Source organism: Aegilops tauschii, chromosome 1, assembly GCF_002575655.3.
Source record: "Aegilops tauschii subsp. strangulata cultivar AL8/78 chromosome 1, Aet v6.0, whole genome shotgun sequence".
Lineage (NCBI taxonomy): Eukaryota > Viridiplantae > Streptophyta > Magnoliopsida > Poales > Poaceae > Aegilops > Aegilops tauschii.
Genome location: NC_053035.3, coordinates 30,182,771 through 30,326,949, shown reverse-complemented (window position 1 = coordinate 30,326,949; position 144,179 = coordinate 30,182,771). Strand labels below are relative to the sequence as shown.

General features: G+C 47.4%; 1 protein-coding gene across 1 annotated transcript; it reads left to right on the top strand.

Annotated features, from left to right (window-relative positions):
• Window positions 1–61,720: 61,720 nt before the first annotated feature.
• On the top strand, window positions 61,721–65,108 carry LOC109731936 (uncharacterized). Its single transcript, XM_020291112.4, has 5 exons — window positions 61,721–61,958; window positions 62,058–62,181; window positions 62,644–62,722; window positions 64,274–64,338; window positions 64,800–65,108. The coding sequence occupies exons 1-5, from the start codon at window positions 61,748–61,750 to the stop codon at window positions 64,876–64,878; spliced, it is 558 nt and encodes a 185-aa protein (XP_020146701.2). The 5' UTR covers window positions 61,721–61,747; the 3' UTR covers window positions 64,879–65,108.
• The last annotated feature ends 79,071 nt before the right edge of the window (window positions 65,109–144,179 follow it).

The window sequence follows — 144,179 nt, the reverse complement described above, 5'->3', positions numbered from 1 at the left end:
TATCTTTGGTACTGTAGATATAAGTAATTTCTTTCTAAACTTGGTCAAAGTTTCAAAAGTTTGACTTTAAAAAAAATGTTGAAACTACATTATCGAACGGAGGGAGTAGCTCTTTCTCTCTCTCTCTGCTATCTCTCACGGGCCTCCCCTCTCACTCGAACTCTCTATACCGACGGATTATACGCTCACTGTGTCAGCGTATAGCTTCGTATATTGTTTAGTTGACCGGTCAACCAGTCCACATGCTGCCTTGTCAGCTCGTGTTCTGTATCTTCGTGTGCTGGCCCATGTGGCAGTGGGTGAAAATAAGTAAACTAGAGGCCCATCTGACACGCGGTGAAGTAAACGAAGTTGAAACCACTCGGGGTAGCACCCCGCACACTAGTAAATTGAGGGCGCATTGAGGACACACTTCTTCTGTGTGAAGGACGCACTCGCGCACAATTCACCACTGTGCGGCGGCATGCACAGAAGGACGCACTCGCGCACACCCAGCACACAACACACACCAGCACACGTGTACACCGGCGTCGCCGCCGGTTGAGGTGGACGGCGAGGCAGCCAAAAAGCGGAGGCGGCTCGAGCCAAAACCGCATCCGGCGAGCCTGGACTTCATCAGCAGCCTCCCTGACGACATGCTGCTCGTCATCATCGGCCTCCTCCCCACCAAATCTGCCGTGCGGACCACCCTCCTCTCCCGGCGGTGGCGCCCCCTCTGGCGCCACATCCCCCTCAACCTCATCATCGACAGCTGCCTCTGCGACGGGGATTGCAAACGCATGGCCACAGTCTCCAAGATCGTTTCATCGCACCCTGGGCCAGCCAGACGCCTTGACATCCCCATGTTCAATACCAATTGCAAGGTCCAACCCAAGTTAGACGAGTGGTTCTTATCCCCTGCCCTAGATCAGCTCGAGGAGCTCAGCTTTGAAGCTGGACGATGTCGCTCTCTGCCGCCGTCCACGCTCCGCCTCGCGCCAACGCTGTGCCGCGCCAGCTTCAGTTCCTGCTATCTTCCCCCGATTAATGCCGTGCCTGCCCTTCTTCTCCCTCAACTCAAGCAGCTCGACCTCTTCGACATTGTCATCTCGAAGAAGGCTATGGAGCACCTGCTTCGCAGCTGTACTGCGCTCGAGTACCTTCATCTTGAGAAGATCCACGGGTTCATTAGCCTCCACATTGCCTCGACGAATCTCTGACGGATTTATGTGTCTTGCTGGCCCCGCAACAAGACATCAATTGGGAAGAGATCACTCCAGCTTTTCCACATTATGGTCATTGAGAATGCGCCTTTCCTTGAGAGATTGCTTGTATCGGATCTAGAAGGTCCAACAAAAATCAGGGTCATTGACGCGCCGAAATTGACAGCGTTGGTGCACTCGTCTGCCAAATTCTCCGAACTCGTTACTGGATCTGTAATCGTTCAGGTACAACACTCATCTTCTTCTCCGTCTTCTTGAAATTCACATTTTTAAATTTCTTCTTGATGTATTTACGACCATCTTCCAGAAAATGATTCCCACAAGCTTGATCCAGTCTATGCGCACAGTGAAGATCTTGGCAATAAAATATATCGGCTCCAATCTAGATCAAGTTGTTGGATTCCTTACACGATTTCCGTGCATGGAGAAGCTACTCATCGAGGGGAAACTTATTTCCTATTAGTAAACGGTAATCACAATGTAGCTCAATTTTTTCATAATTTTCCAAAATTACGATGACAAGTGTAGTGTTCAAAACTGCATCTACGCACTGCACCGAAAGAAATATTTTTAGTATTTTTTCTCACGTGATCACCTGCATTGTTTTCTTGTTGTACTACTATAGTAGCCTAGGCTAGTCATAGTGGAAAGTAACTTAGACTACTCCAGTAACTCTATGGTTACCCTAAGAGCAAGTACTACCTCCGTCCTGGTTTACTCTTCCTATTTTGTAGTATCAAAATTTGACCATAGATTTAACTGACAAAATGTTAATGCATGTCACTAAGAAATATATCGTTGGATTCGTATTTGAACATAATTTCAAATGGTGTAATTTTTAGTGACATGCATTGGCATTTTCTTATATAAATCTATGGTCAAAATATTATACTAAATAAGAGGTAGTTCAAAAGTGGGCTATAACGGCCCTCCACTATGTAGGCCAAAACACGTGCCAAATTCACTTGTGATGCATTTGGCATCGATGACCCTCCATTGCTCACCTGGTGCCTCAATCTGGATCACCTACTTTGCTCCGGTGCCAAATTAACTCACGCAATGAAAAACACTTGCGTGGGAGAGAGAGAGGGAGGACTGAGGCAATAAAAAAACACTTGTTTGGGAGAGTGAGAGGCTGGTGTAGTTGGTTTGATTGATTTGTTTATACATGTGGGTCTGTGTGCACAGCGGTGCCAACTCTCTCACATTGCGAGAGCGGTGCCAAAATCTTTTGATTTGACATCGATGCGTATTATGTGGCATACTTTTGCGAAATATGGCATCGGCCACGTAGTGGAAGGCAACAAATGCCCAAGCTCTTCACGTACTCCTAGGTAAATGAGAGGAAAGAGAAAGACAGAGAGAGAGAGTGAAAAAATATCACTATCCAGCAACCCTATCGTATGAGCGAATGATATTGGTACCTCTTGATGACACGACAATCTTATACAGCGAGCTGCTCTAATATGTTCTCTTCTTTTGCAGATAAAAAATGACCCGAAAGTGAAAAATGTGCTGCACTATGACAATCTCATCGAATGCCTTGATCTCCATCTTACAGAAATTGATTTGCTCGACTACCGGGGCAGCACATCAGAGATTAAATTGGCCAGGTTCTTTGTTCTGGAGGCAAGTGTGCTCAAGGTAATGAGGTTTGACGTTCTCTGGCGCAACAACGAATGGCGTGCTGATCACCGCAAGCATCTAAGCCTAAATGACAAAGTCTCTGCAGAAGCAGAATTTGTTTTTGAAACATCAAGTGGCCAGAGACTCGAAAACTTATTTGCCCATTAGTGACTTGTCAGGGCGGTGGATTTTAGTTTGTACGATAATGCTGCATCCACCTAAAGTAACGAAAGTTCTTACGTAAACTTCCTAGTAATTCCCTCTTCGTAGGTGCAGCATTACTCCTAACATTTGTAATATCAGTTTGAAACTTGTAATATTGCCGTGTCCTATTCCCGCGTTTTCAAAATCCTGTGAATCAAACAGGTCCTGAGTTGGTGATGATGTTGTGCCTTCCATCTTTCACTAATAGCCGTCGGATCTAGATCTAACGCATACAAACCAAACTTCTCTAGTTTTGCAAAAAGAAGCCCGCACTTGTTCCCTATTTACAAACAACTCCTTGTCTCTCACAATCAGCCTTATCTCCTCCCCACCACATCTAGAAGGCCATGGAAAAATCTGGCGCGATGGCCGCTGCCGGCGCCGTCCACCCACCAATCTTGGTGTTCCGTGCAATGCATGGGAAATTATGTCGAACACGGGTAGTTGTAAGCAGGCTAGGTCTACAGCCATGATGATAGTGACTGCAGACGGTGAGGCTGACTATGGTATGCCGAACATGGCACCTATACTCAGGTGTCATCTCCGGCGTAGGGTCTTGTCACTTCACTGTGAGGAGCAGCACGTAATAATTTGACCAACGGGTAGGACAGTGCTACTACATTGGTAGTACTACTACTAGTACTAGCACCACCGTCTGGATTTAGTAGTACTACCACGTCCATCTAGATTTAGTATTTGACTAGCAATATCTAGTAATGCATGTCACAAAAAATGTACTACTCCCTCTATAAATAAATACATGGTGTATTCTTTTATTCCTATCGGCGAGATAACTTAATGTCATTTTTGCTACTTAATAGGACTACATGCAATGAACTAACCACCGCATGTGATGTTTGGTAGTCTCAAGTCATTGAAAGCATGCACGACCCACATCTCTCATTGGTTGATATGTCACGAAATAAGAAATGAGGAGGGAGTTAATGTACCGTGCCTAAGTGTTTTGGGATTATTTGGTTTTCGTAAGGTGACTTACACAACATTTTTGGTTACATGCATTAACATTTTATTAGTTAAATCAAAGGTCAAAACTTGGCGCAAAATGCAAAGGGGACCAATAAACCAGTAAACATCAAAGTTCTCTCATTTGGCCCCAACTAGAGGTCCGGTGAGATGACTATACTGCACAGGCACGGAGGGGGACGCAGCTTCATTGACTTACTGCACCTGCCTTTGGGTGTATGACACCTGGGCCCAACGGGTGGATGGCCAACCTGTCATACAGCCAAAGGCAGGTGCAGTAGAGGGGCGAGGAGTAGATGGCCAAGAAGCACGTGAATTCAATGCAGTCTGCACTTCTCATATAAAGGCTCCCGCCAGTCCAGTCTACGAAATCCTACGCACCTACGCACCCAAGGGCAAGAGTGATCACTCCAATCGCAAGATCAGTTGACTAGAAGCTAGACCCATGGAGGCGATGAGCGCGAGCATCAGCCGGCTGTGCCAGATGGTCGACGACGCCGGCCTGCGGCCCGGCACCGAGGAACGTCTCCAGGTAGTGCTTGAGGCCGCCAGGGCGAGGGGCCGCTTGGACGATAGCTTTGTCTCTTTGTTCGACGAGGTCCTCGCCGGCTTCCTCGACAAGTTCACCATCGTCAAGAAGCTCGCGGACGACCTTGACGTATGCCTCCAGCCCACGCGCCCAGGCTCTGCGATGCCTGCCACCCTCAACGGCCTCTATGGATAACCTCTTCGACGCACTGGTGGCCCTGCGACTGCCCGCCATCGCGCCGGAGAATGTCCACCTCGAGGTCGCGCTCGCCGTGCAGCGCCTGGCGCAGCAAGACACCATCGACATAATCACCCACGTCTACGCGCAAATCGTCCACAAGGACTACTACATGCAAGAGGAGGACGATAGGACGCTGGCCTTCTTGGACCGCAGGGCAACCTTGGACGGCATAGCTTGCCGCCAATGCCGCTGCTCCTCACACGTCGGTTGGTGACCCGGTGCACTAGCGCGTGAGGATGTCATTGATGGATCCGTATGTATCTTTATCTTTCTGTCAAATCCATGTAGTAGTATATGGTACTACTAGTAATTATCTTACCTTTCGCATGAACTTCATAATTTTCGTACGTACTCCATGCATGAACCACGCAAGAACCAAACTTCTCATTACTCTAGGGAAAATCGTTATTTCTATCTATCGGTCGCGCCATGGAGCAGAACCAAATTTTACAAGTTACAATTTCAAAAGGAAAAGCCTGCCGTGTTCATGTCGCACCCCCACACGGTTGGTCCGGCACGCCGCTCAAGGGGGAATGCATGCTGTGTTGCATTTTCACTTCTAAGTGGGACCGCAGTTGAGCAAACCGACTATCGGCAAACCCCCACCCTGCCAACCGCGCGATGGCTGAGAAAACAGGAGGGAGAAGAGATGGTTGCAGCACAGACTCCAAGAAAATTGGTGTCAGATGGGACTCGTGTGGGTGGTGTGTGCCGTACTGCTAGACATGAATGCTAGTTATGGCCCATGCCACCCCACTATATCGAGGTGCTGGTTACGGAGAACAAATTTCCTGGAGTCCGTGCTTAGCCCTCCTCTATCTCTCTTCTTAGCCAGCCAGCAGACGCACAGAGCCCATCGTCTGTTTGCTCATATGCGGTCCCACATGTCAGTGAAAACGCAAGAGGACCCACTGAACCTGCACATCTTTCACCTCGACATGCTGGTAATGAAAAACAAATCCAATAAAGATCTTCGGTGGCCGCTTTTGGAGTTACTCAAGAGTAGTAAGATTCTATTTACAGTTTAACCCAAGATGCACATCACGTGGCTTCAACTACCACTATACTTTCTTGCATGACACGACCTGGATGGTGGATGTCCCACGTGTCGGCAAAAGGAGGAAGAACTCGACCAAATCTTTGGTTGTGCTCTCGGATTAGACTAGTTGTCTAACTTAAAATTTTATTGTGTAGAATTGATGCAAGTTTTGGTATTGGGAAGAAGAGTACAACGATATATTGATAGAGCGCAATTTAGTAGATGTTCTAGCACTTTTAGCTAGCATAGAGGCTAGAGATGAGACTAGTGCACTTGTTGATAGAATAGAGGCTAGACATGTCTACTTCTTTACACTCGAAGAAGAAAGAAGCATGCAAGATCGAGCCTCCGCATATCAACAATGAATGCATCGAGAAGGCACTAATCCAACTTACAGGAGCAGTTATGGAAGTTGGATATCTTCTAAAATGTATTCTTGTGGTTCTTGTTTTCTTTGGTCTTGCTTTTCTAGTCAAAATTTTGGTGATGTATTTCCATGTACCAAAAAATCAATGATGAAATAAAGATATGTGTTTGCAAAGAAAAATGTACGCGGCCGGGATGCGTCCGCGCGTTCGGCGCACGGCCACCGCATCCGAGAAATGGACCGGACACGACCCCATTGCCCTACCCAAACGGACAGAATCCGGGAAAAACGGAGGTCCGTTTGGGGTCGTGCATTGGAGTTGAACTTACAAGTGGGACCGCAGTTGAGGAAACCGACTATCGGCAAACCCCCACCTCGCCCGCCGCGCGATGGCTGAGTTAGAGAAACTACGAGGTTGAAGAGATTGCTGTAGCACGGACTCCAAGAAATATGGTGTCAGATGGAAGTCGTGCTGGTGGCGTGTGTCGTACTCCTGGACGTGAATGCTTGTTCTGGCCCATGCCACCCTACTACTCCTACTACTTATAGTAGTAGTAGTATAGAGGATTCGAGGTGCTGGTTATGTACATCGAACACATTAACATATGGCCCACCTCACACTATGGCCAAATTTCCTGGAGTTTGTGCTAGGTTAAAAAGTGTTCTTTGTGAGGATGGGTGGCTGGTCTCAAGTTTAAAACTTATTGTATTACGTACGTAGACGTAGAGATAGTGCATCATGTGAAGCTAGTACAAATAGTGTACTATTGTTGATTGGCCTCATCCGATAACCTATTGCAATGCACGTACAATTATGTATTCGGAAAATATTTTTTTGCCTCGTCGCAGCACCCACTCAGAGAAGCGACTCGAAAGCCATTCATAAATTTAGTAAGTTTATCACAGGCATATCATTTTATTACATACAACAGGTCATCAACCCACAACGACAACGAGGATACATTATAAATACTAAAGTTTTCATCACACAACAAATAACAAGCAATGAAATGAACTTCAACTCAACCAATCCTCGGCGTTGGAAACGCTTGCTTTGAACCACAAGCGATTCTCTGGGAAGAGCCAGCTACTGTCAATCTCGAGACCAATGCAGGACTGATCATCCAGGATGAAGCAGCCTACTATATCACGACCAAGGTAGGGAACCACCGCAATGTCCGACGTATAGATACAGTTGCTTCTCATAAATGGTAGTAACGTTGTGTCAATAGCAGTTGGATCGCCTTTCACCATCATTGGATAGTTTTGTCCAAGGAAGAGCGATTTTTCTCCAAGACCATCAATACTGTACCAGGGAGAAGGTGTTGGCGCTAGCACACTAGTATCCATCCCGAATACCATGCACCGGGTGTTGGAATAGGTCCGGAGAGTGCGACCATGGGAGACAACACCTGCTCCCTCAGTAGTAACATCAGCACTGGGCTGTATACAGACAAGAAGGGTGATGCATCGGAATTAGTTGTCAGCCGCCAATGAGCATATTGGCCCTGCTTGTCCTCATGCTCGTGATTATCACCATCGTCATCTCCCCCTTGGTTATAAAAATTTCAAGTACAGGTGGTGGAATGTTCACAAGACCTTGGAAACACAAGAAGAAGGTTAATTAGTAGAGAAGGGAAACTTGCTAACTCGCATGTGTGGATGAAACAATTATAATGACGGTGGAAGACAAACGTACCGAAACTACGAGGATCCCATGCAAAAATAGTGCCATGAGTGGTGGCAGCAAACACAAGACCCTCATATTGAATTGCATCACAGTACACATCCGTGTATAGAAACTGATTTTTGAGCAATATCCATCTAGTCGAACCACGAAGGACGGCAACAAGCTTGTCGAAGATAGAAACAACTTGATAGTTCTTGTAATTCCAAGAGCGGTTGGGAACTCGAAAAATTGCTATCTTCCGTAGACGACAGTCACCATGATCGTATTTGAACGTACATAGATCATCTGTGTGCTCAACCTCAGGGCACTCTTAGATTTTTGGAAGTGGAATGCGCTGACGAGTGTACACATTCACAAGTTCGCAGTCGCAATTGTACCCAATATAAACAACCCAATCTCCATTTGCGCCAGCCCAGGCCTTACCCTTAAGCGATGGCATCTTGACATCACACGTATCATTATCAAGCGGCATCAACTTGCACAAGGCGAGGCCTCCGTCATCCGCGCCCATGCGTACAGGCTTATAGCGAAGAATATAAGGGAGATCAAACCGCTCCTGGACCCTTGGGTTCCTTGTAATGATGTTATTAGTTGAGTCGAGGTGATGACATCGCACCGATCAATGAGTTCCCCCACCACGTCATCTTTCAGATCGGGGCAAGAATAACGGGGTCGTTTCCGGCTTGTTCCCTCCATGGAGAAGATGATCGAACAATGGCAGAAGGAAGGGTGAAGGCAAATTGAGGAGGGAGGAAGAGCGTGCGACAGCAGTTCCAAATCGAGAGGGAAAGGCGAAGAGTTGTTGGACGGTTGCCAGTTTGCCACGGTACACGAAGAGGCGCCCCGGCCTACACGTCCTTTCAGAAATTGTACAAAAGGACTCGCCGTCGTCTCACTGACATGTTGGAACGGGACCACATGTCAACGAAACATGGTGTGTAATTTCTCATGCAAAATGCGATCTGGCCGCATTGGCCCGAGGTGCCGCATTAGTTATCGACCTTTATTTTTTTAATGGCGTGCTACTGTTTGCAGAGAAAATATAAACTACTCTACCACTACTCCACCTCTAGTACTAGTAGTATAAAAAAGATATATAGGCTGGAGCTTCAGAGCTTTCTTGCTAAGGGCTGCCCACTTGCTTCTCACACTATCACCCTCTCTCCAGATCTAAAAAAGACGGCCTCTCTCTCTCCCTCCTCATCGGTGGTCACAGATCCGCCGGGGAAAAAAAGGACGTGCAGCGTTGACGCACTTGTCGTCGGCGAGCGAGGTCACGCACTGACGACAAGGCCGTCCTCTCAGACCTAGCGCCCGCGCGGGATGGCCTCGGTCCCCAAGCTCGCTATCGTAGTGCGTGCGGAGGACGACGACCACGAGCGAAGCCACTTCCTGCCGACCCTCAGGTATGCTACCTCTTTTCGAACCATACCCTTGTTCTATTGCCCCATCTGCCTCATCGCTGCATGTGGATCTTTTTCCACTCCACCATCTTCCCAATTTCCTATCCCCTGCTCTGCTGGTCACGCAGACGAAAACCTTAATTTGCACTATTAAATGAAACCCTACTTCATGTAGACTAATCCATGTCTGGGTTGAATAAGGAAAGGAAGGGAGACTGTACTGTCCAAGAGAGTAGGCATCGAACCCGCATCTAGGGGTAGGCCTCTTTTGGTTCATAGGATAAGATTATCATAGGAATAGGAATTTTGTAGGAAATGACATGGCATGTATCTCAAATCCTATGAGTAGGAATAGCAAACGAGATGTCATTTGATAACAACAAAGGAATTTTTCCATTGAGTCTAGGCTCATTTTTATTTTCCTATGAAATGTGGAGGATAGGAACCAATCCTATATAGGAATAGGAATCCATTCCTATGAACCAAAGGCCTCTAAAGGAAAAAATCCTATAAGAATCCTATCCTCTCGAATTCCTATGAAATTCCTTCAAACCAAAGGAGGCCTGAAAAGGGAAAAATCAGTAGCTAAGGAACGAGTCTCGTGTCTATTGGTTGAAGAAGGGTAGAAAGGCATAACAACGCAATAGAGAATGACCAGGTCGATCGGTTTGTTGTCCTCACATAGGAAAAAGGTGGCTAAAGATAACAAAAATGGGACATAATCCACATATGCTGCCTGGATATTTGTTGCTCTGGGCAACCATACCTCCCTCACCACTCTATGTGTCCGTGGAGGTACATCGTACTGGTGCGCCCACTGTCCGAATGGGTCTCACATGCTCTTATTGCCACTTTTTTGTTGTTAGTATAACGCCAGCGGTAAAGTTAACCAATGCTACTGCTAAAGTGATGCCACATTTAACTAATGCCGCACTCAGTCTAATGCCACCGATAAATTTAAGCAATGCCATTTAATGTCTCTGGATTATTTCAGGGTTAGCTGTTGATTGTGGATGTATTAAAGAATTTTCAGCTAAGGCATTCTAATGTTGTTGCACAACCAGTATACCAACGATGAAACTTGTTACTACCTTCAGATTTTTGCACTGTTAATGCTTATTGATTACATACCTTACTTTCATGAGATAAGTCAATTTTTTTGTACAGTGTCACCTAAATGCCAAGGCGCTGATGTCATTTTATTTTGGTTAAACTGCACAAAAAATTATGAAGACAAGAGGAAAGGTCAAGAGTGCGCACCTCCTCCTTTGGCTATTGTATTGATTGGTTCGATCAAGTTTTTATGTTTGATCGATTATCATGATTGGGATAGCAATTTTTCATGTCCACTCGAGTTTGAAATGATATTTACCTTGAAGGTACATGGTTTGCAATTTTTTAATACTGCATTAGTTAATAATGCTAGTTACCTTCAGACTTTTGTATTTGGTTTAATGCTCTTGCACAACTAGTATACCAATGGCGAAACTTGTTACCTTTATATTTTGTATTGTTAATTCTTATAGAAATTTTCCAGTGCTAGAGCTTATGGAAATCTTTTTAGTAAAACCATTGTATTGTACCCTGTAATAAAATAACTACTCTACTGTTGCACTAGCCACTGGATTAGTGTATATTTGTACTATTCGAATGGTGTGGCATTAGCGTATGGACATATATAAAGTGTGGCAAGCTTTCCCAGATATGTGCTCAAGAAAACTACTACCTGTTTTTCTAAATACTGGATGTTTGGGTACTTTAAATTGAACTGCGAAATCGTCTTATATTAAGGAATAGAGGGTGTAGAGTTCACTCAAATTATCCCGGTAAAGCTAGTCACACCTTTGTTAAAATTAATGTTCATTATGTTATCGGAGGAGGTCTGTATGTTTGTCTCTAATGCCTGTTGACTACATACCTGACATCATGATGTAATGTTAAGTCATTTCCTTTTGTACAGTGTCACTGAATTGTCAAGGCGGTGATGGCATTTTATTTTAGTTGAACTACACAAAATATGCTTAAAAGAAGAGGAAAGGTCAGGAATTGATCATTCTTTCAGAAATAACTATATGTGCCTTTCTGACATCAGCCGTGGTTGCCTTATTTATTCCTTCAAACAGGTGGTTAGTGTCGGTGTCAAAACCGGCGGATCTCGGGTAGGGGGTCCCGAACTGTGCGTCTAAGGCGGATGGTAATAGGAGGCGGGGGACACAATGTTTACCCGGGTTCGGGCCCTCTCGATGGAGGTAATACCCTACTTCCAGCTTGATTGATCTTGATGCTATGAGTATTACAAGATTTGATCTACCACGAGATCGTAGAGGCTAAACCCTAGAAGCTAGCCTATGATTATGATTGTTGTTGTCCTACGGACTAAACCCTCCTGTTTATATAGACACCGGAGGGGGCTAGGGTTACACAGAGTCGGTTACAAGGGAGGAGATCTACATATCCGAATTGCCAAGCTTGCCTTCCACGCAAAGGAGAGTCCCACCCGGACACGGGACGAAGTCTTCAATCTTGTATCTTCATAGCCCAACAGTCCGGCCAAACAATATAGTCCGGCTGTCCGAGGACCCCCTAATCCAGGACTCCCTCAGTAGCCCCTGAACCAGGCTTCAATGACGATGAGTCCGGCGCGCAGATTGTCTTCGGCATTGCAAGGCGGGTTCTTCCTCCGAATACTCCATAGAAGATTTTGAACACGAGGATCGTGTCCGGCTCTGCAAAAGAAAATTCCACATACCACCGTAGAGAGTATAATATTTCCACAAATCTAATCTGTTGACAACTTTTCGTAGCGTGACGTCCTGCCGTGGTCCGGTCATTACGAACCGTTTTTCCCAGCCCGCCACTTCACATGTTGCGAGGCGGTTTTATTGGCACGTCTTGTCGAAGCATAGATCGTGTTCCCCTTATCATGGGATTCTCATCAATACGGGTGTGGGTAACCCAATCGTGCCCGCTGGTATGACTCCTCGATTTTAGGAAAGTTCCAGACGGCCGCGCGGAGGACGCTTGATATTCACCCTCTTTATAAAGGGGCCAAGGCCTGTCCCTTTCTTCTCGCGCTCGATCCTTCCCTTCCCCCACCTAGAACTCCAACACCCAAGGCACAGGCTAAGCGCTTCGGACCTTCAATCATGTCTGGATCCAACCTTCAAGGCCGGTGGATGGCCTCCTCTGTCACAGAGGAGGACATCAAGAAGCTAAGAGAAGCCAGGTATCTGACCGCCGAAATCTCGCACAGGCTGCCTGCTCAAGGGCAGGTCATCCCCACTCCCGAACCCAATGAGAGTGTCGTATTTGTTTCCCAGTTCCTCCGAGGGCTCAGTTTTAGTCTTGATCCCTTTGTTAGAGGGCTTATGTTCTACTACGGGCTCGATTTCCATGATCTGGCTCCGGATTCCATCCTTCACATCTCGTCGCTCATCGTCGTGTGTGAAGCCTTCCTCTGCATCACCCCACACTTCGGCTTATGGCTCAAGACCTTCAATGTCGAGCCGAGGATGATCGATGGGCGACAGGCAGAGTGCGGATGTAACACCCCGGATGTAACTTCCCATATTTGTAACTGCAACTCTTGCCATTTTCGGCTATGTGTTATGATATTCCCTTCGTGGTCGGGTTTTGTTTTTTTTGTTTTGCATTTTGTTCATGTCATGCATCTCATATCATGTCATCATGTGCATCTCATTTGCATACGTGTTCGTCTCATGCATCCGAGCATTTTCCCCGTTGTCCGTTTTGCAATCCGACACTCCCACGTGCACCGGCGCACCCCCTGTTGTTTCTTTTCATGAGCGGGTGTTAAACGTTCTCGGAATGGACCGAGGTTTGTCAAGTGGCCTTGGTATACCACCGGTAGACCACCTGCCAAGTTTCGTTCCATTTGGAGGTCGTTTGATGCTCCAACGGGTAACCGGGTAACCGCAAAGGCCTTTTGTGTGTTGCAGCAAAACCCCCCTCCAAACAGTCCAATAACCCCTCTAAGTTCCTTCCATGCTCTCGGTCGTTCGATCACGATCGTGTGGGCGAAAACCGCACACCATTTGGAGTCTCCTAGCTCCCTATGCCTATATAAACACCCTCCCCGTCCAAAATTCCGGGTCCAAACCCTAGCCACTGCTCCCTCCGTGCGCCGGACACGTCCGTCCGGCACCGGACGAAAGCCGCCGCCGCCCGCTGCCAACCAGCGCGTGACACGTGGCAGCCCCGCCGCCCGTACGCCGCCGGCCCGCGAGGCCCGCATCCGGCCCCCGCGGCCCGAGCCCGCCGCCGTCCCCGCGCGCGCCTCCTTCCTCCGCGCCAAGCCCGCCGCCCTCGCCGCCGATCTCCAGCGCCGCCGCCTGCGAGCTTCCCGCCGCCGCGCCGCTCCGCCCGACGTCGCCGACCCCGCCGCCGTCACTTTTTTTTACAATTAGCTCATTTTTAAGAAAAATTAGCAAAGAAAAGATGTGTGATTGTATGGACATAAAAGAAAAAAAATGGTGCTAAAAAACCTTTTAAGAGCACTCTTTTTTGCCTTCCTTTGCAAAGATTGCCACATGACTATTCTCGAAGAAAATTTACATGCAGTTAGAACTTGCTCAAATTTATTCAATTTCACATCTTAAAATGAATTCTCGGACGAACTTAAAACGAATTTGATGATTATCATCACACCACAATCCCAACTTTTTATCACGTCTACAACAAAATACTAAGGCCACCAGGATGATCTCGCGGCGGCGCCCGTCCGCGCCTCCCGCGCCTCCGGTCTCCTCCCTCGCCGCCGTCTCCCTCCGTCGCCGGCACCCGCGCTAGCCCCACCTCGTATTGCGCGCCCGATCCAGATCCAAACCGCACGGTTGACTTTCTTCCCCCCCGAAATTCTCCAAGTCCTGAAATAATTTGCAATATTTGGCTCGGTTCATCGCATCATAACTCTCTGCATACTGCTTCGTTTTTCGTGCATGATATATCAAAATATTCGCCTCGAGATGCTCTTCATTTCGTTCCGTTGTGCCATGCTCATTTGAGTTCATCTTGATACCCAAATCTCTGATGCAAGAGTGCTATGTGATGTTTACTGCTGTTACTTATCAGAACTTGAGGTTTTGTTATTTTTGTTGCACTTGATGTGTGCATCTTATGAGCATGTGCTCTACATGTGTTTTGATCTATTCCATGCCATCTTTACAGAGGTGTATGCCATGTATTTTTGTGATCCATGTTGTGACTAGCACAAGCATGCAAACTAGGCTTCATGATGTTTCTGTTTTCAGGGACTTAGGATTTTGCAGAGTCTGTTACTGCTGTTATTTTGTTGCCATGTATCCTTGTTTCTACAGTGGGATCCATGCTTCTTTTGAGCATGTTCAGTAAGGAGCTTTTGTAGATATAGTTGTGCTCTATCTATCCATGCCCCTGTTTGCAATTATGGAGTATCCTAGCATGTCTTAATCTTGCTCTTCTTTTGCTATAAAATATTTCTGGCAGAATGTCAGCATGATATTCAATTTTGCCAAGGTTGTTGTAGTTGATCCATACATGCTACGAACTTGCTCTTGCCATGGTTAGCTTCATGAACATGCCATCTTGCTGTAGGTATGCTTTGTTTGTCATGCATTGCTTTGTGATGAGTGAATCAAGCTCACCAAGATGCCTTCATAATTCTGTTAATGCGATGCTCTGTTTTCTGCTAAGTCTGAAACCTCTTAACGAAACTTGCTATGTTTACATGGGTGCCACCATATCTTCTGATCCTTTTTGGCTCATGGTCAGTAAGGGACTTTTGTTCTATGCATTTAGTAGATTCATGCCATGCCTTGATTTGCTATGTTAAGTTCCTGTAGCATGTTGGTGGCTTGCTCTGAACATTGCTACCCACAACGGTTTCAGCCATGTCCAGTATCTTTTGCACTTTTGCCATGATTGTTTGAACCTGTTATGTTGTGATCTAGCCGTAGCTCAGTGTTCATATTTTGTCAAGCATCTCCTATAGATTACTGTCATATGCTTTGTTGCTATGTTGGGGTGCTGTAGCATAGTTACTTGTTGCATTCTAAGTGCTATCATGCTGTTAATCGCAGAATCGTGTCATTCTTGTTTTGTTTGCCATTTGCAAACCGTGCATCCGTTTCCGGTGATCTTTATATCGGTTTCGACCAAAATCATCTCTTCTTTCCAATGCAATACTTGGTTTGCCAAGTTACTGCCTTGTTCATCCTTTTTCTTCCGGAGCACGCATACGCATCGCATATCATATCTCGCATATCATTCATGTATTGCATCATGTTGCTTGTGCATTTCCCGTGATTGATTGTGGTTCCATTGCTTGTATTCTTGCTGTGGGTAGAGCCGGGAGACGAGTTCGTGAATGAGGAACCTGTTGAGTACGCTTACGAGGATCAAGCTTTCGACAACTCTGACAACCTTGCAGGCAAGATGACCATACCCTCGAAATCACTTTTATCTTTGCTTTGCTAGTTGTTCGTTCTATTGCTTTGTTGCGCTACCTACCACTTGCTATATCATGCCTCCCATATTGCCATGTCAAGCCTCTAACCATCCTTTCCTAGCAAACCGTTGTTTGGCTAAGTTACCGCTTTTGCTCAGCCCTTCTTATAGCGTTGCTAGTTGCAGGTGAAGTTGAAGTTGGTTCCATGTTGGAACATGGATATTTTGGAATATCACCATATCTCTTATTTAATTAATGCATCTATATATTTGGTAAAGGGTGGAAGGCTCGGCCTTATGCCTGGTGTTTTGTTCCACTCTTGCCGCCCTAGTTTCCGTCATACCGGTATTATGTTCCTTGAGTTTGCGTTCCTTACGCGGTTGGGTGATTTATGGGACCCCCTTGACATTTCGTCTTGAATAAAACTCCTCCAGCAAGGCCCAACCTTGGTTTTACCATTTGCCACCTAAGCCTTTTTCCCTTGGGTTTTCGCGAGCCCGAGGGTCATCTTTATTTAAACCCCCGGACTAGTGCTCCTTCGAGTGCTGGCCCAAACCGAGCGATGTCCGGCGCCCCCTGGGCAACCAGGGTCTATGACAACCCAACGTCTGGCTCATCCGGTGTGCCCTAAGAAAGAGATATGTGCAGCTCCTATCGGGATTTGTCGGCACATTCGGGCGGCTTTGCTGGTCTTGTTTTACCATTGTCGAAATGTCTTGTAAACCGGGATTCCGAGACTGATCAGGTCTTCCTGGGAGAAGGTTTATCCTTCGTTGACCATGAGAGCTTATAATGGGCTAAGTTGGGACACCCCTACAGGGTATTATCTTTCGAAAGCCGTGCCCGCAGTTATGAGGCAGATGGGAATTTGTTAATGTCCGGTTGTAGAGAACTTGACACTTGACTTAATTAAAACACATCAACCGTGTGTGTAGCCGTGATGGTCTCTTTTCGGCGGAGTCCGGGAAGTGAACACGGTTTGAGTTATGCATGAACGTAAGTAGTTTCAGGATCACTTCTTGATCATTTCTAGCTTCGCGACCGTTCCATTGCTCCTCTTCTCGCTCTTACTTGCGTATGTTAGCCACCATATTTGCTTAGTGCTTGCTGCAGCTCCACCTCATTACCCCATCCTTCCTATAAGCTTAAATAGTCTTGATCTCGCGGGTGTGAGATTGCTGAGTCCTCGTGACTCACATATTCTACCAAAACAGTTGCAGGTGCCGACGATGCCAGTGCAGATGACGCAACCGAGCTCAAGTGGGAGTTCGACGAGGAACGTGGTTGTTACTATGTTTCTTTTCTTGATGATCAGTAGTGGAGCCCAGTTGGGACGATCGGGGATCTAGCATTTGGGGTTATCTTATTTTCATTTGGTTCTAACCGTAGTCGGTCTATGTGTGGATTTTGGATGATGTATGAATTTATTATTGTATTGTGTGAAGTGGCGATTATAAGCCAACTCTCGTTATCCCATTCTTGTTCATTACATGGGATTGTGTGAAGATAACCCTTCTTGCGACAATACCACAATGCGGTTATGCCTCTAAGTCGTGCCTCGACACGTGGGAGATATAGCCGCATCGTGGGCGTCACAGCGGAGGTGCCATAATAAGCAAAGGCGCCAATGTTCCACGGCCAAAGGGTTTCTTCCCGGAGATGTCCAACTTATGGCAGCGGGAGTAGTTTTACATCACGGCTCCCCGAAGTACTAAGTGGGCAGCTGCCCCCGCCTTCCGTTCGGGCCCCCCCGCCACAACTGGCGTCGTGGGTCAACAAGGGGCTGGACTGGGGGCCGGTTAATGACGTGCCGACACTGCAGAGTCGCATCCGAGATCTTCTCGAGAGAGAGATGTCAGCCTTGTCTAGGTAATGCAAGTCATGCTAGTTCGTCGGGTCCTGCCATGCCAACGTCGACCTCTCCGTATGTGGGAGTTCAACCCGGAAGGACCGCGAACTATTCAGTAACTCTTCGGCGTGACGCTCGAAGGGATGTATGGATTGTTCTTCGGACCACGAATAAAGTGTCCGGACACCACCGAGGATGCGGGTCTAAACTGCAATCGTCCAGATACCCAGGTAAGTAATTCTACGGCCGAACACGCTATCTTTTTATTTATCACAACATCATTCTGAAAAGTCGCTCTTTGACCAGGACTGGATAAAAAAGGCGAAGATGATCAAGTGTTCGGCCCCCCTTCCCGAAGGCTCACTGGATCCTGTACTAGCCAGGATGCTTGAGTATGCACCTTATCTGGTGCCATCAGAGGAAGATAAAGTGAGGAATAAAGAAGCCGAAAGCGGGCCTCACGCATTACTCATCCGGACCGGGGGAATTAGTGTCTCCGCGAAGGAGGATAACCGGGGAGAAGAATCTGAAATTCCCTCTCCCCAAGGACGGAAGAGGACCGCCTCTGAAAATTTGGAAACGAAGGTTTCCAAACAAGGGAAGAAACCTTCGCCAGGGGGTCTTGCCCCGGAGGGCATCCTTACCGCACAGTGCCCGCAAGGGGATCAGCCCTCTACCGAGCTGTAGGTCAACAAGAGTACTTTTTGGTAAATATATCCTGCTTCATCTCTGAGGACAATAACTGAGACGTATGTCTTGCAGTTCGGATCGCAGCCCTTCTCGACAGAGTTCGTCTTCGGGGGATCTTCTTCCGGAGATGATGGAGAGCGAAACGCCTCCCCCTGCCTCCCTGCCTCATGAGGTGGACGACCCTGAGGTGTCGTCACGGAGGATTTCTCCTGATCCACCAAGACCAGAAGGTGACCCTTCGGCCACCCGAAGTCCGGAGTATTCGGCTGTAGGGTAATGCAGTAGAAAAAAAAATTTCCGACCTACGCACCAGCCCAGGACCACTATGGAGACTGCATACAAGGTTTGATCTTTTTCGTTACCGACTCGTAGCACAGCGGGAAGTAGAGTCGATGACGATCGGCGGTGCAGATCCCCGCAGCTAGGATTTACAACCTCCCAACCGCGAGGATGTATACCCTCATCTGCTCCTCAGACAGCCCTCCGGGAGGCGGTCGAACAGCCCCCCGGACGGTGTCGCGGACAGCCCTTCGGGAGGACCTTCGAAACTCGAACGGTCACTCGGACAGCCCTTCGGGAGGACCTTCGGAACTCGGACGGTCACACGGACAGCCCTTCGGGAGGCACTCACGAACTAAGACCGAAACTACGATCTCTCTACAGAGTTGCACACATACGGTGTCATCTATCCGGCAGGGCTTCGCCGTCCAGAACTAGTTCCCACCGGAACCCAGACAGCCTTTCGGCTCTACGAAACTATTTCGCTGGGAGCGAGAGAGAAGCCAGATCATGCATGGCACTTGTATGTGAGAAGGGATGAGTGTGGAGGGCTGCCCCTCCACCTCTATTTATAGGAAATCCCAAGGGGTAGAGTAGTTTAACACAAAAACCCAAAATGCACATGAATGAAGTCCTTCCTCAAGGGCATAAGAGTGAAACCAAGGAACAAGAGGGGCTCCAAGGTGGAGCCCCAAGTGTGGCCGGCCACACCCCTTGGGGGCCCCCATGAGGGCCTCCCAATCCATCCATGTCATCCCTAGATCTTTTGAGTAAAGCCCCAAAAGGTGGCTTTCCATAAAATATCCCAAAAAGCACTTTCACTATTCATGACGACATTTTTCAGCGTCCGTTCGAACTGAAAATATTTGTGTGGGCTTAGAACATTTCCAGTACCCACCAAAATTATTTTCAACGCGTTCCGAAACAATTCCGGTTTAGTGATTTTCATCTGCGAAAAGCATCTGAAGTGGTTCCGGCAGCTCCGGAGCATATCCGGTTATTATCCCCGAAAATTCCAGAATGATTCTGGCACCCTTCAGGAATTATCAGGCATGTGCCGAAACCAATTTGACTTTATGGTATCCCCTGAAACAACTTTTCAGTTTCATCGAAACTCATCCGATGACTTCTTTCTGCGGTACCTTTTCCGCTGTCCGAAACTTTTTCGGTGTCCGGAACTTTTTCGGTGATTTTCTCTCAGACTCCTTGTCTAGTATTCAGCAGATAGATAACCCTTAAGCGTGTGACCCTATAGGTTCGGTGAAGTATAGACATGACTGGAACCCTTTCCGATTAATGATCAACATCGGAGCCGTGGACACCCATATTGACCCCTATACCCACACGAATAAATATTCGAGTGAACCTCCAGTTGCCGTGTGCTATTCCTGTTGCTTCGTGATATGTTATAAATACCCGAGGTGAGACATGTCGGCATTACCGTGGATCAACAACTTGTCCACTATGCTAGTTACCTCGTTACCTGTATTGTTCTCTTTTCTCGTTATCGTGTTCCGGCATCCCCGTGATCAAATCACAAAGTGTCTGGCCAGACGATGATGGATACCGTAACACCGAGAGGGCCCAGAGATATCTCTCCATCATCAGAGGAGAAAATACCAATCTTGAGCTATCAAGTTACTTGACACACTTTTCCATGAATCAGTAAGCCGCCGTAATAGCCACCCATTTACGGATGACGTTTAACAAACCCCAAAGTTCATGAAGCAAGCATGAAGAAACTCGATACTCTCATGGTCTAAGGAATCATGCAAACGTTAACCATCTCTGTGTTATGTACCATTAACTTGTGATGAATGAATCTCATAGCATAACATCAATCCGGGTCGATTCAACACAAATGTTCTCTTAACATTTTGCCGTCAAAGTTGCTGGCATAGACATGCCCATGATCAGGAAAACAGAACCATCATGCAACACTTGAGCTAGTCTTAGCAGCCAGACTAGGAATACTTCTTACCGTTTATTGTTCCACACATGCATATGAGTCATCCTCCGAGCCTCGTGGATATTGCAGACTCGAGAATCATTGCAGTTATAGCATGCACTACAAAAAAAATACACTTCCGTGATGATACGTGTTTGTCATAGTAGGTCGCGTTTTCTGTCATGCATGTACATCCATGACAAATTTATGACAGAATCAAGATAGTCATACCTGTGCTGTCGTAGAAGTGTTCCATGACATTGCCAAAATTATCATCACGGAAGTGTCCACTTCCATGACGATAAATCGGGGGTCACAGAAGTGCTTTCGTCAAGGGTGACCGACACGTGGCATCCACCGTAACGGAACGCCGTTAAGCTATCGGGTCGGGTTTTGGATCCGATAACCCGTTAACAGCCCCGACCAATGGGGATTTTCCACGTGTAAAATCATCATTGGCTGGAGGAAACACGTGTCGGCTCACTGTTGGGACAGATGTCATCCGCTCATTGGACGAAAGGCGCCTATGATACGGCGACACGTGGCACGGCCCAATAGAGGCCGATTCCTGTGAAAAGGCCGGCCCGTTTGACTTGGTCAAAAGGTGGCGGGCCGGCCCACGGAAAGCCTGTTAACGGCCTGTTCGCATTTAGCCCATTTACAGCCCGCTAACCCAGGGCCCATTACGCCCTATCCGAATTAGGCCCAGTAGCGTCATCTGGGCTGTCCAATATGATTCAGCCCGTTTTAACTTCCGACCCATGTGTGGCCCATGACTTCTTTCGGCCCATATGAGGACCTTTGTAACTCTTGGCCCATTAACGGCCCGTGGTGAAACTGGCCCGTAATGAACAGTGTATCACTTTATACCCATTAACGGCCTGTTATTCCATTGGGCCGTTTCCAGCCCAAGTTATCTTTCGGCCTTCTCAGGGCCCATTGATTCTTGGGCTCATTTGCAGCATTCGGTTACATACGGCCCGTTACTCTCATTTTCTGCTTGTGGGCCAAATTCAGTCCGTCGTTACAGTCGGCCCATTTGTGGACCGTTAATACATTGGGCCGTTTTGATGTCAAAAAACCCATTGGGATGTTTTCATAGAGTTATCAAATACGGCCTATTAACGGCCCGTTATGGTCCACGAATAGTACGGCCCATGATTGGCGAAATGATGATACGCCCCGTAGAAGGCCCATGGATCCTACGGCCCGTATGAGGCCCATGGATAGTACGGCCCATAGAAGGCCCATGGATCGTACGGCCCGTAGAAGGCCCATGGACCCAATGGCCCGTAGAAGGCCCATGGACCCTAAGGCCCGTATAGAAGGCCGATGGATCCTATGGCCGGACGAAGGCCCATGGATCATACGGCCTGCAGGAGGCCCATGGTTACAACAGTCCGTGTGTTGCCATGATTATTTTGGCCTAATTACCAAAAATAGGCTATAGTGGCCACTAGAAAAAAATAGAAAAAGAACTGCAGTGACTACAAGCAAACAACGAAACAAGACAATAAGGAAATAAATAAGCAAGCAATTAACGCTATCCTTTACCGCTATTACACATATTACATCCACTGGGCATCAAAGTTCGCCACCAGTGCAAATATAGGGAACAAAGCAGCACATTACATACACTGGCCGTCAAAATTGGCCACCAGTGCAAATAAACGTGGCAGCAAAACAAGAGCATAATTGAAACACCTTCAGAAGAGCTCAAGAAACGTTATCCTGGGTATCCACCATGCTGGCAATAAGCTTAGCAAGCTGATTAGCTTTGTCATGTTTGGCGCTAAAATCCTCCAACGCTTGCTGTTGCACCAGAAAGTATGCATCTGAATGCTCCAGGGACTTCCGCAGTCCTTCCGCTTCTTGTCGCAGCACAGCTGATCGATGTCTTTCAGCTTTTAGTTGAGACTCAAGAAACCGAACTGATTCAGACAGTGAGTTTGAATAGCTTGTGCAAGCGGTAGTGGCCAGTAACTCGAACACTAAACCAAGACACGACTTTGGGGTTGTCTCGCTGTCTTTAAGATAGTCTTCCTTAGCTGTTTTATCAGTTTTGTTGGAGACCAACAAGGATGTGTCACTATCCTGAACCTTATCTGCATTACTTCCTTTACCATTGATTAATAAGGCACTCTTCCCCAATATTCTGTCAGCATTCTAAAAGAAGAAACAAGCAGACACATAACAAGTTTAGCATGTACTAGTATATGAAACTCATTTCGGTGAACCAGTTCATTAGTAAGGTGGATAGGATTAAACTACCAAGTCTCCTATTGCCAAGTACTAGTACATAATAAAAGCATCAAACAAACATATATCTATGTCCTATGGTCACTGCATTGTCTTGCCAAATCAAAATAGAGACATGGTTCAAATCATATCAGTTCAAGACAAAGCAGCAGTGAAAGAATACAAAGCGTGGGAAACTACACGGCACAACAAGATTTCAGATGGGTACCACGGGTCTACATGTACAACAACACTATTGGCTCTGTTGTGATGCTAGTAATGTGCATGATATGAAAGTCAACTGTATACACAATTGAAATTGAAATCAACAGAGCTATTGAGAAGAGCAAACCTATTAAAGAAACATGCGTGAACATACCTGCTGTGCCATTGGAGTTTCGATTGGATCCTTCAATTTAAAAATAAGTTTGTATGAGTAAATACAGTGATACAAGAGCAAAGCAATCATAGTTAAAAAAGGCGCGCCTAAGCGAGCGCTTAAGCGCGCCTGGGCTCTAGGCGTTGGCAAAATGCATTGCGCATAACTACGCATAATCTGTGCATAACTACGCATAAGCATGCGCTTTGGTCAGTAAATCGCAAGGCGGTGGCAAAACGCACAATTAACGCCTAGCGCATTTTTTGAACTATGATAGCAATGGAATCTTAAATTAGAACAGTTGTTCTTCAGGTTTAGGCACTTGTTCTACATGAACAGAGTACAGTAAGACGCAAGAATATAATACTTAAAAATAGAAAATGAGCTCATAGACCTTACCACATTCTTGGTTCGGGACCAGTACAGAACAAGGCGTTCCCAGTCATCCTCCAGTAAATGTGTCTCAGAAGAACGTAAGGGAATTTGATTAGTTTCTTTGCCGGTGAAGTATGTTTTCTTCAGGTAATTCCGATACTGCCACCAAGCATTCTTGAAGATAGCAGAGGTATTAGCACAGGTTACCTCATCCTGAGTTTCCAAATCAGTCCTTCTCTATAGAGAAAAATGGGAAAATTTGTTGTATTATAACCATCATGGAGGTAGGATGTATGGGACGAAGCAAAGTAATTGCCATGAATAACATTACTTACACATAACTCCTGGACAAACACCTACAACTGGCATTTTCCTTCATCTTCAGTATAATGTTTCCAAGATGGGAAGACATGCACATACGATTTAACAACATCAAATGCGAGAGTTTGGGTTATGTGTGGTAGGGCTGGTTCTTGTGCATGTACAACCGGGGTGCTATCTCCACCAAGAGGTAGCACTGTTTTATTTGAAGACCGTGTTTTTAGTCCGCTAGATACTGGCATCACCCGCTCCAATTCAAATGGCTGATAAACAGGAAACATAGTTGAATGTACAGACATTGTATGAGAGACAGATGCAATAGATAGTTGACATGTATATTGTTTAACTAAAACGGATAGCATGACATAATTTCACATATATGATGTCTATCTAAACTGGATAGCATAACATAACATAATTCAAAGATATGATGAATAACTAAACAGGATCGCATGACATAATTCTCCTACATGTTATCTATGTAATCAGGATCGCATCATTTAATTCACATATGTGATTTATATGCTAAACAGAGGGCATTCGATATGATGTCTGAACTAAGAACATGGTGTTGAATATTGTGTATATGATGTCTAAACTATGCAATGCAAGACACCGTATGCATGATATGAGCAGTATAACCGTGCCAAGTTAGAGCATACACCTCAGTGGGGGAATAGGACTGGTCATCTGTCTCTGAATCCATCTCTGAGGAGCTATTGGAACCCAACAAGAGATCTGCTTCGACAGGTAGCACTGTCTGCTCTGAAGGCCTTGTTTTCACTCCAGATTTTTCCATCTCCCACCCAAATGGCTGATTCACAGGAAGAGTAGTTTAATGTACAAACATTGTCGACAAATGGAAATGTAATGAAGAAAAGGATGGGCAATATATCATTCAAATATATGATGCCTCGTTAAACAGGATGGCATTGCACATTTCACATATATTATGGTTGGCTAAAAGACATGAGACTGCATAATTCCCATATATGATATAGAAACTAAACAGGTGGCATTACAGAACATGTCTAAACTAAGCAGATGACATATATGATGTCAAAAGTAGGCACTGCAAGGCAACATATGCATGATATGACTAACATCATCATGCCAAGGTAGAGCAAACACCTTGGGGGTAAATAGGAGTGGTCAGCGGCGTCTGAATCCGCCTCAGAACAGATATCTTCCTCTGGATTACAATCTGGAGAGGGGTGGGGAGGGTTTGCCATTGAACCCACCATGGAGCGATGTCTGCATGACATTGTATTGCCGCGCAAAACTCTTCTCTTTTTCTCTACATGTTCAGCATGACTGTGTACAATATCTGACATGCATACGAAAAAAATATGGTGAGATTATGTAAGGAGAGCATGTAGAAATTTAGAGTGATGGTAACAACCAGTGGATCGACGTTTTTCCGTTGAACGAAAATAGCCCTAATGGATCGACGTGAATGTATAGTAATAAGTGATGCAACAAGTGTACAACCTCTTTGCCGTAGCCGTGTCGACCTCAGTATCATTGGGTTGGTCGCTGAAGCAGTTGAGGCAGAGGTGGCTGTCGGAGGTGTGGAGGAAGATCTAAGGAATCTATAGACGGCGTCCAGGGCACTGCTCTGTTGTGATGGATCGTTCTGTCATTGGAGCAGCTCCGGTGAGCCTTAAGACGTCAAGGCTGAAGCAGCACAAGACAGAGATCGTCAATCTCAAGTGGGATTCTAATAGCATCTCCAATAGATGATGTAAAATGGATGTAAAATTAACATCACCAAAAACCACCTGACTACAACAGATGAGGTAAAAACTGTTGACTCTGAACTTAACTGTCGAAACGGAAATTTACTGTGGAATCTGAATGCTACTGTCGAAACTGAACGCAATGGTAGCAGAGAGGCACTTGACATGTAGTTTAGGGAGGGCCTGCAGTTCATCTTCAACCTGCACCCCCCCTGAACCGCCAGCCACCACCGGCCGAACCGCCGGCCCCAGCGCCGCCTCGCCTCCCCGAAACAACTCGCCACCGCCGCCCCGGCCAGCCCTCTAGGGCCACCGCCCCCACCCTGAACCCTAACATAGATAGTGGGGTACCTCTCCGGCGAGCCCCCGTCCCCGCTGCGGGTGGTTCTTCCTTAACTCCTGAGTGCCCCCCAACCCCTGAAAATCGACTGACCCAAAAGTCGATTCAGTCGGCTGAAGTGTGGCTTAATCGGAGCAGAGCAGCGGCATGAGCGAGGGGGAGAGCAGCAGCAGCAGCTGGGCGAGCGAGCGATCGAGCGAGAGCCGGAGCAGCAGCAGCAGTGCGAGCGAGCGAGTGAGAGCCGGAGCAGTAGCAGCAGATCCGGCTGGTATGGACGCCACCGCCGAAGGGGCCTCGCATTGGGGGAGAGCCGCCGTGGAGATGTCGCCCGCGGCGCCGGCTTCAAGGTAGCCGCTCCATGGGGGTGCGGGATGGAGCACCGTCGGCGCCGGGAGGCCGAGTTAAGGAGAAGGTGCGATGCGATGAGTGTACAACTTCTTTGGTGGCGCCGAGTAGGCCTCGGCTTCGTCCGAGGAGTCGGTGAGGATGCTGTGGTTCCGGTGGAGCAGGTTAAGGCGGCGCTATGGGGATGGAGCAGCCGCGATAGACGAGGCGTTCGTCGGAGCAGCTCCTTGGAGGTGGAGGACGGGGCGGCTGAACCGGCGGGACAGCGAGATGGACGACGGATCCTCATCCAGGGAGGTGGACGAGGGACGTCGAGCTGTTGCAGTGGACGACGTCGTCGGGGAAGAGGCTCCGGCTGGGCAGCGGTGACGTGGCGGACGGAGGAGGGTGGGGTTTCGCGGCTGGAGCGGAGAGGTTATGGCGGCCTGGGATTTCGAATGGCGAAAAGGGGGCGATGGGAGGGGGTGAAGCATGACTTAGGGACGCGCTTGTCCAAAATGTAGGGTGTGTTACAAAAGTACCCCCCACCGATTTGAACTAGCGGCCCTTTCAGCTCAGGGTTAGAAGGGGGATTTCGCGTGTCGGGATTTGGCAGTTGGAGGGAGTTTTCGCGCGTGTTGTAATTTCGGGATATAACAAGACGCGGGTTGAATTTTAGGGACAAGCCTAACATGTAGTAATATTGTACTCGTACGCACCAAATCAATTCGCACTTCCCTCAACCAAAAAGAAAACGAAAAAAATAAAACTATTCACACCACACAAAGAGAGAGTCTTGCCCCGTTTTACTATACAAATGCTATTCAAAGCTACTCCCTCCTTCCATCTATATAGGGCCTAATGCGTTTTTCAATGCTAACTTTGACCAAATATTAGAGCAATGATATATGACATGCAACTTACACAAAGCACACCGTTAAATTCGTCTGTGAAAGGTTCTTTCAATGATATAATTTTCACATTGTGCATGTCATGTACTATTAATCTTGTCAATAGTCAAAGGTGGTCTTAAAAATCTCATTACGCCCTATATAGATGGAAGGAGGGAGTATGAATCCATGTTATGTACGATTAAATTTTTTCGCTTGCTGTATAATGCATGTAACCTACTCATACCAACATTTTAGTGCATTCCAAATGTCTATACTACCACTGTAATTCGAACTAAATTTGAATTCGTTTCTCTATTCCAATAAGAATCTACAATCATGATTGTTGCCAACTTCAACCGTCATAGTTTCCTTGCTATCTGCCAGATATAAATCGGACGGCCTATAATGCAGGATGGCAGGCACACCATCATCAACAACTCCATTTTTTTATAAGAGTAGAGATAAAATATATTAAATGTAGTATAACATGCTCATAACCACACCATGTGTATCACCGTTATATATATTCACACATGCGTCGGTTTGAAACACTATGATAAATTCTTCAAATATCCGAATTCGCTTTTTATAATGAAGTATATATGATCTCTATTCGTCTTTTACACCCACACAACCCTCTTATCTTTGTAGCTAGCGCTAACTTTCTCTTGTGCCTGCACACGCCCGCATCCCTCTCACCCTCCCTCAGCATTCTCTAGCTCCATCGCGCAAATTCGTCTTTTCACTTTAGGTCGTTCACCCACGGTGTGTGTAGGCCCCCCAGCTCCTTCTTTACGGCACACATCGATCGATATGCCTCTCTAGCCGGGTGTGCCTAGCACAAACACAAGCTTCCCCTCTTCTCTTGTCACCGTCCATGCCTCACTCCCACCACTCTTTTCATCGTTCTCGTACTTGCACACTCCTCCCCCCTCGATATAGTATGCCTCTCGTACCACCTCCTACATGCATCCCTCTCTCTCTCTATCCTTCTCCTCGTGCCTCATTTGCTTCTAACACACACATGCATGTATACCGATCGATCTCCCAACATATACCTAGATCGACTTTAACTACCCCCCATCGATCGACGTACCTCACAAGTTATGTCTCTCCTTTCTCTAACAAAGGGCGATTGATCTTCCTATGTAGTTACGTCTGCTTACCACAGCCACATCGTCCCCCTCATCATTCCTGCATGCCTCCTGACCCGTCTCTCACACACACGTGCACAGACAACAAGCAGCCATCTCCTCTCTTATTGATATTGCGGGCGTGCCCTCCATTTGTCTAGCAAGCCTATCCCACCATTTGTTAGAAGCAGCTCCACTACCACCCCCTCCAACACACTAGCTCTGTCTCTCTCCCAACCTTATTCCTCTCCTGCACAAATGCATGGATGCCGATCGATCTCCCTTAATACATGAGGCAGAGCGATCTCCTTAATACATGAGGTAGGCCTGTCTCCTCCTCCACACAAATACCAGCCATTGTACCTCTATAGTTAATTGGGCCTCCCTCTTCCCCCACCACACACCGATAGTCGAGCCCTGTAGGTAGGTATCCATGCCACAGAGACAAACTGCACGTGTCCCATCTCACGTTCCAGTAGGCCAGCCACTCTATATCTTTGACATGGGCACACACAAATTCGATGGCACTCTTTATCGATCGCGCGCGCACACACACACACATCATCCCTCTCTTCGATTCTATGGACACCTCAAGCCGATGATACCTCCACTCCCTTCTCGTGGATCGCCCCCTCTATATATATATGTTATATCCAGGACTCTATTTCACACACATTGCATATGTTACATTTTTTGATTGACCCCCCCCCAAAAAAAACTCTCAAGAACCCACACACTATATCTCTCTAGGTTTGTATCTCTCTCACACAAGCCCACGTAGGTGGTGTACGTATACAAGAAGAGAATAGGTGCACCGTGCACGTACTCACGCTTCGTGCCCAGCCACACCCGCGCGGGTACATGGTGGAGCTCATTTCTTTACGAAATGGCAGCCCACGTGCTAATTTGAACGCCTGTAGCGGTTGTTTACCTAGGGAGGTCGTGTACCACGCGTGCACGAAACAAAGTTCGACTTGACGCGTTGCCGCGTTATTTTTTTAAATAAAGTTATAGCGCTCAATGGCACGTACACAGAATATAAAACGAATTTTATGGAGAAAAAGGTAGTCCGCTCACTATATACAATGGAGCCTGCCTGCCTGGTTTGTCGCTCTTCAGAGTATCTCACACAAGGTTGCGGTGGCCTCTCTCTCTCTCACCGTTGGTCACTGATCCGGCCGCATCCCGTCCGCCGGGGGAAAGGGAGTGCGGTGGCCTCTCTCTCTCTCTCACCATTGGTCACCGATCCGGCCGCATCCCGTCCGCCGGGGGAAAGGGAGGAAGTGCATCGTTTCTCCGTTTGACGGCGCCGAGGCAGCACGTTCCGATCTGCGGTACACGCCGTTCTCTCTGACCAAGCTCCGGCGCGGCAGGGCCTACGCCACCTGCTCGTAGATTCCGCCCGCCGCCGCTCACCTAGTTACATCCCGACGACCTCCAGGTATCCCCTCCGGCCTTGCTCCACTGCCCGTCTTCCCACGTCACTGCATGTGGATCTTCCATAGTTCTTTGCCCAAAACGTAGCTCGTCCGGCGTACTTTCCATATTGCATTCTTGTCCTCACACCGTTTTAGACAAACACAACCGTGTTGTTATCTTCCCTTAGGACAAGGAATATGCTTCTTTTTTGTCGTCGCATGTGTCATCAACTGTTATTGGCCAGTAATTGTTTCCTTTCTACTCGTTGCTATTGCGACCTTTTGGTGAACTGCATAAATCACGTTTTTTCTTAAGAGTGTTTTGTGCAGTTGTACTAAAATGTCACACGGGCAAGGTCTCTACATTTCAGTGTGACTGCACAAAGGGAGATTGGTTTTGCTCTATCCTCCTCATCCAACTCCGAGCCTAATCTTCTCCAACTAGTTAGTCTTAAGAGAGACTGCAAAGGTGACCGGCTTCTATTTATGTGTTTATTGTTTCATCAGCAGTCCTCTATTATCGTAATAACACTTAATATCTTTGGAACAGGGACGCTCAGCTCTATTTTAGTGGAACTGCACAAAATGATCGGAATGTTGCATGCTCCAGACAGCTACTTTTTTCCCAACATGCCTTATTGATTTAGACAGAGCTGGGGGGACGTTGCTGCCAATGAAAGCATGGATCAATTTTAATTTAACACCTTCTCACAACACTGTCTTCAGTTGTGATGTAATTATTAGCTCTGATCTGCTAATAATTGACATGCATTAGCAAGGAAGTTAGTTTTTTATTGTTTCCGAAAGAGCATTGATGGCAAGACACGCGAAACAAAAGCTGAAAGCTCACACCATTGTACAATTTCATGTCGCTGGAAAATTATTTGTATAGTACGTCAATTATGTAAACAAATGATGGAAGCTCGATAGCATTGCCAGAAGCCTCTTCATCATCCGGGTCCATGTGCCATGCACAAAATTATACTCCTTCGTTCCTAAATATTTGTCTTTTTACAAATTTCAAATGGGCATATTTTAGAGTGTAGATTCACTCATTTTGCTTCGTATGTGTACTCCCTCCATTCATAAATATTCTATTCGTCTTTCTAGAGATTTCAACAAGTGACTACATACGGAGCAAAATGAGTGAATCTACACTCTAAAATATGTCTATATACATCTGTATGTGCCAGTCCAGTTGAAATCTCTAAAAAGACAAATATTTGAGTAGTCACTCGTTGAAATCTCTAGAAAGACAAATACTCCGGAGTATATTTAAGAACCGAGGGGGTAGTGCACAACCGCATGGGAGACTCAGCCCGGTCATTGGGCCGCATTAATAGTGAGTAATGAGCAGTCAAATCATAAGCCCCACCTTTCCCACTGTAAGTTGCTCTGAAGAAGCAACCATCAATACGCTCTTCTTTGAATCCGCTCAGACTACTCCATCCGTAACTGTTTATATAGCGCGCTTCAGAAAAAAGAAAAAAACTGTGGGACCAAGATGACTAGCGATCGGCCTAAAAAATAGCATTGGTAGTTATAGCACGGCGTCTATTACTAGAGGGAATAATGCGTACACACATGCATGCAGTGCTTCCACCCCGGGTACACACATGCATGCACTTACTCCACTCCGTAGTAATATAGTACATGGAGAGAAAATTGTGGACTTGATTGCGGTTACCACGCCCTAATTAATTGAGCATTAAACCAACGCGTCTAAAGTCTCCTTGGTGGTGGAAATGCATTGAGAGAAATGCATCATAATGAAGCGCGCCTTGTAAACTCTGACGGAGGGAGGAGTAGTATGAAGGTGCAAAACCAAGTACGCGTATGGCCAGTCGGTCAACGCACCTCCTCTTGGCATATCACTGACATGTGGGACAGGAGTGTGAGCAAACCGATCTCAATTGACGGCAAAGAGCCAACCCGCCGTTCCTTGAGAGAGACGAGGAGCGAGAACACACAGACGGGCTCGCACGGAGGCCAAGATATATTCGAGCATGGTTGGTTGATCGATATCATTCATTACATGTTGGGCTGCCGTTTTCCGACCTTCTCCGGAATAAACGTGTACTTTATCAGAGATAAAAAAATAAGAGTACAGGCGCTCCACCATGCGGTTCTAGTAGTAGTACTACTCGTACTACTGCGCTTGGCTCTTTGCCTCTTCATGAAGTCGAACAATGATGGTACTCCGCATGTTGGGTACTACAGCATATGCCTCTGACAATCTGACACCGAATGGACTGATGCATGTCCACCGAGGGTAGGTTGCATTAGTCAAAAGGCGTAAGCGAGTTTCACCTTGTCCTGCAAGCTTCTCCTCATTCTGCGAGTTGACAGGACACACCAAAAAGTAGTGCTAGTCCATACTCCCTCCTTTCCGGTTAATATGGCTTAATCTTTTTTGCGGGTAAATGAGAGAGCTTTATTCATATATAAGCATTCTTAGGACGATCAGCCAAGACACTGGTCACTAGGAAGCGAGGTACCCCGCAAAAAAGAAGTAGGAAGCGAGGTGTTTCATCAAGCCAGCTCTCGGCCACATTCAAAGTGCAGCAGGCACGGTTCGCACGAAGATGCGCCGCAAGGTTTGCTGACCTGTTTACATGCTGAATAACAAAAAAGAGGAAATATTACCGAGCGCTACTATTTGTAACAGGATATGATCCAGAATTAAGCGAGAATTGTGGCGAGTGTTCCATGCAATCAACTTCCATTATCACATGCGAGAACCCTCGAAGAGAACCAAATGTGTTGAAGATTGCTTTATCACATTTTAAAATTATAATAAGAGTGCAGACGCTCCTCCATCCGGTTCCTAGTACTAGTATAGTACGTACCTTTATAGACTATCGTAGTAGTACTAGTAAACTTTGCGCTTGGCTGTTCGCCTATTCGGGAAGTCGAACAATAATAGCACTAGTAGTATAGTGTATGCTTCTGGCAATCTGACACCGAATTAACTGTTGCATGTCCACCGCCTGAGCGAGGGAGAGCTTGCATTAGTCAAAAGTTTCTCCTTGTCCTGCGAGCCACCGCGCGCAAGCTTCTCCCGTCCTGCAACCTTCTCCTCGTTCGGCAAGTTGATGGGACACAGCAAAGTAATGCTAGTCCATACTGCCTCCTCTCCGGTTAATATGGCTTAATTTCAAACGAGATAAATACACTGTCTATCACTGTATATTTGTAAAAATACGGTCAGTGGACTTCATAATACGCTCACTGCGCTCAATATATATATTTTCCGGTGTTTATACGGTTACTAGCTCACCCTGACTGAGTATGTGTGTGCATGCACGTGTAGGTTGAGCACTTGAGCGTGACCGTGTGTGTTCCGTCGTGTGCTCGGACATGCATGCATTAGGGCGTCGCACGCGTTTTTGCGTCCATTTGTACGTGTGACTGTTGCATACACGTAGGGGGAGTATGTGTAGGGGCCACTAAGGAGCAGTCAAATCACATAGTAAGTTAGTCGGAAGAAGCAACCATCATTTCACTCTTGAATGACACGTACGCAATATAAAATGGTTGATATGGAGAGAAAAAGAAAACCACTATATATACACTAGCAGGAGCCTAAGCTACAAGCCTGCTTGCTTAGGTTGCTCTCTTCACAAGCATAGAACGACGGGCCTGATCCCGTAGCTGGGGGAAGGGAACAATGTTCTGCGTAGACGCGGTCGACATCGGCGAGGGAGAAAACCCACAGTCGGTGCATCCCAATCGGGGGTCACCGCGGTATGGGCCGATGCCGCGTCCCAACTGCCCTTCTAGCTATAGCCCGACGTCCCAGGTAGTCCATCTTCCTTTTGGAGCCGGCTTGCTCCACTGCCGTAGCTCCATCTCCATGTCGATCTTTCTCTACTTCTACCGACTTGTACTTGTGATGAGTTTATGTCTCATGAACTAGTGCCAGTACTATTATTCTAATCACACTTCTTCAATATCTTTGCCATCAGGGATGCTCAGGTCGATTTTAGTGGAACTGCACAAAAGCATCGTATGATCCGATGGTGCCAGCCGTCTTTCCTTCGACAGGTTCTACCTGGCCAGGAAATTAAATCATGTTTAGGGTTTAGGGTTTAAGTCGTAGTCGCCCCATCAGTAGTTTTTCTTTCGTACACGCTCTCACAACTTTTTTCTTTAGTTGTGAAGTAAATATTGGCTATGATCTGTGAATCATTGAGATGCATCAGCATGCGTTTTTGTTTTCCTTTGTATTTGATGGAATGTTGTAACGGGGCAACCTTGGAATAGGAATGAAAATGGAGTGGGAAGTTTCCTTTTTCCACAGAAAAAATGGAAACGGAGAGAAACCAACGTTTCGTTTCGTTGGATCGCGCCATCGAGCAAAACCAACGTTTAAATCACGTCTGTCGTGTTCGTGTCTCACCCTCCTCCATGGCTCGACCCCACACGGTCGCTCGGCATGCCACTCACCGCAAACCGAGTATATGATAACTTTCCCGCCTGCTTGTCGATGGATCGCGCCATGGAGTACTAGCACTACTGGAAGAGATTGACGAGTTGGGGGAGAACAGCTAGCTGTAGCACGGACTCCCAAGAACTTTTTACATGCATGTTGTAGCCGGCTATTGCGACCTTTGGACGCGGAGCAGCCGCGTGCACACGGAAGCGGCGCGGGCGAAGCTCTCTCGGCCGGCGCGCCGCTTCAATGCCGGTGCCAGTGAGAGGTCGCGTCCGCTCTGGCCTGGCATGAATGTGGCACTGACCGTTTCTGGCGGGAAGCACGCGCGGGTGATGAAGAGGTTTCGGGTTGGTCAGGACCGGCCGTGGCAGCGGTCCGGACGTGCGCAAACAAGAGATGTTGTATGTTAATATTGCTGCGTATATAATTAACAACATAAATAATGTGCCAGTTGGACAAATATGATTTGAGATGGAGATGGAAATGGAATTTTACGTAAACACGGATATGCATGTCTATGTCTATGTGTGTGTGCGCGACGACTCTCGCGACCTGGAAGCGGGGGCGTGTTTTTGATCGAGTTTTCTTTCTTGGTACGTTAGAAAATCAGTTTGTCTAATTCACATCTAGATGTTATTTAAGGATATCACGTCTAAGCTCCCACAAGTATATAATGTAGCAACAAGAAACAAAAAAAACTAGGAAAAAAATAGACCACAAATAGAATGGACATCAACTTACATGTGACATAACTATGTCACATCTAGATGTGTCCTAGACAGACCCTTAAAAAATTGTCCGCCAGTTTTTGTTTCTTTTTTCCGGGAACGCCCGTATTCTATTTAAAACCACTGCTATGGAGAGATTTTTTTTACTCCATTATAGCCTCTTGTTTGATAGAGTTTCTCGCGTCTCGCTCTCTCACCCTCTCCATATATGTTACACGCTGGAGGCTCAGCGTTCATTTGCTAGGGTTTGCTATATTCACAGTCTCTCACCCTCTCTTCGCCAGATCTAAACAAGACTGCATTGGCCTCTTATCTCTCTCTCCCTCCTCATAGCTGGTGAAGGAGGCGTCCGTATCCCGTCGCACTGGAAGGGGAGGAGGTGCAACGTTCACTCTATCGCCTTCGGCGAGGGAGGCAATCCACTGCGGGCTGCGCTGTTCTCTTTCACCCAGCGCCTGTGCGGGAGGGCCACCGACCCCTTCTTCCTTGCCGCCGTACGTAGTGTGTGTAGATCCGGCCTCCTACCGCACGCCTTGCCACATCCTGACGACCCTAAGGTATAAGTTTCTTTGAAACCGTCGTTGCTCCAGCTGCATGTGGATCTTTTTCGATCTGTAGTCGAATCTAGGTCTTGGTTCAAAGAGGAAAGAAGGGTGCGGTGGGCTGGAGCAAGAATCTAGGACGTGGTTCAATGAGGAAAGGAGGGGCGGAAAGTAGTATAGACTGGCTATCCAGCCGCTTTGTAGGTCGAAAAGGGAAAAAGGGGGTAACCCAGTACACACATCTGTAAGGAACCGATCTCTTTGTTGAAAAGGGAAAGAAACTGGGGGGTCGGGTAGTTTGTGCAGGACTAGATTTGCTGCCCTCACATAGGAAGAAGGTTCAAAGAGAACAAATATGGGACCAGTGCATAATATGCTGCTTGGCTACATACTCTACATCACCCATTTATACGTGTGGACGCACATGGTGCTGGCATGTCCCATACAGCTATTTTGCTGTTGTTAATCTAAGAATGCCGCCGGAAAATTGAAGCAATGCCACTGTTAAAAGTAAATTACATTTTTTAACGAATGTTGTTTCAAGAGAATGTCTCTTTTAATATAAATGAATGCAACCGTTTTAGAAAGGCTACTGTCCTACTTGTTTTCCATCCAAGATAAGTTAGATGCTTCTTTCTGTCACCGTTTGTTTCATCCTCCTTTATCGGCAAGTAATTGTTTCCTTTTTTGCCTCTGTTAAAACAGGGCTATCGATTCAACTTGTTGCTATTACGACATTTTGCTTCACTACTCGAAACACTTATGTTTTAAGAGTGTTTTGTGCAGTTCAACTTGAATGTCACACCGGTGACTTTGCTTAATTTTGGTTGAACTACACAAAAGGAGATCGAGATTTGTTTCCAGTCTTCGTGGCGAGTTGTTTCAAATATTGGTCTCAACCACATGATGTGCAGTGTGCTTTGAGATGTTGTGCTACTTGTTTTGATACTGTTTTAAATAAATGTTGAATTGAAGCTATTGTATTGCTGTCTTTTCCCATTAAGTAGTGAACAAAAATGGGACCAACCCAGACATGATGCTTGTTGCTTTGTTACAACAAATTCAGCATCACCCCCTTTATAAGCCAGTAATTGATGCCACTCTCAGAATTAACTACTGAATCTTATTTCAAAACTGCAACACTTGTTAGGGATTGGCGGGATTACCATTTTTGTGGCCGCATGTTTCATCCTCCTTTATTAGCCAGTAATTGATTCCTTTTTTGCCTCTGTTTAAACAGGGATATCTATTCAACTTGTTGCTATTGCGACATTTTGCTTCGCTACACGAAACACTTTGCTTGATTTCAGTGTAACTGCACAAAACGAGATTGGATTTCCAATTCGTGTTGGCAGATTCGTATTTTATCTTGTCCGCCTCATGAAAGGTCAGTACGGGCCTTCATCCACATGATTGTGCAGTGTACTTTCAGATGTTGTGATATTTGTATTGGTACCGTTTTAAATAAATGTTGACTTGAAGCTATTGTATTGCTGTCTTTTCCCATTAAGTAGTGAACAAAAATGGGACCAACCCAGACATGATGCTTGTTGCTTTGTTACAACAAACTCTGCATCACCCCCTTTATAAGTAGATGGAAGCACATACTGTTGTTGCGCCCACTCTCCCCTGGAACTGTTTATGCTTTTCGTTAATCTAATGCCGCTAGTAAAATTAAGCAATGCCACTCTCAGAATTAATTAACTACTGAATCTTAGTTCAAAACTGCAACACTTGTTAGGAATGGTACTATCCTGCTTTGTAGTTCTTTCTACATGTTTAACCAAGGTATTGTTAAGATAATGTCTCTGTTAAAATAAATCAGTTGCATTGTTTTAGGAATGGTACTTTTCTGCTTTGTCTTTCTTTATACATGTTGAAACAAGGCATTGTTAAGATAATGTCTCAGTTAATATGAATGAATCACACTGATGGAGAATTGCTACTCTCTTGCTTTGTTTCCCATTAAGATAAAGTAGATCAATAGATGCTTTTCTTCTGGGAGTACAAGTCATCAAACGTTATTTCTCAGTAATTGTTTCCCTTATACCTATTGTTGCTTATAGGGATATCAAAATTAAAGCTCGGTTTTATTCCGACTTCGATTTTAGTTGAAGTGCACAAAAGGAGCCAATGTGTCCAAGGCAAACTGCTGCATTACTGGGTCCAGTTGGTCGTTCCACTTTGCAGAAAGAAGCAGTCACTGTTTGCGCTACATTACAGAAGGAATGACCGAGAAGCTTTACAGAGTATTATTAGACACCGGTGACATGACTAGTCTGTAGAGACCATTGGCAATTTAACAACATGTGGAGTGCCCTGGGCAAAAAGTGCCCAAACAAGTACAAGAAGCTACGACAGGACTCCACGATCATAGGCATTACATAGTTTGAATGGGAAAAGCTTGTCAGAGTTTAATCATTGATGTTAGCAAGAAGACGTTAGTTTAATATATTGGAATTGGAAAACCTTGTCAAAATTGGCTCATTGATGTTAGCCAGAAGACATGCATTCGATATTTTTGAGTGGGACGCCCTTGCTGTGAGCAGCGTCGAGTGTTTTTTCCTATTCCTGTGTTCAGTTTAGAAGTAAATAGTTACTCTGCTGAGATATTCCTGTGTTAAGAGTTTGTTCTAAATATTGTCTATGTAATGCCAGGCCTTGTGTTTGATTGCAAAGTTGAGCTTGGAATGATGTGGCATGCAGCATCACGACCTGTTCACCGTGCCTCCTGAGAATAATGCTTCGTATTGTTTTGCATGTCGATCTAATGCCAGTGATTTGCTTGTTAAGAAGATCATCCTCTTCTGTTGTTTCCATGCTTAAGAAGTTCATCGTCTGATGTTTCATTCATAGCCTATACGACAAGTCGGGTAGGTTAGACGTGAAACCATATGATCTTCCGACCAACTCATGATATTAGGCCGTGATTGGATCGTCGTTTTCCAACCAAAACCGCTTGTAAAACTGACGCTTGTAAATTAAAGCAGATGGTCTCGGGCGAAGGTGCTTGGTTGGTCGATTTCGACTAGTAAAATATCGGAAGTACTTCACACACGATAAAAACGCTGAACGACACTCGGACGATTGCTAATCCAGCTGTTAGCTGTTGTTTCAGCCTTGCCCATGGATGGCATGATACGCACATCGTGCATGTATCGTCTGGTAATGTCGTCCATATAGCAGTGCTCGTAAAATATACACCGATCTCTCAAATTACACGCGTAACCCGCCGGTTTTACTTACAGACCTCGGGCCCTCGGTTTCATTACGCCCGTATTTTACGCGTTATTTCCGATGACGAGTAAATTACACTTGTATGTTAATACAGGTTTGAAATAAACCAGAGCTCCCAAGTGAGGCCTTACCGTTTCATGCCTTCTCAGTTTCTCGAAGGTGCTCATAGGTGTCCGATGATCCTGGCTTCCTGAATGAGTAGCGGGCGCTGTATCAGACCATCCGTAGGGCCCGCGAGGCCCTCTCCGTTGTCCTTCGAGTTGTTGCGCTCGCCGTGGCACCGAGCATTGTTAACATCGTCAACGAACATGAGGATTCAGGAGATGACTTTATTTTGACTGGATGACACTAGGGACCCACTAGGGCCATAGCCGTACGTAAGCAAGTGCCTCCTTATTATGTACAACTATATTTTTTTTGCTTTCTCCTGGTTTCCTAACATCACGGTCCCACACCATTGTCAACCTATGTAGTCAATATAAACGAGAGAATTGCACAAGGTGCGGCCGACAGCTGGGACCAAGCAGCTCGAGCAGTATTTGTGCTTTTGAGGCGTGAGCACTGCAGAGTTTTTCTTGGCGATGATTTCGTTATTGTTCAGAGGAGAGCAGGGTATTAGCTGGGCGGGCTGTGGCCCGTCTAGCCCAGGCCAGATATCCAGCCCAGATACTAATTGTTTCAAGATGAAAATGGCTAGCCCAGCTATACGTCTTTTTGAGGAATACCCAGGCAAGGTCAACTTGTTATTCTCCGCCCCGCTGGGCTGCAAATCTTTCCTAGGAGGGATGCATTAGGCTTAACAGGAAAATGGGCTTTAAAAATAATAAATGGGATGTAATTATAAAAACTGGGCAGTAACTATAAAAAAATGCACCACACGAAATTAGTTTATAAAATATTATTTATGGATTTTGAAAATCTTAAATTTTCATTGTTGCGCGCGCAATGTTTCGTTGGATTTTTACGTAATACAAATTTATATTTAATCTGACTAGAAATTTTGGGATAAAAATATTTCGGATCCCATCAAAATGTGGGAATTTTTATTGAATTCTGTCTTCAACGGTTGGTTGGAATTATTAATCGTTGTCCTTGCTAGAAAATGGGCTGTACTTTTAACAAACTGTAAATGGGCTGTTGTAAATTCCATTAGAATTCAAAAATGGGTTGTACATTCTTACAAAACGCAAATGGGCTATAAGTTCTCTGCCACACACTTGTGGGCCTACTAAGTGACGCGTCCCCTAAAAAAATAAGTTGACGCGTATGCAAGGCTTTGTCAACTTATTATAGTCAACACACGGTTCTAGCAGCAGTGGCCGTTGGATGTTTATCAAACGGATGTCGTGCTTCTTCTTCAATCTTGGATATTCTTAGCTTCGGCCGCCCAAAAAATGATTCCTCTCCCTGACATCTGGGGCGCACCGTTTCGGAGGCTGACCTATGGGCCTACTAAGTTGGAGCGTACCAAGGGCTTTGTCAACTTAGTCAATATAAACGATTCTAGCTTCAGTGACCGTACGATGTCCATCCAACGGCTGTAGTGCTTCTTCAACCTCTGGTCTTCTTGGTCTAGCCGCCCAAAGCAGCACCGGTCGTGCCACCTGCTCCTGCCTCCCGTGGCCGGCTATGCTGCCGTGGAGGCCTCACCGCCCCCATACTACTCCCACCACTGGCCAGGCCATCCCTCCACTCACCCACACCCCCTGTTATTCTGCGGCGACGGCAGGCTCACACCGCAGCCGAACCAGTGAACCCTCGTACTCCTCTCCGCGCGGGCTTCCACTGCTGCGTCTTCCCTAGCTCCGCGTCGTCCCCTTCCTAGGCCTCGCCGTCATCCACCGCTCTGGTGCTCTCGGCACGGCATGGTCAACGTGGTCAACGACCGACTTCCATCGGAAGAGTACTGTACGTGGAGAGGCTGACAGCTGGGTCCACGGCGGCCGCAAGGAAGTGCCTCCTTATTACGCGCAAAATAATTATTCCTCCACCTGACAGCGGGACCCACCGGACGGGCCACCTTATTTTGCGAAAACACGTTTCCCCCCTGACTGCGGGGACCCACCAGATGGGCCACCATATTTCGCGAAAAAACGTTCCCCCCGTTGTCAGCTCGGACACACCGGAAGTGCCTCCTTATTACGCACAAAAAAAATGAATACTCCCCTGCTAGCTGGAACCCACCTTGGTGGGAGGCTGACTTGTGGGCCTACTAAGTTGACGAGGACGGAGGGCTTTGTCTACTTAGTCAATATGAACGATTCTAGCTCCAGTGACCGTACGATGTCCATCCAACGGCCGTAGTGCTTCTTCAACCTCTGGTCTTCTTGCTCCAGCCACCCAAAGCAGCGCCGGTCGTGCCGCCTGCTCCTGCCTCCCGTGGCCGTCTGTGCTGCCACGGAGGCCTCACCGCCCCCTACTATTCCCACCGCTGGCCAGGCCCTGCGGCGACGGCAGCCTCACACCGCAGCCGAACGAGTGAACCCTCATACTCCTCTCCGCGTGGGCATCCACTACCGCGTCTTCACCGGCTCCGCGCCGTCCCCTTCCTAGGCCTCGCCGTCGTCCACCGCCCCGGTGCTCTCGGCGCGGCGTGGTCAACGTGGTCAAGGAACGACTTCCATCTGATGTGGACTGTATGTGGAGAGGCTGACAGCTAGGTCCACGATGGCAGCAAGGAAGTGCCTCCTTATTACGCGGAAAATAATGATTCCTCCACCTGACAGCAGGGATCCACCGGACGGGCCACCGTATTTTGTGAAAAAACGTTTCCCCCCTGACTGCTGGGACCCACCAGCTACACCTTCGCATGCAAGGAAGTGCGTCCGGGCAAAAACAACGATTCCCCCCTGACTGCTGGGACCCACCAGCTACATCTTCGCACGCAAGGAAGTGCGTCCGGGCAAAAAAAAAACCCAAAATGATTCGCTCTCCTGACTGCTGGGACCCACCAGCTACATCTTCGCAGGCAAGGAAGTGCCTGACAGTCGGGACCCACCTGGTCGAAGCGTACGTAGCATTTTCATTCTGGTCGCGAACGTGTACATACTTATATACTGGTCGATGTAGAGGCGCGCACGTGTCGTAGTAGAGGCGCGTACGTGTCGTAGTAGAGGCGCGCACGTAGCATGTACACGTACGTACAACGGCCAGGGTGAGAGAAAGAAAATACGGCCACGTACGTACATACCGGTAGGGTCTCGAACGCCTACTCGCGCATACGTACGGCGAGGGCTCGTGTACATGGCTGGGTCGGAACGGAGAAACAACATCGTCGTCGTGTTCATGGGGAGGCAACGGAATGTGTCGTGTTCATGGGGAGGCAACGGAATGCGTCGTGTTCATGGGGAGGGGTGTGGCGTACCGCAAAACGGAGGAAACAGACCTCCTACGGTCGAAACGGGGGTCCTGTTGATCGGGAGGAGTGTGGCGTACCGCAAAACGGAGGAAACGGACCTCCTATGGTCGAAACGGGGGTCCTGTTGATCGGGAGGGGTGTGGCGTACCGCAAAACGGAGTTAACGGACCTCCTATGGCCGAAACGGGGGTCCTGTTGATCGGGAGGGGTGTGGCGTACTGCAAGACGAACGAAACGGACCTCCTATGGTCGAAACGGGGGTCCTGTTGATCGGGAGGGGTGTGGTGTACCGCAAAACGGACGAAACGGACCTCCTACGGTCGAAACAGGGGTCCTGTTCATCGAGAGGGGTGTGGCGTACCGCAAAACGGGACTCCACGGGATACTGTTCATCTCCACCGTCGACATCCACCAGCCTCCACGGGCTACCGTCGACCTCCTCCAGCCTCCACGGGCTCCTGTTCATCCAGCCTCCACCGTGCGCTACTCCACCGGCTACTGTTCAACCACCCCTCCTCGGGCACCCCTCCACCGTCTACTATTCATCCAGCCCTCCACACCACGGGGTCCTGTTCAACCACCCCTCCATGGGCACCCCTCCACCATCTACTGTTCATCCAGCCCTCCACACCACGGGGTCCTGTTCATTCAGAGGCAACGCCACCGCTCACTGTTCATCCAACCACCCCCCCCGCAACGCTCACTGTTCATTCAATCGATCGGCTTCAGTTAGCAGCAGTTGCGAAGGAATCGCTCGATCGGGTTCAGTTAACAGCCATCGATCGATCGCTCGGGTTCAGTAACGCGTAGCCTGCAGTGCAATCGCTCGGGTTCAGTTAGAGCCGAACGCCTCGCACACACGCGCGTACGTGTATGAGAGAAACGCGCATCGCTCGGCCCCCGACCTCCCACCGTAACCGGGAACTCCCTGAAATTTTCCTCGCCCTCGCTTCTACCACGGTTTTTTCCGTCATGGACGACCCAAAGAATGTCATGCAGCTGCGTCTCCGGCCCGCCCAGGACGAAAATCCCATTTTCTGTCATGATTTTTTGTCATAGATGTAGGAGCCCACCACATCTATGATGATACCGGGTTTTGTCACAATTATTGTCATAGAAGTGTCATATGTATGACATAATTTTTTCCGTTCGGCCCAAAATGTCACGGATGTGTCTTTATTTACTAGTGATGGAACATAAACATAATATGAACTCGGAGATAAATAATATCATTTATTATTGCCTCTAGGGCATATCTCCTACAGACTCCCACTTGCAATAGAGTCAATAATCTAGTTAATGCTAATGCACTTTACACCTGTGGCATACTGGTGTAAAAAAAGCTTCGCATGTGGTATAGCCTGATGTCCATCGGATCTGACAACTTCAGCTCCATGTGTATCTCTGCATATCCTCACATTTTCATGCTTTCACAAAATTCATATTTTGCGTGGACTTGGCTTTGTATATATGTGAATCATTGGTCGAAACCTGATTCCTTAGACTGAGTTATGGAGCAACTATCTGCAATAGTGTCCCATTGACCAAAGCCTTCTTGGAACCATACTAAGTTCATGAATGAACTATATGATTCAACATCTTAGTTTGTCGCTTCTAAAGCGGCAACATACTTCGCCTCTGTTATAGAATTCGCCACAGTAACTTGTTTGGAACAATTTCCAACTAACGTGTCACCATATTGTGTATTACACAAAACCCTTAACTTAAATCGAAAATCGCATGGAGAAAAGATGAAGACTCTATCGATGTAACATTTTACAACGAACTCTTCATGATCTCCGCTTGCGAGAAAACATATCATCAGTACTTACTCTAGTACTCAATGACATCTTTCACTGTTGTCCCATGATCAGTACTTTGATCACATTAGTATCCATACTCGCAACACCTTGGGAGTATCGGACGTATCTGGTTGTTTTACATACCATAGAATATATGATTAATCCAAACACAAAAGTGTGTGGAATCTGCATCATGTATTTTGCTCATCAGTGTTTTGGGACACTGAGTCTTGCAAAAAACTCTTCCATGTGACTCCGGCAAGAATCACTCCCTGGCAGTTTTAAATGCTAAAAGGTTTTAGCACCTTGTCAATATGTATTCATTGCTTAGCCCTATTAGGTAACTCTATCTCCATAGATCATTATGCCTAATATTGAGGCTATTTAGCCTAAGCACTTCATCAAAAAACTATTTTCAAATGAAGTCCTAATTCGTGTCAAGAAATTTATTTCCAATTAACAATGCGTCAAGCACACAAGGTTTTTAGAAATATTATTATGCTCCCACTTACTTTCTTGAATTACAAGCATCTTCGTTACCCATTGATGAAGTCAAACCCCTTTGACCATTTCATCAAAGCATGAAGATTCTAACTCCATTTTGCTCTCTTCTGTCCATTGCTGGAACTCTGAAGTTTGCACCCTTACTAGCATCCTTTGGATAGACAAAATGCCTTGGACTGTAACACATGCAAGTCCTTGGTTTTATTTCCATCAGATGGAAATCCTATTGTCATCCATGTTTCATATCTCATGATTGAAATATGTATTAACTGCTAGTTCAACCCAAACCGACTTTAAGCATCGCTACGATGACAACAACCTCATCGTACTCAACTCTTGAACTTGTTATTTCAACAAGTCGAGCTTTATGGATAAAACATTTTTATCCGTATTAGTTTTAAGTTCCATAAATATTCGTTAGACTCTAAGTCTTCCGAAAGGTGTATCAAAGTTTTAATCTTGAATCACTTATATGGAAACTAACTCGGGTTGTATTGGCATTTAGCCAATTCCGGAGTCAGGGCCCATCAACGCTTCCTTGTGTATCGTAGGTATAATGTTGTCTAACAACAATATCTCGTTTGCGCACCTGAGAGGTTTTCACGAGCCTAGCCTACGTGGTTCAGCTACAAGTTCGACCGAAGTTCATACATTTTATTGTAGGGACTTTCGTACCAGTCGCAGTAGGAAACTCTGGAATTACTTCCAAGGTCTCTTTCCTTTGATCTGATGACGAAGATACTGTTTATCTCGTCGAGTTGCACTATTCTCCCACTCACCTTTTTGAAAGAACCATTTTCTTTAAAAGCACACCGTTTCACGGCAAAACTATTTGCCTCGGTATAGTGAGGGAGGAATACCCAACATTTTGGTATAACCTACAAAGTAGCACTTGTCTGATTTGGAATAGGTTTGTAACCTTTTACACAAGCCCCATATTCCAAATGTTAAGAAAAGATATAACATGGTTGGGCGTACCATACCATGGCTTCATTTCAACAGACCCGATGTAGCTCTTTTCAGTGTAAAAGCCGCAGTCTCTAAAGCATCACTTTAAAAAGGATAATGGCAAATTTATTTATGTCATCTTTGACCTTACCATGTCATAAATGGTTAGATTACATCTCCACAGACTTTTCACTTGCAGTGGTGTTCCGGGAGGTACAAGTTATGAAACCCCTTTCACAACTCATCAGACATTCGCTAAACATGTAACTCAAATATTCCTTCGTGCAATCAAATTGCAGAAACATAATTTTCTTGTTACAATAACTTCTACTTCATTTTTGAAAACCTTTCGAATGATTTCAAAAGATCCAGACTTACGTCTCATCAAGCAAATATCCATATATCTACTTGAGTCATTTCTGAAGATATATAAATCCACTACTTGCAACAACATTTATTGAACTACACACATCAAAATGTATGATCACCAATAAGGTTGTTGCTCTTTCCTTATGGCCTATGAACGGTATTTCAGTCACTTCACTTTTCGGAGAAAAGTTGCAAGTGTCAGATGATTCAAAATCAAATGACTTCAAAATCCATCACAATGGAATTTTTCCATGCAGGTTTCTCCAATGTGACCAAATACAGTGCCACACATGTGTGGTATTCTCATAGTCTTGCGACATTTAGCGTCAGTGTTATGGATGTATTATATTACCATCAATATTCATAACATACATCCATCTTGGATGGAAGCATGGCCCTTCATGTTATTCATAATACTTAACAACAAATGTTGTTTTTATGAATAACTCTTTTGCAACAAACATTGTGCAATGGGCTAGAGTGTATGAAACTCTAAAATTAATTATGAAAGTAAACCCAGAGGTATTGTATTATTATCAATATTCATAACATACATCTCATTCATAATGAAAGTATGGCCCTTGTGTTATTCATAACATCGAACATAAAAAGTTCTCTTATGAACAACCTTCTTGCAAGATACCTTATGCAATGGGATAGAGTTTGTAAAACTCTAAATGAATTATGAAATAAATACAGACGGCAATACACCGATGGAAGGTATAGTAACATTTACTATGTTCCCTGTGTATACCTTAACCTCATTTCTGGCTAGCCTTTTAGGCCATAGTTGCTCTTACATTGATTCGTAACAAAATGCAATCGAGTGGGTATCTTTGTGATTAACTCACAATACCCAAGCATTAGTGATTAACATGTTTAACCATAATTCCCAAGAACTATATCTTTGACCAGCCTACTATACATCAAAAACTTGTATGACATTCATACATGAGCTGGATATTCCAGTCATCTTTCTTTCTGCCTTTATACTTCTAACAATTGAACTTTTAGTATTTCTCCTACTCGCAAAAGAAGCACCCAACTTAAGAGTGGCGTTAGCCCCGGACTTCCTAGGCATGTAAGTCATACTAACATCCTTTGACACTTCCTTTCTCTTTAAGTGGTTGTTTTTTCAGCTTTCATTATATGACAGGCGTTCTTCTGGATCCCTCTCTTATCAGTCTAATGCATAGTAAACACTTTACTAATAATTTGCAATCAAACATTTCTGTGGATATTTCATATCTTTCAGCCTTTGTTTGTATCTGAAAATTAATTTCCAGTTCCATGAATATCACATAACTATCCCAAACTTTCGAAGTTCGAGTTTCATGGAAGCAAACATATTTCACTTGACCATAATAGAATTCTAGCTTTTGGATCGAAGGACGAGAGTCACATGATCCATAGCATTAGCGGGAGGATACGGAAAGCAAGCGATAGGACAAAGTCCTTCTCGGCACTTTTGAGGACAATCCTCATATTACGTTACCAATAGTAAAGTTTTGACCAGATATTTAACAGCTATTCAATTTTAATAGGGAAGGTGGAAACGCGAGCCATTATTCTACAACTATTTTGCATATAACACTTAGACAATGTTCATAATTAATTGCACTAAGAATTAAACATGTTATTTCAACAGTGCGCTCCCACTCAGATCAATATCTCTCAAAATTGATTGTGAGTGATACAAGACCCACATTTCAATTGTTCGCCATTGGTGTAACACCACTGATGACGAAAAATCTCAACCGGTATGCCAACTTGCCAATCACATCTCTATGTGACTCTTGTTCTTTCGATGCGTGTGTTCTGAGCTCATGACGGTCATGCCTGAACGTCAGGACAACCAAGTGATCTCGCTGCGAGGTCTCAACTCACCCGCCTCACACTTCTCTAATCGTTCGTACCCGTGTGACACGGCGCACCTCGAAAAGATAGGTGCCGTGACGGTGCTACACTTGGGAGAACACTAACTACTTGGTATTTTTGTGAGAGATCACCCTAATAAAAAGCGACTACCGCGCAATCAAGAAGGGTGCATCATAAGGGATAAACATCTCAGGCAATTCATAATAGCATGATATGGTATAGCCCTTTCTGACGGAGAAGTATTTCATTTCTTCGTCTTCGGCATTCGTGTTGGTGTTCACCTTCGCGAAGATTGCCACCACCTTGTCGATGCACCAGATAATATTGCTATCTCCATAGCGTATAAAATTAATGCATTACTTCAGGTTGACACGCAGGTCATTAAAGTGCAATCATATGGCTCCAGCCATCATGCTGAATCATGACACGCAGGTCATGTTAATCAAATTACATCATATAGTCATCTCATACATAATCGAATTAGTATGAGCACTGCTATACCACATCACATGCACATCCTGCAAAACCAAGTTAGACGCCTCTAATCGGTTTATGCAAAATTTATTTTACGTGGCTTCTAAGGTTTTGACTTAAACCGCAGCGACCAACGTTCATCCTCAAGTATGATAGTTCATGTCGCTAGATTAACTTTGCAGGGTGTATGAAGCACGAGACAATAAAATCTCGAACGCCATACCAAACTTCGTCATACGCATGACCCCCATGCAGATCATATCTGCATTGCCCTGTCGTCTGCGAATTTCATCTTTCTTTTGACTACGGCAGAACCCAAAGAACTGATAGCACTTCCATGATCAATCAGGATCACGGATTGCCAAAACTTTGTCAAATTCCACCATGCTGTCTCGAGATTGAGCAAACGTAAATTCTAGGGAAGCACCAAGAACATCGGGTAACGGATTTCATCTGTCACCCGCATAAATAATTTTCAGCAATAGATCTCATCTAATACCTAATTATATTATGCAATACCCATACATCTCTATGTATTCTAGATCGCAACCTGCATCTACGCATAGCACGACTCATGATGCCACTGTAGGGTAACGCAGTAGAAAACAAAAATTTTACGACCTACGCACCAGCCCGGGACCACTATGGAGACTATATACAAGGTTTGATCTTTTTTGTTACCGACTCGTAGCGCAGCGGGAAGTAGAGTCGATGACGATCGGCGGTGCAGATCCCCACAGCTAGGATTTACAACCTCCCAGCCGCGAGGATGTATACCCTCATCTGCTCCTCAGACAGCCCTCCGGGAGGCGGTCGAACAACCCCCCGACGGTGTCGCGGACAGCCCCTCGGGAGGACCTTCGAAACTCGAATGGTCACTCGGACAGCCCTTCGGGAGGACCTTCAAAACAGGCAGCCCTTCGGGAGGCACTCGGGAGGCACTCACGAACTAAGGCCGAAACTACGATCACACAGGCAGCCCTTCGGGAGGCACTCACGAACTAAGGCCGAAACTACGATCTCTCTACAGAGTTGCACACATACGGTGTCATCTATCCGGCAGGGCTTCGCCGTCCAGAACTAGTTCCCACCGGAACCCAGACAGCCTTTCGGCTCTACGAAACTATTTCGCTGGGAGGGAGAGAGAAGCCAGATCATGCATGGCACTTGTATGTGAGAAGGGATGAGTGTGGAGGGCTGCCCCTCCATCTCTGTTTATAGGAAATCCCAAGGGGTAGGGTAGTTTAACACAAAAACCCAAAATGCACATGAATGAAGTCCTTCCTCAAGGGCATAAGAGTGAAACCAACGAACAAGAGGGGCTCCAAGGTGGAGCCCCAAGTGTGGCCGGCCACACCCCTTGGGGGGCCCCCATGAGGGCCTCCCAATCCATCCATGTCATCCCTAGATCTTTTGAGTAAAGCCCCAAAAGGTGGCTTTCCATAAAATATCCCAAAAAGCACTTTCACTATTCATGACGACATTTTTCAGCGTCCGTTCGAACTGAAAATATTTGTGTGGGCTTAGAACATTTCCAGTACCCACCAAAATTATTTTCAACGCATTCCGAAACAATTCCGGTTTAGTGATTTTCATCTGCGAAAAGCATCTGAAGTGGTTCCGGCAGCTCGGGAGCATATCCGGTTATTATCCCGGAAAATTCCAGAAAGCTTCCAGAATGATTCTGGCACCCTCCAGGAATTATCAGCCATGTGCCGAAACCAATTTGACTTTATGGTATCCCCTGAAACAACTTTTCAGTTTCATCGAAACTCATCCGATGACCTCTTTCCGAGGAACCTTTTCCGCTGTCCGAAACTTTTTCGGTGATTTTCTCTCAGAATCCTTGTCTAGTATTCAGCAGATAGATGACCCTTAAGCGTGTGACCCTATAGGTTCGGTGAAGTATAGATATGACTGGAACCCTTTCCAATCAATGATCAACATCGGAGCCGTGGACACCCATATTGACCCCTATACCCACACGAATAAATATTCGAGTGAACCTCCAGTTGCCGTGTGCTATTCCTGTTGCTTCGGGATATGTTACAAATACCCGAGGTGAGACATGTTGGCATTATCGTGGATCAACAACTTGTCCACTATGCTAGTTACCTCGTTACCGGCATTGTTCTCTTTTCTCGTTATCGTGTTCCGGCATCCCCGTGATCAAATCACAAAGTGTCTGGCCAGACGATGATGGATACCATAACACCGAGAGGGCCCAGAGATATCTCTCCATCGTCCGAGTAGCAAATCCCAATCTTGAGCTATCAAGTTACTTGACACACTTTTCCATGAACCCGTAAGCCGCCGTAATAGCCACCCATTTACGGATGACGTTTAACAAACCCCAAAGTTCATGAAGCAAGCATGAAGAAACTCGATACTCTCATGGTCTAAGGAATCATGCAAACGTTAACCATCTCTGTGTTATGTACCATTAACTTGTGATGAATGAATCTCATAGCATAACATCAATCCGGGTCGATTCAACACAAATGTTCTCTTAACATTTTGCCCTCAAATTTGCTGGTATAGACATGCCCATGATCAGGAAAACAGAACCATCATGCAACACTTGAGCTAGCTTAGAGGCCAGACTAGGAATACTTCTTACCGTTTATTATTCCACACGTGCATATGAGTCTTCCTTCGAGCCTCGTGGATATTGTAGACTCGAGAATCATTGCAGTGATAGCATGGAACATAAACATAATATGAACTCGGAGATAAATAATATCATTTATTATTGCCTCTAGGGCATATCTCCTACAGATCCTAAGAAGAACAACAGAAAGAGTCCGGGACCGTCCGTTGCGCGACCGGACGCACTGATGAGTCTTCTGGAGCAAGCGGCTATCTCAGAGGCGCATCGTACTTTAATGGGTACGGTGGTTGAGAGGATCTCATCCGCCGAAAGTGGGTTGCATGAAGATTTTATGAGCCTGCTAAGAGGCTTTGAGGTACGCAAAGTAATATATATATATATATTGATGGTACCGCACACGCTAGGTGTGCCCTATGCAGACAGTAGCCCCTGAGACTCTGGTTGCTGTCCAAAGGCGGCAAACAGAGGATCATAGTCCCAGGTAATGATCATTCTTCTTTCATGTGCAGGCGGCTGAGGGTCCGGTGGCTGGCCAGACTGGCGAATTTGCCGAACTGAGGCGGCAACTTGATGTGGCAGATGCCGACATCGTGCTTGTAAACAAGTGGCTTGACGAGGCACAGGGTATGTATTTTCCGGTGGTCAACATATATTAAGAGGAGCATGATGCTAGTATCTATAATATGCTGTGACTGCAGATGGAGCCGCTGCCGTGGAGACCCTTCGGGCGGAACTTGCCCGAGCCAAGGGACAAGCCAGGAGAAGTGATGCGGCCGCCCTAAAGGCAGTCGAAGAGTTAAGAGCCGAACAGGCTGCGCATCGCCAGAGCAAAGATAAAATAGCCAAGATGGCTGTTGAGTTGAAGGAGGCCACCGACCGTTATGAGCTTCTTGAAAAGGAAAGCCAAGCGAAAGCGGCGGACCTAAAGAAAGCCATGGTAGCAGCCAAGGAAACCCACTCTAGAATTAGAGCGGCGAAGGAGGAGCTTCGTCAAGCCGGAGATATCACGGCTGGGAAACCCTTTTTGGTGCAGACGAAGTTTCGAGATGCGAAGTATGCCCCTCTGGATCAATTATGGAGTGCTGCAGACGCGTACTTGGACTTGGCAACGAGTGCTGCTGATGCGACGGAGTTTTTCAAAGATCAGAAAGATCACGAAGTGGAAAAGTTGTTCTGGTTGCAGTTCAGTGCTCCAACACGTCCGCTGCTGTTAAATGAGAAAATGGTCGAGTGGGCTGAGCTCCACAGGTTGTCCGGGCTTGCCATGAGGTCTGTCGTGGATCATCTTTGGCCAGAAGGACCAAGGCCGAATAGTTATTTTGGTTTAGTGCAATGATTCCTTGGTGTTGTGCCGCATATCGATGCTGTAAAGAGGTCGGCGTGCATAGAGGGTGCGCGGATGGCTCTTGCCCGTGTTAAGACATACTGGGCAGAGATGGAGGCCACCGCTATTGCAACCCGGGGTCCGGCCGTAGGCCAGGTCTCGCCCGAGCACTATTTTGAAGAAGTCCTAGAAGGTGCTTGTTTAATAGAGGCTCAGTGCTCGAAGAGTACCATGTTTGAGTGACATGTATCCCAATTGTAAAAACAATGCTATTTGGGTTATAAGGGCTATGTTTATACTTTTGCCTGAAAGTATTATGATGCCTCCTGTGCGGCCGTTCATGTATGTATATAACCTGAAAGTTTGCAGTCGTCGGCTTCAGCCCCCACGCATATAATGCGGGGGTGTTCGGACAAACGCGTATTCACACTTGATCAACGTCTTGGTCCGTGAAGGAGGTGATGGCGCGGCGAACAAGGCAATCGGACTATATAGCTTTAACACTTTCACTTAGCCATAGGAGTTTGACGGTGGGGCTACTATATAGCCCCTGGTATTTCCGCGCTCTTCCGAATACGCGGCGCGTACATACATGACCGGGAAACCGGCCCTTCGTTAATGCGGAGGAATCGTGAAGATTCCGCTGAGTCATCGAGTGGTTGACCAGTCTCGCGCTTTATCATGACAGTCAGTTTTCGGCTTTCTCTACTGAGGTGCTCGTCCAGATGAACCAGGGCACAATCGCAGTAGTTCTCCCGGTGCCACCTTAGCCGATAGAGCGGAACGTAAGGTAGCAAAACACGGGATCCGGGCAAACCCAACTATTGACCAAAGACATGATTCGGAGCTGATGCATATAAGGCCAAACTCGCGACGCCGAACACTCCCTAAGGTATTCGGTCTTTACAACACATACTGGGCTGCGTGACGCCCTCGATAATAAGCCCTGAATTTCCAGATACGTGCATTAGTCTGACGTGGCGAAATGCCAATAACGCCAGCATCCCTTTTGGTTATTTTGAGTATCCGGAGGGTGTGAAGCAACAAGAGACAGTGAAAAAGGTTTACACAGGGTCTTAATCTAAAAAGAAACCTTTGAGCGGGCCCCTGCTGCACGTCTGCGCATGTGTCTCCGTTGTGCCGTGTCCTGGAAGGGTGTAGCACGATTATCATCTGTAAAAGAGAAAAACTTAGGTGAAAGTCTTCGTGCGAAAAATTGGTTATTCTTCATAAACCATTAAAATTCAATCTAAATAAGGTCAAGCCGAACTGTAGCCCTTTTTTACATGCGGGAAGCCCCTAGCACCACCTAGGGGGGTATATCCATCGACCCAATCTCAGGTTTATCTGAGCTGTTATAGCTAGTGGTGCGCCAGACTCGTCTAGCCGTGTCCGCGGTCTTGACGACCGATCATTTATTCTGGTTGGAGAGGCCGTTCAGTGTTCGGCTGCTAAAGCCGCCACACCTTCTTCCGCGCGTAAGGAACGCTCTGTGTTTCCACTAACTATGATGATGCCGCGTGGACCGGGCATCTTAAGCTTAAGATAAGCGTAATGCGGTACTGCTTTAAAACGAGCAAAGGCCGTTCTTCCGAGTAGTGCTTGATAGCTGCTTCGGAATGGAGCGATGTCAAAGGTTAACTTTTCACTTCGGAAGTTGTCGGGAGAGCCGAATACAATCTCTAGTACTGGAGAGCCCGTGTAGCGGGCCTCTGGGCCTGGTATTACTCCTTTAAAGGTAGTATTGCTTTGGCTGATTCTCGTCGGGTCTATCGCCATTTTGTGGACTGTGTCCTGATATATCAGATTAAGACTACTGCCGCCGCCCATAAGGACTCGGTTGAGATGGTATCCGTTGATTATTGGGTCTAGTACCAAAGCAGCCGATCCTCCGTGCCGGATACTGGTCGGGTTATCCCTGCGATCAAAAGTGATCGGGCAGGCCGACCAAGGGTTAAACTTGGGGGTGACGAGCTCTACGGCGCATACGTCTCGGAGTGCGTGTTTGCTCCTCCTCTTCGTTACGTGAATCATGTTCACTGTTTTGACCTCTGGTGCGAATATTTTCTGTCCCCTAGTGTTTTGCTGGCGAGGCTCGTCCTCGTCTTCACTTGGTGTCTCCCTCCCCCTGTGTTCGGCGTTTAGCTTACCGCCCTGCTTGAAAACCCAGCATTCTCTGTTGGTGTGATTTGCAGGTTTGTCGGAGGTGCCATGAATCTGCCATAATCTGTCTAGAATCTTGTTTAGGCTGGAAGGTCCATCTCTGCTGCCTTTAAATGGCTTTTTCCGTTGACCTGGTCAAGAGCCCCTGAATCCAGCGTTTACCGCCGTGTTGTCTGGTTTGTCTTCATTGTTTCGACGTGTACTTTTATTGCGTCGTGGTTTTCCATTACCATCCCTGATTTCGGATGTGCCTGGGTCGCTGGTGCCGCTACGGGCCAGCCAACTATCTTCGCCCGCGCAAAAGCGGGTCATAAGGCTTATTAGGGCTGCCATTGTCCTCGGTTTTTCCTGGCCGAGGTGTCTGGCGAGCCATTCGTCCCGGACACTGTGTTTGAAAGCCGCTAAGGCTTCGGCGTCCGGGCAGTCGACAATCTGATTCTTCTTAGTGAGGAATCTGTTCCAAAGCTTTCGGGCTGACTCTCCGGGCTGTTGAATTATATGACTTAAATCGTCTGCGTCCGGAGGTCAGACATAGGTCCCTTGAAAATTAGCCCTAAAAGCATCCTCAAGCTCTTCCCAACTTCCGATTGAGTTTTCAGGGAGGCTCTTCAGCCAATGCCGAGCTGGTCCTTTCAATTTGAGGGGCAAGTATTTGATGGCGTGGAGATCATCTCCACGAGCCATATGGATATGAAGGATAAAGTCCTCGATCCAGACCCCAGGGTCTGTCGTTCCGTCGTACGCCTCTATGTTCACGAGTTTGAATCCCTTTGGAAATTCGTGATCCAGCACCTCATCGGTGAAGCATAGGGGGTGCGCGGCACCCCTGTACTTGGATGTGTCATGACATTCTGACGGTTGTAGTGTTCGGTTTTGATTCTGTGCCGGAGCGCGCTTCCTAGATCCATAGATGGACCTGGTCATACCGACATCGTTAGCCACCCTATCGCGGCCACGGGGTGGTCGATCTGGCTAATCGACCGTTTTATTTTTTGGCTGTATAGGCTCTAAAGCCTCGTCATCGAATTCAGGCAGCAGCTTGCGCTTTGGATAGCTCTTTGTGTGGCGACTGCCACCATACTTTTCTGCAGTGTCGAGCACTTTGTTCCATCTACTGTTGAGTGTATTTTGCATGGCCTTGAGCCTTTGCTTCTGCTTCCTTAGACTCCTCGCAGTGGCAAGAAGCCTTCTATGGAGGTTCTCTTGCTCCAAGTGCCTTTCCGGGATGATGTGTGCATCGTCGTCCGGACTGTTCTCCTCTCCGAAGATAGGTTGATTAGCTTTACCCTCGGCGTCACCGTTGTCGGACAGTGGCTCCGTACTATGTTCACCATCCGCTGGCTCATCCAGATCTGTCGCTGGGTCCATGTGGTCGTCGTTTCCTCTAGAGTCGACCAGGGTATTATTCTTTCTTGCGCTGTTATCGCTGTTTTGGCCGAGACGGGACTTGGAGCGGCGCCTACGTCGTCGCTTTGGTTGCTTCTGTGCATCCTTCCGTTCCTCGTCATTGTTTTCTTTGGGTGTATCTACCATGTATATATCATGTGATGAAGTGGCTGTCCAGCACCCTGTGGGCGGTAGTTACTGTTCCTCTCCTGCATCGTCATCCATACCGTCGATGTCTTCGGAGTCGAAATCGAGCATGTCGTTTAAATCGTCGACAGTGGCTATTAAGTGGGTGGTGGGCGGGGACCGAATTTCTTCGTCGTCCGCCTCCCACTCGCGTCGGGCATAGTTCGGCCGAGCGTCTCCTGACAAGGAGAGAGACTTTAAAGAATCTAGCATGTTGCCCAAGGGTGAGTGCTGGAAAATATCTGCGGAGGTAAACTCCATGATCGGTGCCCAATCCGATTAGCTAGGCACGGACGCAGGCGGTTCGGAGCCCGTGGCCAGGGACGAATCCAAGGATCCGGCAACACAGGTGTCGTAGGAGGTGAAGTCAGTATTCGGCTCTATCGCCGCCGAGTATGCGATCTCCGAGGCGGGGTCCATCCACCTGTCCTCGGATGGCGCAATCTGCTCTGGATTGAGGGCCGGAGTAGCCGCAGGTGTGATCTCCCGAACACCGTCCGACGATAGAGCTAAGTCATGCCCATCGCGACTGTGCGGTGCACTTGACATAGGCTCGAAACTGTCAAAGATCAAGTCTCCGCGGATGTCGGTAGTATAGTTTAAATTTCCAAACCTGACCTGATGGCCAGGGGCGTAGCTCTCGATCTGCTCTAGATGGCCAAGCGAGTTGGCCCGCAGTACGAAGCCGCTGAATACGAAGATTTGTCTGGGAGAAAATCCTCACCCTGGATCGCATCGTTGTCGATGATCGAAGGAGCCATCAAGCCTTATGGTGACGGCACGGTGGAACTCTCAATGAAAGCACCAATGTCGGTGTCAAAACCGGTGGATCTCGGGTAGGGGGTCCCGAACTGTGCGTCTAAGGCGGATGGTAACAGGAGGCGGGGGACACAATGTTTACCCAGGTTCAGGCCCTCTCGATGGAGGTAATACCCTACTTCCTACTTGATTGATCTTGATGATATGAGTATTACAAGAGTTGATCTACCACGAGATCGTAGAAGCTAAACCCTAGAAGCTAGCCTATGATTATGATTGTTGTTGTCCTACGGACTAAACCCTCCGGTTTATATAGACACCGGAGGGGGCTAGGGTTACACAGAGTCGGTTACAAGGGAGGAGATCTACATATCCGAATTGCCAAGCTTGCCTTCCACGCAAAGGAGAGTTCAACCCGGACACGAGACGAAGTCTTCAATCTTGTATCTTCATAGCCCAACAGTCCGGCCAAAGGATATAGTCCGGCTGTGCGAGGACCCCCTAATCCAGGACTCCCTCAGTTAGAAACAGTCTTGCTACCTTTTCCCATTAAGAAATTGGAATGCTTATATTTGTGAGTCTATGCTTCAACTAGTGCCACTTTTATAGTAATCACACTTTCAATATCTATGCAAACAGGGATGCTCGATTTTAGTGGAACTGCACAAAAAGTCCAACTGGTTCAACATTAGGAGCATGTTTTCTTCCAAACCTTTATATCCAATTGGTGGCACTATGAGCTGTTCATTACGAAGGTACATAGTTTGATACTATCTTGCTACTCTTTTTGTACTGTCATTAGATATAATACTAGTGGTTTGCATGTGAATTCATTAGCAGGGTGGGCCTGCATTGGAAGTGCAGGAGAGGATTCAATGATTGGATGCTCAATTTCGGTTGTATCGATTTCACCCCTTCCATCACTGCAAACATGGATATCCTTGGTCTGATGAAGAAATAGGCACTATATTTCTGCTCTGAACTAGCAAATCAATTCAGTATGAAATTTTCCAGGGCACAACATGACTGTATCAAATTGTCCAGTGCAAAACATGACAGATGCTAAGCGGAAGAGACATGTTTAAACCGAAAATACAAGGTGGGGTATATGTTTACTAGCTGCTTGATATTTGTGTAGACAGAGATGTCTGCCCTTTGCTATTTGGCAAACACACAAAGTGACCGCAATTTTGGTTGAACTGCACAAGAGAATAGTATAGTCACTGCATGCAGTGCCATTGGAAAATAGACACAGAAAGATTGGATAGTCACTTCATGGACTGCAGAAAAGTAGTACTGTACTATTTATTGGCCAACACTAGGTGCTTCATTGCTTTGGTGTTATTATACAATGGGCATCATTTTGCCTAAGTTAAAGTTTGTATTCTGAAAATAGTCTCGCCCACTACAAGAAATATGTCAACAAGTGACCTTCTAGAAGTGACCCTGGAAGAATTGGTCATAGATCTATGACCATTTGAGACCAATTGGTCAAAAGCTGTTCGGGGGGCTCCAAACGCTAAACTATATCAACCATTTTTGTTAGAAAGGTCGTAATTTCCTCACACGAAATGGTCACAAAGCAGACAGCACTGATCCGCTGCCTTATTTCTAGCTGGTCATGACCAATATAGATGGTAATAACCTTGTAAGTTGTGGTGGATTGCTATGACTAGGCGCCACCTCATTAGTTTTGCCTATGTGTCATGTCCATGTGTCAATTTTTGCCCTAGGTTGTGAAGCAACCTATATTTCTGTCATTCCCAAAATTCCCAAAAAAATTGGGCATTCTTTACTATCCAAATCATTCCCTCATGACAATATTCAACTCCATTTGCCAGGTAAATCTTCCTCGGCAAATTTCCAAAGTTTTTGTTCAACTCGAACTGTTGTGAAGGAAGTACTAGCTAGGCATATCCTAATGAGCTGAATTTTTGCCACATCTTCTATATTCCCAAATCATAGCTCTCCACAAAATTTGAGCCCCATCTAACAATACATGTGAGTGTGGCTTCAACATTCATATTTCTGTCCAGTGTGGTACGTTGCAAAGCAAGTGACACCTAGGCTCCTCCATCTGAGCTGCAAATTTTCCAAGATAGTGTCCTTAGTAGATGATCATCCTCAGCCAAAACTCATGCCCATTGGCCATGCGCATTTCCCATACCACTAATCAAACACTTGGGTGCTAATTCATGTTTGAGCTCAGTTCAGTCTCCTCGTGAGATTCTTCTATTGCCTTCTTCTTCCTGACACCTATAAGGGGAGTGCCCAACCCACTAGACATGCCTACGCCGCTCGAAACGGGTGGCAACACCACGGTCACGCGGTGACCACGCAGCGGGCATGCGAGTCTACGGAGAGGTGTATAGGTACTTTTGACGACCAACCATTTTGTCAATCGTACATTAAATATGGCCTAATATATTATAAAAATGACCTGGTCCCATTTTGCAACAAATATATGGTAGGTCCTTCACAAAAAAACTCATGTTAGGCACTCGAAAAATGGAAAATTGATTTTTCGTCCAAAGAAAATGAAAACTCCCTTAGGTAACATTGTTTGCCATTCCAATATGCACCCTTGTGCACAATATGAGATCATTTGAAAAAACTATGCCATGAATGTGGCCATTAGATTGATCATTTGACTTGAAAGCCATGAATCTTCACACATGATAGCTCATTTCTGAGAACACTTTTTTAAAAGAATTATCGTATTACAAGTTTATTATTTTTCCTGGTAACTTGGTCACATATAATGACACAATGCGTAGGTTTTCCTATTTTTTTGATTTTTTTTGAATTTTTTATGCCCGTTTCAAAATGCGGTCAAAACGGCGGGAATGACCGTTCCTAGGTAGTGGTTGAATCTTGGAATTTTTTTGTGTTTCTCTGCTTAAATAGATACTTTTGTACCTAGAAATGATTTTTGGAAAAAATAAATAGCAAACTATGAGGCAGCCGCAGTTCAAATTTGACCCGCTTCAAGCTGAAACGGCGGAAATTTGTCTTTTTCACCAGAGGTGGATCAAAACTTTTTACACCCAACCATTTGGTCAATTGTTCATTAAATATGGCCTACTATTTTATGAAAATGATTTGGTCCAATTTTGCAACAATTATTTGGTAGGTTCTTCACAAAAAAACCTCATTTGGGGCACTCGAAAAATGGAAAATGATTTTTTCGTCCAAAGAAAATGAAAACTTCCTTAGGCAACATTCTTTGCCATCCCAAGATGCACCCTTGTGCACAATATGAGATCATTTGAACAAACTATACCATGAATGTGACCATAAGATTGTTCATTTGGCTTGAAAGCCATGCATCTTTACGCATGATAGCTCGTTTCTGAGAACACTTTTTAAAAATAATTACCGTATTACAAGTTTATTTTTTTGGTAAGTTGGTCACATATAATGACACAATGTGAAGGTTTTCCAATTTTTTTGTTTTTTTTTGAATTTTTTATGCCCGTTTCAAAATGCGGTCAAAACGGCGGGAATGACTGTTCCTAGCTAGTGGTTGAATCTTGGAATTTTTTTGTGTTTCTCTGATTAAATAGATACTTATGTACCTAAAAATGATTTTTGAAAAAAATAAAGAGCAAACTATGAGGTAGCTGCAGTTCAAATTTGACCCAGTTCCTATTGAATCGGCAAAAATTTGTCTTTTTCACAAGAGGTGGATTGAAACTTTTGACACCCAACCATTTGGTCAATTCTTCATTAAATATGGCCTAGTATTTTATAAAAATTATTTGGTCCAATTTTGCAACAATTATTTGGTAGGTTCTTCACAAAAAAACCTCATTTGGGGCACTCGAAAAATGGAAAATGATTTTTTCGTCCAAAGAAAATGAAAACTTCCTTAGGCAACATTGTTTGCCATCCCAAGATGCACCCTTGTGCACAATATGAGATCATTTGAACAAACCATGCCATGAATGTGACCATAAGATTGATCATTTGGCTTGAAAGCCATGCATCTTCACGCATGATATCTCGTTTCTCAGAACACTTTTTAAAAATAATTACCGTATTACAAGTGTCTTATTTTTTCTGGTAAGTTGGTCACATATAATGACACAATGCAAAGGTTTTCCAATTTTTTGATTTTTTTTGAATTTTTTATGCCCGTTTCAAAATGCGGTCAAAACGGCGGGAATGACCGTTCCTAGGTAGTGGTTGAATCCTGGAATTTGTTTGTGTTTCTCTGATTAAATAGATACTTATGTACCTAAAATGATTTTTGGAAAAAATAAAGAGCAAACTATGAGGTAGCCGCAGTTCAAATTTGACCCAGTTACTATTGAATCGGCGGAAATTTGTCTTTCTCACGAGAGGTGGATCGAAACTTTTGACACCCAACCATTTGGTCAATTGTGCATTATATAGGGCCTAATATTTTAGAAAAATGATTTGGTCCAATTTTGCAACAAATATATGGTAGATTCTTCACAAAAAAGTCATTTTGGGCACTCGAAATATGAAAAATGGCTCTTTTGTGCAATGAAAGTGAAAACCCCCGAAATCAACATTGTTTGTCATCTCAAGATACACACATGTACAAACTACTGGTTCATTTTAGCAAACTATAAGTGGTTAGTATGTTGAATGTTTACCCTGAATTAGAGGGTGAAAATTATAAGAGAAACAGAAAAAAACAAAACTACCTAATTGGTGGAATCACTTGTGGCTTGGATCGATGACCTGGCAAACATCAGTCCATCCATCCGTCCCATCCCACGGCAGCGACCCCCCCTCTCTCTCACGAACCCCACCCACGGCAGCAAAGCCCTCCTCTCTCTCATGCTAACCCTAGCGCTGCACTCCTCCATTGCCACCGCCACCTTTGGCGCCCGATCCTAGCGACCTCCGGTGGGAATCCTACCGTCCTCCTCTCACCCCCACCGCCCTCGTAAGCGACCCACGCGCCCCTATCCTCCGATTCACGATTCGTCCGCGGCCTCGCGGATCAGATCTGGCTGACTGACCGACCTCGTGATGGGTGTTGCTCTGTAGGTGGCCAGGGTCTCCGCCGTCGGCGTCGGCTTCATCTACGGCTCCGTCAAGCTCAAGCAGGCAACCCAACCGCAGCGGATTCGGACCTCAGCTCCTCCACCGTGATGGCCACGCCGCCAGTGGCCAGAAAGGCGCCACAGAGGCTTGTGGAGCACGGGGCCGTCGCTCGCCGCCCTCACCGCACCTCCATTCCCCTCCACCACCTTCCCTCCCTCCCTCTACACGCCCGTCTATATAAGGTACGCCTCCCTCTCCCCTCACCTCTCTCCCCGCGCTTCCGGAGGTCGGGGTCTAGGGTTTGGTGCGCCGGTGCGCTGATGGATCTGGCGGGGTTGCTGGTGTGCTGCAGGGGGCGGCCGGATGTCGGACGTGCCGGCAAGCCCGCCGGGCGGCGGTGGAAGCGGCGACGGCGGTGACTTCGGCAGCGTCAGGGAGCAGGACAGGTTCCTACCCATCGCCAACATCGGCAGCATCATGAAGAAGGCCATCCTGGCCAACGGCAAGATCGCCAAGGACGCCAAGGAGACCTTGCGGGAGTGCGTCTCGGAGTTCATTGCTTCATCGCCAGCGAGTGAGTGCCTCTGTTGACCGCTGCCGCTCTGATTTGCCTGCATGAATCAAGTGTGGTTTGGTGCTGACCTATCGCCGTTTTGTCTTGTCTGTACTGTAGGGCGAGAGACAAGTGCCAGAGGGAGAAGCGCAAGACCATCAACGTCGACGACCTGCTCTGGGCGATGGCCACGCTCGGCTTTGAGGAGTACATTGAGCCCCTCTATCTGCAGAAGTACAGAGAGGTGCATGCCCATTTAGCCATGTGGGGTTATTTTGTCTGAACTAATTGGGGATTGATTAGTGCTTTGGGAGTTAGGTAGGTCCATGGTAGTTTAATATGTTGCTGCTGTAGCCTGGAAAGCTCTGTTTGGCACTTTGGTTAGTCCTAGTTGGCAAATTTAAACACTCATGTTCAGCTTGGTGACTGATGAGACCCCACACTGGCTGGCACCAATCATCTTATTGTCCTTAGAACAAGTGTTGATTTATCCCTCCAATTACTACTGCCACTGAGATCTTCAATTCTTTTCTGTACTGTTAATTCAGATAACTGAATGATTTGAAGCACTAAGAATTGTCTCCGGAATCAAACTATTAAAATGAAGTCTTTTATTCAACTGGGACATGCATGCGTACATGTGCTTGGAAGATATATTTTGAATGTTCATCTCAGAGCGTGATGGGGCTTTTTCTGTCTTGTGCAGGTTGCTGACTTTGGTCTGGCCAAGATCCAGCACGAAGACGACACAACCATGTGTCTATGCTGGTGATGGGGACTTTCGGGTACGAAGTCGGGTAGATCTGCCGAGTCGAGATGTGACTGATGATAAAAACTCATGCAACAGAGATATCATAACATTTCCATTTTGTTACATGTTTATATTTATTCAAATTCATCTGTTTACATGGCGGAGCGGTCCACAGACGTTTCCTTCATGCAGCAGTTTAAGTTGCTTCCAATTAAATCTGCTGTGAATGTGTTATATATAATTGAATCTGAACAAAATTTATTCCTTCGATCCTATTCATGTTTGCTCGGTGCAGATTAATTGATTGTCTCAATGTTCCCAAAGCTAGCATGTTATCAGGCCAATGTATTAAATTTAAGGGATATGAAATAACCCCCCTCACGGAAATACAATCGTATGCACCTTAGCATGGAAATACATCAAATTTGGATGAAAGGCAACATAAATGGCTTGTTGATCCTATTCAAATTATACCATGAACTTATTCTGCATGTATTCAACTAGATCAAGTACAAGTACATTAGTTCGTCATATCTGCTATTAATACACTGTCCAAGTCATGAATTTCCTGAACTGGTGCCTCTATATATCTAGGTGCTTGTCAATTAGAAAATGTGTTCATCTAGCCTTGTCTCATCATTAAATTTGTGATACATACTTGCTGAACATTTTTCTCCTCCTATGTTATTCAAGGAAATCTATATGATTTCTATTCTTGACATAAAAAGATGAGCTAACCTCTAGGTATGTACAGATGCCACCTACAAGTGAATGCTGAGATACCATGTTTGTACTACGTGCCTACTACTTATGTACTTATGGAGTAGTAAATAACCTGTCATGTAATGTATACTAATTGGTGGATTGTACAGGGCAGCTCCTTGTCATGGGCGGCGCCGTTGTCGGCAGGGCCGTTTCTTCTTCGAATTACCACGCACGCGCGTCTTGTTTGTTGCTAATCAACTAGTGATTTGGGTGATTTTGGGTTGATGTTAGTTTTGCTTCTACAATTTAATGCTGTCAATGCTCTTTCCCGTTTGGTGGATCAACTAATAGGTTACAAATCCAGCAGGCATGAATGCTTAACTTTACAGATTTGTTTGACTGACTTCCTCAAATCTAGCTCGTGTCTATTTGTTGGATGTGGATCAAGTCTCCCTATGTCGATGAGTTCTAGATTCCAGTTCACCATGTTTCGCTTATGAATGAATGCGCTAGAAGTAGAACATAATCTGTTGCATTGGTGGTTACTTTATACATTTTCTGATTGGCCAATCAGCTAGTTAGCTACAGTTTATCTTGATCAGGGAATGTCGATGGTCAAATAATTTACGTCCATTCTCCAGATCTTAACATGTGGTTCTTGGATAGGTCCCTTTTTGAACCCTTTTTTATCTGAATCCCATGAAGAAGTAAATGAGCCTATTTTTTTAACAGGCATGCTGTCTTATTAAATCAGGGGGAAATTATTGCCTGGATAGGTGTTTTCTTTTGTGAAGTTAGTGGATGTCGATCAAGTCCCCCTTTCCGCTATATGAAACGTTTCTCCTATTGTACTTCTTAAAAAGCTTTCCGCTGATGGCAGGAAGAAGAAGGCTGTTCACAAGAAGATGGCAGGAAGAAGCAGGCTGATTCGATTCGATCCTCAAGGTAGCCCTTCCCTTCCCCTTCTCTCTTCGATTCGATCCGATCTATGCACAAAGTTCACTAGTTTGGATGCATCATAGAACTTATGGTGATGTTGTTTAGATTGCAGCAAGCAAAAATACAAGTGTTGAGCTTGTTAAGTGTTTTGTTACGGTGAAATCTGAACCATTTATTGAATACTAGGATGGCCGACTTTCTATGATTATCTCTTGTTGCTATGTTTGTCTTTTCCATATCCAAATCATGTCTATGAATTGGTGTGCTTGAAAACCAAGGAATGCTTCTATTCCTTGTCGGTGTTCTTTTTATTCTGGTATAAGATGAACCAGCTCGTTATTTGTTTGGTGGTTGGTTTGCATACATGTTCTTTTTCTGCAGAAATATGTTGTGGTTCCTTGCAAAGTAAATATGCTGTCAGATTTACTTTTATTTTGTTCCTAATCATTTTGTTCTATAATGTGTAGATGCTGGCCTTTCATGTTTCTTTGCGAGCATCAGGACAAAGAAGTTGGAAGAAGCATAGTTCTAGCTCATTGGAGCTAGTTCTAGGAGTAATGAAGCCCTTTAGACTGATCCTATTTGTATGTGTGTTATATGATGTAGACTGTACACTTGTAGACTCATGTGGTAGACTGTACACTTGTAGGGCTCATGTGATACTCATGTGGTAGACTGTACACTTGTAGAGCTGTTATCCAATTGTAAACTTGATGTTGATCACATTTGTACGTATGCTATATGATGTAGCAGATTGCTTCTTGCTGTTACTTGAAGTATTGTGTCAGTTTTCTGTATTGGTATATTGAAATATGAAGAACATGACCTTGATAGCAGGGTCCCACGAACCAAAACGCCAGATTTGGGACCTATTTACCAGAATTTGACAATTGGGGTGCATAAAAAAAGAAAAACAAAGGCTACAGCCCAAAAATAAAAAGGCTATAATGTTGGGCCTGGCCCATGTAGCTGTCAGGACCCCGATTCCAAGTCACATCGATCTAGCCGGTAACACCTCATATCACTTTGCGGCCTCACGCACGGTATTCCCACGGGTGTAGCCTTACCATGGCCCGGGACCGTTTGCGCCTGTTGGCTCACGTATATGATAGCGTCGCTAGCATCCATATGACAGAGAACCCGGGCCGACATGACTAGTCGTGAACCCAAAGTGGCACTAACTTACGGGGACAGGCATACATGAATCAACATCGAGCATGTCGGTCAGCAGCGTGCGAATCCGGGCTGTAGCACTGGGCTAATAGGAGTCCGGTGAACCGGGCTGTAGCAGGCTAGGCAGGACTCCGGATGTTACCGCGTGACATTTCCCCGAAGGGACAGACACAGGAACGAAGTGAATCACATGCCGGCCAGTCAAGTGTTCCGGAGCAGTAGTGCTGGGCTAGCAGGACTCCGGTGAACCGGGCTGTAGCGGACTACTATGGCTCATGGAAGCACAAGACTACATTTCCCCATAAGAGAGGCTACCAAGGATAAACAACTAGGTTGTCGGATCCCACACATACCAAGCATTTCAATCATGCACACAATATGCTCGGTATGTGTAAATACAACATGGCATCACAACAAAACTCTACGACTCAAAGTATTTATTCATTAGGCTCCGAGGAGCGAGATATTACAAACATGGGTCTCATGACCCAACATTCAAAGCATACAAGTCAAAGCACATGCGGAAGCGTAACATGTCTGAGTACAGACATCTACAAATGAAAAAGGCTGAGAAGCCTGGCTATCTACTAGATCCTGCCGAGGGCACAAGATCGTAGCTGAGGTATCAAGCTAAACGTCGAAGTCCACACGGAACTACTAGCGAGACTGACGTCTCTCTGCAAAACATAAAATAGGCAAATGTGAGTACAAATGTACCCAGCAAGACTTACATCAGAACTAGCTACATATGCATCAGTATCAACAAAGGGGGTGGTGGAGTTTGACTGCAGCAAGCCAGCTTTGACTCAGTGGCTATCCTAAACTATGACTGCAAGTAACTCTTTTGAGGTGGCGCACACGAGTCCACATATTCACCATATCAATATACCACTATGGATCCGGTCCCGTCTCCCTACGAGAAGGCCATCCATAGCACTCACGCTTATCTTGCGAGTTTTAGTGTATCCACTTTCACTTGTCTATGAACTATACAGACAACCCAGAAGTCCTTTACCATGGACGCGGCTATTCGAATAGATCATTTATAACCCTGCAGGGGTGTACTTCTTCACACATGTTTCCACCACTTAGCGTCTGCACACGACATGTGCTCGGCAGACTTCAAGCGAAAGCCGACGTGGGTGTAGACCATGACCTAACTAACCACACAAGTCTCTAGTCCAGGTTTATCGCCTATTCGGGTTCCATCCGCGAGGAGATCTGGCTGGGGTTTCACTCACACCCCCAAGCGATGTGTGCAGGGTTCCCGAGACACCAAACGGGCACCCGGTACACCGTGCCACGTGCCTACCGCATCACAGCCCACCCCGCGGGTCAGCGCTGCGCACGGCCTCCAGCATACTACAAACACCAGAAACTACTTGCAACTCCTGGACAGAGGACAAGGGCGGTTAATAAGTCGAGAGGGGTCATATTCCAGGGCCCAACGTGTGGTAGTAGCTGTTCATGGATCACAAACACAGAAGCCAGTTCCCGAGGACGGTTTCAATGAGAGAACCCACCATGTACTCCTACATGGCCTCTCACCGATACCTTTACCAAATCGTGTTCACACACTTAGCTTTCAACAGTAGGACATGTTCACACACCTCCGATTCATCCCCGATGAATCAGACCTGACACAACTCTAAGCAATAGCAGGCACGACAAACAAGCATGAATGAGTAGGCACATCAGGGCTCAAACAACTCCTACTCATGCTAGTGGGTTTCATCTATTTACTATGGCCATGAAAGGTCATGCAGAGGATAAGGGGTTCAACTACCGTAGCAAGTAATAGATGAATCGTTGTTGTCCTAATGCAGTAAAAGAGAGCACGAGCGAGAGAGTGGGATTGTATCGGAATGAACAAGGGGTTTTTGCTTGCCTGGCACTTCTGAAGATAATAGAATTCTCCATCGGTGTCATCGAATAATCGTCGGAACCATGTTTACTGAGAGGGGACAAACACCGGCAACAGAGAAAGAACACACGATCAATGCAGTGCACAATATGATGCATGATCATGACATGGCAATATGCTTGTGTTTGAGCTAATGCAACTAGAAACCAGATTAAATGAAGTTGGTTTGAACCCAAGGTTCAAATTCAAACTTCATATGTGAATATTCAAATGCCATTTACATAGTTTGTCCAAAACAGTGATGTTAACTTGCTTAAACATGCATGACCATGGCATAAACAGATTCTTCACATTTTTCTGATCATTTTTCATATATAAATTATTTTCATTGGAGTTATAGATTATTTTCTATGATGTTTATAACTTTAAATCATTTTCTGGAATTTCTTGTATAAAAGAATAAATCCAGTAAATGAGTTATTGCGTCAGCCTTGCGTCAGGGTGAAGTCAGCAAGTCAACAGGGCCCGGTCTAGGTCAAACCTGACGTGTGGGGTCCACACGTCAGTGACTAACTAACTAACCTAAGTTAATTAGTGTTAAACTAATACTAACTAAAAGTGTTAGTGGGGGTGTGTGGCCCACGCGTGGTCAAACGGGGTCAAACCCACCGGCGTTTTGCCGCCAGCGAGGCCAGGCGCGGCGGCAAGCTTCGGATTGGTCCTCCGGTGACCAAATCTCCAGCGGAGAAGCGCGACGTGCATCTGGAGAGGCGCCGCATCCGGTGGTGCAATTGGCTGGATGTGGGGAGGCCAGAAACGAACCCGACGAGCAGCTAGGCGGCGGCCGGAGCTACGGTCTTGACACGGGCGGCGCTACGGTGCGCGGGAGGGGCATGTGTTGGTGGCTATGATCTCGTGAGGCCATTATGAGAATGGTGGTGCACTCAGGTGGACGCTCCAGTGGCTATGGCCACGGTGGCAACACGGTGCGGTAGCAGCGAGCTTCGGTCGAGGTGGAAAACACGGCTAGAGGACGAACGCGTCGACGGGGAGAGGGGCGAGGGGCGTAGGTGCTCATAGCGGTTCCGCAGGGTTGGTCAGTGGGCTCGGGGAGGGGCTGGAACAAGCGGGGCGGCGATGGAGATCTCCGGCGTTGGGAGGTTGAAGAAGACGGCATGGAGGCGCTCGGGGGCGTTCGGCATTGCACAGCTCGACAAGGAGGAAGAGGGGTACTAGGCGGAGCTCTTGGGCAGCTCAGGGCATCGCTGGGATGGCGGTGTCTGCGGTGGTGGCGAGCGGCGGCGACGGAGGCATTCGGGCGGGGTGTGGGCAGCGAGGAAGAGACGAGGGGAAAAGTGAACGAGGGGCCAGGGAGGTGCGTGGCAATTCCAGAGACGTCCAGGGCGTCGGGGGTGCACGCAGGCAGGCAGGAGGTGGCTCGGGCGCGTGCCCGCGTTCATCGGCCACGCGCACGTCCTCCTGGCGAGAGGTGGACGATGACTGGTAGCTAGGCTGCGCAGCGCTGGGCCGGCCTGGGGGCTGTGGTAAGTGCCAGGTGGGTTTTTTCTCCGTCTCTGCTGTTTTTCTATTTTGTTCTGTTTTCTATTTTTCTGCTGCTGTTTTGGCTTTAGTAAAAATACTAAAGCATTTTGTAAAATGCTGCAATATTTTGTGGACACTCTATGGATTATTCCAGTGGCCCACATTTAAATTCAGCATTATTTGAGCATTTAAATTATTTATAGTGTTTAAATGCCCAAATTCAAATATGATATGATTTAATTCAAAAATCCAGGAATGACCTTGAAACATGTGCACCATTTTTGTCAGAGGTTTTAACCTTTTCAAAAAATGATGAACATTTTTAAAGGCATTTTGGGTTTATTGAAAAGACTTATGGTTGACCCTATTTGATTTAATTTTTGGTGCTAGGGTTTGTCATCCCCATTTCAACTTTCTGAGTAATTTAAACATGATGAGATGAATGCCTTAATGCAACTAATGACAAGCAAATTCTAGGGCTGTGACAGTAGCTGACCAAAATTAATAGGGAAAAATATATAAAAGGCTGAATTAATGGGCTTGGCCCACGTAGAACGCTGAATTGGACCGGGCTGAATCTTACCAACGACCAATTCAATTGGTCGCAATTTTGCCACGTCAGATTGCCACGTCGGATCAGACGTGGCCTGGGCAGACAGCCAGTGACCAAAACAGAAGGTCATGGGTTCCACGACCTTTTGTTTTGGTCGTAAACGTCTACGACCTTATCCCGAAAGAAGGTCGTGAATTTCAGTTTACGACCGCCAGCTTTTGACCATCTGTTTTTGGTCAAAAAAGGTCGCAAATGAAAAACAATGACCTTTCAGTGACCAATAGTGAGGGTCACAAGTTGACATATTTCTTGTAGTGGCCGTGTGATCGAGAGAAGACCAAATCATATTGCAGTGGATGTTCCTCCATCATGTGTGGTTCATTCTCATGGTTCCAGCTGTTGGCGAAACCACTTACGTTTGCAAGAGGAATTGTAGACTTCACAAACAAATTTGTCTTTCAGTCTGTACTGAATGTTGGCCAAGAGAAGCATCCATGTTAGTAGGAAGAACAGATGTTTTTTCTAGATCTTTGCTTTTGGAGCTACATATTTATATATGATCTGTGAATCATTGAGATGCATTAACATGTTGATCTTATGCATGGGAATCGTACTAGTTGGTTTTGAATTTGGGCTACTAATGTGAACATATTACAATGCCAGGCCTGTGAGTCTCGTGTGAACATTTTGAACGGATCGGCTCTTACTGCTATGCACAACATGATCCTTATTTCTGTGTTCTCAGTGTTTACAAGTTACTAACAGTACCTTATTTCTGTTTGCTCAGTGTTTACAAGTTATTGATCGATCACTAGCTAGCCTACTAATGCGCTCCTGGCAGTTTTAGGTCCGACGCAAGATCCGAAGAGGTAGTTTTTTGAATAAAAATGCCTACCTCTGAAGAAACTGACATGCTGGTCTGAAGAAAATGCCATGCGATTCTGAAGAAACTGCCAGCAAAAACGTTCTCAAATGCCTTATCTCCCAGCGAACGTTCATCAGCTAATGCGATCGTACATGTACACCATCCGACCTACTCGATCCTACACGTACACTATCCGACCTACTCGATCCTACACCGATAAATAGCGGATCACGCACGTACTACATCCTTTCCGGTTTGCAGGGCTCAATTTAAAAAACGACCTATTCGATCCTACACGAATAAATAGCAGATCACGCATGTACTACCTCCTTTCCGGTTTGCAGGGCTTAATTTAAAAATCTAACTAATCAAGGTAGATGATGAGTGGTGGAATCATTTTTAACAAGGAGGGAGTACCTCATCTGGATGGCTCGAGTGCACTCATTTGACCGTCATGCCAGCGTGTGACCCAGCACGGACGGGACGCACCACTGACGGGATGGGATGGCAGAGTCATAATTTTAGTTTTTCTAGTTTTCCACGGCAAGCTGGCACACTAAGCCATGCCTGCTTATGCATTGAATTCCGATGACCGCGATGACCATCGCGTTTCCCGTGACACGCTAGTTCGCCTACCTTCCCCTATAATTACTGTTTCCCGGGCTTCTCCGGTGGCACCATCACCCAACTCGCCCTATCCTCATAAGCCCCCACCGGCCCGACGTCGCTCGCCACTTATCCTCGCTCTCGCCACGTCCGCCATGCCCCCGCCCGTCCGCGATAGGCGACACCGGAGGTGGTCACCGCCGGAACTAGTGTTCGGTTTTTCACCGGAAGGCAGACGGAGGGAGGAGGCATTCTATCGGTCTTTAGATGGCAATGCAGACTATGAGTTGTTGGAGTGCGACCGCCTGGCGGAGGAGCAGCGTCTTGCCGATTTGCGACGCCAGCGGGACATGGAGCAGCAGCGCACCGACGCTCTGAGTCGCGAGCAGAGCGCCTGCAACTGGGCCGACTACGTGGAGGCCGGAGCCCGGCAAATTGCCCTGGATGCTGTCGGGCACGCACGCGTTCGCGACGCCGAATTTTACTACCAGCTCATCAAGTGCGTTTCCCGCTTAGAAGCCGAAGCTTCGGTGGACCACGCCGGCATGGAAAGGGCCAACGCGCGCGAGCAACGCGCCCTATCGCACCTCTAGCAAGTCCGAGGCGAGGTGGAGGACGCCGGTGCCGGCGTTTAGCGTGTACCGCAGATGGCGGTCGGCATCGTCTAGTTAGCTAAGAGTAAGTTAGTACTTGTACGCTACTAGAGTATTAGTGGGAGTAGATAGTTAACTTGGCTATGATGGTTGTCAATGTGGAAGTTCAGTACTCTATATGTGGATCAGTCCTGTTACTTTGCTCTGAATGTTGAACTTTCTGTTTGAATGTATAGAATGCGCTGTTATTTTTTAAATGGGTTGTATTTGTCCTCCACGGGTTTAGAGGCTGACTTGTGGGCCTACCAAGTTGACGCGTACACAATCAGGAGATGATTGTACGTGGACAGGATGATAGCAGGGACCCGCCAAGGTCATGGCAGTACGCAAGCAAGTGCCTCCTTATTTCAAGCCAATAAAAAATGGCTCCTCCTAATGGATTTGTGACATCTGGTTCCCATGCCATTGTCAACGTAGTCAATAAACGAGAGAATTGCACAACGAGCGGCTGACACCAGGGACCCAGCAGCTCGCCCAGTTTTTTTTGTTTTGGGTTAATTTGATAAATGCCACTCCAAATCTGGTGTTTCCGAGAAATGCCACTGCAATTTCCAAACTTTGAAAAATGCCATCTCATGCCATTTCCAGTGGCATTTTTCGAAGTCTGGAGTGGCGTTTTTCAAAGTTTGCAAATTGCAGTGGCGTTTTCCAAAGTTTGCAAACATTGCAGTGGCATTTTTCAAAGTTTGGAAATTGCAGTGGCATTTTTATGAATTGCCATAATTGGAGTGGCATTTATCTAATTTGTTTTTGAGACGAAAGCAGGGTGTCAACTGGGCTGTGCGGGGCACTCTGGCCTGTCTAGACAGCCTTCTCTTTTATGTTTACCACAGAGCAACCCGGTAGTTTTTCTTTCTTTCTGAAAATGGCTAGCCCAGTTTTTTTTTGATTTGCCAAGTAAGTCGCTTTGTCGGGCCTGTTGGGCTGCAAATCTTTCAAGACGAGGAGAGCTTCATTCGGCTAGCCGAGAAAATGGCCTATTAGTAATGAGAAATGGGTTGTACATTTTTAAAACACATCAAACCGGCAATTAGTTTCAAATTTCTGTTTTTCATTTCGAGATTTTAAATTGCATTGATTTTTATGCATGGACAATTTGTTGGATTTTATATTGATATACATTTTTTTAAATCAGCTTGAATGTGACTCGAAATTTCGGGATTAAAAACAGTTCGGACCGCACCGAAATATGCAAAATTTCCTATAATTTTTTAACCGTGGCCACAATATGGGCTGTAATGGTAACAAAAAGAATATGGGCTCCAGAAAAACCTTAAGAATTAGCAAATGGGTTGTAAATTATTAGAAATAATGGGAGATGGGCTGTATGCTGTTTTCCACATATTTGAGGCTTTCCTAAAAAAAGGTTGACGCACAAGCTGTGACTGTTGGATGTCCATCCAACGACGGTCGTGCTTCTTCAATCTCTGCTGTTACTACTCCAGCCGCTCAAACAAGCGCCGGCGGGACTGCCTGCTCCCTCCTCCCCACAGCCGTCTGTGCTGCCGCGCAGGCCTCACCACCCCACCGTACTCCCATCGCTGGCCTAGCCATCCCTCTACTCGCCCACACATGTTGTTATTCTCCGGCGACGGCAGCCGAACTAGTAAACCCTCGTACAGTCGTACTCCCCTCCGCGTGGGAAACAACTGCCGAGTGTTCCCTGGCTCCGTGTCGTTCCCTTCCTAGGCCTCGCCGTCGTCCACCGCCCTGGTGCTCTCAGCGCGGCCTGGTCAACGTGGTCAACGATCGACATGCATCTGAAGTGGACTGTACGTGGAGAGGCTGACAGCTCGGTCCACGGCCGCACGCAAGGAAATGCCTCCTTATTACGCGCAAAATAATGATTCCTCCACCTGACATCTGGGACCCACCGAAAAGGGCCTCTGTATTTCGCGAAAAAACGTTACCGCCGCTGACAGCTCGGACCCACCAGCTATATCTTCGCACGCAAGGAAGTGCCTCCTTATTACGCACAAAAAATGAATACCCCCCTGCTAGCTGGGACCAAGTATAGTGGGAGGCTGACTTGTGGGCCTACTAAGTTAATGGGGACGGAGGGCTTTGTCAACTTGGTCAATATGCATGATTCTAGCTCCAGTGACCGTACGATGTCCATCCAACGGCCGTAGTGCTTCTTCAACCTCTGGTCTTCTAGCTCCAGCCGCCCATACCAGCGCCGGTCGTGCCTTGTGCTCCTGCCTCCCGTGGCCGCCTACGATGCCGCGGAGGCCTCACCACCCCCTACTACTCCCACCGCTGGCTAGGCCATCCCTCTACTCACCCAAACACCCTGTTATTATGCGGCGACGACAGCCTCACACCGCAGCGAACCAATGAACCCTCATACTCCTCTACGCGTGGGCATCCACTGCCTCGTCTTCCCCGGCTCCGCGTCGTCCCCTTCCTAGGCCTCGCCGTCGTCCACCGGGCTGGCGCTCTCGGCGCGGCGTGATCAACGTGGTCAAGGAACGGCTTCCATCGGACGTGGACTGTACGTGGAGAGGCTGACAGCTGGGTCCACGGCCGCAGCAAGGAAGTGCCTCCTTATTACGCGGAAAATGATGATTCCCCCACCTGACAGCAGGGACCCACCGGACGGGCAACCGTATTTCGTGAAAAAAATGTTTTCCCCTGACAGCTGGGACCTACCAGCTACATCTTCGCATGCAAGGAAGTGCGTCCGGGCAAAAAAAATGATTCGCCCCCTGACTGCTGGGACCCACCAGCTACATCTTCGCACGCAAGGAAGTGCCTGACAGTTGGGACCCACCTGGTCGAAGCGTACGTAGCGTTGTCATTCTGGTCGCGAACGTGTACGTACATACTGGTCGATCGGTCTGTCTGCAGGCTGCAACGATGAACTGTGGCCGTGCAAGGAAGGGCACGTGTGGTAGTAGAGGCGCGCACGTGTGGTAGTAGAGGCGCGCACGTGTGGTAGTAGAGGCGCGCACGTAGCATGTACACGTACGTACAGCGGCCATGTTGCAAGAAAGTAAATACGGCCACGTACGTACATACGGGCGGGGTCTCGAACGCCTACTCGCACATACGTACGGCCAGGGCTCGTGTACATGGCTGGGTCCGAACGGAGAAACTGCGTCTTCGTCGTGTTCATGGCGAGGCAACGAAATGCATCGTGTTCATCGGGAGGCAACGGAACGCGTGGGAGCCAACCGGCTTGGACGAAACAACCGATGGAAACGAGGCCTGGCATACCACAGAACGGAGGAAATGACCTTGTGTTTGACCGACCACGTTCGAAACGGGATCCTGTTCATAGGGAGGGGTCTGGCATACTGCAAAACAGAGGAAACGGAACTCCTACGGTCGAAACGGGGGTCCTGTTGATCGGGAGGGGTGTGGCGTACCTCAAAACGGAGGAAACTGACTTGGGTTGGAGCGCTACGGTCGAAACGGGGGTCCTGTTCATCGGGAGAGGTGTGGCATACCGCAAAACGGGACTCCACGAGATACTGTTCATCACCACCGTCGACCCCCTCCAGCCTCCACGGGCTACTGTTCATCCACCGTCGACCTCCTCCAGCCTCCACCTGCGACTGTTCATCCACGGGCTCCTGTTTATCCAGCCTCCACCGCGCGCTACTCCACCGGCTACTGTTCAACCAGCCCTCTCCACGGGCTCCTGTTCAACCACCCCTCCACAGGCTACTGTTCATCCAGCCCTCCACCGTCTACTGTTCATCCAGCCCTCCACGGGGTGGTCCTGTTCATCCAGCCCTCCATGGGGTCCTGTTCATCCAGCCCCAACCGGCTCGATCGATTGGGGTCCTGTTCATCCAGAGGCAACACCACGGGGTCCTGTTCATCCACCCCCACCGGGAACTGTTCATCCAAACCCCCAGCAACGCTCACTGTTCATCCACAGGCAGCATCGATCGGCTTCAGTTAGCAGCAGTACTAAAGGAATCGCTCGGGTTCAGTAACGCGTAGCCTGCAGTGCAGTCGCTCGGGTTCAGTTAGATACCAACACTTCGCTCGGGTTCAGTTAGAGCCCAACACTTCGCACCCACGCGCGTGCGTGTACGAGAGAAACGCGCATCGCTCCACCCTGACCACCCACCATAAACCGGGAACACCCCGATATTTTCCTCGCCCTCGCTTCTACCACGGATTTTTCCGTCATGGACGGCCCAAAGAATGTCATGCAACTGCGTCTCCGGCCCGCCTAGGACGAAAAGCCCATTTTCTGTCATGATTTTTTTTCATAGAAGTAGGAGCTCACCACATCTATGATGATACCGGGTTTTGTCACAATTATCGTCATAGAAGTATCATAAGTATGACAGAAAAAAATTTCGTTCGGCCCAAAATGTCACGGATGTGTCTTTTTTTGTAGTGGAGTGAGAGGATTGCTCTTTACTCGGAGCAAATGTTGTACTTGTGGTGCAGCTCAAAGCACACCTACACATTGTACTTGTGACGCAGCTCAGAGTGCATCCAGACGTTGTACTTTTGGTGCAGCTTAGGGCACACCTTGTTCCTTTCGAGTGAGAGGGTTGCTCTTTACTCGAGCGTGTTTGAAACTTAGGCGAGTACGGGGTCACAACTAAGCCCCCGAGTGAGAGGGTGCTCTTCACTCGGAGAATGTTTTAACTTAGGCGAGTACGGGGTCGCAGCTAAGCCCCCAAGTGCGAGGACTGCCCTTCACTCGGAGAATGTTTGAAACTTAAGTGAGTATGGGGTCGCAGCTAAGCCCCCGACTGAGAGGATTTCTCTTCACTCGGAGTATGTTTGAAACTTAGGCGAGTACGGAGTCGCAGCTAAGCCCCCGAGTGAGAGGGTTGATCTTCACTTGGAGTATGTTTGAAACTTAGGCGAGTACGGGGTCGCAGCTAAGCCCCCGATTGAGAGGGCTGCTCTTCACTCGGAGTATGTTTGAAACTTAGGCGAGTACGGGGTCGCAGCTAAGCCCCCGAGTGAGAGGGTTGATCTTCACTTGGAGTATGTTTGAAACTTAGGCGAGTACGGGGTCGCAGCTAAGCCCCCGAGTGAGAGGGCTGCTCTTCACTTGGAGTATGTTTGAAACTTAGGCGAGTACGGGGTCGCAGCTAAGCCCCCGAGTGAGAGGGTTGCTCTTCACTCGGAGTATGTTTGAAACTTAGGCGAGTACGGGGTCACAGCTAAGCCCCCGAGTGAGAGGGTTTCTCTTCAGTCGGAGTATGTTTGAAACTTAGGCGAGTACGGGGTCGCAGCTAAGCCCCCGAGTGGGAGGGTTGCTCTTCACTCGGTGTGTTTTTTGAAACTTAGGCGAGTACGGGGTCGCAGCTAAGCCACCGAGTGAGAGGGCTGCTCTTTAGTCGGAGTTTGTTTTAACTTAGGCGAACCTGGTTCGCAGCTAAGCCCCCGAGTGAGAGGGCTGCTCTTTACTCAGAGTTTGTTTTAACATGGGCAAATCTGGTTCACAGCTAAGCCCCCAAGTGAGAGGGTTGCTCTTTACTCGGAGTTTGTCTTAACTTAGGCGAATCTGGTTCACAGCTAAGCCTCCGAATGAGATGGTTGCGCTCACTCGAAGAATGTTTTAACTTAGGCGAGTATGGGGTCGCAGCTAAGCCTCCGAGCGAGAGGATTACCCTTCACTCGGAGTGTTTTTAAAAAATAGGCGAGTACGGGGTCGCAGCTAAGCCTCCGAGTGAGAGGGCTGCTCTTCACTCGGAGTATGTTTGAAACTTAGGCGAGTACGGGGTCGCAGCTAAGCCCCCGAGTGAGAGTGTTGTCTTCACTCGGAGTGTTTCTTGAAACTTAGGCGAGTAAGGGGTCGTAGCTAAGCCCTCGAGTGAGAGGGCTGCTCTTCACTCGGAGTTTGTTCTAACTTAGGTGAATCTGGTTCGCAGCTAAGCCTCCGAGCGAGAGGGTTGCTCTTCACTCGGAGAATGTTTTAACTTAGGCGAGTATGGGGTCGCTGCTAAGCCTCCGAGTGAGAGGATTGCCCTTCACTCGGAGTGTTTTTGAAACTTAGGCGAGTGCGGGGTCGCAGCTAAGCCTCCGAGTGAGAGGGCTGCTCTTCACTCGGAGTATGTTTGAAACTTAGGCGAGTACGGGGTCGCAGCTAAGCCCCCGAGTGAGAGGTTTGCTCTTCACTCGGACTGTTTTTTGAAACTGAGGCGAGTATAGGGTCTCAGCTAAGCCCCCGAGTGAGAGGTCTGCTCTTCACTCGGAGTTTGTTTTAACTTAGGCGAATCTGGTTCACAGTTAAGCCCCCGAGTGAGAGGGTTCTCTTTACTCGGAGTTTGTTTTTGAAACTTAGGTGAATCGGATTCGCAGCTAAGCCACACACTGGGGATTTGGACACATAGGTTTATGTGAAAAGAATCATTAAGATACTGCGAAAATCATGTCTTTGATAATCAATCTGAAAGGATTCTTATTACAACTCGATGATCCGAGTGTTTAGGTTTAAAAACGACGGAGCAGATCCGCGTTCCAGGAGCGTGGCTTTTCTTTCCTCTTGGCCACATTGTAGAGGTGATATGCCCCGTTTTGGAGCACCTTCGTGACGATGAAAGGGCCTTCCCAAGCAGGGGCGAGTTTATGAGGTCGTTGCTAATCCACTCGGAGCACAAGGTCTTCTTCTTGAAATGCTCGACCTCTGACGTTTTGGGCGTGGAATCGACAAAGATCTTGCTGATAGATGGTCGACCGGATCAAGGCCATCTCTCTCTCTTCCTCCAGAAGATCAATAGTGTATTGACGTGCTTGCTCTAGTTCGGCTTCTGAGAAGAGTTCTACTCGAGGCGCATTGTGGAGTAAATCACTCGGGAGCACGGCTTCAGCCTCGTACACGATGAAGAAAAGGGTTCGACCAGTCCACCAGTTGGGAGTCCTCCTTAATCCCCACAGAACAGACCGTAACTCAGTCACCCAAGCTCCAGCTGCATGCTTGAGGTCACACATCAATCGAGGTTTCAACCCTTGGAGGATGAGACCATTTGCTCTTTCAGCCTGCCCATTCGACTGTGGGTGCGCAACAGATGCGTAGTCGACCCGAGTGCCTTGGGAAGCACAGTATGCTCTGAACTAATCAGAATCAAAGTTTGAGCCATTGTCCGTAATGATGCTGTGCAGGACTCCGTACCGAAACACCAATTCTTTGATGAAGCTAATGGTTGTGCTTGAGTCTAAATTCTTGATAGGTTTTGCTTCGATCCACTTAGTGAACTTGTCGACTGCCACGAGCAAATGGGTGAATCCACTTCTACCAGTTCACAAGGGCCCAACCATGTCCAGTCCCCACACAGCAAATGTCCAGACGAGTGGGATAGTCTTCAAAGTCGATGCAGGTTAGTGAGACATGTTCGAGTAAAACTGGTAGCCTTCACATTTATCAACGATATCCTTCACCATCTCATTTGCCCGTGGCGAGTAGAATCCTGCTCGGTATTTTTTAGCCGCGATGGTCCGAGAGGACACATGGTGAGCACAGGTTCCCGAGTGAATCTTGTTTAGGATCAGTCGACCTTCTTCCAGAGAGATACACCGCTGAGCCACGCCAGTAACGCTTTCTCTAAAGAGTTGGCCACTTATTACTGTGAAGGCCTTTGATCTGCGAACGATCTGACGAGCCTCATCTTCATCCTCCGGAAGCTCCTGCCTGAGCAGGTATGCAATGTATGGCACTGTCCAGTCGTGGGTAATTACCAAAACTTCCATGATCAGGTCGACCATCGCTGGCACTTCAACTTCAGTAGGATTGGTTGAAATTATTGGTTGCGGCGGCTCCTCTGTAAAGGGATCTTCTTGAACTGACGGGGCATGGAGATGCTCCAAGAACACATTACTGGGAATAGGCTTCTGAGTGGAACATATCTTCGCCAGATCATTAGCTGCTTGATTCTTGAGTCGGGGTATGTGGTGGAGCTCCAACCCTTCAAACTTCTTCTCTAATTTTCTCACTGCATTGCAGTAACTAGTCATTGCAGGGCTCCTGATATCCCACTCCTTCATTACCTGATTGACCACCAAATCCGAGTCGTTGTAAACAATCAGGCGACGGACGCCGAGTGAGATGGCCATACGAAACCCATACAGAAGTGCTTCATAGTCAGCTTCATTGTTTGAGGAGTCGAAGTGAATCTAGAGGACGTAACTGACCTTGTCTCCTCTTGGGGATACCAGGACCACTCCAGCACCAGAACTGTTCAACATCTTGGACCCATCAAAGAACATAGTCCAATGTTCTGATAGAACCTGAGTCGGCTGCTGCTGCTCAATACGCTCGGCCAGGAAATCTGCTATTGCCTGAGATTTGATTGCCTTTTTTGCTTCGAACTTGATATCCAAAGGAAGGAGTTCAATCGCCCACTTAGCCACTCGATCGGTTGCATCTCGATTGTTCAAAATTTCTGATAATGGAGCATCGCTTACGACTGAAACTGAGTGGTCTACGAAGTAATGTGCAACTTTCTTCGTGGTCAGATAAATTCCGTAAACAAGCTTCTGGTAATGCGGATACCTTTGCTTGGACGGAGTCAAGACTTCAGAAATATAATACACTGGGGGTTGAACTTTGTAGGCTTTGCCTTCTTCCTCCAGCTCGACTGTGAGCACTATGCTGACAACCTGTCCAGTGGCTGCGGTATACAACAATAGAGGCTCTTTGCTGACTGGGGCAGCATGCACCGACTGGGTGGAAAGCAGGGCTTTGAGCTCTACAAACGTTGCTTCGGTTTCAGGAGTCCACTCGAACTTATCAGACTTTTTCATCAGTCGGTAAAGAGGCAACGCCTTTTCACCGAGACGGGAAATGAATCAGCTCAATGTAGCCAAACAACCAGTAAGCTTCTGAACATTGTGCACGCGCATAGGGCGTTTCATTCAGAGAATTGCTCCGATCTTTACCGGGTTTGCGTCGATCCCTCGTTCGGAAACAAGAAAACCGAGTAACTTTCCTCCTGGGACTCCGAATGTGCACTTGGATGGGTTAAGCTGGATGTCATATCTTCTTAGGTTGGCGAAGGTTTAAGCGAGGTCAGTTAGCAGGTCGGAAATCTTGCATGACTTGACCACGATATCGTCCATGTATGCTTCCACGTTCCGACTGATTTGAGTGAGCAGGCACTTCTGGATCATGCGCATGAACGTGGCACCAACATTCTTGAGACCAGAAGGCATGGTAACATAACAAAAACACCCGAATGGGGTGATGAAAGCCGTTTTTATTTCATCGGGCCCGTATAGACGGATCTGATGGTACCCGGAATATGCATCCAAAAAGGACAAATGCTCACACCCCGTAGTCGAGTCAACAATCTGATCGATGCGGGGGAGAGGAAAATGATCTTTCGGGCAGGCCCGATTGATATGCTTGAAGTCGATACACATACGAAGGGAATCATCTTTCTTGGGGACCATGACAACGTTTGTGAGCCACTAGAAGTTGTATATTTCGCGGATGAACTCAGCTGACAGGAGCCGAGCCACCTCTTCGCCGATTGCTTTCCTCTTCTCCACGACAGACCGACGGAGATGTTCCTTGACAAGTTCTGCTTTGGTGTGGACACGCAAACGGTTCTCAGCCAGTCCCCTGGGTACACCCGGCATGTCAGATGGTTTCCATGCAAAGATGTCCCAGTTCTCACAGAGGAACTGGATGAGCGCTTCTTCCTATTTGCTATCGAGTGTTGTTGAGACGTGGGTCGGAGCAGCATTGGAGTCCCGCGGGTGAATATGAACCGGCTTTGTCTCACTGGCCGACTGAAACGTGGACTCTGAGGCAGGCTTCTTAGCTCGCAACACATCACTCGGATCTAGATTTTTCTTGTATTCCTCCATCTCTACCGCTGCCATCAGCAATTTTTGAGCATTTCTGAAGGCGTTCCTCAGCTTTCTGCCTATTTCCCGTAATCGTGATCACACCTCTGGGCCCGAGCATCTTCAACTTGAGATACACATAACATGGTCGAGCCATGAAACGGGCATATGCGGGCCTGCCCAGAATAGCATGATAGGCACTGTGGAAATCCACCACCTCAAACGTCAACTTCTCCTTGCGGTAATTCTTGGAATCACCGAAAATCACGTCAAGAGCAATCTGCCCGAGTGACTTTGCCTTCTTTCTGGGGATGACACCGTGGAACTGCATGTTGCTCTCACTGAGTTTGGACATCGGAATGCCCATCCCTTGGAGGGTCTCAGCGTACAAAATGTTCAAACCACTTCCACCATCCATAAGGACCTAAGTCAGTCAGATGCCCCCAACGACTGGGTCGACCACTAGTGCTTGCCGCCCGGGGGTAGCAACGAGCGCTGGGTGATCAGATTGGTCGAATGTAATGGGAGTCTTCGACCACTTCAAGTATGTCGTAGTTGCCGGAGCAACCATGTTCACTTCTCTGTTGATAACCTTCAGTCGACTTTTGCTCTCGACATCAGCAAAAATCACCAAAGTAGCGTTAACATTGGGGTAACCATCGTCTTCTTCTTTCTCCTCATCCTTTTCAGAGTCCTTTTCCGTGGGCTCACCCTCTCGGAAGTGCTGAATCAGGAGTCGACACTATCGAGTGGTATGCTTGGGGAGAATCAAGTTACCTTCTTCATCCTTCTTCGTGTGTATGTGACACGAAAAATCAAGACGTCATTGCTGGACTGATCTTTCACCTTTTTGGGCACCCACGGCCCCTTAGGCTTTCCTTTGAATTTCCCTTGATTCAGAACTGCGGCCTCAGCGGGGCCTGCAACTTTGGCCTTACGTTTTTGCTTCCGACCAGAATTTCCACCTCCGGTGTCCTGGTCGACTGGTTTTCCCTTGCCACTGCGGAGTCAGTCTTCCTCTTCACTGTTTGCATACCAAGTGGCTATTTCCATCATTCGTGCCAGAGACATGTCTCTGGACCGACCGAATTTTAGGTTGAGCTCTCCGTATCGGACACCCTCTTTGAAGGCGCACACTGCCTGGTGCTCTGACACATTTTCTACTGTATGATGAAGGGTAGTCCATCTCTGGATGAAGTCTCTCAAAGTCTCATTCTGCTTCTGAACGCAATGCTGCAATTCAGTTAGCCGGGTAGGTCGCTTGCAAGTGCCCTCAAATGTTTTGATAAACACTCAGGATAACTCTTCCCAACAGAAAATACTTCCAGGGGACAACTGATTCAACCAAGCTCTGACCGAACCGTCAAGCATCAGGGGGAGGTGCTTCATGGCTACATCATCGTTGCCCCCACCAATCTGCACTGCCACTCGGTAATCTTCCAGCCATGTGTCAGGCTTCGACTCACCGGTGAACTTACTCATGCCCGTCACCAATCTGAAGTTGGGAGGGATCTCAGCAGCCCAGATGGCTCTACTAAAACACTCGGGTCCAGAAACAAATGCTCTGCTTCCACTCGGACGGTCTCCGTCTTGTCCTTCTCTGTGTGCTCGGCCCTTGTCAACCAAACCCTCTACGGCGAGGGACCTCGCATCGAACCCAGGCTCTCTTGGGTCGACTGGGCTCTCCGCTCATCAACATATGGTCGCATGTCATCATACCGCCGGGGCGCGTACGATCTGCCCCTCGGCGGGGCGTAGGCACTCGACGGTGGTCATCAAGGGGAAATCGATGATCATACTGCCCGTGGCCTCGACCCAGGTACTGATCCTAGCGGTGACCACTACTGTCACGCCGCGGAGGTGATCTCGGACTATGTGCCGACTGAACTGTGTCTGCAACCACAGATCTGCTATGAATTCTGTTACGCGACTGAGAAATAGCCGAGTTTTGTTCTCCTGCCACCAGGAGCAGCGCTCGGATCTGCAGCAAACCTCTACCAGCTTCTAAACGAAATGGCTGAATTGACTCTGCTATGCATGCTGCCGCAAGATTTTGGACCGGAGTATGATATACCTGAGGTTCAGTCGGAAACAGTTGTCGTGCACGTCGACTAGATTCAGAAATCTGTCGACGAGTGCGTTCGTCGAGCGCCTGCTGGAGATTTTCCAGACGCGTACGCTCAGCCAAGGTGGCCAAGCGCGCAACTTCCAAGGCCCGAGCCTCGGAGGTCTCCCCAATGACGGGGGTCTGGAGCCCCTGGACGTTGCGGCGATGCAGCTCCTCCCTATGCGCCATAGTGAGGGCTTCGGGAATGTACTCGTCGTGATCACGCAACGGGCCATCGCTTCCGCCACCGCCGCCCTGACGGAATCCGGGCAGACTGCGCTGGAAGTTGACCATGGGGATTTCTGCCGCTGGGTCGTTGCTCTCGCACTCGGAAAGTGATTGCGAGTGACCAGCCGGTAGGGCGAACAAACCATATAAGGATTTGCCGGTCTCGATTGCCGCAACTTGAAGGGTGGTCGACTGGCGAGCCACTGCATGCTTCACCCATCGCTGGAGCCGTGAACGACCAGATCGCTTGCGACGGCGAACAGCGGGAAGCGAGGATGCCGCGGGAACCGACCGATACTGGGTCGACGGCTGCCGCAGGAGGACGCCGCAAGCACTCGCATGAAAGTGCGTCATCCCACGGGTGGGGAGAGCCTCGACGTCGAGGGGTCTTCTTGGAGCCAGGCAGAGTCGTCGGCAACGAAGATGAGCGCTCCGAGGCGAACCTCGTGGCCCATGGACAAACCACCGCCGGAAACGATGTTCATGGAGATCGAAAAAACCGCATGGTGGATGCTAACTGTCGTGGGAGTGAGTCTGATAGTAAGAGTAGGGGGTACGTAGGAGGAGGCAAGGCCCTAGCTACGACGAGGTTGTACATGCAAGTTTACGAGTGCAGCCCCTCTCGGAGGAGGTAACAACCCTACGTCTCGGTGCCTCGGAGGCTTGTCGACCGGATTATGCGTGAGAGTTACAGGGGGTGCAACCCCTTGTGCCAGAGGAGGGGGTGGCTTATATAGAGTGCGCCACGTCCCTCCAGCCCTCAGTTACATAGGGTTCAATGAGATTTAAAGCAGAGGCATTACTGGTAACGCCAGTTATTAATGATATTTATGACTACAGAGTGAACGCCTGACTGATGCCATCCTGAGGTGGCCTTAGATCTTCTGAACTCTATGTGGCTCTTCGTACGGTCGAGCGACGCTACTGTGGTCGAGTGGAATTGGGGTAGCCGAGTGGAATATCTGGTCGAGTGGATTACACTTCAAGGTGATTTCAGTCGGTGCCTTCTGTTGGACATTGAATGTCTTTGACTCTGGGGCAGTGTCCTTGGGTAGGGTGTCTAGGTCAGGCCTAAGACCCTACCCTAGGTACATGTTATCGTCACCGCCCTTGCAATGTGTAGGAGTGCTTGGGGTGAGCAGTCAAACTACACTTCGCGCTTAGGATGTAGACCGGCGTGCTCACCTCTCTGGCGAGCCTAGGTAGGACTACGGCGTGTCAATTGCCCGAGGCCAGGCATCACCTAGAAAAGTGTGTGCAGCCGGAGGTAATTGAGCGTATCGGGTAATGGGGTCTGCCCCTGCAGGGATGTTAAACTACTCGAAAAGCCGTTTCCATGGTAACATGACGCATGGATATATGAGAGTATCTCGACCTTATACACCCTGAACCAGATACTTGATGAAATGCATTGCTCAATGGAACGCCCACTAAAACTACAAAAAAAATACACTTCCGTGATGATACGTGTTGGTCACAGTAGGTCACGTTTTCTGTCATGCATGTACATCCTTGACAAATTTATGACAGAATCAAGATAGTCATACATGTGTTGTTGTAGAAGTGGTCCATGACATTACCAAAATTATCATCACGGAAGTGTCCACTTCCATGACGATAAATCGCGCATCACAGAAGTGCTTTCGTCAAGGGTGACCGACACGTGGCATCCATCGTAACGGAACGCCGTTAAGCTATCGGGTCCGGTTTTGGATCCGATAACCCGTTAACAGCCCCGACCAATGGGGATTTTCCACATGTAAAATCATCATTGGCTGGAGGAAACACGTGTCGGCTCACCATTGGGACATATGTCATCCACTCATTGGACCCAAAGCTCCTATGATACATCGACATGTGGCACAACCCAACAGAGGCCCATTCCTGTGAAAAGGCCGGCCCGTTTGACTTGGTCAAAAGGTGGCGGGCCGGCCCACGACAAGCCTGTTAACGGCATGTTCGCATATACCCCATTTACAGCCCGCTAACCCAGGGCCCGTTTACGGCCTATCCGAATTAGGCCCAGTAGCGTCATTTGGGCCGTCCAATATAATTCCAGCCCATTTTAACTTCCGGCCCATGTATGGCCCATGACGTATTTTGTCCCATATGAGTCCCTTTGTAACTCTTGGCCCATTAATGGCCCGTGGTGAAACCGGCCTGTAATGAACAGTGTATCGCTTTATACCCATTAGCGTCCCATTATTCCATTGGGTCGTTTCCAGCCCGTGTTACCTTTCGGCCTTCCGAGGGCCCATTTATTCTTGGGCTCATTTCCAGCATTCGGTTACTTACGGCCCGTTACTGGCCTTTTCTGCTTGTGGGCCAAATTCAGCCCGTGGATACAGTCGGCCCGTTTGTGGCCCGTTAATCTGCTGGGCCATTTTCATAGCATCATCAAATACGGCCTATTAACGGCCCGTTATGGTCAGCCCATAAAACGTACGATTTCGACTCTAGCCCGTTTACGGCCCCTTATACGGCCCGTAGAAGGCCCATGGATCCTACGGGAGGTAGAAAGCCCATTGACCCGACGGCCCATAGAAGACCCGATGGCCCATAGAAGGCCCATGGATCCGACAGCCGATAGAAGGCCCACGGATCCGACAGCCCATAGAAGGCCCACAAATCCGACGGCCACAGAAGGCCATGGATCGTCCGTCCCGTATATGGCCCATGGAACGTACAGCCTGTGGAGGGCCATGGTCACTACAACATTTGGGCGAGTTGGCCCCCGTTTGAACGATATATCATATTCAATAAATTATCCTACTCTATACTATCACCTCTAAAAACATACACTATACAATAAAGAGACTAAGGCATAGAAACGTAGAATAATCCTACACTATACAATAAAGAAATTAGAGCTGATTATACCCACTGGCCATTATGGTTCGGCACCTGTGATAATAAAGCATACACAAACAACAAATTACATACACTGGGCAAATACAGCTCATACATCATGGACGCGCATCAACATAACTTACCATTTGAACTATAATCTCTTCAGAAAATAGGATTAGCCGGATTTAGATAGCACAAATTTCAGTCTGCAAAATCTCCAATTCCTTCGTTGTTACCTAAGTGCCTTGTTTCATTTTTTTGACTCCTGCATCTAATACCTGCATGTCCAGTCTCAACTTGTTGATTGTACGTTCAGAATCATGTACACGTTGTCTTGCCTCCTCTAGTTGTTGCTCGAGAACATCAGCACATTCCAATTCCAATCCATAATCATTCAGTAACGGCCATGCCGAACTGCTCGCAGATCTTTGTGTTGATGTCACTTCATCCTGAAATGTTTGTGTAAGTACACATGACTAGGGCAAAAATATAGTTATAACGGTGAAGCGAGCAAGACAGACTATTTTGTACATGGAAAAACAGGACTAACAATAATGTTACACGTCATGAAGCATAAGCAGGTGATATTTAAAAAATTATAAAAAAGGTAGTCTGTGCAGCCTGCATACAGAAATCTCTCTTAGCTCACCAGAGGAGCATGATGTTGGGGCCCAATCCAAAACACAGACAAGTTACAAATTTAGACAGCACATTGCGTAGAAGCAAGCAAGCAGTTGGCCATTCTGTAGATCAATTAAAGTCTTAGGGAGCATAATGAATAGCAGAGGATTTCATACAAACATACTACAACAAGCAAAACTATGCAATCATTAGCCTAGTATAAACTAGATTGTGAGCCTCATTCAATAATAGTTGGTTAATAGACTTCAAAGCTTCAGGCACACTTCGGCAGAGTAATTAAATGGTAAGGCCTTTAATTATGTCAACTAATAGTTATACAAGTACCCAACATCAGGCATCATTCTTTGGGCTTCTCATTAACTAAGGACAAATAAAACAATTGAAAAGAGCAAATTAACTATGCCTGAAACAAACAAGGAATTGAACTGTTGAGTTGGATACAGTGACTTACCTTAACAGGTTGAAGAGGCTCAGCGCAACTCCTACTTCTCTTGCAAGGCTCCTTCCTAACATCTTGTACTTGGAAATCCTCAATATTATCTTGATTGCACCCCCTCTGCAAGGTGACACAAACTAGTTACTCGTCTCCTTGGAAGATAAATATGCATACTTTCCAGCCTGTGAACACAACAGGATGAGATTATAACAAAACAACACCACATAATGAAACATGCCGCATCTCTTGCACTTGCACACAAGGAAATGAGCATTTACTATGTCTGCACTATGTAAAAACTAGGCATACTTTCAAACTGGGTCTCCAGGTACTCTTGGAGAGCCTACTTTAGTGTACAACCAAACCTTTATGTCACCTATGAGTTATAAAAGGCCCCACTACAGCAGCCCTTAGTGTTTAAATCGTTGACAAGCTCTGTCAGAGTGTTAGGTCAAGAATAGCAAGTAATCAAAGCAAACAATCCTAGTATGGCTGGCTGATGCAAACAAGCAATTGAGCAGATGTGTGAGGAAATCTTACATATCAAGAAAAGAAGCAAAGAAGGAGGCTTAAAGACCATCACTTAACTGCCAGATTTAAGGGGCCTTTAAACATCATGTGCAACGTATCAACTAACATGAACATTGCATATTCCAGATTCTACAATGGAATGCACATGTATTAGGTTATGCCATGTATGATGATGCCTAAATGTACACTATAGCAAGCAGGAGTGATTCATCATTGCACGCACAATTGAATTGCAGGTTAAGTGCCAGTTCTATTCCGCCTTTTCAGGGCTTATTGTCAAAATAAGCCATAAAAGATGTAAAGAAGTCATTTTTGAGTTATGGGCTTGGGCTTAACTAATATCTCTTTGGAGGGGGGTGTTTCGGAACCTCACTAAAAATTGTAGGGAAGGGGAATAGTGAAATGACTCTGTTGTCTACCTATATTACACTCAAAATGCAACTGGTGACGCCCGCGTCACACCTCACCCTCAAGTAAAAACAAACGCGCAAGCGTTCATGCCCTGCCCGCTTGCATCTCCTCTCCCCTTTCCCTCTACCTCGATCCCCTGCCTGCAGCACTAGGGTTCCTCCAGCAAGCCGTCGCCACTGGTCCCATCTGGCCTGGTCCTCGACGATGCTTTGTCTAGCTAGGCTACATGGCCGGCGGGTAGGGGCAAATCTCCCTAGCTGCTCCTCCCTCTGGTGCCGCCCTTCATTCTCATGTTCTCCAGCAGCTGATCCACTTTGGTTCGTCCAACGCACTACTCCGGCAGGCGCTGGACAACTACGGCTGAAGCCACACTGCGGCAGAAGGCACCTTATACCCCTCCCCACCTCCCAGGCCGTCGCCTTGAGGTGCTGTTGAAGGATGAGCTCATCCAACAAGGTGAGGATCTCCTCTGATTTTTTGCCAAATTTTAATTCTGATCCACTATACGATGAATTGCTATGGGCTGCTTCTGCTGCTGCTATATGATGCATTGCTATGAGCTGCTCCTGCTGCTGCTATATGATGAATTGCTATGAGCTGCTGCTACTATATGATGAATTGCTATGAGCTGCTGCTGCTATACGATGAATTGCTATGAGCTGCTGCTACTATATGATGAGTTGCTATAAGCTGCTCTTGCTGTATGATGAATTGCTATGAGCTGCTCCTGCTGCTGCTATATGATGAATTGCTATGAACTGCTGCTGCTGCTATATGATGAATTGCTATGAGCTGCTCCTGCTGCTGCTATATGATGAATTGCTATGAGCTGCTCCTGCTGCTGCTATATGATGAATTGCTATGAGCTGCTGCTGGTATATGATGAATTGCACACTGCTGCTGCTGCTGCTGTATGATGAGTTGCTATGAGCTGCTGCTGCTGCTATATGATGCTTTCAGGTGGTGCTGCTATATGATAATAACCAGCCACTTGGACCATCCAATTTCAATAAATAATTGTTCTTCATTTAAATGTGGGTAATGCGTTTTTCGTTTAAATTAGGCAATGGGATCTCTATGGAAAACATTGACCAAAGTAGATTGTGCCAAGTAGATGGTATCTTTGTATTTGCATTTTGAGCAAATAGTGATGGTCTGTTTTCCTATCATATTAATTACTGCACTGGGCTCAATTTGTGAAGTTTGCAAGTCAAATTAATTTTCAGCTGGGCAGCAAAATGAAAAAATATAATGCAATCTAGACTTTTCACTTATCATACCAAAGATAAGCTGAAAACGCAATGAAAAGAACTGGTTGGCTTATTACATGGAGCTTAAATTCACAGGTGCTTATTTTCTTAGGATAACTCGTAATAACTGTCCCTAAGAAACTTTACCAATAGAACTGACATACAAATAACATGTCACGATGATTGCAATGGAGGAGTGACATACCATAGCACACTGTATAGGCTCACCGCTGGCTCTCCTTTTTTTGCGATGTTCCATGAAATTGCCACATACGTCTTGTACTTTTTCATTGTTTAACCCAATCTGCAAGTTGACATGGCTAATTTCAGACATCCCTACATGATAATACATTGCATATCCCTTGCGCATATTTAAACCACCAATTAATGATTGTGTGCGTAGCATAAACTAGCCATGACTCTGCGTGCTGGACTAGCAGGCACTCTAAGGGAGCCTAATGTAGTGTACTGGAATTCCTACATGCCACCTACGATTTTGTGTAATGTACTGCCTCTGTTCCTAAATATATGTCTATGTAGAGATTCCAGTATGGACCACATACAGATGTATATAGATGCATTTTCGAGTGTAGATTCACTCATTTTGCTCCATATGTAGCCTATAGTGGAATCTCTAGAAAGACTTATATTTAGGAACGGAGGTACGAGGTAGTATCATGTATGACATCTACATATCTAATTTAGTAGCCAGCAGTAGAAATCATTGTCTGCATAAAGGGATTACTGGTCGAAAATCCTAGCAAAGCACGGTGGCAGGCACAGAACAATACAAGAGAGAGAGACACGCTTACAAGATCATATCAATGCATCGGTCCAGGATCTTTGTTGGCCAAACTGTTAGATCTAGAAGAAACATCGTCCTTGTAGTTTTTGCTAGCTGCATAACAGGTAACAGCGACCTGTTAGTATATTTGAAGTACATCGAGCAGGTGGTGCTGGACAGGTTTAAAGGTGACAAGTACCTAGGCCGTGGCGGGTGCTTGGCATATTGCCAGACGGTGGGAATTAGGTTAGAAACGTCAAGGGTGATGAGGCTGCGCTAGCTGTCGGGGTCCGGTAAGGAGATCTAGAACCATCGAGTAGGGTGTTTGTGGAGCGGCTCCGGTAGGGTGGACTATGGTGTGGGCGAAGCGGATCTATGGCCGTGGACGAGGGCGTAGGTGAAGCTGCTCCGGTGGTTGGGTTAAGGATGGTGTCGACGATGCGGATCTGCGGCCGTGGACGGGGCGTCAGAAGCTGCTCCGGTAGGTTGGATCAGGGTGCGAGGAAGCGAATCTGAGGCCGTGGACTTGTGAGTTGGCAAAGCGGCCCCGGTAGGGTTGAAAATGGTATAGGCGAAGCTACTCCAGCGGGGTTGACGATGTTGTCGGCGAAGCGGCTCTGTTAGGGTTGAGGAAGGTGTCGGCGAAGAGGATCAGAGGCCGTCGACGGGGGCATCGGTGGGGCGGCTCCGGGGGGTGGACGAAGCTTCTCCGGTGGGGAGTACGAATGACCCGCTGCAGATGCCCTGCGATTGACGAGAGTACCGGCGAAGCAGATCCGGCACCTTGGACAAGGCCGACACTGAATGGGCTGTGGTACAGTGGTGGATGAGCAGTCTACTTGTTTCTAGGGGAGGTGGGACGGGTAGATGCGGCTGCAGAAGCAGATCCAGCGAGGTGGACGTCGCTGGCAGTGAATGGGCTCTGGTACGCCGGTGGATGAGCAGCCTAGGTTTCGAGAGGGGAGGGGAGAAAGGCCGGTGAAGTACGGATGACGTGATGTGAGATGCTCTGGTGCTGTGGAGTTAGTCGTTTTTGCGGGAGGGGGAGAGGAAATGGGGGTGCCTGTAGTGGGGGGAACCGGAAGTTACCAAAGCAGCCCCGACCTATTATGTAGATGAGGGCAGTATTGTAACTGTTGGTCTCCGTGCACCAAGGACAAAAGGGGAATTTTGCATGCTAAAGACTAAGGTGGCGGAAATTTTAGAAGGAGGCAGGAGATTTTGCCGCCCGCGGGATCGTTCGTATCCAGTTTCAACTATTTTTGGACCGTGCTAGCGGGAAGGTCATGCGAGACTGTGTACACGGGGCACGCGTCAGCAGTTAATAACTGGTGTGTCTACCCCAGAAAAAAGACAATAAGTCGGGATGATGCACCGATAACTTGGACGTTCACACGGGCGCAGCCAATCGTACGGGTGTAGTGGCGCGTTCACAAAAAAAGGATCAAACGCTCAGCCTATGTATTTCTTGTGTAAATAGATAATTTAGTGCAATTGGTTATTTACTTTAAACATAATGCGTTGACATGTTAGTATAGAGGCGCACAAAAAGAAATGGATATTGTAGTCCGCTACTTAAAAGCGTTACCTCATATGATTACATAGCCTCCATTTCATAAATTGCATACCCGTTGAATTCGTATATGAATATTACATATATTACTTCATAATAGAACCTTAAATCATCCAAGACTAATGATTTTGAATGCAAGAGTAACAATGGTGCATGTACATGATAGCTACATTGGTTGTTTGAAGAAACATCACTGTAACTTTGGCATGCACAACTGAAAAGGTTTATTTAAATAGAAAAAATGTGATATGTGAGTGTCCAATCTTTATAGCATTGAATCGATATTGTACCTTTGGCCACGATACGAAGTAGATATTGATTTATGTTCAAGCGATGCATGTCCACGGTCGCTAGATGTCAGGACCGGTTTTTCGGGATATTAATTTTTCCAGAAAATGGCCCTTGTGCTCACCAGCCCCAGGATTACTGTTAGCTGATGAGGCACCAACTTGATACAGAAATTCCAAGCAAAGTACAAAATATGTAGTACAAGACCATTGTGGCCTATGAGTACAACACTTGGTTTCTAGAGGTTGATGGCGGAAGCGGTTTGTGGTTCATCTGCGTCTATGGGACTCCATTTCCCACAGGAACAGCTGACCAGGATAACTCCTATCTTCGCGTGGCTGCTATCATCATTGCGTAGGTTCCGGCGCTGTCATCGCAATGCTTCTCTCCATGCGAGAAATCTGGCCAAGACAATAGCCAGGGACAAGCCAGTGAGTACTTTTGAATGTACTCGCAAACATTATGAACACAGGTATAATATAACAAATGATGATCCTGCTCTGAACTATTCATTGATCACGACGTCCGTCACGAAATAAAATTCCATGATGCACGCAAGCAGGTAGAATATGTATATGCAATACCGGAGTAGAAATAGAATGCACCGATCGAGTGTCTGAAGCGACGCCTCGAAAGGACAATAAGATAAATCATGCCTCAGTCGGGCTTCTGAGCGACACCACATAAAGGGCTTATAAAATAAATAAATAACAAGCATGCCGCAGTCGGGCGTCTGAGCGACACCACCTAAAGGGCTTATAGAATAAATAAATAACAAGCATGCCGCAGTCGGGCGTCTGAGCGACACCACATAAAGGGCTTATAGAATAAATAAATAACAAGCATGCCGCAGTCGGGCGTCTGAGCGACACCACCTAAAGGGCTTATATAAGAATAATCACAGTGAATATCCAGGAGGTAGAACCGTCCCAGGGATACTCAATAATTCAAATAATGTAAATGGTTAGTCCACAATAATAGTAATCATAATCCTCATATGTCTCAGGTCATATTCAATGTTCTGGTTTAGCCGTTTCTCCTCCGAAGACCGTCACTAGACCCATCTCAGACCGTAGTCCTTACCCATGGACATGGCTATCCGAATAGATTTAACCTCTGCAGAGGTTGTACTCTTTACCCACGAGTAACGGATTTATTTAGTCCATCGGGACTAATTCCGCCTACGGTCTTTTAATTGAAAACACACCTGACCCGCACACACCAGCTTAACTTACCGGTGTCTGGAATCACCCACGACACCTGTCAAGCAAAACTCTAAGTGGGGAGGCTACAACCTCGACTTAGCATGGGATCAAATTTATATCGCGCGCTCTAAGGGGTGCCCCCTCTCGGTCCCAACCGGAAACACCCATGCCCCCGGACCAGGTGGCATGCCTACCGGATGCATCCGGTATCTTCCACCATGGCCTCTCTGTACGGTGTGTGCTAGGAAGGGGTTGACAACTTACTGAACCGTACCCTACCTGCGGTAGGGACAAGTGGTAGTACGAAACAAGTATGAGGGTTACTGGAACAAGACTCGATCTACGGCCAACTCAGGAGGTTCAAGTATTCCCTGTATGATTAGCATAACAAATATATTTCAACTAACAGACAGAATCACCGCTCATCATACCTCATCATGCCATACCGGACACACTCGTCTCGACGAGGAACTAGGGACAAGCTCGTGTCTACCCAAGACAGCGACTTTCCCGGCTTCCTTCCGGTATGCATGAAAAGCTCACGAGGATGATTACTATCACCAGCATATCCATTTCTAACAGCAAAGAATCTCATTATGCACTCACGCATATGATCGTATCGTCACATAAAATAACGAATGCTCCATGTCAAGGTGGTGTTGTGACCGTATCAAACAACACACAAAAATATTATGCCAGGGTTCAGAATGCTTGCCTTCAAGAGTATGCAAGTGGGGGGTGCACTTTTTGAAAGTTGCCTTCTTCTTCAAAATCCTATTTTATGAAAATTTAAATTAACACATAGCTTTAAAACAGTACAAAAAGTTGTTTGGAAAATTTTCAAATAAATACTAAAATAAACTAGACAGAATTTGAGAAAGGTAGGAAAAGGAATCAACTCATTTCGAGTTATATTTAAAAAGTTACAGCCAGTCAAAGTTTCAGTCAAATTCTGTTTTTAATAGAAATCAGAAAAAGAAAACGTTTCGGGGCTTACGCTTTCTCCTAGCGAAGGCGTATTCGTCGGAGTACGTCTCCACTTAAACCAGCGTGGGTCGCCTCGGGGTCACTAACAGTGGGTCCAGGGGGCCCACTGGTCAGGTTTGACCAGTCGCTTCTCCCTCCTCTTCTTCTGCTGAGTGGAGGCGGGACTCCGGCGATCGACGCCGGCGATTGGTGGCTCCTCGCGGGCTCCGGAGGGCAGGAATGGATCCGTGGTGCCAGGGCGGTCCTCCCGGTGGTCGAGAGGGCCGTGGGGCTGAAGGGAGTCGGCGGCGGCGAGCTCCGCGGTGGAGGAGGCTTCGGGTGGTTTGGGCTTCTGGGCTGTGGTGGTTTTCGAGCGAGTTTGAGGTGTTGGGTGGCTCCGCAAGATCGAGGGGAAACGGGTGGTGGTGTTGGATGGACGGGGGAGGGTCTGGTTGCGATGAACGGCACCGGGAGGCGGCGGCGGCCGAACTGGCCGGAGTCGAGGAAGACGGCTACCAACCGTCGATTGCTGGCTAAGGGGGTGCTATGGGAGTGGCCTGGGGTCGCCTGAGTGCTCGGAGGAGCTCGGGGGCCTCCTTTTATAGCGCAACGAGGCTGTGGTTCCGCGGTGGTGGATAAGAATGACGGCGAATCGCCGTTCTGTAGTGGCCAAGGCGACGTGGCGGCGACGAGCACTAGCAGACGGGCTTGAGGATAGGCTCGGGCTGTACAAGGGGGCAGCTGGCGCGCTGCTGCAGCTCGGGCGGCGCCGTCCATGGCAGGAGCCCACGGTAGCCGGCCGCTAGCCGCCGTGGCTGACCTGACGGCGGCGCTGTAGGGCGCCAGGGGCGGCTCTGCGGCGAGGGAGGGGCCGGGCGTGCTGGCTGCGAGTGGGGGGAGGCCAGAGGGGGCGCGGGGAGGCGGCCGTGCGACGCGGCGGCTCGGGCGCCTGCACGTGCAAAACGCGCGCTCTGGGCGCGCCCAGAGCACGCACGAGACGTGCTCGACATAATGCCAGGGCAGCCTAGAGTGCTTGAGCGAGGCTGGCAAATGACAGGACTAGGTTAGAGCTAGCAAGGGGGTTAATGGACATGGTGGTTAGGTCAGGGGATCAAGTTCACAATGCAAACTAATAATCATGCCAAATCTGCCCATGCACACCAAGTGTTTGACAAAATGACAAGGGCTTCTAGACAACTCTTGTAGTGGCCAAAATCTCCAGATCAGGGTCTCCCTAGATGTAGGTGATGATGGCAAGATCATTTGGGCAAAACCAGAAACTTGCTAGTGCAAGTTTTGCAAACCTTCAGTTTTGGACAGAAAGAAGAAGGCCTTATTGCATGCACTTAAAACCCTCCAATGGGTCCACTCTCCTGGACTTAAGGGTTTTGCAGGGTGGTCTATAACTAGGAAAAAGCTCATGGTTACTAGAGCAAGATAATCTAGGGTTGCAGTACAAATCACTAAGCTGGGCCAGAATGAAGATGAGGATGATTTTCTCAAATTTTTCAAAGAACACCAATGGGTTTTTGCATAAAGTTGAATTATATGCATCTACTGACATCTCCAAACACTTGGAAGAATTTTTAGAGGAATATTTAAATAGGTTGTAGTACAAAATACCTACTGGACCAGATTTGAAAAGTTGTTGTAGAGCTCAAAATCTCCAATAACCAAAGAATTTTTTTGCATAAAGGTGATGTGGAAACATCACATGACATCCCCAAATTTTGGTGAAAATTTTAAATGCATTTATCAAATGGTTGCAGTGCAAAAGAGGCTCCAAATTTATGAAAAATCATTTTAAAAGAATAAAGCTCAGGAAAACAATTATGCAAATAAATCCATTGATAAAGGATTATTTTATTGAGAGAGTATACAAGTCCAATAACATTTTTGGAAAGTTTCCACTTGAGGTAAAAACTCACAATATTAAAGAGAAGAGGGGTTCTGAAATCAAAGATAAATCCAGAAAACAAAATTTTAATTTCCTGGCAAAATTTTAATTATTAAAACAAGGTCAAAATTTTGGGGTGTTACAACACTACCCCCCTTAAGAAAAATCTCGTCCTCGAGATTTGTTAAAAACTGTTTTGAACAAACATTGCTCTTACCAAAAAAAATCATCCTACTTATGCAATAAAATGTGGCTACAGTGAGAGGGCAATAAGTGGTGTAAAACTACAGTGTGGTATACTGGCGTTGCGTGGAAAAATCCATGGTTGGGGAAAACGAGATATTTCTACGCTGGATACAGTAAATTTAGAATAAAATTCTAAATTACTAAAATACGCTGGTCGTACCCGAGAGCACAGTGCTCTCTCTGGCTGATAGGTGGACCCGGGGCCCATTGTCAGTCTCTTCTTCTACCTCTGGCTCTCTCTTCTTGCTCTCTCCCGCGGGCTTTCCAGCGCTTTCTCCACCGGCGACGTCTAGCGCGTAGGGCATCTAGGCCGTACTGCGGTAGTGCGCGGCGTGCTAGCTGCCGGTGCAGCGTGCACTCACCTCGCGGGCCAGTGCACGGTCGGCACTACTCGCGGATTCGCCTCCGAACACCGGCGATCGAGCGACGAGCGGCGCTGGTGGACCTCGCCCACCGTACACCGATCTCGAGCTATAAAATGACCGCGGTGCTCCTTTCTTCTTCCTCACACCTGGCCTCGCTTCCTCTTCTCCTTCATTCTCCTCCATTTCTGTTTGCAGGAGCTCGAGACGAGGCTCTAATGGTGGAGGTGATGCCGGACTGGTACGTGGTCCTGATGTGTGGAGGTTTGGCGACGTTGCTGGGGTTCTCCGTGCTCCTGTGCGCGATGATCCTTGATGATCATCGTGATGCTGCCGCTCGAGTGTTAGCTCTTCGTGGTGGCGGTGATCACGAGGATTAGGTGCGGCATCGAGTGCTAACTGCTGTCAGTGTGCTGGAGCAACCTGCGCCCGAATGATTACTCACAAATCTCTCTTACCGAGACTGTGGTGTCCTCGGGTGTGATCAGTTAGGTGCAAGATGTGTACGGGGATTTGTAATTAGTGCATGAGGTCGATTGGTTGTGGTTGTGAGTCTGCCGCTGCGTGAATAAAAATCTACGTCGTGAAGAGGCATATGCTGCAGCAACTCAGGGAAAGAAATCTCACTACAAAATTTATCGTGAGTGAAAATTAGTTAAATCAAAATTAACAGCAGTAAAACTGCTCACATAATTGAAACCAAATATTTGATCTGTCGCACAAATTTTGGATACCACGTACAAGTTACAACACATACATAAATACTGGGATAATAAACATAGCGGTGACGTCTACAATAAAAACGGCAAAAGGACAGGGTCCTGAGAAAACGTCTCTGGTACTGGAGCACACTCCTCTTCTATCGGGGGAAGCGGGTTGACTAGCCGGTGAATGCGCCTCTCCTGGTCAGGCCTCAGTGGTCTGCCAATAGCGATCTGAGGATTTAAATCAGCGAGGCTCTGGAGATAACCCATTACCCGCTGAGTGAAATGCTCTTGAGCGATAATATACTGGGCAAGGTTGGCCAGTACTGGATCTCTCTCAATTCGTCCACCGGGAAAAGATGCTACTTCTCCGGGTGCTGCACGACTCGGAAAGTAATAATACCCTCGTTCACTGGCATAGGGTACCGCGAATCGAAGACGAGCGAGCGCTTCGTACGCAGCAGCTTCTATGGCCATATGCGGAGTCGACATGGATTTCCCCACGAAGGAGACTTCCGTTGGGTCTTGGTTTGGGTTTGCGGGAGGGATGTGCACCACTGCCCAATATTTCGAGGTGGATGGGGTGATCATCGATTTGAGCAACTCATACTTGGGTGGATGGATGGCACTCATGGTACTGCAGGTAAAGTCCCACAATAATTTAACAAAACTACCCGGGGTTGCGTCTGGAGTTCTCAGATAAATACTGGGGGTCGGCATGGCAAAGAAATGGCTGTGAGTGTTGCGCACAAGGTGAGGGGCACTTGGCAAGGTCACGAGGTGGCCTTTTATGTAGCATTGGGGCTGGGTTATTTACCGTGGTGAAGGGTAACTAGTTTGTCGGTTCTGTTCTATGGGGTTGTCACAACCGGATTTTGGGATATGAATTCCCAAAAAAGCGGCCTATGTGCTCACCAGCCCCAGGATTTACTGTTAGCTGATGAGGAACCAACTTGATACAAGAATTCCAAGGAAGTACAAAAAAATGTAGTACAAGACCATTGAGGCCTAGGAGTGCAACATTTGGTTTGCTAGTGGTTGATGGCGGAAGCGGTCTGTGGTTCATCTGCGCCTATGGGACTCCATTTCCCACAAGAACAGCTGACCAGGATAACTCCTATCTTCGCGAGGCTGCAAACGTCAACGCGTAGGTTCCGAGGTTGTCACCGCGATGCTTATCTCCAAGCAAGGAATCTGGCCAAGACAATAGCCAGGGACAAGCCAGTGAGTACGTTTGAATGTACTCGCAAACATTAAGAACACGGGTATGATAAAAATCAAACATGCTTCAGATTTACTGGATGATCACACGTCTGTCACGAGATATACGAAAAATCATGACGCACACGTGTGGTTAAAATAATCCAAAGTAAAATACTGGGTGCCAAGCGAGTGTCTGAAGGACTCCTCGAGCGGAAAATGTGGAATAATAATACAGGTGCCAAACGAGTGTCTGAAAGACTCCTCGAGCGGAAAAATGCAGAATAGTAATGCCGCAGTCGGGCGTCTGAACGACACCACAGAGAGGGCTTATAAGAAAATAATCACGGCGAAAATCCAGGAGGTAGGACCATCCCAGGGATACTCAATCCTATACATAAAATAAAAGGTTAGTCCAGAATAATAAAGATCATAATTTATAGGGGCCACAATCATAAATAATATTTAGTACAGTCGCTTCTCCATCCGAAAACCGATAATTTAGTCAAGCCGTATCTCCATCCGAATACCGTTACAGAGTTCTAGATTAATCGTTCTCCATCCGAATACCATTACAGAGATTCAACTCAGACTGTGGTCTTTACTCAAGAACAAGACAATCCAACAGGATGTATCCTCTGCAGAGGGAGTACCATTTTCCACCAGTAACGGGCTTACTTAGTCCTTCGGGACTAATTCCGTCTACGGTCTTTTAATTGAAAACACACCTGACCAGCACACACCAGCTTAACTCACCAGTGTCTGGAATCACCCACGACACCTGCCAAGCAAAACTCTAAGTGGGGAGGCTACAACCTCGACGTAGCATGGGATCACAAAATTTATACCGCGCGCAAACTGGGGAAGCTATCCCCTTCGGCTACAACCAAAACACCCATGCCCCCGGACCGGATGACTGGCTTTAATCCATGGCCATGGGACCCTCATCACGGCCTCTCTGTACGGTGTGTGTTTTGGAAAGGGGTTGACAACCTACTGAACCATACCCTGTCCCCTGTAGGGACAAATGGTGGTACCGACAAAGAAGGAAGCTATTGATCAAGACTCGGTCTACAACCGACTCAGGTGGTCCAAGTATCCACCAACAATATTACCACTAGTGAAATAAATCACCACTCCTCGAGCCTCACCATGCTATGCCGGGCATACTCGTCTCGACGAGGGATTAGGGACAAGCTCGTGTCTACCCAAGACCACGACTTTCCCGGCTTCCTACCGGTGTGCAAGAGAAGCTCACGAGGATGATCCAAATCATTAGTGTATCCATTGCTGGCCACAAACAACTCCAAAGTGTACTCATACACGAGACCATAACGATACATAAACTATCACATACTCCAAGTCAAAAGGTGTTGTGATCGCATCCAAACACCACAACAAAATATTATGCCAGAGTTCAGGAATGCTTGCGTTCAAAACTGTGCAAAGGATGCACTTATTGGAAGCTTTCCTTTTCCTCCAAAAATCCTATTTTGCAAAATACACAAATGCAAATATTTCAAACACAGTACCAAAACCTGTCTCAAATATTTTTGAAATAAATCCTAAAATAAACTAGATGAAATTTGAGAGAGGTAGGAAAAAGAATCAACTCAATTGGACTTTTATTTTAAAAGTTACCGCCAGTCAAAGTTTGGTCAACTCTATTTTTAAAATAAACCAGAAAAAGGAAAACGCTTTGAGGGAAATACGCTTTCGCAGCAGAGAAAACGTATGCGGGGTTTTGCGCCTTCACTTAAACAGAGAGAGGGCGGACGTGCGAGTCGCTGACAGTGGGTCCAGAGGGCCCACTAGTCAGGTTTGACTGGTCTCCCTCTCCCTCCTTCTCCTCCCTTCTGCCCGACGGGAGCGGGGCTCCGGCGATCGCTGTCGACGAACGGCAGAGCCTCACGGGCATCCAGGGGCGGGGATGGAACGGCTAGACCGAGGCGGTCCTCTGGGTGGTTGAAGGGTCGTCGGAGGTGGAAGGAATCGCCGGCGGCGAGCTCCGCGGTGGAGAGGGCTACGGTGGCGAAGTGACTTTGGTGCTCCGGTGGTCTCCGACCGAAGTTGGGTAGTTGGGCAGCTCCGCATGGACTAGACGAAGCTACTGGTGGCGTTGGATTGGCGAAAGGGTGGCTGGTTGCGACGAATTGCGCCGGGGCTTGGCGGGGGCTGAGCTGGCCGGAGTTGGGGAGGACGGTCCTCTCTGGTCAATCTACTGCTAGGGGAGCTCTACGGGGAGGGTCTGATGTCGCCTGGGTGCTCGGAGGGGCTCGGGGTCCCTTTATATAGCGTGGCGAGGCTGGCTCTGTGGCGGCAGAAGATAAGATCGCCGGCGACCACTTTCCTGTAGTTGCAGGGCATCGTGGCGGCGACGAACGCGTTGCGACGAGCGGGAGGATAAGCACGGCATGTGCTCTGAGGCAGCTGGCGTGCGCTGGTGGTTTGGGCGGCGCCGTCCGCGGCGGAATCCGCTACTGACGCCGGCGTGCCGCCAAGGGCGTGGCCAGCGGCGCAGCAGGGCGCCAGAGAGATGGTGGAGCAGGGGGCGGCTAGTGCGTGGTTCAGCGATGCAGAGGGGGCCAGGGTCGGGTCGCGTCGAGTGCGGCAGTGCGGCGTGTCGGCGTAGTGCGCGCGCGTGCAAAACGTGCGCTCTGGGTGCGCCCAGAGCACGCACGGCAGGTGCTCGACGGAATGCCAGTGCGCTCTAGAGAGCTTGGTTGCGGCTGGCAAAGAACAGAACAAGGGTAGGGGTGGCTAGGAGATCAGGGGACATGATTGTTGGGTCATAGGAGCAAGTCCACAGTGCAAACAAGGAACTCATGCCAAAACAGACTGTGCACACCAGGTGTTCGACAGAAAGCCAGATGCACTTAGGCAACTCTTGGAGTGGCCAAAATCTCCAGATCAGTGTCTCTTTAGATGCAGGAGATGGTGGTAAGATTAGTTTGGCAAATACAGAAAGTTGATAGTGCAAGTTTTGCAAAGCTCCAGTTTTGAAAAGGGTTTGGAACATGCACTTCAAAACCTCCAATGAGCCCAATCTCCTGGACTCAAGAGTTTGGTAGGGAGGGATACAAGTAGGCAAAAGCTCAGGGTCACTAGAGCAAGGAAAAATATGGTTGCAGTACAAAACACCAAATTGGGTCAGAATGCAAAAGAGGTTGATCCAGTCAAATTTTTCAAAGAACATCACTGGGTTTTTGCTTGAAGATGAATTGTATACATCCATTGACCTCTCCAAACACTTGGAAGAATTTTTAGAAGAATATTTAAATGGGTTGTAGTGCAAAAGTGCCTACTGGACCAGATTGGAAAAGTTGGTGAAAAGCTCAAAATCTCCAATGGCCAGAAGGTATTTTTGCATAAAAGTGATGTAGAACCATCACATGACATCCCCAAATTTTGGTGGAATTTTTAGAAGCATTTATCCAATGGTTGTAGTGCAAATGGGCTCCAAATGCAAAAGAAATCATTTTATAAGGGCAAAGTTTTGAGAAAATAAATCTTGCAACATTTGAATCCGTTGATACATAATTGTTTTATTATAGAGAGAAATCAAGTCCAACAATACCTTTGAAGGTTTTTCCCCACTAGGGGCATAAATCCAAAAGTCACAAAGGTAAAACTTGACAATTGGGAAAAGTTTTATTTCCTGGCAATATTTTAATAAATAAAAATAAGGCCAAAATTTTGGGTGTCACAGGGGTCGGGGTCAATGCCACAGATACACATATCCCACAAAGTGACGCATTACTGTGGGTGTCGTCGGGGTGGTTTTTGGTAGCTGCGCCTGGAATTTAAAAATGTAACTGTACGCTAACGTACATATGCATGGCTACTATTCCAAAATAGGGGCGCATAAGCAGACAGCATTTAATTATTGTGATACAGGCTCACACAATTACAAGGCATAGAAATACTAAGGCCCGTTACTACTCGAGCGACTTAGTCTACTTCGTTAATATCTAAGCGGGCTTGTCTAGTGGACGTCGAGGCTTCTCCACGGGTTTCACCGTCGGGATTAGCTAGATGAGATTGAGGGGCTGCAGGGTCGGGGTAGCGATGATGACCATCGCGGGGGTTGTTGGCCACAATCCCGTTGGAGCGTGTTCCCAAAAGGCGACGAAGCACTTCTGGGGACACCAACGTATTTTGGTCGATGGATGGGGCAGACCTCAAAGACTCGATCGGGTGTCCGAACAGCATGACTGGGTTGTTGGCGTCGGGCTCCTCTTCTCCTCTCGCCGGGGCTCGGCGAACTAGTTCTCCACGAGCTGTGATCAGATCAAGGGTGATTTGATCGAACAGTTCCTCTAGTGCACTTACATAGCGCACCAGATGTAATAGTGCAGGATCCGTCTCGTGATCTCCGTTTGCAACCTCAGGCGGCCTACCATACCCATCACGACTGGGGTAGTAGCAGAACGAGCGACAGTTAACTCTGGGCGACGAGTGCCGGAGTTGAACTATAGCCTCTCAAGCTGCTAGTTGGATGGCTTGTGGCTCAAAGGAAGTTGTCCTTCCAGTGAACCTGTAGGGGCGTTCTGGTGATAGACCCCTACCATAGATGTGTACAGTGGCCCAGAATTGACGGCTCTCACTGCTCATGGGCCCTTGGTACACAACATATTCTGGGCGCTCTTCTAATGCATAGGCACGGCGGGTGAGGTTTGCGAGCACGGTCACAAAACCTCCAAGGTTGGTGGCTGTGGTCTCATTGTGAACAACGGGTCCAGGCATCGCAGCTTGGTTTGGAAAAGAGGCTGTGCTGTGCTGTGTTGAGGCTAGCGTGCCCTTTTTATAGAAAAAGGAGACGGAGTCTTCCTTCGCACGCTTGCGAATGAGACATGTTAGGTGTCGGTCACTGGCGCGTGATCGACAGGCTAGGCTGATAGGTTGGGCACCGACTGCCAAAAGCGTCGGGGTCACTGTGTGGCTATCTTACGCGAGAAGCTTGGCCGGGGTTAGGTTTAAGGTCTGGTGGGTTGGTTAACCTAGGTTTATTGACCTGGCTATGATAGGATTAGCCAATGGTCAGCCTGGCTCTGATACCAAGTTTGTCAGGACCGATTTTTTGGGATATTATTTTTTCCAGAAAATGGCCCTTGTGCTCACCAGCCCCAGGATTACTGTTAGCTGTTGAGGTACCAACTTGATACAGAAATTCCAAGCAAAGTACAAAATATGTAGTACAAGACCATTGTGGCCTATGAGTACAACACTTGGTTTCTAGAGGTTGATGGCGGAAGTGGTTTGTGGTTCATCTGCGTCTATGGGACTCCATTTCCCACAAGAACAGCTGACCAGGATAACTCCTATCTTCGCGAGGCTGCTATCATCATTGCGTCGGTTCCGGGGCTGTCATCGCAATGCTTCTCTCCATGCGAGAAATCTGGCCAAGACAATAGCCAGGGACAAGCCAGTGAGTACTTTTGAATGTACTCGCAAACATTATGAACACAGGTATAATACAACAAATGATGATCCTGCTCTGAACTATTCATTGATCACGACGTCCGTCACGAAATAAAATTCCATGATGCACGCGAGCAGGTATAATATGTATATGCAATACGGGAGTAGAAATAGAATGCACCGATCGAGTGTCTGAAGCGACGCCTCGAAAGGACAATAAGATAAATCATGCCTCAGTCGGGCGTCTGAGCGACACCACATAAAGGGCTTATAAAATAAATAAATAAATAACAAGCATGCTGCAGTCGGGCGTCTGAGCCACACCACCAAAAGGGCTTATAGAATAAATAAATAACAAGCATGCCGCAGTCGGGCGTCTGAGCGACACCACATAAAGGGCTTATAGAATAAATAAATAACAAGCATGCCGCAGTCGGGCGTCTGAGCGACACCACCTAACGGGCTTATATAAGAATAATCACAGTGAATATCCAGGAGGTAGAACCGTCCCAGGGATACTCAATAATTCAAATAATGTAAATGGTTAGTCCACAATAATAGTAATCATAATCCTCATATGTCTCGGGTCATAATCAATGTTCTGGTTTAGCCGTTTCTCCTCCGAAGACCGTCACTAGACCCATCTCAGACCGTAGTCCTTACCCATGGACATGGCTATCCGAATAGATTTAACCTCTGCAGAGGGTGTACTCTTTACCCACTAGTAACGGATTTATTTAGTCCATCGGGACTAATTCCGCCTACGGTCTTTTAATTGAAAACACACCTGACCCGCACACACCAGCTTAACTTACCGGTGTCTGGAATCACCCACGACACCTATCAAGCAAAACTCTAAGTGGGGAGGCTACAACCTCGACTTAGCATGGGATCAAATTTATATCGCGCGCTCTAAGGGGTGCCCCCCTCTCGGTCCCAACCGGAAACACCCATGCCCCCGGACCAGGTGGCATGCCTACCGGATGCATCCGGTATCTTCCACCATGGCCTCTCTGTACGGTGTGTGCTACGAAGGGGTTGACAACTTACTGAACCGTACCCTACCTGCGGTAGGGACAAGTGGTAGTACGAAACAAGTATGCGGGTTACTGGAACAAGACTCGATCTACGGCCGACTCAGGAGGTTCAAGTATTCCCTGTATGATTAGCATAACAAATATATTTCAACTAACAGACAGAATCACCGCTCATCATACCTCATCATGCCATACCGGACACACTCGTCTCGACGAGGAACTAGGGACAAGCTCGTGTCTACCCAAGACAGCGACTTTCCCGGCTTCCTTCCGGTATGCATGAAAAGCTCACGAGAATGATTACTATCACCAGCATATCCATTTCTAACAGCAAAGAATCTCATTATGCGCTCACGCGTATGATCGTATCGTCACATAAAATAACGAATGCTCCATGTCAAGGTGGTGTTGTGACCGTATCAAACAACACACAAAAATATTATGCCAGGGTTCAGAATGCTTGCCTTCAAGAGTATGCAAGTGGGGGTGCACTTTTTGAAAGTTGCCTTCTTCTTCAAAATCCTATTTTATGAAAATTTAAATTAACACATAGCTTTAAAACAGTACAAAACGTTGTTTGGAAAATTTTCAAATAAATACTAAAATAAACTAGACAGAATTTGAGAAAGGTAGGAAAAGGAATCAACTCATTTGGAGTTATATTTAAAAAGTTACAGCCAGTCAAAGTTTCAGTCAAATTCTGTTTTTAATAGAAATCAGAAAAAGAAAACGTTTCGGGGCTTACGCTTTCTCCTAGCGAAGGCGTATTCGTCGGAGTACGTCTCCACTTAAACCAGCGTGGGTCGCCTCGGGGTCACTGACAGTGGGTCCAGGGAGCCCACTGGTCAGGTTTGACCAGTCGCTTCTCCCTCCTCTTCCTCTGCCCGAGCGGAGGCGGGACTCTAGCGATCGACGCCGGCGATTGGCGGCTCCTCGCGGGCTCCGGAGGGCAGGGATGGATCCGTGGTTCCAGGGCGGTCCTCCCGGTGGTCGAGAGGGCTGTGGGGCTGAAGGGAGTCGCCGGCGGCGAGCTCCGCATCGGAGGAGGCTTCGGGTGGTTTGGGCTTCTGGGCTGTGGTGGTTTTCGAGCGAGTTTGAGGTGTTGGGTGGCTCCGCAAGATCGAGGGGAAACGGGTGGTGGTGTTGGATGGACGGGCGAGGGTCTGGTTGCGACGAACGGCACCGGGAGGCGGCGGCGGCCGAACAGGCGGGAGTCGAGGAAGACGGCTACCAACCGCCGATTGCTGGCTGAGGGGGTGCTATGGGAGTGGCCTGGGGTCGCCTGAGTGCTCGGAGGAGCTCGGGGGCCTCCTTTTATAGCGCAATGAGGCTGGTTCCACGGTGGTGGATAGGAATGACGGCGAATCGCCGTTCTGTAGTGGCCAGGGCGACGTGGCGGCGACGAGCACTAGCAGACGGGCTTGAGGATAGGCTCGGGCTGTACAAGGGGGCAGCTGGCGCGCTGCTCCGGCTCGGGCGGCGCCGTCCATGGCAGGAGCCCACTATAGCCGGCCGCTAGCCGCCGTGGCCGACCTGACGGCGGCCCTGTAGGGCGCCAGGGGCGGCTCTACGGCGAAGGAGGGGGCGGGCATGCTGGCTGCGTGTGGGGGGAGGCCAGAGCGGGCGCGGGGAGGCGGCCATGCGACGCGGCAGCTCGGGCGCCAGCACGTGCAAAACGCGCGCTCTGGGCACGCCCAGAGCACGCACGAGACGTGCTCGACATAATGCCAGGGCAGCCTAGAGTGCTTGAGCGAGGCTGGCAAATAACAGGACTAGGTTAGAGCTAGCAAGGGGGTTAATGGACATGGTGGTTAGGTCAGGGGATCAAGTTCACAATCAATCTGCCCATGCACACCAAGTGTTTGACAAAATGACAAGGGCTTCTAGACAACTCTTGTAGTGGCCAAAATCTCCAGAGCAGGGTCTCCCTAGATGTAGGTGATGATGGCAAGATCATTTGGGCAAAACCAGAAACTTGCTAGTGCAAGTTTTGCAAACCTTCAGTTTTGGACAGAAAGAAGAAGGCCTTATTGCATGCACTTAAAACCCTCCAATGGGTCCACTCTCCTGGACTTAAGGGTTTTGCAGGGTGGTCTATAACTAGGAAAAAGCTCATGGTTACTAGAGCAAGATAATCTAGGGTTGCAGTACAAATCACTAAGCTGGGCCAGAATGAAGATGAGGATGATTTTCTCAAATTTTTCAAAGAACACCAATGGGTTTTTGCATAAAGTTGAATTATATGCATCTACTGACATCTCCAAACACTTGGAAGAATTTTAGAGGAATATTTAAATAGGTTGTAGTGCAAAATACCTACTGGACCAGATTTGAAAAGTTGATGTAGAGCTCAAATTCTCCAATAACCAAAGAATATTTTTGCATAAAGGTGATCTGGAAACATCACATGACATCCCCAAATTTTGGTGAAAAATTTAAATGCATTTATCAAATGGTTGCAGTGCAAAAGAGGCTCCAAATTTATGAAAAATCATTTTAAAAGAATAAAGCTCAGGAAAAACAATTATGCAAATAAATCCACTGGTAAAGGATTGTTTTATTGAGAGAGTATACAAGTCCAATAACATTTTTGGAAAGTTTCCACTTGAGGTAAAAACCCACAATATTAAAGAGAAGAGGGGTTCTGAAATCAAAGATAAATCCAGAAAACAAAATTTTAATTTCCTGGCAAAATTTTAATTATTAAAACAAGGTCAAAATTTTGGGGTGTTACACACCAGATAGTGATACGTGAATGAATTGTGCAATCTCTCTCACACGCATACATATCTCATTTCCCTGTGGGCATCGGAATCACACACGCGCACTTCGTGTATTTCTCTCCCTCCGTCAAGGTTAGAATTTCTCTTTCTACCCCGTCCTACAAGTCTCTCACACAGAAACACACACGCTCTCTCTGTCGCACATGCCCACCCCTTTAATTCCTCCCACCCACAGCCACTACTGTCTCAAAGTATAATAATGTCTCTCACACATATGCCTAAGGTTAACTTGAGTTCCGGAACCATATGAATACATACAATGGGATTCCAACAGAGCTCCTTTTGTTTTGAGATTTTGCTCTCTCTCTCTCACACACACACACACACACAAACACACACACACACACACACACATGCGCGCACGCGCACACACACACATTGTTTCTCGCCTCATTTTGTTGGCACTTGCATGCACACAATTTTTTTATCTTCGTGATGCTTTAAGTATGCCTCACACAAATGCTATCTACCTATCCCTTAGTATAGCTAGATATGTGTCACACAAACTCCTTCTCCCTACTAGCAAGATGCCCATGCGTTGCACCGAACATCAAGATGCATTTGTATGAGTAGTTTATCTTGTGGGAGAAAAGGATGAACGAGGGAATGCCTTATTTGCAAATGCAGAGAGGGGTGTTTGTATCTTTTTGCAAAATTTCCACAGTGTCCTTCCTATCCGTCGGGTATAAATCGGATGGCCTATATTGCAGGATGGTAGGAACACCATCATCACCAACTCTGTTTTTATAAGAGTAGGGATATGTAAGTGTCACTGCCCCCCCCCCCCCGACACACACACCCACACCCACACAACCACACACACACACACTTCCCAACAACGAAGGAGTAGGGTGACACCTCAATCTTGATACTAATCTATCGACTGGCTTCTCTCTCAAACACACACACACGCACACACACTACCCGACACCGAAGGAGTAGGGCGGCACCTCGATCTTGATAGTAATCTATCTACTCCTCTTTCAAACAAACACACACATACACACACACTCGCTAGTTGTGCCTCTGTGCCTACCGCGCACACTCTCGATACGTCTTTCTCTCCCCCCCTCCCCCACCCCAACAATGATAGCAGAAGGGTGACAACTCAATCTGATCGTAATCTGTCAATTGGTTTCTCTCTCGAACATTGTGTCTCGGTGCCTCGCTCAGTAGCCCCCTCGATATGTAGACTTCTCGTGCGCGCACAGCTGTAGTGACGATGACGCTGAACCCAGTGTGCCTCGTTTTTACCGGCCTCATGTGATAGTTTTCACCCTGTTTTCTGTTAATTAACAAGGCAACCTTTTCTTTGTTACTACTAGTGAATCCGAAATCATTCGGGGTAGAGATAAAATATATCACTTCAACCCAATTATCGTAGTAACTATTTTAAAAGAAACTAGCTAGATGCCCGTGCGTTGCACGAAACATCAAGATGCATTTGCATGAGTAGTTTATCTTGTGAGAGAAAAGGATGAACAAGGGAAGGCCGTATTTGCGAACGTGGAGAGGGGTGTGGGTATATTTTTGCAAAATTGCCATAGTTTTCTTCCTATCCGTTAGATATAAATCCGACGGCCTATATTGCAGGATGGCACGCACACCATCATCACCAACTATGTTTTCTACTCCCTCCGTTCCTAAATATTTGCCTTTTTAGAGATTTCAACAAGTGACTACATATGGAGCAAAATGAGTGAATCTACACTCTAAAATATGTCTACATACACATCCGTACGTGGTAGTCCATTTGAAATCTAAAAAAGACAAATATTTAGGAACGGATGGAGTATAAGAGTAGACATGGAGATATATCTCCAGCATGGTCTACAACAAAAATGTGATGGACGGGTTAGCGCCGGATGCTCGCAACGCGATGACATGAGTTCGAATTCTGTCTTTAACTTTAGATTTTTATATTATATATTACTTATTTAATATATACTTCTTTCGCTACTGTACTGACAGTGGCACCCACAGAGTACTTAGAATACAAGATTAATGATGGACTTGTTTCTTTTTAACTTTCTGTACGAAGCTGTAGCCACCCTGCAAGTCACATGTACACTGTACATGCAATTAACTTTTTATAGAGGGACAATCATACACGCAATAAACTCAAATGGATTGGATGTCACTCTATTATTTCGACCATAAGAGCATCTCCAACGGCAGCCGGCAAATTTTCCCCCGCTTCCTTCCGCGGAGGACGACATCAAACGCCAGCGGCATCCATTTTCACAACTCTAACCAACCAGATGAAATTCGTGCAAACACGGACTGATTTCATATAAGCATGAAGGATTTCATATAAAAAAGCCGGATCTTCATATAAACATGATGGATTTCATTACATTTACATGAACTAAGCGGTGCCAATCCAGCTCTCTTGGTATAATTAATACTCCCTCCGCCCGGAAATACTTGTCCTAGTAATGGATGTATCTAGACTTATTTTGTTATAGATACATACAATTTATCCATTCTTAGAACAAAAATTTCCCGGCAGCTGGAGAGGGAGTACATAATCTAAATGGCCGCCTGCGGATCCCTTTGTATTCCTCATGTCCGGTAGACACTTTGCGAGGTCGACGAAGGTCCTCGGAAGAGATGAAGAAGCAAAGAAACCACCTGAATGCGCAGTCGTCGCCTCGGCGGTGGCCTTCATGGGACCCAAGTGGCGGCGGCCTCCCGTGTTCTACTTCTCCTCGATGATGGCGGTGGACATGGAGAAGCTGGCCACCGACTCGTCGCTGTCCACGCACCCGGCTTCTGTCTCTACCTGCATGGCGCTGCCGCAGGCACGCCCACAGACACGGGAGGCGCGGTATGACGCGGCAGCGTCGACGCCCGTACCGGTGTGCTCGCCGCCGTGCCGGCGTAGAGCAACTCGCCACTCGTCATCAAGCTGAACTAGAGCGTGCTATCTCTTGTGCACTTCGTTGGTTTTCCCTTGAAGAGGAAAGGGTGATGCAGCAAAGTAGTGTAAGTATTTCCCTCTGTTTTGAGAACCAAGGTATCAATCCAGTAGGAGGCCACGCATGAGTCCCTCGCACCTACACAAACAAATAAATCCTCGCAACCAACGCAATAAGGGGTTGTCAATCCCTACACGGTCACTTACGAGAGTGAGATCTGATAGATATGATAGGATAATATTTTTGGTATTTTTATGATAAAGATGCAAAGTAAAATAGAAGCAAAATAAAAGGCAACGGAAATAGCTAAGTGTTGGAAGATTAATATGATGGAAAATAGACCCGGGGGCCATAGGTTTCACTAGTGGCTTCTCTCAAGAGCATAAGTATTACGGTGGGTGAACAAATTACTGTTGAGCAATTGACAGAATTGAGCATAGTTATGAGAATATCTAGGTATGATCATGTATATAGGCATCACGTCCGAGACAAGTAGACCGGCTCCTGTCTGCATCTACTACTATTACTCCACACATCGACCGCTATCCAGCATGCATCTAGAGTATTAAGTTCATATGAACAGAGTAACGCTTTAAGCAAGATGACATGATGTAGAGGGATAAATTCATGCAATATGATATAAACCCCATCTTGTTATCCTCGATGGCAACAATACAATACGTGCCTTGCTGCCCCTACTGTCACTGGGAAAGGACACCACAAGATTGAACCCAAAGCTAAGCACTTCTCCCATTGCAAGAAAGATCAATCTAGTAGGCCAAACAAAACTGATAATTCAAAGAGACTTGCGAAGATAACCAATCATACATAAAAGAATTCAGAGAAGATTCAAATATTGTTCATAGATAAACTTGATCATAAACCCACAATTCATCGGTCTCAACAAACACACCGCAAAAGAAGATTCCATCGAATAGATCTCCACGAGAGAGGGGGAGAACATTTTATTGAGATCCAAAAAGAGAGAAGAAGCCATCTAGCTAATAACTATGGACCCAAAGGTCTGAGGTAAACTACTCACACATCATCGGAGAGGCTATGGTGTTGATGTAGAAGCCCTCCGTGATCGATGCCCCCTCCGGCGGAGCTCCGGAACAGGCCCCAAGATGGGATCTCACGGGTACAGAAGGTTGCAGTGGTGGAATTAGGTTTATGGCTCCGTATCTGGTAGTTTGGGGGTACGTAGGTATATATAGGAGGAAGGAGTATGTCGGTGGAGCAACCGGGCGCCCCCTACCTCGTGGCCTCCTGGTTGATGTCTTGACGTAGGGTCCAAGTCCTCTGGATCACGTTCGTTCCGAAAATCACGTTCCCGAAGGTTTCATTCCGTTTGTACTCCGTTTGATATTCTTTTTTTGCGAAACTCTGAAATACGCAAAAAACAGCAATTCTGGGCTGGGCCTCCGGTTAATAGGTTAGTCCCAAAAATAATATAAAAGTGTATAATAAAGCCCAATAATGTCCAAAACAGAATATAATATAGCATGGAACAATCAAAAATTATAGATACGTTGGAGACGTGTCAGAGCGGCGAGTTGCTGAACCACGCGCCTGCTTGGGGCGGCAACTGGCTCCGTCGGGCCAAGCGAGGTTGGTGAAGCACCGAGCGGCCTCGCCTGTATCCGGAGGGCTCGGCGGGCCACCCAGCCGGGTAATATGCCGAAGAACGGCTCCTCGGAAGCCATCGGAAGAGTGGAGAAAATGGTGAAGGAGGAGATGGGGGAGCGGCGGAGGGGTGCGATTCTTGCCCGATGTCTGTCTGGCCTCATGTAAAGAGAGGGCGGACGGTAGGAGCTTGGCCGGCGTCTGGCCTCCTTTAAGCTGAGGGCGGACGGGAGGAGCTCGGCCGGTGTTGCGTTTAATTCTAGCCCGCTCATGAACGGACGTGTGGCCGGAGTAGGTTTCTTGGTTTGCATGCGGGTTTAACGGAGGGGTTTGATGGAGGTGAGGAGGCGTGTTCAGCCGGGCGTGCAGCAGGCGGCGCAGTACTATTCGATTTGACAGCGGGCGGCGCAGTTCCCGATACGGCTTTAATGCAGATGAGCGTGGGAGTAGCGGTTCCCGAAATGTTGAACGGCCAATGCATCCTCCTTCAATTAATGCATGAGGGAAGTAATGGGAGGAGGACCGGGAAAAGAGGCTGCACGATGTGAATGCAATGCAGTTTGCCCTCATATAAAGGTGCCCCTCCATTCCAATGCATATACCACATCGTACGCACCTAAGCATTTGCCTAAGCACCTACACTAATCGCAAAAGAGCTCACTCCAGACCCATGGCGGCGATGCGCGCGAGCGGCCAGCGGCTGTGCCAGATGGTCCACGACGTCGGCCTGCGGCATGGCGCCGAGGATTGTCTCCAGACGGTGTTGGAGACTGGCTGGTGGATGGCCGCCGTCGACGCCAACTACGACTCTCAGTTGGACCAGATGGTCGTTGCCACCACCAACAAGTTCACCGTCCTCAAGAAGCTCGCAGACGACATCGCCGTACTCCCCAGCCCGCGCGCCCGGGCTCCTCATTGCCTGCCACCGTAATCGGCCTCCATGGCCGGAACCTCTTTCAAGCACTGGTGGCCCTGCGACTGCCCGCCGATGCCATGAAGAATGTCACCTGGAGGTCGCGCTAGCCGCGAGGTGCCTCGCCCTGCAAGAATTCGTCGACCTACACATCCACGTGTACGAGCAAATAGTGTACTACAAGGCCAGTGAGGACGTTACGACGTTGGCCTTCCTCAACCGGCTGGAAGCCTTGGATGCCTTTGCTGAGAAGCACCTCGACCTCGCCACAAAAGCCGCCGCTCCTTAGCCGCCGATCGGTGGCCCGGCGCACTAAGTTGAGGAGGAGGAGGTCATACGTTGATGGATGCATCTTTCTTCTTGCCTTCTGTAACCACCACTGCGATCGCATCATCATCGTGGCCTTAATTCTTATTGTGCTGTTGCATTCTCGTTCCAGTCAATACCGACATGTGTGATCCCTTTGCTTAATTATATGCATCACTGTAACTAGTACTCCATCCATCAATTTATAAGTTGTGCTTACCTTTTCCATCAACTTCGTGCAACGCGCGGGCATCTTGCTAGAAACACTAGAACATGTCGGACCGCGTGTGACCAAACCGATGATGCGCCAACCTAGCTACTACGTACCCTACTTATCTGCGGAAATAGCCCCGCCCTAGCGTTTCCAATCGTTATTTCTATCTATCGATCGTGCCAAGGAGCAGAACCAAAATGTTACAATTTATACATGTTTCTCTACTCCTACTCCTATAAAAGACTCAGTTGGTTATGGTGTGGTGGCGTGTCTGCCATCCGTCGTTTCTGACCATTAGATCAGCATCTAATGGTTGTGAGGTAAGTTGTGGCATTTTTGCAACAATAGCCCACTTCTCTGCTCCAATTTGCAGAAAACCCCTTATTATTTTGAAAGCAACCACATCCCTCCCTCACCTCATCAAAACAGCCTGAGAAATATATACTCCTATAAAAGACACAGTTGGTGATGGTGGTGTGTCTGCCATCCGTCGTTTCTGACCATTAGATCAGCATCTAACGGCTGTGAGGTAAGTTGTGGCATTTTTGCAACAATAGCCCACTTCTCTGCTCCAATTTGTAGAAAACCCCTTATTAACTTGAAAGCAACCACATCCCACCCTCACCTCATCAAAACATCCTGAGAAATATATTTTGAGTGAAAAGTATTCCCTCCGTTCCTAAATATTTGTCTTTCTAGATATTTCAATAAGTGACTACATACTGAGCAAAATGAATGAATCTACACTTCAAAATATGTCTATATAATCCATATGTGATAGTCCATTTGAAATCTCTAAAAAGTCAAATATTTAGGAATGGAGGGAGTAATATATTAGGAGTATATCAAAAGAAGAGTGATTTCTTTCAAGTTTGTGAACAAGTACTACTATTCTACTACTTTGGATCCGTCGCAACGCACGGGCACATTACTAGTAAAAGGAAAAGGCCTACCGCGTTCGCGTCGCACCACCCCCCACACGCCCGGGAATCGGGAGTACTCCACGGCCCGTCCGGCACAATACATAGCTTAGGGAAGGCGTGTTGCCTAGCATTTTCACTTTCATGTGGGACTGTCGTTGAGCAAACCGACTATTGGCAAACCGCACCCCGCCCGCCACCGGGTTGGAAAACAGAAACGAGGGGAAGATCTAGCTGTAGCACGGAAGCCAAGGAATTTGGTGTCACATGGGGCTCGTTGATAGAGTAGGAGCATTCCATACTACTCTACTCCTACTAGTACCAAGTTTGTACTATACAACTAGTACTACCACTGTACAACTAGTAGGTACGTGCACGGCACAGCATCGTAGGAACAAAAAACGGGAAGATCTTGTTTTGGGTGATTTATCTTTTTTCTGTCAACGTAGTATGAATAATATGATGTGGGGGGCACCCATGAAGCTTATGTGGCTTGGTTGCATGGCTACAAAAGGTTAGAGAAAAATAAATAGATAATGTGTTTAGAGTGCACTCCACTAAACAGATATACTTTGGATCCATTGCAACGGGCCGACACATCTATATCTATACCCCCTATATAGTGTGCGAATAACTTTGAAAGTTGGTCATTGGATGAAGCCAATCCGACGGTACAAAGATGGCAAATCCGAGCACTACTGGCCATTGGATATCATCTACATTCCACCAGATTCTGCCACATGTAAAATCTAGAAGACTCCATGGTTGAACTTCATTCATCACTAACTTTGCCACAACTAAGCTTAGGCAAAGTGTGTCTGAAACAAAAAATGTGGCTAACAAAATGGCCACCACAAGTGTGGCAAGATTTGGCAAGAAGTTGAGTCTATGACATGTGGACCATGTAGCTAGAAAAGTGTGGCAAGCCACAAGTGTAAAAATGAACCAAACACATGCCTGGTGTGTTTGGTAGGGTGTATGAAGGGTGCATGATCCCAAGAGTTCCCTTATCGACCCATTTTTGGGTGTTTGGTAGAGTGTATGGAGGGTGCATGAGTCCACACTAGATTAGCACAAATACACTAGAAGCATGCATGAAGAGGGGTGTTGAGTTGAGCATGCATGAAGAGGGAACAACTATGCTGAGACGAGAATGCAACCAAACACACTTGTGGCACGCCTAAGCTTAGGCATGGCAACCTTAGGCTGCAAACCAAACCATAACTTTGAAAGTTGGTCGTTGGATGAAGCCAATCCGACGGTACAAAGATGGAAAATCTGAGCACTACTGGTCGTTGGATATCATCTACATTCCACCAGATTATGCCACATGTAGAATCTAGAAGACTCCGTGGTTGAACTTCATTCATGACTAACTTTGCCACAACTAAGCTTAGGCAAATTGTGTCTGCCACAAAAAATGTGGCTAACAAAATTGCCACCACAAGTGTGGCAAGATTTGGCAAGAAGTTGAGTCTATGACATGTGGACCATGTAGCTAGAAAAGTGTGGCAAGCCACAAGTGTAGCAATGAACCAAACACATGCGGGCACGCCTAAGCTTAGGCGTGTCAACCTTAGGCTGCAAACCAAACCATAACTTTGAAAGTTGGTTGTTGGATGAAGCCAATCCGACGGTACAAAGATGGCAAATCCGAGCACTACTGGCCGTTGGATATCATCTACATTCCACCAGATTTTTGCCACATGTAGAATCTAGAAGACTCCACATGAAGAAGCATAATGCACAAACCACCAGAATCCCATGCATGCAAAGCACATGTACCTTACTAGTAGTTGGTAGTAGTAAGAAACAAATTCCGGGTTTGGCACGAGCTCGTACTGTGGGAGCACCACAAGGCCTGCCGCAGGAGTTACATTTCCCTCTTGGGGCCCACGGGACCGAACTTCAGTGGCTTAGTGCCAGCCTATGAGTCAATGACATCCAGACTTTAAATGCGGCTGGCCCACATGTCATTCTCATGGTGGTGGTGTGGTTCGCGACTCACTCGTTCGAGATGAACCGGCCGGTGGTGGCCTGGCCGTGGCGAGGGTGCCACAGCTGGGCGTCGGGGCGTTATGAGGCGTAGATGGCCACACCGGCGGGTACTACCTGTAGTACAGAAGTACTCCATCTGAGGATTGATGACCGAGACGACATGTGTCACAGCAGCTGGATCAAAATTCGATGGTGCGGGACGTGTGGTGTCATGGGTTCGTGCGGCGTCGTGGGAATCACATGTGGCTGTGGTAGAAACTTGATGCTCGCCGCATTTAAGGTGGCCCACATGTCATGCACACAAAGGCATAGGGGCGGTGTGGCCGAGAGGGGTGAGGCGCACGTCGGGGGACGTGGTGCCGTGGGTTGGTGCGGCGTCGTGGGAATCGCGAGTGGCAGTGGATGAAACGTGATGGTCGCCGTAGTTGAACTTCCATGGACAAGCTACCATGTCTACGAACACATGCATTGCATACTGATCACTGGAAGGAGTAGTAGAGAAAGCTAGGCGGATAAATAGTTCCTTATAGTCAAGCGGACCCACGCTACTACTTGTTCGAAAGACATGCACACCACCGAAATAGTCCATCTATATCAATGTACATAGAGAGGGAATATTTTTTTACAAGAGAGGAAATAGTTCATCCATCCATAATGCCCTGCTGCTGGTGCAGCATCTTCTTCTTCTTCTTCTTCTTCTTCTTCTTCTTGTTCTCATTTGCTATGGGAGACGGCTTCGCAACAAGCACTCTGGACCTTGCAGCTATCTCGAAACTCACACGGGCATCGAGGGCAGCATATTTTATCTGCTCGTACGTCAAGGGATAATTCTCCCATCTAGACGACCTTAATGCCAGTGTCTCGTCACCCTTCTAAAGATTTGTTCCTAACACAAAATTTGCTACGTCGAATAGGGATGGTGTCGGTTTATCACAATCTTCTACAGGAATTTTTATTCTGGTTTGTAGGTCAGCAATGCTTTTCAAATCAAGGTTGTACGGCTCCAACTTCTGTTTGTCCCCTGCGATGGCTGCCCCACAGAAGTATATGTCCTCCCGAGACAAGAAATCGTGAAGCTCACCTCGTATGGAGGGCGTGTGTATGATGTGGTACACCAAAACATCATCTTCGAGGCACAACTGAAGGACAGCGGTGCGTTGGATCTTCCAAGTGGCACGCTCCGTGTACTCTGCGCCGAGACCGATGACATTCATCTCCACCTTTTGGAGGGAGTTGGATACATTGTTGATCCACTTCTGAACAACCCTTGGGTGGTCGGTGACTGTGGCAACTATGCTCAACGAGCCTTCGACGAGGACATGTTGGACGCTAAAAACTTGCATCTCGATCTCTTTCGCCATTTGGAACCGCTGGACCGGAGGGCTATGGTTTGGAGAATTAGGATTGGATGGCTAGTCTAACTGAAGAATATGATTATTTATAGGGGCTTCGGAATTAGTCGAGGAGGATGTGAAGAGGTTAAAACAATGTGAATGCAGTGTGGTTTGGATGCAAATGAAGATCAAGGACTAGTGAAAAAGCCGAGGAAAATCGGTTCCCGATGGAGAAGTAAATGGGAGAAGTTATGCGCATGCATGAGGAGAGGTGCGGTGGTTTGACTGCTGCATGCAATTGATTGGATGGGCTCTTTAGTTGCCTTTTCTCTCTCCCACGCGCACAGAGTGGCCCACTTGCATGCTGCGGTTTATTGGCTGGAGTCTGGCTGCAGGTGCTCATGCGTACGCTAATTAATGCTGTGAATGCGGGGCATGGAGGGAAATGGGCACATGCAAAAGGGTATATACGCAGACTAATTAGAGAAATACTAAAAAAAGTTATGCGCAGACAAAAGAGGACCAGAGGGAGTACTACTCATGTTCCTACTACGGTTAAGGAATATGCGGTTATCCTCAAAAAAGAGAAGTCCTTCTTCGCGCTTCCGCATGCACGAGAATTTGGTTCTGCTCGCAATATGGATGATAGCTGGAGGATCAAGTGAACCCAGAGGCATGCTAGCACGGGAGTGTACTCATGTTCCTACTACTCCTACTAGTAGTAGTAGTACAACTATGGTACACATGATGGTCAAAATACTATTATTCATCCGGTCCTCACAGTGAAGTGACAAGACCCTGCGCCCGAGGTGACACCAGTCCAGGCGGCGTGTCCGGGTTACCAAAGTCAGCCTCACCTTGTGCACTGTGCAGTCACTATCACCGCCGCTGTATAGCATGCCTCGCCTCGTCTCCCTCTCCCCTAGCACCACTCCATCTCCATCTCTGTCTCGCCGGAGATCCTGAGGTCACTCTTCATTATCTCACTGTGCCCCCGCATACCCTCGCCTCGCTCGCCTCCCCCAGTACCACTATTCCCTCGCTAGCCGCTCCAGCACCGACAGCCTTCTCCCCCGTAAATCAAGCCCCCCAAAACCCGACCTTCCAAACTCCATCATGGCTGAACGCGAACCGCGCAGGATCCATATGAGCCGCGATTGGAGCAATCTCCCCAGTGACGTCCTCGACCTCTGTTGTTCGCGTATGGATATGTTGAGCGCCCTGCGGCTGGCTGCATGCTCGAGGGGCATGCACAAGGCCATCATCGAAGCGAGGCCAAAGCTTTTCAAGACACCCTGCTTGCTGCTATCTAGTCTTGCGAGATTGTCTCACCATGATACGGAGGCGTACATGATGCCCCTCGACTTCAATCGGATCTCCATTAGCCAAAACTTCTTTGCAGGTATGTAGTGGGTCGCCGTACATCATTTCCCTCGACTTCGATCCGATCACCATCACCCGAAACTTCTTGGCAGATATGTACTGGGTCGGCATGAACTCCCACTGGATGGCTGCCTTCAGAGAAGACGGTAAAAAGTTGGTGCTCGTGAACTTCCAGACCTCCCATGAGATTATCCTTCATCCGTTGGATTATATAGAGTTTTACCATCGCGGTCCTAGTCATCTAGATTACCACGTCAGTTGGATGGAACTTGTTTTGCAGAAGATTGTAATCTGCCAAGTGCCCACACGACATGCGAATTACGCAGACTTCAAGCTAATTGCCTTGTTCGACCGCGGACTCGCCTATCTTTACACCAGTACCTTCTTTAGTTGGAGACAACTCAGCTCGCAGTGGATCATCGTCAAAGATGATTGATGACCCACAAGTATAGGGGATCTATCGTAGTCCTTTCGATAAGTAGGAATGTCGAACCCAAGGAGGAGCAGAAGGAAATGATAAGCGGTTTTCAGCAAGGTATTCCCTGCAAGCACTGAAATAATAGGTAACAGATAGTTTTGTGATAGGATAATTTGTAACGAGCAACAAGTAACAAAAGTAAATAAAGTGCAGCAAGGTGGCCCAATCCTTTTTGTAGCAAAGGACAAGCCTGGACAAACTCTTATATAGAGAAAAGCGCTCCCGGGGACACATGGGAATTGTCGTCAAGCTAGTTTTCATCACGTTCATATGATTCGCGTTCGGTACTTTGATAATTTGATGTGTGGGTGGACCGGTGCTTGGGTGTTGTCCTTACTTGGACAAGCATCCCACTTATGATTAACCTATATTGCAAGCATCCGCAACTACAACAAAAGTATTAAGGTAAACCTAACCATAGGATGAAACATATGGATCCAAATCAGCCCCTTACGAAGCAACGCATAAACTAGGGTTTAAGCTTCTGTCACTCTAGCAACCCATCATCTACATATTACTTCCCAATGCCTTCCTCTGGGCCCAAATAATGGTGAAGTGTCATGTAGTCGACGTTCACATAACACCACTAGAGGATAGACAACATACATCTCATCAAAATATCAAACGAATACCAAATTCACATGACTACTAATAGCAAGACTTCTCCCATGTCATCAGGAACAAATGTAACTACTCACAAAGCATATTCATGTTCATAATCAGAGGGGTATTAATATGCATAAAGGATCTGAACATATAAGCTTCCACCAAATAAACCAACTAGCATTAACTACAAGGAGTAATCAACACTACTAGCAACCTACAGGTACCAATCCCAGACTTGGAGACAAGAATTGGATACAAGAGATGAACTAGGGTTTGAGAGGAGATGGTGCTGGTGAAGATGTTGATGGAGATTGCCCTCTCACGATGAGAGGAGCGTTGGTGATGACGATGGCGATGATTTCCCCCTCCCGGAGGGAAGTGTCCCCGGCAGAACAGCTCTGCCGGAGCCCTAGATTGGTTCCGCCAAGGTTCCGCCTCGTGGCGGCGGAGTCTCGTCCCGAAAGCTTGCTTATGATTTTTCTTTGGATGAAAGAATTCATATAGCAGAAGATGGCCACCGGAGGACGAACAGGGGGCCCACGAGGCAGGGGGCGCGCCCCCCACCCTCGTGGACAGGTGGTGGCCCCCCTGACGTATTTCTTCCACTCGGTATTTTTTATTATTTCCAAAAATAACTTTCGTGGAGTTTTAGGACTTTTGGAGTTGTGCAGAATAGGTCTCTAATGTTTTCTCCTTTTCCAGCCCAAAATTCCAGCTGCCGGCATTCTCCCTCTTTATGCAAACCTTGTAAAATAAGAGAGAATAGGCATAAGTATTGTGACATAATGTGAAATAACAGCCCATAATGCAATAAATATCGATATAAAATCATGATGCAAAATGGACGTATCAACTCCCCCAAGCTTAGACCTCGCTTGTCCTCAAGCGGAAGCCGATAACGATAAATATGTCCACATGTTTAGAGGTAGAGGTGTGGATAAAATAAAATACTGACATGAGGGCATCATGATTATTCTCATAACGGCAACATATATGAATATTTTCATACGATTTCTTATGCTCAAGTAATAATCAATTCACAATCCAAAGTATGAAGCAGAAACTTTATTGAGAACTAACAAACTATAATCTCAGTCACTGAAGCAATTGCAATTTATCATAACATCAGAAAGAGTCTATGTCAGAGATTTCTAGCAAGTCCACATACTCAACTATCATTTAGTCTTTCATAATTGCTAACACTCACGCAATACTTGTGGTTACGGAGTTTTAGTCAGACACAGAGAAAGATAGGGGCTTATGGTTTCGCCTCAGAACCTTTTACCTCAAGGGTAATGTCAACAATAATAGGTCATGCTAACCTACATCCAATTAGGTATATTTATCAGGATCTTTCCAACACCCTGTGCTTGCCAAATGATAAGATATAAAAAGGAAAGGTGAAGATCACCTTGACTCTTGCATAAGGTAGAAGGTAATAATAAAAGAGAGGCCCTTCGCAGAGGGAAGCAGAGGTTGCCATGCGCTTTCAGGGTTGGATGCACGAAATCTTAATGCGAAAGAACGTCACTTTATATTGCCACTTGTGATATGAACCTTTATTATGCAGTCCGTCGCTTTTATTTCTTCCACATCACAAGATCGCATAAAGCTTATTTCCTCCACACCAATCAATCATACATATTTAGAGAGCAATTTTTATTGCTTGCACCGATGACAACTTACTTGAAGGATCTTACTCAATCCATAGGTAGATATGGTGGACTCTCATGGCAAAACTGGTTTAAGGGTTTTTGGAAGCACAAGTAGTATCTCTACTTGGTGCAAAGAATTTGGCTAGCATGACGGGGAAAGGCAAGCTCAACATGTTGGATGATCCATGACAATATACTTTATCTCAGATATAAGAAAACATAACCCATTACGTTGTCTTCCTTGTCCAACATCAACTCTTTAGCATGTCATATTTTAATGAGTGCTCCCAATCATAAAAGATGTCCAAGACAGTGTATTTATATGTGAAACCTCTCTTTCTTTATTACTTCCTATTAATTGCAACGATGACCAAAGCTATGTTTGTCAACTCTCAACAATTTTTAATCATCATACTCTTTCTATGTGAAGTCATTACTCTCCATAAGATCAATATGATCTCTTTATTTCTTTTTATTCTTTTTCTCTTTTCTTTTATTCACTCAAGATCATAGCAAGATAATCAAGCCCTTGACTCAACACTAATCTTTATTATATAGCTCACGGAATCGATTACATAGAGAGATCATAAAGCAAAACTCAAAACTAGATCATACCAAAACTTTATTCTACTAGATCAAGATACTACTAATAGGATCGAACTAAGAAAAAACGGTAAAGAAAAAGATGTGATGGTGATACGATACCGGGGCATCTCTTCCAAGCTTGGCAGTTGCCAAGGGGAGTTCCCATACCCATGTGATTATATCTCCTTTGCTGGTGAAGAGGGTGGAGTTGTTGATGATGCGGGCTTGTCGTCCATCTTCCAAGGCACAGGCTCACCGTCATAGAAGGATGATCGAGTCTCCGGGATCCTCAAATCTGCAGCCAAACTCATCCTTTTGAATCTATATTCATACTCACAGTTTTGGTTCTGCAGGTCATAGATTTAGGCTTTGTTGAGGATATAACCGTTGAAGTCACCCGCCCAGGAGGGGCCGGGTTACCCATGATGGTTGCTACGCGAAGCCCAGTACCAGAGATGAAGACGGCGGGTCAATAACGGGCCCAAGACCCGGAGATGGCTTAAGGCCCCTAGCATTAGCCGCCGTTAGGGTAAAACCTGTAGTGTAAGGCAAGAATAAATAAGAGTCCAAGCCGGACACTGTTATGAGCCGGCCGGGACTCTGAGGGCCGCTGGGCGTCAACCTCTCTATATAAAGGGATGACCCGGCGGCGGTTCAGGACAAGAAAGATCTCGTCGAGAGCCAGGCATAGCAGTTAAGCTCCCTGGTCATCGAAACCCTAATAAATAGCACCTCAACTGGACGTAGGCTTTTACCTTCACCGTAAGGGGCCGAACCAGTATAACCCTCGTGTTCCTTGTCCCGTTTAACCCCTTCAAGCTTCCTAGCTGCGATGGCTTCATGACTAAGTCCTAGCTCGAGGACATCTGCCGTGACAATTCCACGACAGTTGGCGCCCACCGTGGGGCCAGCGCACGGTGGATTTGAGTTCTTGAAGGGAAGCTTCGAAGGGCTCAAGGGATACGCGGTAGGCCGGATGACCAAGAGTCGTCACGGCAAGCTCTACATCGACGATGCAGGCTGGGGCCCCGACTCCGGCTCAATTGAGTACGGGTACCGGGTCCCCTTCGGCGGAATTCATGTCTTCATTGGCAAGATTGGTGAGCCGGGCCCTTTGCCGGATTTCTGCGCTGATCTCATCGAGACGGCTCAGCGTGCACGACCCGCCAGGGCCCTGCCCGCTTTGAAGCATGCTTTTGTGGGATGCATTCATGGAGGACTCTCTGAGGGATCTGGATCTGGTGATGAGACGGCCGCCGGCTCTGACAGCGAGTCGTCCACAGATGAGTCAAACTCGTTGTATCAACTTCAAGATGGCAGGCTCAGGGGTTGTTCCGATGGTGATAGTATTCCGGATCCTTTTGAGCCGTCGAGCCGGGTTGGAATCTTCATGGCCGGTGCACAGCCTGTTCAAAACCCTGCGGCCGGGTCAGGAAACCCGGTGCCCTCGCCGGCTCAGGTGCTGATGGATCTCACAGACAAGATGACGGCCCCGTTGACCGCTATGGTTGACCCGGCGGATCAAGCTCAGCATGACGCGGAGGTGGCACAGTTAAAGTTAGATCTAGTGAAAGCCAAGGAGGATCTGGCGGCGGAAGGGATCAGGTTGGCTGCGGAGAGGGCGGCTCTTGACGCCCAGACTCAGTTGATTCAGGCGCAGTCCTTCTGGCTCACGATGGATCAGAACGCGTCCAATGAGGTCATGAGAAGGAGGCATCAAAAGGCCCAATCTCGACTCCCTCTGGTCTACGATCCTCGAAACCTCTTCAACACGCCAGGTGCAGGGTCTAGTAACCCGCCGGAGGTCATAGTGCCCGGGGCCGGGACACCTATTCAGCCACAAGTGATGGGGCCTCCCCGGGTGAACCCTGCCCCGCCTCAGTATGTGCCAGTACCACTGGGTCATTATGCTAACCCGCTGGAAAACATGATCGCCGCAGCAGCGCGGCTGGCGGCTCTCCCAATTGACGGCGACTCTCCAACGGCTGTTGAAACCCGCCGGGTCAGAGAACTCCTTCAGACAGCGTGGCGCAGCAAGAGGCGTACTCTTACAGCCGGGACAGGATACATTCAACCCCTCGTCCGGGCTGGAGACCGAGTTATAGCAGACACATGGTTTCAGCGACCGGCTCAATTAATGTCCGACGCCATGACTTGCCCCCTAGCCATGGCCCGGCTCATAACGGGGCCTTTCACGCAACAGACCAAGACAGAGCGCGGCAAGAGGCGGAGCAGGTGCCTCAGTTGACGGCTTGCCAGACTCCCCCGGCTTATCCGACGACTTCCGTTGATGTGGGTATCCCTACGAGGACTGGAGGTGTCCCTTGTTTAGTGTCGGCTCTCCGCAATGAGCATCTACCCAAGGATTTCAAAGGGCCTAGGAAGGTGCCTAACTACACAGCTGATTTACAACCCGGAGCCTGGATCGAGAGTTACGAGATGGCCATGGAATTGCTGGAGGTTAGTGAAGCAGCGATGGCCAAGTACTTCACCATGATGTTAGATGGGACTACCCGCACTTGGTTGAAAGGGCTGCCACCGAATTCCATCGGGTCTTGGGCTGAGCTGAAAGCCCGGTTCATCCAAAACTTCAAAGATACCTGTAGGCAGTCTATGTCAATTGTGGATTTGACTAACTGTAAACAGCAGGAGGGTGAGTCTATGACACATTGGGTTCACCGGGTCAAAGAGATAATACATTCATCTGATAAGATGGATGCCGGCTCTGCAGTCTTAGTGTTGGAGCAGAATTGTCGTTTCCTGCCCCTGAAGATGAAACTCGGGCGGCTTAAGCGTGACTGCAATGATATGGGTACGCTGATGGCGGCGCTCGTCAAGTACGCCGACTCTGATAGTACCAAGGACCCCGCTTCAGATGATGAAAGAACAGGGAAGGGAAAGAAGAACGGAAATGGCAAGGGTCCTCGGCATAACCCGGGGAACCGACGTAGATCGTATTCGAATCAGCGTCGTTAAACAACTCTTAAGGTCATTTGGGGGCTTCCTATTCACACATAGGTCGAATTCGAACCAAAGAGAACATAGCTGTCGATACCCACTTGATTGGCAAAGTGCCGAGCTCATTGGGGAGTTTTCTTTGATCATATTTGAATCATAGCTCAACCCCCTTTGGGAACCGACGTAGATCGTATTCGAATCAGCGTCGTTAAACAACTCTTAAGGTCATTTGGGGGCTTCCTGTTCAAACATGGGTCGTATTCGAACCAAAGAGAACATAGCTGTCGGTACCCTCTTGATCGGCATCGCCAAACCCACTGGGGGCTATATGATCGCATTCGAATCTTGGCTTAACCCCTTTGGGACGGGTCTCTGGTCGTATTCGAACCGGAAGCCCCTAAGTTTTGATTTCCTGATTTACAACAAGTTCTTCTGGTTGTATCAACAGTGTACACGGCGGTTCTTATTCCGCCGGCTTAACTTTGATTCATAGTGCTAGTCGCACACGATCAGCATTATCAAGACTGGTAAACCGGAGTTGAGGTACCAACCTTATTATCTGGGTTATATAAACCGGAAGTGTACTTGAAGGCCTGTAAGTATGTTATTACGGTTATATCAAGGACATAATTGAAGACCAGTCTTTGGTGACTTAGATTCATATTCCGGGTTATATGTATGAGACTATGATTCTCAGTGCGGTAAGCCGCCTAGAGACTTGTGACTTGTTTTTCTATGCAGGATGGTTAAAGACAGCTATCTGAGCTTAAGGAAAGTAAATGATCATTTATGACCCGGAGAAATATAAGGAAGCAACTTCAAGGGAGTTAAGCATTCAACACGTGCACGATGGCACGACAAAGTTAAAATGTTGGTCCTACTCTATTACAAGACTCCCCGAGTCCAAAAGGGTGAAGCATTGTTTAACAAGCATAGTTATGGGCCACCTAAAGAGTCAAGATGCTTGCCGGGTCGAAGCTTCCGGCTCATCCCTCTCCACTCCTCCGGCTGATCCCATGACCTGGAAGGTTGACGATTTCCAGTCAATGCCGCTCAAAGCTTCAAAAATAGCCTCCTCGTCAATTAACCCGGCCGGGTCAATTTCGGGGGCAAAGGTGTGCTTACGAGTCGGCGGGACTAAGCTGATGGCTTCATAACGCGGAGTGGGGATCCTCTGATTCTCTGTGTCGTAGCCCGGCTGGTACTTGGTCAAATCGGTGTCATTCCCAATCAGGGTGGCCACCGGGCGCACGATCTTCACACAGGCAGCAAAGTCCTTTTGGTCGAAGGGGGTGTCGTCTTAGTTCAAGCTAGGGTAACCAAGTGCAATGTCAGCCGGGTCTAGTTCTGGAAGGAAGGCCTTGGCCCGGCTCAGAGCAGCTATGGCTCCGGCTCTTGCAGAAGCTCGCCGCAGCTCTTGGAAACGCTGAGGAAGAACGGCAAGCCGGCGAAGCACGTCTGCCAGGTGAGTCGGAACCTCATTGGATAGGGCCACCACGGCCAAGGCGCGCTGTGACCCCGTGTAGAGTTGCTCCACCAGAGTGTACACGGCCTTCAACTTGGTCAGCACATTTTGATTGAGGTTGGCGCTTCTGGGACCTGTTTAACAAGGTACGATAAGCCGCTCGCAATGATGGGAGTTATGAGATATAAAGGCTATAAACTTATCGAGAGCCGGCGGAATGACTTACCGAAGATGGCGGCGACCATCTGTGACACGTGGCGCTTTAAGCCGGAGAGTTCGGCGGTTCTCTCTGTCAGAGCCTTCTCCGCCTGTTCGGCCCGGCTCACCAGAGCGGCCTTCTCTTCGGCCCAAGTCTTCCTTTCAGCTTCAAAGTTCTTCTTCAGTTTCTCTTGAGCAGCAATGCTGGATTCAAATTTGGCGTTGGCCTTCCGGGTCTCAGTTTCCTGCGTCCTCAGGCGGTTCTTCAGATCAGAGATATCAAACTCAAACTTCTTGCAAGCAGCCTGCACAATTTCCGGGTTATAGTATGAACAGTTATTATGCAATTTTAAAGTCCCAAGCACTTTCCAAGCAAAGACACTTGGCACTTGGGGGCTAATGCATGTCGAAAGTCTCTATCTACAAATTACCGGTTCATGAAAGTAAGCCGGAAGTTAAGTCTATAACATATTCTATCATAAGTAGTAGACTTGGGGGCTAGAGTATGGTAAAGAGGACTATGCAGTAAGCAGTAGAGTGGTACCTCAGACTTCTGCTGTATCTCCTTCACCATGTCAATCTCCAAGTTTCGGCTACTGTGCACCTGATTGACATAGCCGAAGATGATCTCTCCAATGCTCAGGTTGGCGTAGTTGGTGATGTCCAGCTTGGCCCGGCGGCGCCCTAGCAACTCTTCCTTCGCAGAGCACTTAGCCCGGGTGATTACCACGTCCGGGTCATCAGCCGGCTGAGCCGGGCTGGAGATGTCCGGGTTGGTGGAAGTCTCCATGGCTGGCTCGTCGGTTGGACTGGTGGCATCAGGAGCAGAGGCAGCTGGCGGTTCTTGAGCTGAAACCTCCGGCTCAGGTAAGACCGGTTCTTCGACCGGCTTATTCTTCTTCGCTCTCTTACTGAGCTTTGCTTGGGCACTGAAAGAACAAAGGGTTAGCACAAAATTACGAGTAAAGATAAGCACGACAAGAGATGATCGTCATTACCCGGGTACGGTCTTGAAAGCCGGCAGGTTCGATTGCATCGAGTCACCAGAGGAAGGTGAAGTTTCCTGATAGTTTGAATCAGAAGAGTTGAGCGGTTGACGTATAACACCCGCCAAGGGATGAAAAGGATATAAGTTGGAGATAACCTCGGTCCGGCGCTTCCTCGACACTTCAGGTAAGCCGGAGGAGAGGTCTACATCTTTGTTGGTCCGGCTGTGTCGCCGGCTCTCATGAATCTGTTGCTTCAAAAGAAATTGAGGATCTTGATAAGCTAAAGGATGTGAAAATCTTACTTTCCGGGTTACTCTTCGGACTTTCAGCCTTGGCAAGGGCTCCGAGTCGGAGGAAAGTGTCATTACCTCTTCAGTCACCGGGTTACTTGCTCCGGTGTCATCCTGTGGATAGTCAAGTTAATAAGGTGGCCAAAGACAGCAGAAAATCGGAAACAAAAATAAGAGCCTACAGATTCAGGGGTTACCTCTGACTCGGAGCTATCGCTTAGCTGAAGCAGCTCTGAGGCAGTAGGCCTACTTCCCTTCTTGCGAGGAGCGGCTCTCCTGGCGGCTTTCTTAGCCTTCCTAGCCTTCTTGGCCGCCTCATGGTCATATTTGACCTTCCAAAACTTGTCATTAGCCTGAAATATGCCACAAAGATTTCTTAAAACTCAGATGGAAATTATTCAAAGGAAAACCAAAGTGTTCAGGTCAGTGGTTTACTGCTGGAGCTGGGTTAGCTTGGCAGAAGGGGGCCAGGCCGGTTCTCCCACAGTCGGCTAAGCTCTCATTCAGGAGAGACTTGGTCATGTCGTCCACAACATCTTCAGGAAGATCATTGGGACTATGCCGCAGAGGGTCATCCTTCTGGCCCGTGTAAGTACACATTAAGTCGGGGCGGTGGCTCAAAGGGATCACCCGCCAGGAGATCCAAACCCGGACCAGATCAATGCCGTTGAGGCCGTTGCCCAGGAGAGCCTTGATCTTGTTGATGGTGGGGATCAGAGGTTGACGCTCCGCCTGAGATAGTTTGTCTGGCAGAGGGTGGTTTGGTTCCAGACGCACGGCACGAAAGCCGGCAGAGGGCTCTCGTCAGCCGGAGAAGTGTCCTGGCAATAAAACTACATCTGGTTCCAGTCCTTTGGATGGCTGGGCGGCTCAGCGTAAGGAAAGAGGCAGTCTCTCCGGCGTTGAATGGAGATTCCACCAAGTTCCAGGCTCGGTCCGTTGGCGCACTCATTCTGGCGGTTCAAATAGAATAGCTCTCTAAAGAGCAGAAGGCTGGGCTCTTCTCCAAGGTAGACTTCGCAGAATACTTGGAAGTTGCATATATTTGACACAGAATTGGGTCCTATGTCTTGTGGCCGCAGATCAAAGAAATTCAGCACATCTCTAAAGAACTTTGAGCTGGGCGGTGCGAAGCCCCGGCTCATGTGATCAGCAAAAATCACTACCTCACCCTCCCTTGGTTGCGGTCTCTCCTCCGATGGGTCAGGGGCATGGTAAGACATGACATCCTTCTTGGGCAGGTGACCCGTCTTCACAAAGTCTGCTAAGGTTTCGTCCGTTACATTGGATCTCAGCCAGTTGCACGTGATGGGTGCCTTGGGAGCCTTGGGAGGCATGGTGAAAGACGGAAGCCTATGATAAAAGGAAATGTCTGGTTCAATTATAAGCCGGAGGAAGTTTATAGTTCAATGTTTAAAGTGGCGGCTTATGAAGGGGCCAAATGACATATGGTTAAGTGTATCGGGTTATCTAAGCCGATGGAGGTATCGAGAGTATCAAATTATCTACAGCTTTATCATAAATGAGCCAAAAAAAATTTACGGCGCGTGGCTTCCTTAAGCCGGAATGTGAGCCGCCATAGCTCAGCAGATGCAATTTTTTGACTAGGTGTGGTGAAAACAAGTTTCACAGATCGCAGTAATTATTTTGGATCAAACGGCTTGGCTAAATGGAAAAAATTCTAGACCTAGAACAGACATAGAAGAAGTCTACGGATTCAGAGTGAGGTCTTCTTTCAAACAAAGGGGATTTACTAGTGTCAAAATAGATGAGCAACAACTACCGCAGGAGTTTTGTGCTTATCTTGGATCGAAACATGACCATAGTGGCAGAACTACAGAGAACTAGCGAAGAACTTGCGAAGGACAGAGAAGAACGACGAAGAACAGTGGAACCCTAATGTGGATCTACGGTGGAGAGGTGCAAGGACTTACAGGTGCGGAGTTACGGTGGAGATTTGTCGCTATTCTCTGGTCACGTCAGGGTGATGCAGCGGCCTGAGTTGGTGAAGATGAAGAAACCCGCGGCGGCGGCGGCGGAGCTCGGGCGGCAGCACAGTGGCGAGAGGAGGAGGAAGACGGAGGCGACGAGTGGCACGAGGCTCATGGGCCGGGCTACTTATAAGGTGAAGCTCATAAGTGGGCGCGAGAAACGAGGAGGTCACGGCGTGATTATCTCGCCCCCGAGGTGCCTCGATTTTCGGGATGGCTATTGAAGATAAGATCCGTTGGAGATGCGACGGAATAAAAACTTAACTTAATGGAAGATGACGTCACGGCAGGTCACCCGGAATCCAGAAGATGACGTCACGACGGGTTATAGCCTTCTCACAATTGTAAGCCGGAGATTTTCTATCGATAGGATTGAAGATTGACAAGAGCCGACTCAAATCAATCTGGGGCCTAATGTTGAGGATATAACCGTTGAAGTCACCTGCCCAGGAGGGGCCGGGTTACCCATGATGGTTACTACGCGAAGCCCAGTACCAGAGATGAAGACGGCGGGTCAATAACGGGCCCAAGACCCGGAGATGGCTTAAGGCCCGTAGCATTAGCCGCCGTTAGGGTAAAACCTGTAGTGTAAGGCAAGAATAAATAAGAGTCCGAGCCGGACACTGTTATGAGCCGGCCGGGACTCTGAGGGCCGCTGGGCGTCAACCTCTCTATATAAAGGGACGACCCGGCGGCGGTTCAGGACAAGAAAGATCTCGTCGAGAGCCAGGCATAGCAGTTAAGCTCCCTGGTCATCGAAACCCTAATAAATAGCACCTCAACTGGACGTAGGCTTTTACCTTCACCGTAAGGGGCCGAACCAGTATAACCCTCGTGTTCCTTGTCCCGTTTAACCCCTTCAAGCTTCCTAGCTGCGATGGCTTCACGACTAAGTCCTAGCTCGAGGACATCTGCCGTGACAATTCGACGACAGGCTTGAAGGTGCTCGATCTTCTCGTGAAGCTTGAAGATGGTCTCCCCAATGTTCTTGGCATCCAGCTTGTGGTTGTTGGTGAACTCCGCGATCATCATGTGGTTGGAGTTGAGTCCACGTTCCACCATCCCCTGGCACTTGAAAACTTGTTGCTCCATGGCTTCGAGCCTCGTCTCCACGCTTCCGGCCCGCTTCGGTCCCTCAACATCGCGGATGTGTGCAGCAACCCATCACGCATCTCAATAGTTTGAGGGTGTCGCAACACCTCCGCGAGGTAAGGGTTGATGACCTTCTCGAATAACTTGTCCTTGGGGGCGTTTGGAGACGTCATGATGATCTAGATCTGTCAGAAAAACAGCTCGAAACGAAAACAGAGGATATTTGCGTGATACAGGAGTCAAAACCTTCAGGAGATTATATAATGAATTTTTACCGACCAAAATACGTATCGTGCAAGAAAACGGAGTCCGGAGAGCACATGAGGTGCCCACGGGGTAGGGGGGCACGCCCAGGGGGGTAGGGCGCACCCTCCACCCTCATGGAGGCCTCGTGTCCTTCCCGGACTGCTTCTTATTTTTCTATTTTTCTAAATATTCCAAAACGGAGAAATATTGACATAAAATCTGTTTTGGAGTCGGTTTACTTACCATACCACATACATATTCCTTTTCGGAGTCTGGAACGTTCCGATAGTGTCCCTTACGTATTCCTCCGGGGTTACGGTTTCAATAACATTGGTTTCAACATTTATGGGATTACCTGAGATATAATGTTTTATTCTTTGACCGTTCACCACCTTCGGATTTGTGCCTTCGAAGTTGTTGATTTTTATGGCACCGGAACGATAGACCTCCTGGATAACGTAAGGACCTTCCCATTTAGAAAGAAGTTTTCCTGCAAAAAATCTTAAACGGGAGTTGTATAGCAATACATAATCACCTATATTAACTCATGCTTTTGTATTCTTTTGTCATGCCATCTTTTAACTTTTTCTTTAAACAACTTGGCATTTTCATAGGCTTGGGTTCTCCATTCATCAAGTGAGCTAATGTCAAATAACCTCTTCTCACCGGCAAGTTTGAAATCATAATTGAGCTCTTTAATAGCCCAATAAGCCATTTTATACGGAGCTAATGTTCTATTTCGAGAGGTAAGTGACATGCTTCTCCATAAACCATTTTATACGGAGACATACCCATAGGATTTTAATATGCAGTTCTATAGGCCCATAATGCATCATCAAGTTTCTTGGACCAATTCTTTCTAGATCTATTAACAGTCTTTTGCAATATTAATTTGAGCTCTCTATTACTCAATTCTACTTGACCACTAGACTGCGAATGATAAGGAGATGCAATTCTATTATTAACATCATACTTAGCAAGCATTTCACGGAAAGCACCATGAATAAAATGTGAACCACCATCAGTCATTAAATATCTAGGGACTCCAAACCTCGGAAAAATAACTTCCTTAAGCATCTTCATAGAGGTGTTATGATCAGCACTACTAGTTGGAATAGCTTCTACCCACTTAGTAACGTAATCAACATGTGACACCCAAGTTTTTATTTGGATTTTTCAAAAGATTTTTATTTAACTTGAGGGGAGTGATTTAAATTTTTCTTCAAGAGAACTCTCCCTCTCATATAATTTTTCCTTATGGCAAAAACTTTATTGGGATTCACCCAAGATCTGCCTTTGGTCTTGGAAGTCCTTGCTTTTCATTTGGACTCAAGACAACATGTTTTTCATTTGGGAAAAATAACTTTTGAAAACCTTTTTGAATTTTTGCACTATGGCTTTTGGAAAGTCCTTTGCCACTTTCAACAATTCCTCCTTGCCATGGCCCTAGTGCAAATGCTCTCTCCTAACCCTTCCCTCACCTTTGGATCATGTTTTACACCACCTCCCCATGTATCTATTTCCATTCAAATTATATTCAAACAAATTTCTGTCCTCTATTCTACCACTTGGAGATTTACAAAGGAACTCCATTTTCTGTTTTGATTTTTGCCACCAAACCAACTCTCCCTCCTAGTCCTTTGAAACCCCAACCTAGAACTATGAAGATCCACTGGTCTTCAGTTCAAAATTTTCAAACTACACTTGCTGCAAGTTTGGACCAGATTTGTCAAATTTGGTGAAATTCATTCAAAACCTTCTCCAAAAATTCCAAGTAAAATCAGGCAGCCCCTGGGTGCTTTGAGTGGTCATCTCACCAAGTTACAGCTCCAGAAAAATTTATCTCATGGCCAAAACCTCCTGTCGAACACCTGCAGTGCATGGTCATTGTCAAGTTCAGAGTTTCAGAGATTCAGTCAAATGGCTGCTGTCGTTTTCTTCAGAAGCGGACGTCGATCTCGCCAGTGCCACCGCGTCGCCTTGCTCCTCGTCCCCGCCCTCTTGTTCCTGCACCGCACGAACGCCTGGCGCCTTGCGGGCGTCGGCGACGAGCAGCAGAAGGTGCGCCGCCCCGTGACCGACGCCGGCGGGAGACACGGCGCCGACGACGCCACCCAGTGCCGCCCAAACCACCGGAGCTCGCCGCGTGGCCTCCCACTCCCCCGAACGCGTTGCCGCTCTCGTCGTGAACCGCAGGGCGCGGAGCGCGCTCTCTGCCGCCGTTGAGCCCGTGCGATCACCTCATCATGGACCGACGCCATTACGCCAAGACCAACCCCGTTTAGCTGTAAAACGAATCCAGTAACCTCCACTGATGCTGCCCGGCCGCTCAAACCACCTGCCAACCCACTGCTCCGCCGTAATCGCTCGCCGGAGATTCTCCGTTCACGGCCACCCCGTCGATCTGCCTATAAATAGAGGCCCCGAGCTTCAACTTGAGCACCCACCAGCCCTGCACTCCCCCTAGAGCACGCCTAGCCACTTGAAGAGCCCCGAGGAGGTCTCCTTCCTCGACTAAGGCCGCCGCGACCCGCCACGGGATCCAGCCCGATTCGCCCCCGTGTGTGCCCCTCCGCCTCCATTCTCTTGCCAGTAGCTTCACCTTGCATCACTCGTTCTGACCCGCGCCTCAATTCGTAGTTTGCAGCCCTCCACCGGAGTTCCCCATCCTCACCCGAGCCGCCGTCCGCCGGAGAAAGTGCCGCCGTCGACGTGGTGCTCCCCGTTGGACGAGTCCACCACCCACCGACGCGGAAGAAGGCGCTGAAGCTCTTGGTACCCTCCGTTTCTCCTAACTCGCCGTGATTCGACGCCGGCGTCCACCGCAGTCTTCGGGCGCCGGCGAGCTTTTCAAAACTGACATGTGGACCCCGCGTGTCAGCCTCTGTTCTTTTATTCGCAAACCGTTTTCTGTTGGCGCCTTCGGGAAAAATGAGTCTTCTCCTTTGCGCTTGCGCATTCCCAGCCGAAGCGTTTCCTGTTTTCTCAGTTAAAACCCTGGAACTTTTCTGTTTCATTACATATAAGTCCCTGGACAGAAACCTTTATAAATTTTTAATAAAAAGGTATTTTTGAGTGATTCTTTTTCTGACAATCTTCAAATTTTGTCTAGTTTTTTATGGGATTTATTTGAAAAATATTTGGAAAAGTCTCTGTGTATGTGTTGGTTTTCACGTTAGTACCCGTTTCGTGATTGCCGTAGGTTCCGGGAGAGGTGAAGGGGCTGCGAACTTTGCCGAGCTAGACTCCGACGTCTCCGAACCAGGCAAGCATGTTTTGAACATTTGATATGACAGATGTTTCTCATGTTCACGTGAAAGTTTTGTGCGTGGCATATGAGTGTCGGTAAATGCCTCGTTGCTTGTAAGGCAACGACCCGGTTGTTCCAGAGTTGCGATGATCTCTGATGAGAGATGGCCTAATCATGTGATGACATGAAGGGCAGCAAGGTGGTACTGTTGTAGCATACCAGTCTTGTGTCATCCGACTTTCTTCGACGCTAACGTGGTTGGAGCTACGTTATCGTTCTTTTCCCGCATGTTCCAGAGTTGCGATGATCTCTGATGAGAGATGGCCTAATCATGTGATGACATGAAGGGCAGCAAGGTGGTACTGTTGTAGCATACCAGCCTTGTGTCATCCGACTCTTCCGACGTTAACATGGTTGGAGCCGTGTTATCGTTCTTTCCCCATTCCGTGCTACCACATGTCTCATTGCCAGGGTGCGCTTTAGTAAGTTGGTAACCTCTTTCCGTGTACACACCAAACAGAGAGGCCGGGATGATGGTACCTTGGCCCAGGATTAAAGCCAGTCATCCGGTCAGGGGGCATGGGTGTTTCCGGTTGGGACCGAGAGGGGGGGCACCCCCTTAGAGCGCGCGTATAAAAATTTGATCCCATGCTACGCGAGGTTGTAGCCTCCCCGTCTCAAGGTTTTTCTTGGACGTTGCCGAGGGTGATCCCTGGCTTCGGATGGTTGAATTGGGTGTGTACTGGTTAGACGTGTTCCTTCCAAAACACCGTAGACGGAACTAGTCCCCGTGACTACTGAAATCCGTTGGCTGTGGTTAAGTACAAACTCTGCAGAGTCAATTCTTTTCAAATCATCGTATCCATGATCAAGCAGTGTAAGTATTATATCCATATCCATCTGTGTGAAAAACTTGTCCCCGGAGAACAAGCTCAAGTGGTAAATTCAGATTTTTTTGTTATTCCTGTGGATGGACTAACTTTATATTTGTCTCATGCTTGTGATACTTATGTTCCCGAACCAATGTATTATTGAGTTGTGATATAAGCCCTTTATGAGACGTCGCGCAGACGTCCGACTGTGGCGTGTTCTTGTCCTTTACTTTAAATATAAGCCCTTTCTGTGATGTCGCTCACACGTCCGACTGTGGCATGCACTGCCTTTATTTTCTGTAATAAGCCCTTTATGTGGTGTCGCCCCGACGCCCGACTGTGGCATTATTATTCCGCATTTTTCCTCTCGAGGAGTCTTTCAGACACTCGTTTGGCATCAGTATTACAATTTCTGCAGTTTCCGCTCGAGGTGTCATTCAGACCCTCGCTTGGCACCCAGTATTTATTACCTCTATGTCTGATTGCACTGGTTAATTTGTTCATGTGCTTCATGTTTACATTTATTATACCTTATGTCCGAACTGTCTTGCGAGTACTTTCATAGTACTCACCTGGCTTGTTGATTTGGCCAGATGTTGACGAAGGCGATCTCTTGGATGAAGAGTTTGATAGCGCGTCCGACGCCTAGAGGAGTCCCAGTCAGTCCTGCGCGATCCCGGATTTTGGTCACTTGTATTGTTTACGCTTCCGCCACCCGCAATAAGTCTTCTCGAGCCTCACTCCGACGCTCGATGAGTTGTAGTCTTCTGGAATCATATCACTCGCTTCGCGGTGATATTTCCACCACCGTTATTATCGTGAGTTAGTAGTTGCCACCCTATCCGCCGTTTTGTTTTAGCGGCGTGCATGTAATAAATTGTCGGGCAGTCCCTGCTCAACCTTGTATTATATTTAGTACTCCTGGTATTTTTCTTCTGTCACCAAGATATTGTCTATCAGTGAGAAGGAATTCTTCCTCGCTGGTCCGTAAAAGGGATCGGTCTCTCAATAATTATTTTATTGAAAAACTGGTCGCGACAAGCTTGGTATCAGAGCCAGGCTGACTGTAGGAAGCCACTGGGTGCGATCGCTAATCGGTTATTAGCATCTTTTGCGCTTTTTCAGCATTTTGCAATTGTAGCTATTTTCTGTTGGTCATCATAAATTTATGACATGACTACTCAGAATTTTTGCCTACTTTTGTAGATGGCTGGCGGCAGCTGTGAGAATCGAGTGTTCACCAACGTGCCCAAGGGGTTTGTCAAGCTCCTCGTCTCCATCACCAAGCTAACGATCGGGCCAGCAGCTCGCCCGGAGTTCACACTCTATCAGCACAAGCTCAGTGACGACGTGTCTATGCACCAAGCTGTGGTGCAGTTCAGGGGAGGACGTTCTGCTGCTCATCACTTCCGTTTTACGGGAAGGGCCATGCCTACGGAGAGGCATGCCATGCAGATGGCTGCCCGTGAGGCGATAGCTCGCCTTCGGGACATCCTTCCTACGATGAAGACTCGTCGCTACCGCTACCTCCCATGCCATGTGCCCTACACCAGCCACTATGCGTTCTCCTGCCATCGGGGAGAACGAGATGAAGCCATCGAGATGGTTGTGGAGTATCTCAAGGCTCTGGAGGAGTCTTTCGACAACCTCGTAGATGATTTTGTGGCTGCCCGCATGGACTTAGTCCGGGGCGGTCCTGCCAGCAGGAAGGAGCTTCTCCACATGGCGCCGCCTTTGACATTCGTCTCGTCTTCAGCCTCGTATGCACCGGCCGTTTTGGCCCCTGCTCGCCGTCTGCCTACCATTGAGGAGTTCGACCGAGTCATCGCTCCTACTCCAGTCAGAGCCGCACCGCCTGCCGCACGCGCCCTACCACCAGTCGCCCCCGCACCATCACCGCAGCGCAACATCCCGCGCCAGGAGCCAGCTAGAGAGGAGGAGGTTGATTCTCCTGGACCGCTGAGCCTTGCCATCGGCAAGGGGAAGGAGATCTTCACCATCTCTGATTGAGAGCACCGAGTAGCAGCGTGTCATGCCTGCTTGTATGATGTGTTGTTTTATCTATACGCTAGTTTGTATTGGTGTGTTTGCTGCCTTCCGGAGTAGTACGCTAGTTTTAATAACATGTCAGGATTGTGTACGCGCATCCTGAGTGTTGTATCTTGTGTTTGCTTTTCGCATGTAAGGTTTATGTTAAGCACTTCTTCTCCATGAAAAATCATTTGTGTTTCTTTGAAAACCTTGAAACCTTTTTATTTTTGCCTTTGCGAGATTTTTGTGCTACACAATTTTTTTCTCATGGGTTTTGCAAATAATACCCCAGACTGGAAAAATGTCTCGCCCATGGACTCGCTCCATGCCCAATCAGCCAGAAGAGGTTTACGGGACACAGACCAGCAACAATTTCACTCAGGGTCAGTCCAGCCAACAAGACAGCGAAGCGGCACTGTCTCAAGTATGCCGTCTCTTCGAGCAAAGCCAGCAACAGCACCAAGAGATGATGAACCATGTCATCAACATGGGAAACCACCGTGAACCCTATCAACCCCATTCCAAGTTATCCGAATTACAGAAGACTCGCCCCTCAACTTTTGCTCACACCGACAGACCGCTGGAAGCCGATGATTGGCTTCGTGAGATTGAAAGGAAACTGATTATTGCTCAGTGCTCAGATCATGAGAAGGTGCTTTATGCACCACACTACCTTACTGGAGCAGCCGCAGCATGGTGGGAAAACTTCCTACACATGCATCCCAGGGAACACAACATCACCTGGGAAGAGTTCAAGGAAGGCTTCCGTGGGGCACACATCCCCAGGAGCATCCTAAAGATCAAGAAGAGAGAGTTCGATGACCTGAAGCAAAGAGGCATGTCAGTGACCGAGTACAATGGTCAATTCACCCAGCTGTCTCGTTATGCCTACGACGAGCACATGACAGAAAACAAGAAGATGGAAAAATTCCTGGACGGCCTGGCACCAGCCTTAAGATGCCAACTGATCGTGCACACCTTTCCAGATTTTAAGACGCTGGTGGACAAGGCCATCACCCTGGAGAATGAGCGCCGTAGTCTGGAAGATATCCGCAAGCGAAAGAGGGACAAGACGACTCTTGCCCGCAGCAACCGAGGCAAGACTGAGGTCCCAAGGACAGACACAAGGAGATCCACGACTACTGAGCCAAGACCTGTCGGACAATTTCATGCCAGAGACAAGGAGTTCACATACCGTCCAGGGGTCACCTGCTATGCTTGCGGTCAACAAGGGCATTATGCTAAACAGTGCCCGAAGCCAAGAGACTCGGCACCCAAGCCGAACAATGGGGAAACAATCCAGCCCCCAAGCGCAACAACTTCAACCCCAGCAAAAACCACAGGAAGGGTCACCTGAACCATGTGACCAGGGAAGAAGCGCAGAATGCCCCAGACATCGTGCTCGGTACGTTCCCTGTCAACACAGTACCTGCCACGGTTTTGTTTGATTCTGGAGCTTCCCATTCGTTCGTTTCGAAGAGTTTTGTTTCGCAACATGGTTTTCCGATACTTCCCTTGGAAAAATCTATGATCATCAAGTCCCCCGGAAATAAGCAAATCACTCAAGGTTACTGCCAAGGAGTGGTCATTGAGTTCGAAGGACTACAATTCCACGCGAATCTCATCGTGTTGGAAAGTAAAGGACTGGATGTCATTTTAGGGATGGACTGGTTGACCACCAACAAAGGATTCATCGACTGTTTCAATCGGACAGTGATTCTCACTCACCATCACGGCAAGACTATAAGTGTTTCTGCCCAAGAAAGGCCACGATCACAGCAACCAAAACTGAACAAAATGGACATTGCAGAACTGAGGAAAGTTCCAGTGGTATGCGAGTTCCCTGATGTGTTTCCTGAAGAACTACCAGGCATGCCACCAGACCGAGAGATCGAATTCAGCATTGAACTAGCACCTGGCACCGCTCCCATCTATAAGAAGCCTTATAGAATGGCACCCTCAGAATTGGTGGAGTTGAAGAAGCAGATAAAAGAATTATTGGACAAAGGATTTATTCGAGCCAGCTCCTCACCATGGGGTTCGCCTGTGTTGTTCGCTAAGAAGAAAGATGGGACACTGAGGCTGTGCATAGACTATCGAGCCCTCAACATGGTCACCATCAAAAACAAATATCCGATGCCACGGATCAATGATTTGTTTGACCAGCTCGCACAAGCCAAGGTATTTTCAAAGATTGATTTGAGATCGGGATACCATCAACTGAAGGTACGGACAGAAGACATTCCAAAGACAGCTTTCACTTCCAGATATGGGTTATACGAGTTTACCGTGATGCCTTTTGGACTAACGAACGCCCCCCCCCCCATATTTCGTCCACCTCATGAACAAGGTATTCATGAAATTCATGGACAAATTTGTGGTGGTATTCATTGACGATATTCTGGTTTACTCAAGGACACCGGAAGAGCATGCTGAGCACCTCAGGATTGTTTTGGGAGAATTGAGGAAACATCAGTTGTACGCCAAATTTAGCAAGTGCGAATTTTGGCTAAGACAAGTTGGTTTCTTGGGCCATATATTGAACCAAGAAGGCGTGGCCGTAGACCCAGAAAAAGTCAAGGCCATACTAGACTGGAAGCCACCCGCCAATGTTATAGATGTGCGGAGTTTCCTAGGAATGGCCGGATATTACAGGAGATTTATTGAAGGTTTCTCCATGGTGGCAAAACCTATGACACAATTACTCAAGAAGGACAAGAAATTCATATGGACGGAAGCATGTGAGCAGAGCTTCCAAGAACTCAAGAAGAAGCTGACAACCGCACCGGTCTTAACTGTGCCAGACATACACAAGAGCTTTGAAGTGTATTGTGACGCGTCCCGAAAAGGTCTCGGATGTGTGCTAATGCAGGATGGCAAAGTTGTCGCATATGCCTCCAGGCAGCTGCGAAAACATGAGGAAAATTACCCAACACATGACTTGGAGCTAGCAGCAGTTATACATGCACTCAAGGAGTGGAGGCACTTTCTGTTGGGAAATCGCTGTGAAATATACACGGACCATAAGAGCCTCAAATATAGTTTCACACAGCCAGAGCTAAATTTACGCCAACGACGCTGGTTGGAACTGGTCAAGGACTATGACGTCAGTATTCACTACCACCCGGGGAAGGCAAATGTAGTGGCCGATGCCCTTAGTCGAAACCCCAGCCCGGACAGTGACGGTCAGCAAAATTTGAGGCCTGAATTTCAGCGAGAGTTCACTAGGCTCAACATGTTGTTAGTCTCTGAGGGCACCGTATCGAACCTGGAGATACAACCCACCCTAGTGGAACAAATCAAGAAGGCTCAACAGGGACATCCCAGCATTGAAGGCATAAAGAAGAAAATGAATCTTAGTAAGACTTCAGAGTTCGTCACAGATAGTGAAGGGACATTATGGTACCGAGACAGACTTTGCGTACCTAACATTGAGGAACTCAAGCAACAGATCTTGACGGAAAGCCACACTGCCCCATACTCGATCCATCCTGGAGGAACCAAAATGTACAAGGACATCCAGGAAAGATTTTGGTGGCACGGTATGAAAAGAGATATAGCCACGTTCATTGCTTGTTGCGATTCATGTCAGCGCATCAAGGCCGAGCACCAAAAGCCAGCAGGGCTACTCCATCCTAACAGGATACCAGAGTGGAAATGGGATGAAATCGGAATGGACTTCATTGTCGGATTACCCCGATCACAACGCGGAAATGACGCCATATGGGTCATCACAGACCGACTAACCAAGGTTGCTCATTTCATTCCCGTGAAGACTACCTACTCCACACAAAGACTGGCAAAACTTTATCTCTCCCATATAGTTTGCTTGCACGGAGTCCCAAAGACTATAATATCAGACCGAGGCACCCAATTCGTCTCCAAATTTTGGGATCACCTACAACAAGCTCTGGGCACGCAACTAGCTTTCAGTACAGCATACCACCCTCAGACTGATGGACAGACGGAACGTGTAAACCAAATCCTAGAGGATATGCTAAGAGCCTGTGTGCTCACCTATGGATCCAGTTGGGAAGAAAGTTTGTCGTATGCCGAATTTGCTTACAACAACAGTTACCAAGCCAGCTTGCAAATGGCACCCTTTGAAGCGTTGTACGGACGAAGGTGTCGTACCCCTCTGAATTGGTCAGAAACAGGTGACAGCCGTATCTTCGGCCCAGACATGCTTAAAGAGGCCGAGGAGAAAGTTAAACAAATCAGGGACAGACTCAAGACAGCACAGAGCCGACAAAAGAGCTACTATGATCAGAAGCATTGAGAGGTCAGCTTTGAACCCGGGGATTCCGTATACCTCTGAGTATCTCCAATGAGGGGTCTGCAACGATACAAGGTTAAGGGGAAGCTAGCCCCAAGATTTATTGGACCATTTTGTGTAAAGGCACGAAGAGGCACGGTTGCCTACCAGCTAGACCTACCCAAGGAGCTGTCAGACGTCCATGACGTGTTCCACGTCTCACAGCTAAGAAAATGTGTGAGCAACCCAGAAAAGCATGTACCTCATGAGGACATTGATATGCAACCAGATCTCACTACAGAGAAAGGCCAGTAAAGATCTTAGAAGAGTCTGAACGGAGGACCCGTCAGAAAACGACAAAGTTTTTCAGGGTTCAGTGGAGCAACCACACTGAGGATGAAGCTACATGGGAAAGGGAGGATTTCCTTCGAGCAGAGTATCCATACCTATTTGAGGGTCAGCAGAAATCTCGAGGACGAGATTTTTCCTAAGGGGGTAGGTGTTGTGACACCCAAGTTTTTATTTGGATTTTTCAAAAGATTTTTATTTAACTTGAGGGGAGTGATTTAAATTTTTCTTCAAGAGAACTCTCCCTCTCATATAATTTTTCCTTATGGCAAAAACTTTATTGGGATTCACCCAAGATCTGCCTTTGGTCTTGGAAGTCCTTGCTTTTCATTTGGACTCAAGACAAAATGTTTTTCATTTGGGAAAAATAACTTTTGAAAACCTTTTTGAATTTTTGCACTATGGCTTTTGGAAAGTCCTTTGCCACTTTCAACAATTCCTCCTTGCCATGGCCCTAGTGCAAATGCTCTCTCCTAACCCTTCCCTCACCTTTGGATCATGTTTTACACCAAATCCAGCAAGTTGAACCTCCCCATGTATCTATTTCCATTCAAATTATATTCAAACAAATTCCTGTCCTCTATTCTACCACTTGGAGATTTACAAAGGAACTCCATTTTCTGTTTTGATTTTTGCCACCAAACCAACTCTCCCTCCTAGTCCTTTGAAACCCCAACCTAGAAATGAAGATCCACTGGTCTTCAGTTCAAAATTTTCAAACTACACTTGCTGCAAGTTTGGACCAGATTTGTCAAATTTGGTGAAATTCATTCAAAACCTTCTCCAAAAATTCCAAGTAAAATCAGGCAGCCCCTGGGTGCTTTGAGTGGTCATCTCACCAAGTTACAGCTCCAGAAAAATTTATCTCATGGCCAAAACCTCCTGTCGAACACCTGCAGTGCATGGTCATTGTCAAGTTCAGAGTTTCAGAGATTCAGTCAAATGGCTGCTGTCATTTTCTTCAGAAGCGGACGT

Excerpts from the sequence above, each read along its gene's own strand:
- LOC109731936 (XM_020291112.4), top strand. The coding sequence starts at position 61,748 with ATGTCGGACGTGCCGGCAAGCCCGCCGGGCGGCGGTGGAAGCGGCGAC. Across the intron at positions 62,723-64,273 it reads CTGGTGATGGGGACTTTCGG|GAAGAAGAAGGCTGTTCACA; the intron begins GTACGAAGTCGG and ends CGCTGATGGCAG. Across the intron at positions 64,339-64,799 it reads GATTCGATTCGATCCTCAAG|ATGCTGGCCTTTCATGTTTC; the intron begins GTAGCCCTTCCC and ends TATAATGTGTAG.